A 104569-nucleotide genomic window follows, 5' to 3' on the forward strand; every position below is an offset into this window, starting at 1 on the left:
TGTACATATATACACAAGTGCTGTGGGACTGGGGGTGGGAGTAGAACAGAGGGAGGGACTAGGGGCAATGGGGAGAGGAGGAGGAGCCGAGGAAAAGGGGGGCTCAGTCTGGGAAGGCCTCCTGGAAGAGGTGAGTTTTCAGTAAGGCTTTGAAAATAATAGTGGTAGTAGTACATTTGATTCATCACCCCTAAATGGGGCATGCCCAAGTTCTCCTAACCGAATTGCTTCCTTGTTATCTCTCAGCAGTTTCAATAGATTTCCAGTAGTCACTTTACTTTGCTAGGCCTCCTTCAGTGGAAAGAGCCCGGGCTTGGGAGCCGGAGGTCGTGGGTTCAATTTCAATTTACAAGAAATACAGTGATAAGCAATGCACCCTTGCCCATCTAGATTAAATAAAACTATCTAATAAGGGTCTCAAATTGAAGAATGCCCCTGGCCCAGTCTCAAATAATTTATTCCCTAAAAGTGACTATAAGAGTACCCCCAACTTGTGCTTATAAGGTAATAATAATAATGATGATGATGGCATTTGTTAAGCGCTTACTATGTGCAAAAGCACTGTTGGATCATGAAGCAGCGTGACACAGTGGATGGGAGTCATAAGGACCTGGGTTCTAATCCTGGTCTGTTCTGGGACCTTAGGCAAGTCACTTAATTTCTCTGAACCTCAGTGACCTCATCTGTAAAATGGGGATCAAGACTATGAGCCCCATTTGGACCTGGGACTGCTGAGTACAGTGCCTGGCAAATCCCCAGTGCTTAACAAATACCACAATCATTATTATTGTCATTATGTATCAAGAAAGCTGGGAATTGTTCATAAAAAGATACATATCGTTTTGGTCACCCAAACATCCAAGATTGTTGGATCCTTCACCAGAATGTTTTTTTAAGAATCAAGAGTCACCCCTAAATGGAAATAGATTAATCTCTCACCAAATTGGTTAGTATCCAGGTTCTTTGCTTGTCCTCTTTCCTCATCGTCTGCCTTGCCTTCTGCTTATTTCATGAAGTGAACCACACCTTCCCTGGAGAGTAGATAGGAGAGGCAATGGACATTCATTCATTCATTCAATCGTATTTATTGAGCACTTACTGTGAGCAGAGCACTGTACTAAGCGCATGGGAAGTATAAGTCGGTGACATACAGAGACAGTCCCTATTCAACAATGGGCTCACAGTCTAATAATAATAATAATAATAATGGCATTTGTTAAGCTCTTAGTACAGTGCAAGCACTTAGTACAGTGCTCTGCACATAGTAAGTTCTCAATAAATATGATTGATGATGTGAGAAGCACTGTTCTAAGCGCTGGGGAGGTTACAAGGTGATCAGGTTGTCCCACGTGGGGCTCACAGTCTTCATTTTACAGGTGAGGGAACAGAGGCCCAGAGAAGTGAAGTGACTTGCCCAAAGTCACACAGCTGACAGTTGGCACAGCCGGGATTTGAACCCATGACCTCTGACTCCAAAGCCCGGGCTCTTTACATTGGGCCACGCTGCTTCTCTGTAAGTGCTTAACAAATACCCGTCTAGAAGGGGGAGGCGGACAACAAAACAAAACATGTAAGACAGATGAAATGCCAATCCCAGGAAAGAGCATTTGGTGGCTAATTGTTCTTCATGCCCCCGGGGAGGTTTGGTTGGACAAAAGGTTAGAAAATTTGGTTTTCCAAGAGTGTTCCCATGGGAGAATGAAGTCTCCACCCTCAGAGAAGCAGTGTAGTCTAGTGGCTAGAGCCCGGGCCTGGGACTCAGAAGGACCTTGGGCAAGTCACTTAACTTTTCTGTGCCTCAGTTACCTCATCTGTAAAATGGGGATTAAGACTGTGAGCCCCCAAGTGGGGCAGAGACTGCATCCAACCCGATTTGCTTGTATCCACCCCAGTGCTTAGTACCGCGGCTCCAGCACTTAGTACAGTGCCTGGCACATAGTAAGCACTTAACAAATACCATAATTATTTTAAAAAAACACAATCATTATTATTATTGAAGATGGATAAGAAGAATAGCTGACTAACTGACCTGGATGGTTGTCTGTTCTGTGATCTGTTTGGAGGCAGGGGGCTTGACCACATAATAATAATGATGATGATGGCATTTGTTAAGCGCTTACTATGTGCCAAGCACTGTTCTAAGCACTGGGGGGGACACAAGGTAATCAGTTTGTCCCACGTGGAGCTCACAGTCTTCATCCCCATTTTACAGATGAGGTAACTGAGGCCCAGAGAATTTAAGTGACTTGCCCAAAGTCACACAGCAGACATGCTTTGTTTTGCTGTCTGTCCCTTCTAGACTGTGAGCCCGTTGTTGGGTAGGAACCATCTCTATATGTTGCCGACTTGTACTTCCCAAACGCTTAGTACAGTGCTCTGCACACAGTAAGTGCTCAATAAATACGACTGAATGAACAAATGAATAATTCAGGGCTTTAAGTTTGCTGAATAGCCGCTATACTGTGTGGGGCATAAACAAATATGATCTTTGGTAAACTTGTCTTAAATCTTTGTCTACTCTACTATAAATTTTCAAAGCTGATATATTCTCAGCTTCAATATTTTGTACGGCTAGACTGTAAGGGTCACGACTGTGGGCAGGCAATAAAACTCTGTTGTACTCTCAACCACTTAGTGAATGAATACCACTGATTGATGGCTTGCTGAAGTCCAACTTGGACTTCCCAGGCGCTTAGTACAGTGCTCTGCACACAGTAAGCGCTCAATAAATACAATTGAATGAATGAATGAAGTGGCGGAGCCGGGATTAGCCCATGCTCTTTCCACTGGCGATGCTGCTTCGCAAAGAGTGGTCTCTTCGGCCTAGGATTCTTAGGGTGGGGAGGTCTGGATCTTGAAGAAATTTGAGATTTGCCTTTCAAATCACGGTAAGCGCTCAATAAATACGATTGATGATGATGATGAAGATGGGACCACTTGAGGCCCTCCTCCCCAGTGTCCATCAGACCCTCCCTCCCCCAGCCTCTCAGAAACGGAGCCAAATAAAACTCATTTATAAATCAAACATCACACCTGGCTGGCAACAGTTTGCCAACAGATTTAGCTCCCTGTTGAATCGGAAACCCCCGAGAGAAAACTTGCCAAAAATCTAAAATGGGCAACAGGACCTTATAAGTAAGAACAAAGGAAATATATTTGGCTCCTCCTCCTGACACTAACACCTGTCTCCGGTCTCTCCTAGCAGACAATAAAACCCGTGGAATAAATTAAATGGAAATCATTTCTCACCTACTTAGGTTGAGCGGTTATACAACAGAATCGATTGCCTGCTGAAAAAAAAATCTGGTTCTATACATACAAATCAGTTGGATTCTGCAGCCTCTCAAGATGGGTCAAGGATGTGTCCAATTCAGAACATTGCATATACCTCAGTGCTTAGGACAGTGTTAGGCACATAATACAGCGTGGCTCAGTGGAAAGGGCCCAGGCTTGGGAGTTAGAGATCATAGGTTCGAAACCCGGCTCTGCCAATTGTCAGCTGTGTGACTTTGGGCAAGTCACTTCACTTCTCTGGGCCTCAGTTCCCTCATCTGGAAAATGGGGATTAAGACTGTGAGCCCCACGTGGGACAACCTGATCACCGTAGATCCTCCTCAGCGATTTGAACAGTGCTTTGCACATAGTAAGCTCTTAACAAATGCCATTATTATTATTATTAAGCATTTACTATCAACAACAACAATAATAATAATATTCATTCATTCAATCGCATCTATTAAGCGCCTACTGTGTACAGAGAACTGTACTAAGCACTTGGGAAAGTATAATATAGTATAGGAGGCCTTCCCAGACTGAGCCCCTTCCTTCCTCTCCCCCTTGTCCCCCTGTCCATCCCCCCATCTTACCTCCTTCCCTTCCGCACAGCACCTGTATATATGTATATATGTTTGTACATATTTATTACTCTATTTATTTATTTATTTATTTTACTTGTACATATCTATTCTATTTATTTTATTTTGTTAGTATGTTTGATTTTGTTCTCTGTCTCCCCCTTTTAGACTGTGAGCCCACTGTTGGGTAGGAACTGTCTCTATATGTTGCCAACTTGTACTTCCCAAGCACTTAGTACAGTGCTCTGCACACAGTAAGCGCTCAATAAATACGATTGATTGATTGATAATACAACAATAAACAGAAACAATCCCTGCCCACAGCAAGCTCACAGCCTAAAGGGACTTCTAGTGGGACTTGTACTTAGACTGTAAGTCCCAGGTGGGACGGGGACCGTATCCGGCCTGATTAACTTGTAACTACCCCGGTGTTTAGAACAGGCTTGACGCATAGTAAGCGCTTAACAAATACCCTATAAAAAATTAAGTCTCAATCCTATAATGACATCAGATGGACAGAAGGTGTGAACCTGGAATTCTCAGGTAATGCTAACCCCAAATCATTTTCAGCGTGACTCCTGATGGGGAAGGGTGTTCTCTATTGTAATGCTTCATTACTTACATTTTCATAAGATCGCGTCTGTCCACCTATTCTTCTGCCTCACCCACTGATCCAACAGGAACCTGACAGGAAGGGATGAGAATGTCAGTGGGTCTGTGAAAACCACTAGCACTAGAATCAATTCCTTCACCCTTGTTTACGGTTCTGAGGTCTGCATGACTAGACCGAGACTCATCCATCCTTAACAGCAAGAGGCTCCATCATCAGTCATTCAATCGCATTTATTTATTCAATCGCAGAGCATTGTACTAAGCGCTTGGAAAGTACAGTCCGGCGCCTCATTGCCGTTATCATCCATAACATGGAATGGGCTTCCACTGCCTGTTTCTGTAACCAAGTTTAGTACCCGAGCGATCATCAATGCTACAACAAAGTTACTGAGACTTCTCTGCTTGGAAACCGTCAATTCTCAAGCACCAATAATTAAATAGTGGTAGCGCTAGTGTTAGCATTTGCTGAACACCCTCTGGGAGCGATACACTGCACTAAACATTTGGGAAGTGTAAAGCAAGTAAAGGGGCAAGATCCCTGCCTTCAATGAGCTTACACTCTAATGGGGAAGACGGGCATAAAGGTATTTACAAAAACAGTGATCAAAATGAATAATTGAATGTACCTTAAACATATATCTAAAAATATTAAGGATTCATTCATTCATTCAATCGTATTTATTGAGCACTTACTGAGTGCAGAGCACTATATTAAGTGCTTGGAAAGTACAATTCAGCAATAAAGAGGGACAATCCCTGCCCACGACGGGCTTACAGTTAAAAGTACGTAATTTCTTGTGATAGCTGATGAGTTCACATGATTAAGGATGCTGGGTTATAATTGGGAAGGACATGTTGAAGGAGGAGAACCTTCAGGAAGTCTTTGAATATGGTGTTGAGCTAAATGACCCAGTCTAGGATTCCAAATTTCCTCCCTTCCTGGATCAAACTCCTGTGTCCATGCTGATTTGATCGAAAGGAACTTGGGGCGAATTCCCCTATTGTTAGAGGTAGATTTCAGCACGGCTCTTAAAACATTTGGAATTCAGTTTTTTTGTGTGTGCTGTTTTTCATGCAACAGTAAGAAGAATCAGCCCAATTGATTCCTGACCCCCTGGAAAATAAAACACCTTCTTTTCGGACAATAGCGGCATTCCGACGAGGAATGACTACAAATTGCCCAAGAGGGTACTACGTGAGCCTCTATTCCCGGCATGTTTAATTTGGAAAGGCGGAACTAACCACAAGGATGTGGTGAGGGAGCCTTCCACAAGCAAATGATTTCAACTTTGCCTTGCCTGTCGCTTGTCATTGAAAATAGAAATATTTATCAGCTCCCCGTGGGGCACTCTCTGCACTTCCCTAAGGCAGAGGAGTGGCAATCATCATCAATCATCATCATCATCATCACCAATCGTACAATCAAACACATCGTCCCCCTCCCTTTCTGCATCGGGGAATGGCGTGTTGTTGTGGACATGCTGCATTCGGTATTAATCCACAGCAATAATGACTAGTCAGTCAAGGAGATAGAGATGAAAAAAGAGACAGGTTCATCACTAATTCTCCGTTCAGGACTTAAGTCAACACAGCAAATGGGTATAAACAAATAGGACGACCTCTTTGCATTCTCATAGCAAGGAAGTGCATTAAAGAAACTATCGTCTCAAAGCCTTGAGGCTAACAAAGAAGTCATGTGATAAATACACACCTCTCCTCTCTATCCTCCCAGCCACGGGTAAATGAGGAAGAATGTGAGGCTAGAAACAGTGCTTGGCACATAGTAAGCGCTTAACAAATACCATCATCATCATTATTATTATTATTATTATTATTATTATTATTATTAAGCGCTTACTAACGACCAAGCACTGTTCTAAATGCTGGGATAGGTACAAGGTAATCAGATTGTCCCACGTGGGGCTCACAGCCTTAATCTCCATTTTAGATGGAGGTAACTGATTTTAGATGAGGTAACTGAGGCACAGAGAAGTGAATTGACTTGCCCAAGGTCACACAGCAGTCAGGTGGTGAAGCTGGGATAAGAAACCAGGTCATTCTGACTCCCAGCTCCATGCAATCTCCCTAAGCCAGGTTCTTACACTCCCCTTAAATTATTCCACATTCCTACGGACTTTATGAAATCTGCTTCTCCAGAAAGAGGTTTGGCTGCTTCCAAGTCAACAAGGAAGAGCTCTAATACATCCGGTGCAGGTTCCTGACTGGCCCCTGGCCACACAACTGTATATATCTCTAATTTATTTATTTCCATATTCCTTTACATTAATGTCTGTCTCCCCTTTTAGACTGTAAGCTCCTTGTGGGCGGGGAATGTGTCTGTTATATTGCTATACTGTACTCTCCCAAGTGCTCAGTACAATGCTCGGCACACAGCAAGCTCTTGATAAATACGATTGACTGACACAACTGAAAGCTACTCCCAAGGGACAGAGAGTTGATTCGTGGCCCCAAGGCCACCTGCCCCCTGACTAGCCACACGGCTACCCTCCGTCAGTAAAGCGCCCAGCTCCATGACCAGTCTCCAGTGAAGCCCCGCAGGCCAGGAGAGTGGCAATTGATCTGCTGAGACATGAGGAGTGGATGGGGTGAGAGAGGGGAGGGAGGACAAGAGAGAGGAGGATTGAAGGGCGAGGGGAACAGAAAAGGGAAGGGTAAACCAAGGAAAAGGTGGAGGGTTGAAAAGTGGGATATTCATTCATTCATTCATTCAATCGGATTTATTGAGTGCTTACTGTGTGCAGAGCACTGTACTAAGTTGGAAGAGTACAATACAATAATAGACAACTTCACTGTCCAAAGGGAGCTCAGAGTCAGAGATGAGGGGAAACAGACATTATTGTAAATGAATACGTAAATTAGAGATAAGCACATAAGTGCTGTGGGGGTGGGAGATGAACGAAGGGAGCAAGTCAGGGTGATGCAGAAGGGATACAGAGTCAGGGAAGGCCTCTTGGAGGAGATGTGCCTTCAATAAGGCTCTGAAGTGAGGGAAGATTAAGGCTTTGAAGAGAGGATAGTCGGACGCTCAGGTGCTCTCCCTCCTAGGGGTCTAGATTGGCAAGGAAATGTCCCCGGACAATCCCCCTTTAGACTGGAGGGGCCTGCTTTCCAGAGTTTTGTCCTAATGCCCAAGGTGGGAGCCATTTAAGGGTCTCTCCAAGGACAAGGCGGTAGAACAGAACCCTTCCCCTTTGGGCACCGCAGCAACAAGAGCAGCAGCTTCCAAGGACAGAGTCCCCTCCGCCACCATCCTCACCACCGCAACTCAACTCTCTCTTAGCGGCCACGAATGGGGAGAGGCCAGATCATACTAAACACTAGATGGGCCAGTTTTAGTACATCCACGATTGCTGTCAGCCCCTGCCCATCCCCATTGTCTTTTCTCCCTTTGTCCCACTCCTTTCTCGTCTGTCGTTGCCCCCTCCGGCCCCAGCCCCTTTGGGCTCCGTTCCCATCCTTCTCTGTGAGGAGAACCACCCCACCAACAATTCCTCTACACTTCCCCCTCTGCAGTGGCTTCAAGAAGCAGCGACGTGACAGACCCATCTTCTGCAGCTTTTGGAACCAGTTCAGAGCAAGGGGAGAGCAGCATGGTGGACCCAAGTTAAAAGGGACTTTACAAACCGGCCTATTCTGCCTGGATTTCCTAGGAAGAATTCCAGCCTGGAGCATAGGCGGCAAAATTCGACACCACTTTCCCTCAATAATAATGGCATTTATTAAGTGCTTACTATGTGCAAAGAATTGTTCTAAGTGCTGGGGAGGTTACAAGGGGATCAGGTTGCCCCACGGGGGGCTCACAGTCTTCATCCCCATTTTACAGATGAGGGAACTGAGGCAAAGAGAAGAGAAGTGAAGTGACTTGCCCAAAGTCACACAGCTGACAACTGGTGGAGCCGGGATTTGAACCCCTGACCTCTGACTCCAAAGCCCGGGCTCTTTCCACTGAGCCACGCTGCTCCTCAAGCAGCCTGTGAGTCTTCGCTATCCCGTCCCAGTCGTCGGTTGAATGCAATCTGTTGAGGAGGAAGGGCCACACTTTTCAGGGCTTTGTCACTCTGGGAGTGCGGATGTAGAGAAGCAGTGTGGCGTAATAGAAAGGGCACTTGTGTACTCACATCATTGGTACTTCAAGTCATAGTGAGTCAGAGGACACAGATTCTAATCCCAATTCCTCCACTTGCCTGCTCCGTGACTTTAGGCACACTACTTAACTTTTCTGTGCCTCAGTATCCTCACCCGTGCAATGGGAATTCAAACCCTGTTCTCCCTCCTGCTTAGACTGTGAGCCATGTGAAACAATGACGGTGGATGAACTATCCTGCATCAACATTAGCAAAAATTAGAGTGCTTGGCTCATAGTACGCACTTAACAAATACCAAAATAATAATAATTATTATTATCCTTATTTTTCATGTTTTTGGTGAAGCGCTTACTGAGTGCCAGGTAATAATAATAATGATGATGGTATTTGTTAAGCCCTTACTATGGACAAAGCACTGTTCTAAGTGCTGCAGGTTGTCCCACGTGGGGCTCACCATCTTCATCCCTATTTTACAGATGAGGTCAGAGGCCCAGAGACGTTAAGTGACTTGCCCAAAGTCACACAGCCGATAAGCAGCGGATAACCCATGACCTCTGACTCCCAAGCCTGTGCTCTTTCCACTGAGCCACGCTGCTTCTCATATTAAGCACTGGGCTTAGTCAGGTTGGCTGCTGTTTCCTACCGATAGGATCCTTCATCTCTCCACGCAACTGTATTTCAGCCCACCCAAAAACCTCCATTGTCAGTGTGTCCTCCCGACCGATAGGTACCCCGCCTCCAACTATTTCCCCTCACCTTCCTATTTATTTTATTTTGTTAGTATGCTTGGTTTTGTTCTCTGTCTCCCCCTTTTAGACTGTGAGCCCACTGTTGGGAAGGGACTGTCTCTATATGTTGCCAACTTGGACTTCCCAAGTGCTTAGTACAGTGCTCTGCACACAGTAAGCGCTCAATAAATACGATTGATTGATTGATTGACCTTCCGCCACCCTGAGACACCTCAGGACAGTCCCCGGAGCCCAGACAGGCTGATGGTGAGGTGAGGAGAGAAGCACAGAGACTTAAACACCCCAAGACAGTAGCTGTCAATCAAGTCAACCGATCGGAAGTCACAAATAAAAACGTGGAAAAAAAATCCCTATCGGCACCGGCACAACCAAACACTTTGGAGTCTTAGCACGCCCAATTGCCACAAGAAAGGATTTAGTACTAAGACCCTTAAATGCTAAGCGAAGCAGCGTGGCTCAGTGAAAAGAGTCAGAGATCATGGGTTCAAATCCCAGCTCCTCCACTTAATCGTATTTATTGAGCGCTTACTGTGTGCAGAGCACTGTACTAAGCCCTTGGGAAGTACAAGTTGGCAACATGTAGAGACGGTCCCTACCCAAAAGTGGGCTCACATTTAGTGTGTGACTTTGGGCAAGTCACTTCACTTCTCTGTGCCTCAGTTACCTCAGCTGTAAAATGGGGATTAAAGATTGTGAGCCTCCAGTGGGACAACCTGATCACCTCGTAACCTCCCCAGCGCTTAGAACAGTGCTTTGCACATAGTAAGCGCTTAATAAAGGCCATCATTCTTATTATTATCTGGACTGTTAAATGCAGGTGGGATCCACCTAATTTTTTTTTCCATCCACTCAGCCACTGAAGGGCTGTTGACTGAATAAGGAGTCGCATTGTCTTCAAGTTTGAAATACAAGTTACACTGTTTAAGGGCGTGGGCTGGGCTCTGGATCGGCTGAAATCATCTTGGCTCTTGGGGAGTTTTCAGATGTGAGGCCGGACCATCTACCCCTGGGATCTTCCATTCATTCAATCGTATTTATTGAGCACTTACTGTGTGTACTGTGTGTACTGTATTTATTGAGCAGTTTCTGTGTGTACTAAGCATTTGGGAAGTACAAGTCGGCAACATATAGAGACGGTCCCTACCCAACAATGGGTTCCCAGTCTAGAAGGGGGAGACGGACAACAAAACAACACATGTAGACAGATGACAACGAGCTCACCATGTTCGCTCAGAACGCAGATTAATTTCGGTTACTATTTTTAACGAATATCTTGAATTGCGTCTTGCTAGTCTGCTTCGATCAGGGGCGGGAGTCCTAATTTCGTAGCCCGGTTTTCCAGCGATTCGAGCGCGAGTTGCATTCATAACTCATCTTACCTCCTTCCCTTCCCCACAGAATATGTATATATGTTTGTACATATTTATTACTCTATTTATTTATTTATTTTACTTGTACATATCTATTCTATTTATTTTATTTTGTTAGTATGCTTGGTTTTGTTCTCTGTCTCCCCCTTTTAGACTGTGAGCCCACTGTTGGGTAGGGACAGTCTCTATATGTTGCCAACTTGGACTTCCCAAGCGCTTAGTACAGTGCTCTGCGCACAGTAAGCGCTCAATAAATATGATTGATTGATTGATTGATTGACAAAACATATAGACAGACTCATTTCTACTTCCCTCACCTAACTGGTTGGGGACGTGATGAGGAAAGCTGTGCCTGAGGAGTCCAAGTTCAGAGGTGCTCCAAACCATTTGAGACATCCCCAGGATGTTCATTTCAGGGTATAAAGACGACTGAGACAAATCTTCTATTCAGATGGGTCTTTGCTGCACTGAGGTACCCTATTTAATTATTTAGCACTTTTCAACAAGACAAATTTGCACTGCTCTCCACTCCCGTTACATGTAAATGCAGTTCCCACAGTTCCCTTTTTAGACTGTAAGCCCACTGTTGGGTAGGGACTGTCTCTATATGTTGCCAACTTGTACTTCCCAAGCGCTTAGTACAGTGCTCTGCACACAGTAAGCGCTCAATAAAAAAAAAAATTAAAAAAGTGACCATTACCCTCTCTTAACTGATTGACTTAAACTTAGGCCAACTGCCCCAAATCGATGGCCTGAAGAAATCCTAAAATTTTGTTAGAGAGGGGAGACACCTGCCACAGCTCCTCTATACTGTAAGACCCCCCCAGCTCCCTGATCCCCCACCTCTAGATCAAGAGTTACTTCATCATGAGGGAATTTCTTCACTTCAATCTCTTGGGTGGTTCGAATCTCATGTGGGAGATTTTCAGCTTTTTTTTTTCCTCTAGACTGTAATCTTATTATGGGCAGCGAATCTGTCCCTAATTCTGTTGTACTGTACTCCCCCGTGCTTAGTACAGTGCTCTGCACATAGTAAAATAGACGCAATCCCTGCCCTCAAGCAGCTTACAACCTAATGTTAGAAATAGAAACAAAATAATTGCAGGTGGAACCTGGGTTCTAACTCCGCCTCTGCCATTTGTCTGCTGTGTGATCTTGGAGAAGTCACTTAACTTCTCTGTGCCTCAGATTCAATACCTATTCTCCCCCCAACTTAGGGGAAGCAGCGTGGCTCAGTGGAAAGAGCCCGGGCCTTGGAGTCAGAGGTCATGGGTTCAAATCCCGCCTCCGCCACTTGTCAGCTGTGTGACTTCGGGCAAGCCCACGTCATCCCCCGGGCCTGGAATGCCCTCCCTCTGCCCATCCGCCAAGCTAGCTCTCTTCCTCCCTTCAAGGCCCTGCTGAGAGCTCACCTCCTCCAGAAGGCCTTCCCAGACTGAGCCCCTTCCTTCCTCTCCCCCTCGCCCCCTCTCCATCCCCTCATCTTACCTCCCTCCCTTCCCCACAGCACCTGTATATATGTATATATGTTTGTACATATTTTTTTTTACTCTATTTATTTATTTAATTTATTTGTACATATCTATTCTATTTATTTTATTTTGTTAGTATGTTTGGTTTTGTTCTCTGTCTCCCCCTTTTAGACTGTGAGCCCACTGTTGGGTAGGGACTGTCTCTATATGTTGCCAATTTGTACTTCCCAAGCGCTTAGTACAGTGCTCTGCACATAGTAAGCGCTCAATAAATACGATTGATGATGATGATGATGAAGTCACTTCACTTCTCTGTGCCTCAGTTACCTCATCTGTAAAATGGGGATTATGATTGGTGAGCCCCACATGGGACAACCTGATCACCTTGTATCCTCCCCAGCGCTTAGAACAGTGCTTTGCACATAGTAAGTGCTTAACAAATACCAAAATTATTATTATATTGTGAGCCCCATGTGTGGCAAGGGCGGTGGCTGACCTGATTACCTCGTATGGACCCCAGTGTTAAGAACAGTGCGTGATGCGTAGCAGACACAACAAACACCAGTATTATTATTAAGTGCCGTCGAATCATTTCCGATTCATAGAGACTCCATGGATACGCTTTCTCCAGAACGGCCTGTCCTCTGCCATAATCCACAACCTTTCTAAAGGTTCTTCTGTTATCGTTTCTATGGTTTCTATCCATCTAGCTGCCGGTCTGACTCTTCCACGTTTTCCCTGGACTTTTCCTAGCATTCGTGCCTTCTCCAGAGAATTAGCCCTCCCGATTATGTGTCCAAAATATGCTAATCTAAATCGAGTCATTTGGCCTTCCAAAAACCACTTTGGTTTAATTTGCTCTAAAATCCATTTGTTTGTCTTTCGGGAGTCCATGGTATATGCAAAAGCCTTCTCCAACACCACATTTCGAAAGAACCGATGTTCCTTCTATCCTGTTTTTTCACTGTCCAGCTTTCGGATCCATACGTTGTCACTGGAAATATCATAGAGGTGACAATTTGTATTTTTGTGGCAACCGCTACCGTTATTCTAGACTGTGAGCCTGTTGTTGGGTAGGGACCGTCTCTATATGTTGCCGACTTGTGCTTCCCAAGCGCTTAGTACAGTGCTCTGCACACAGTAAGTGCTTAATAAATACGATTGAATGAATGAATAATTGATATGATTCTTATCCCTACAGAAGCAGCGTGGCTCAGTGGAAAGAGCTCGGGCTTTGGAGTCAGAGATCGTGGGTTCGAATCCCAGCTCCGCCACCTGTCTGCTGTGTGACCTTGGGCAAGTCACTTCCCTTCTCGGAGCCTCAGTTACCTCATCTGTAAAATGGGGATGGTGACTGTGAGCCCCACGCGGGACAACCTGATCATCTTGTATCCCCCCAGTGCTTAGAACAGTGCTTTGCACATAGTAAGTGCTTAACAAATGCCATTATTAATTAATTAATTAGGAAGAATAAGAGACTGGAAGGTTGAATATGTGGGTAAGTATTTCCTCTAAATTGTAAGGTGGTTATGAGCAGGTATATGCTAATTCTGTTGTAGTGTACTCTCCCAAGTGCTTAGCACGGGGCTCTATCAGTGTAACTGATTATATAATCCAGGCTGCAAGTTTATACAAACATAAGTGCTACCAGCTGTTGTGGGTGTATCGGTGTGGAGATGATGCCAAAGTGCTGAGGTGGTGGCTGGAGAAAGGGAAAATGAATTGGGAAAGTCCAATATATTCTTTGGGAAGCTGCCAAACAAAGCCAAGTATTACAAATAACAAATGTAAAAGCACAGCAAAGGATAACCTAAACAATAATAATAATAATAATAATGGTGGCATTTGTTAAGCACTTCCTATGTGCAAAGCACCGTTCTAAGCGCTGGGGACGTTACAAGATGATCAGGTTGTCCCGGGGTGGGGGGCTCACAGTTTTAATCCCCATTTTCCAGATGAGGTCACCGAGGCCCAGAGAAGTGACGTGACTTGCCCAAAGTCACACAGCTGACAGTTGGCAGAGCCGGCATTTGAACCCATGACCTCTGACTCCTAAAGCCCGGGCTCTTTCCACTGAGCCACGCTGCTTCTCCGTGGAGAAGGACTGTTGGAAGGAAGGATGGAAGGATTTGGAATGTGGAATTCCAATGTGGAAGGCTTTGTTGGTTGGGCACTGATTCTCATCGACCACACGGAGAGAATCTCACAGTATTCGGAAGGATTGTGTACTTGCATTCACACCCATACCCCCCCCCCCCCCCCCCCCCCCCCACACACACACACAAAATCTCTCTTTTCACATATGTGTATACATTTATACAGTCATTGTTAAGCATCCCACTGCACTTCTAACGTGTTGATTAGCAGATCTATCAAGCTGGCACAAATCCAGGTAGGAGAAACCAATAATTTTCTGCAAACCTCTTCTGCCCTTAAGCAGCAACTGTTTAATGGGGTTCCAAGTCATTTAGTAAGTTACCCAATATTTCAAAGATCCATTAGCAAGAGACAACGCATTTGCATCTCTCTTTTCCAGGTGAATGGGTTCCAACATCAGGTCCTTTGCCAGAAGAAAAAATAAACTTGAAAGAAGCTCGTCAGAGCTGTTTTCAACTGTTCTGCTGTAAGCCCTTAAGCAAGCAGTCCTCATCAGGAAAGGGGGAAAATGAAATTGGTGCTACGAAGTGGCTTTTATGCGGGTCACTGAATGACACAGGTGGGGAAATCTGGGCCTGCAGAGTAAATAATGGTCAGTTATTATTGCTGTAAGGAAAATTATGATGTAGCTAGAGGTCTGCCTCCACAGGGAATATCAGTGGCAGCCTTGTTCACCTTTAATTACCTTTTTGGATAATAATAATAATGATGATAGTATTTGTTAAGCGCTTACTATGTGCAAAGCACTGTTCTAAGCGCTGGATGAAGGTCGGTGGTGGGAAATAAGTGAAAGGATTCCTTGAAAGCTCGCCTCTAGACTGTAAGCTCTTCTCTAGACTGTAAGTTCGTTATGGACAGGGAATGAGTCTGTTTAGGATTATTATATTGCACTCTCCCAAGCGCTTAATACAATGTTGTGCACACAGCTAAGTGCTCGATAAATACCTTGAATGAATGACCCTAGAAGCAACAGAGAAGCAGGGTCGCCTAGTAGAAAGACCACAGGCCTGGGAGTTGGAAGGATCTGGGTTCTTATTCCAGCTCCACTTGTCTTCTGTGTGACTTGGGGCATGTCACTTCATTTCTCTGTGCCTCAGTTGCCTCATCTGTAAAATGAGGATTAAGACTGAGACCCATGTGGTACAGGGGACTGTGTTCCACCTGCTTAGCCTGCATCTACCCCAGAGCTTAGTACAGTGCAGGCACATCGTAAATCCTTAAAAGATATCATTAAAAAAAAGTTTTTAACTTTTACTTTTTGGACGTTCCCTTCGTGAATATGCAGTTATCAGCGCCGCTATACTCCGCAGCAAATTAATCCCTGCATTAGCACTTTTGGGTCTCCAGAAGTCTCTTTGCTGCAAGCCTGTCAAAACTCATTCATTTGATGGTATTTATTGAGTGCTTATTGGGTGCAGCGCACTGTACTAAGCACCTGGGAAAGTACAGTACAATAATAAACAGACCCATTCCCTGCCCACAGTGAGCTTCCGGGTAGATACAGGGTAAGGAAAACTTTCACTCCCTTCCAAAGCCTCCGATGCCCGTTCCTCTCTAACCTTCCTCAATGACCTCGCCGACTATTTTGTTGGTAAAATAGCATCAAGTGTGAATTTCCCAAGCCTCCCCATCTCCTCCTCAACAATCTCCTACCTTGACCTGTATCTCCCCCTTCCAAATCTAAAGGAGGTCCCACCTGCTTTCAAATTAATAAGAATAACAATGATGGCATTTATTAAGCGCTTACTATGTGCAAAGCACTGTTCTAAGCGCTGGGGAGGTTACAAGGTGATCAGGTTGTCCCACAGGGGGGTCACAGTCTTAAAACCCATTTTACAGATGAGGGAACTGAGGCCCAGAGAATAATCATAATAATAATAATGGTACTTGTTAGGCGCTTACTATGTGCGAATCAATCAATCGTATTTATTGAGCGCTTACTGTGTGCAGAGCACTGTACTAAGCACTTGGGAAGTACAAGTTGGCAACATCTAGAGACAGTCCCTACCCAACAGTGGGCTCACAGTCTAAGCACTGAGCACTGTTCTAAGCGCTGGAGCAGTGAAGTGACTTGCCCAAAGTCACACAGCTGACAATTGGAGGAGCCGGGATTTGAACCCATGACCTCTGACTCCAAAGCCCGGGCTTTTTCCACTGAGCCACGGCCTCTTTCACTTCAACGGCAGATCCCACTCCCTCTCTTTTAAAACCGCTTTTCCCCAGCCCCCTTCCTCCCCTTCAACTATCCCCTTCAACTTCTCACTCTCCACGGGTTCCTTCCCCTCTGCCTTCAAATATACTCCAATTTCTCCTTTTAAGAGATGCTCTCCAGAACTACTGCCCTCTCCATCATCTCCCTGTTCCCCCCTCCTGCTCTTCCCTAGCTCACACTCTCCACTCCTCCAAAACTAGAGTTCGTAGAGTGCCAATCTCTCGACCCTTCGACCTCCAGAGCAATCCTCTCCTCAAGTTATAATACTGGCCCTGAGCAGAAAAGGAGGCAAACTTAGAGCAGGCAAGGGGGATTTTGAAGTTTCCAGGATTTCTCTCCAAACTGCTCAACCGCAATAGTTCAAGGAGCATAGGAAGCACTCTATCCAGGGACGGGGATTGGTGATACGAGAATGATGGAGGGCAGAGTCACAAGGGGGTCAGTACACCCATGCACACACAGGCACACACGTTACACACACACAAACACACCATCATTTCCACACCCGCCTCAGCCTGTCAGGGGTCAAGTCTGCACGCGGCAGGTGCATTTTTAAAGGATTTTCCAAGAGAAACATTGTTTTCAACCTGAAACTGCCGGGAACAAATCAGACTATCATCTAAAAACTAGCAGGGATTGCTCCATGGAGGAAGGAGTCATGTTTCAATCAATCAATAGTATTTTTGAGCACTATGTGCAGAACATAGTAATAATAATAATAATAATGATGGCATTTACTAAGCACTTACTATGTGCAAAGCACTGTTCTAAGCGCTAGAGAGGTCACAAGGTGATCAGGTTGTCCCACGGGGGGCTCACACTCTTCATCCCCATTTTACAGATAAGTACTTGGGAGAGCACAGTGCAACAGAATTAGTGGACACGTTCCCCGCTCATAACGAGCTTAATTTTGATGGCCATGAACCAATGGCCCCACCTTTGAGTTCCCCTCAGGGAGCCTGACTTCAGCACATTTTCCTGATTGCATTTCCAGCTTTTCAATGCCCCACCACGACACTTAACTCCTATCGCCACCCTGGAGGTCTCGGGGCCTTGGCATTCATTCATTCATTCAATCACATTTATTGAGCGCTTACCGTGTGCAGAGCACTGTACTATGCGCTTGGGAAGAACAAGTTGGCAACATAGAGATGGTCCCTACCCAACAGTGGGCTCACAGTCTAGAAGGGGGAGACAGACAACAAAACAAAACATATTAACAAAATAAAATAAATATGTACAAATAAAATAGAGTAATAAATATGTACAAATACATATATACAGGTATACGGGAAGGAGAGGGAGTAAGGGGAAGAAAGGGAGAGGCCAAGTAAAACAGGAGGCTTGAATAGGTTACTGTGTAGAGCATGGGCTCAGGAGTCAGAAAGACCTGGGCTCCAATCCCAGCTCTGCCGCTTGTCGGCTGTATCACCTTGGGCAAGTCACTTCCCTTTCCCGTGTCTCAGTGACCACATCTGTAAAATGGGGATTAAAACTACGAATCCCATGTGGGACATAATCCGTGGGTAGAGTTTGTGCAGCTGGCCAACGAGTACCTCCTCAGTCCACCTCGGCCGAGGCTTTCCCGACTTCGCTCCCCTAGATTTGGTGCGGGAAGCCTTCCAGAAAGCTGTCGACGGGAGCAACGGGATGCTGAACCAGTACACCCAGGCCTTTGTGTGTCTCCCCATCTCCCTCTCCCCATCCCTCCTCTCCCCAGAGGACCCTCTCAATCTCAGGGCTCTCCTTTCCCCTCATCCCTCCCAATCAATCAATCAATCAATTGTATTTATTGAGCGCTTACTGTGTGCAGAGCACTGTACTAAGCGCTTGGGAAGTACAAGTTGGCAACATATAGAGACGGTCCCTACCCAACAGTGGGCTCACTCCAAGGTTCTCTTGGTCCCCAGCCGCCCCAGATTAGGTCAGGACCCAGGTTAGGTTAGGCCTTCCCAGACTGAGCCCCCTCCTTCCTCTCCCCCTCCTCCCCCTCTCCATCCCCTCAATCAATCAATCAATCAATCGTATTTATTGAGCGCTTACTGTGTGCAGAGCACTGTACTAAGCACTTGGGAAGTACAAGTCAGCCATCCCCCCTGCCTTACCTCCTTCCCCTCCTCACAGCACCTGTATATATGTATATATGTTTGTACAGATTTATTACTCTATTCATTTTATTTGTACATATTTATTCTATTTATTTTATTTTGTTAATATGTTTTGTTTTGTTCTCTGGATCCCCCTTCTAATAATAACAATCCTGGCCTTTATTAAGCGCTTACTATGTGCAAAGCACTGTTCTAAGTGCTGGGGAAGTTAAAAGGTGAGCAGGTTGCCCCATGGGGGGCTCACAGTCTTCATCCCCATTTTACAGATGAGGGAACTGAGGCCCAGAGAAGTGAAGTGACTTGCCCAAAGTCACCCAGCTGACAATTGGCGGAGCGGAATTTGAACCCATGACCTCTGACTCCAAAGCCCGGGCTCTTTTCCACTGGCTTCTTCCAAAATGATGGCATTTGTTACGCGCTTACTATGTGCAAAGCACCGTTCTAAGGGCTGGGAAGGATACAAGGTGATCAGGTTGCCCCACGTGGGGCTCACAGTCTTAATCCCCAGTTTACAGATGAGGTAACTGAGGCCCAGAGAAGTGAAGTGACTTGCCCAAAGTCACACAGCTGACAATTGGCGGAGCCGGGATTTGAACCCATGACCTCTGACTCCCAAGCCCGGGCTCTTTCCACTGAGCCACGCTGCTTCTAAACTGTGAGCCCACTGTTGGGTAGGGATCATCTCTATATGTTGCCAACTTGGACTTCCCAAGCGCTTAATACAGTGCTCTGCACACAGTAAGCGCTCAATAAATACGATTGAATAAATGAATGAATGAATCTGATTACCTGATTACTCTGTACCTACCACAGAGCTTAGAACAGTGCATGGCACAGAGTAAGCGTTTCCCAGAGGCAGTTTGGAAAAAAAAAACGAAAAAGCTTTACCCAAGGGTTTCTCCTCTTCCTTAGTTGACAAGAAGAGAAGAATAAGAACCCTAGGGAATGGCCACCTTGACTGTTTACTTCAGCCTTCCGCCAAGGGGCAAAGCATGCTCCCCAAATCAACAATCAACAATAATTATGGTATTCCTTAAGTGATTATTATTTCTAGACTGTGAACCCGTTCTTGGGTAGGGATTGTATTTCCCAAGCGCTTAGTACAGTGCTCTGCACACTACTCCAGGAGGCCTTCCCAGACTGAGCCCCTTCCTTCCTCTCCCCCTTGTTCCCCTCTCCATCCCCCCCATCTTACCTCCTTTCCCTTTCCCACAGCACCTGTATATATGTATATATGTTTGTACATATTTATTACTCTATTTATTTATTTATTTATTTTACTTGTACATATCTATTCTATTTATTTTATTTTGTTAATATGTTTGGTTTTGTTCTGTCTTCCCCTTTTAGACTGTGAGCCCACTGTTGGGTAGGGACTCTCTCTATGTGTTGCCAACTTATACTTCCCAAGCGCTTAGTACAGTGCTCTGCACACAGTAAGCGCTCAATAAATACAATTGATGATGATGAATAAATATGATTGAATGACTGAATGAATGTACCAGGTATTGCGCTAAGTGCTAGGATAGATACAGGGTACCTTGGTTCAGACATAGTCCTGACCCACATGGGGCTTATAATTGAAGAGGTAGGGAGAGCAGGTATTTTATTTATCCCCATTTTATAGATGAGGAAGCTGAGGCCCAGAGAAGTTAAGTGACTTGTCCAAGGTCACATAGGTCAGTGGCAGAGCTGGGACTAGACTTGTCCAAGGTCACATAGGTCAGTGGCAGAGCTGGGACTAGAAACCAGGTTATTTTTTTTTTTTTTGATAGTCCCATATGACTAGGTTTCTCTGACTCCACTATTAGCCTTGATACATCTTTTCAGTCTATGGCTAGGGAGCCTCCTACGAGCTAAAAAGCTTCCTCCACAAGGAATGGGGAAAGCAAAGAAGCCGGGAGAGGAAACCCAAAGACTTAAAACTCTGGAATGTAAACACCGTTTCAAGTTGTGCACGGGATGATGTGGGGAACATCCAAATAAATGCCATCACAGATAACGCTCAAAATCTGAAAAATGGCATTTCCATTACTGATAAAATCCTAGCCAGAGACCTTCAGGACACTTTTGGACACTTAACTGAATCGCACGCTCCTTGAATTGTATAGCTTGACACTAAGCCGCACCAGACCAAACACGATCATGCCAGCATGATAGAAACAGAAGGCAAGGGAGCCATCTCTATTCTTTATTCATCGATTTTACGAAAGCATTTCATCCTAGTAATTGTGCTGGGCTCTGGGAGGATGAGTTCCCTTCAAGGGGGCCAAAAGCAGCTCCAGCTCTCCCTACTCTCTGGTCCGGACAGTAAGAACCCACTGGTTCAGCCAGCAGAGAGAGGAAGTGGGGCTGCTTTGGGCAAGTCACTTAACTTCTCTGTGCCTCAGTTCCCTCATCTGTAAAATGGGGATTAAGACTGTGAGCCCCACGTGGGACAACCTGATCACCTTGTAGCCTCCCCAGCGCTTAGAACAGTGCTTTGCACATAGTAAGTGCTTAATCAATGCCATTATCATCTTCAAAGCCCTACTGAGAGCTCACTTCCTCCAAGAGGCCTTCCCAGACTGAGCCCCCTTTTTCCTCTCCTCCTCCCCACCCCCCCCCGCCCTACCTCCTTCCCCTTCCCACAGAGCCTGTATATATGTTTGTACAGATTTATTACTCTTATTTGTACATATTTACTATTCTATTTATTTTGTTAATGATGTGCATTTAGCTTTAATTCTATTTGTTCTGACGACTTGACACCCGTCCACATGTTTTGTTTTGTTGTCTGTCTCCCCCTTCTAGACTGTGAGCCCGCTGTTGGGTAGGGACCGTCTCTATTATATGTTGCCAATTTGTACTTCCCAAGCGCTTGGTACAGTGCTCTGCACACAGTAAAAGTGCAGTGCTCTGCACACAGTAAAAGTACAGTGCTCTGCACACAGTAAGCGCTCAATAAATACCATTGAATGAATGAATGAATGAATTTTGACTCCAATTTGACTCCCTTTTTGGCTCCAAAGGGACAGCTACCTGGATTCTTCCCCACCCGCGCTGAATCCGTGAGGGCCATTCCTCCAGAGTGGCCATCTACTCTTGAGGCTGGTGATCCCAAGGTTGCTGACCCTTAGTTGCAGGCATATGCGCTCAGGCTAGGTAAATGAGAACAAAGGAGCTAGGTTTATTACAGAGGGCGAAATGAAAACGAAGCTTTTCTTAACCCAAGTTGGAGATTAGGGTTTGGGAGAGAACTCGAGGCAAGTCAAAGTATTCGGTGGATGATAAAAAATGGATTCTTCCATCAGGAAAGATGGATGAGCCTCAGCCCTGAGCCTTCAGGAATGGGAAACTGTGCATGGAGATGACGACTTGTTGACTAAAGCACGGAAGTGGAAAGGGGGCAGGGATTTTAGGAGGGGAAAGAAGCGAGCTTCGAGGCACCATTTTCTGTCCTTGCGGTCTTGATGGGAAAAGCTCAGGTCTCTGAAAGGACTTGGCATGAGCAAATCTGGGAGTCTAGCTCAAAGAGCCGTGGGAGTGATCATCCCCCTCTCCCCTCCCTGAAGTGGGCACCGCTGACTGCACAAAGCAACTGATTCTGGGGCTTGTGGTCTCTGACAGTCATATTCTTGCTGAAACACCATGGAATAAGCAGCGTGGAATAGAGAAACGTGGAATAGAGAAGCAGCGTGGCTCAGTGGAAAGAGCACGGGCTTTGGAGTCAGAGGTAATCGGTTCAAATCACGGCTCTGCCGATTGTCGGCTGTGTGACTTTGGGCAAGTCACTTACCTTCTCTGGGCCTCAGTTCCCTCATCTGTAAAATGGGGACTAAGGCTGAGCCCCCCGTGGGACAATCTGATAACCTTGTAAACTCCCCAGCGCTTAGAACAGTGCTGTGCACATAGTAAGCGCTTACTAAATGCCATCATTATTATCATTATTATTATTATTATTATTATTATTATAAGCAGGTACGTGGACAGGAGGATAGCACACTGCAAAACCCACGTGCGGTCTTCACCTGCGAGCTGGAGGCAGAACCAGGGCTGGAACCCAGTTGTCCTACTGGTCCTTGGAATGGTGTTGAACCTCTAGACCAACAGGAGGCCTCAAGGGATGCAGTCGATATGATGCAACACTGACAATTTAATATCCTAAAGACACTGTCAAGATACCGATCCTGAGGATGATCTGTGACTGATAAGAGCCTTTCTCTGGCAAGTGTCAGTACCGTCCATCTTCTGTCTTTTCTGCTGCATCAGGGAAGAGGAAAATAACTACCCTCGTCAGTAAAAACCTGCCTTTCTTCCCTTCTTCTCTCAAAGACAAACAGAACTGCTGGCAGGATCTCCTGCTGAGGAGATAAAGAAACCATAGCCCACTCTTCGGCAATCTGTAGCACAAGGTAGTCATCCCCAAAATCTCCTTTAGCGTTAGTCAGATGAATGACTACCAGCCCATATTTTGCAGGTCCCCTTCCCCTGGCAGCAACAGTTGCCAGCATTAATGGAGAAGCAGCACGGCTTAGTGGAAAGTCAGAGGTCATGGGTTCTAATCCCTGCTCCGCCACTTGTCAGCTGTGTGACTCTGGGCAAGTCCCTTCACTTCTCTGGGCCTCAATTACCTCATCTGGAAAATGGGGATTAAGACTGTGAGCCCCAAGTGGGACAACCTGATTACCTTGTATCTGCCCCAGCGCTTAGAACAGTGCAAGGCACATAGTAAGCGCTTAACAAATACCATCATTATTATTATTATTAATGCCACATGAGACAGTTTCCTTTGAGGCTCGCCAAGCCCTCAACCCCTTGCTTGACTTCCTGTCCAACCGGAATCAGTCGGTCAGTCAGCGGGACCTACCGAGCATCTCCCGAGACTGCAGGGTGCTGTACTGAGCGCCTCGGGGAGGGCGGAAGCCGAAGCGGTCACGAGGGGCTCTTGGGGGGAGTCGCACGGTGACTCTTGACGGGAGGAGAGCATCTGGCCTGAATCCAAACAGAAAAACAAAATCGGGTGGCAGAACCTTCCTATTCCTGCGCCCCTGGTCTCTTGGAACGTCACAATTCCCAGTTTCTGGAAGGAAAATGGTCCCCAGCAGTCCTCTGGAGGACTGGCAGACAGGAAGGCCAACTCCGACCAGTTACCTTGATAGAATACAGCAGCCCCAAGCGCAGATCTTCACCACGTTTCCAGGATGGCGTCCGTCTAAGGGTAGGTCCAATATAGGTCCCCTTTGCCCAAATTTACCCGGATTTAGTAGAACTGATAACGAACGCAGTTCTAGAGTTAGATCGCCATACACGGCAGCAGGACATCCACCGTATTTGACCGTACGTCTCTGACCGCATTGGCAAGGTTTTCCAAATACGCCTAAGAAAATACTCATACATCTAAACAAGGGGGGAAAATAGATAACTTTATTTTCAATATAGAGATTAAATTCCACCACAAAAAAAGATACTGCATTTTTGAATAAATACAAGTGAATAAAAATACTTTGCTTTTGAAAAAGAGACTGATCCTCTTCTCTAGCCACCTTTTCATTTCCTAAGAGTCTTGTGGAAACAAGAGAAAAGTGTCCTCCTTTGCCAGTTGTTTCCTATTCAGGCTACAGGATTCTGGACGCTGAAGCTAAAATCATCGCTATCGAATAATGCATCTGCCAATGCACACAGCAGTTCCCACTGCATAAAAAGGCTGCATTTTCCTGTGTACTTGCAAATACTATTTCATTCAATACTACTCCTTTCCCTAACCCTTCAAAACCTACAGTTTCATTTCCCTTCCACCCTAAAAGAATCTCTCTCTGGGAAAGGACCTCGTTCCCACCCACTCCAACAATGAAGAACACCACAAATTTATGGATGAGGTTTCAATAAAAATGAATTCCATTGTCCACGAGACACTGGGTCAAGAAAAAGATGAAATAATGCAAATTAAAAATACCAAATACTGACACACCCCTCTTTTTTATTTTAAAAATAGAAATTCCTTGTTAAATTTAGTCTGCTTAAAGCAGACCGCAAAATCTGATTCTTCATGCAACAAATAAATGTTATTGCTTATAATGCAATCTCTTAGCTTTCTGTGCTGTAAACCTGAAAGAGTCTACAGAGCATCAAGACTTGGTCACAGGACTCATTGGGAAATAACAAACGCCAGAGTGCTCTGAACTAATTTTGGAGACTCTGGGGATTAAATGAAGGAAGAAAACCTAAAAATGCATTCCTCCTCTATAAACCCCTACCGGTAATGAAAAGGAGATTAAGGCACACCTCCGTGCTCTTTATTAATTGCAGGCATATCTCCATTTTGCAATTTCTAAAAGCCTCTTGATTTCAATAGTCTACATCTGCCTAAGGCAGACAGCTAGAGCTGCAGCCTTTAAGGATATGGAGCTGGAAGTCGAAGTTAGACTTACACTCTCCACATTCACTTGTTCTGGTGATTCCGGAATACTAAATAAAATGGAATCTCATAAACATTTCCAGAGAGTTTGAATCAAGTTCTAAAACTTACCCTGTTCATTTCTTTTCCTAGTCACCCCTTTTGATAAACCACTTTTTCGAAGTTCATTTCTGGCAAATATATATACATATATATATATATATTTCAAATTTAAATATAGATATGCAGCTATCTATATTTAAATTTGCCTTAAAAAATACAATCTAGAGAATCATGTTTCAACCGGGTTACCAGAAAATCTTATTCACCTTGGAATATGTAAAGGCAGAAATGGTTGGTAGCATTCCCTGCGTGGCACATCTAAAAATACCCACAACTTGTTTAGCAAATTGCTTCAACATTCTTTCACTAAGGGTGTAGCCAGAGAAAATGAATCTTATCGAGAGAGAGAAAGAGAGAGAGAGTGTGTGTTACTGATTCCATTCCATTGAGAGTTCAACCTTGGTCCACCAGTTGTGCTGGGGAAAGAAAGCAACCAAGTGGTCTGCCTGGCTTGAGCAAAGCAGGATTTGTCAAGGTCGTAAACTCTTCAATGGCGGGAGGTAGCACTGGCATCTCAGAGGAATACTTAAAAAACCTATTAAATTGTCATTTTACACAAAGTCTAGCTTTTGAGCAGAAGGTTCTTGGGGAAAGGAAGGAAAAAGCGGGGAAAAAAAGATGGATATTCTAAGTTCTGCAAGTTTCCCTTATTTGGTTGGTACGGAGCACTATGATTACCAACAGTTCGAGGAAAAACACTGTCATCTCTTGGTGGCTTATGTGGTCACAGGCAACTTGTGCGTGTGCACGTTTGTCGAAGGGAGGAAGAGTGTTTTAGAGCCCAAGGGACTTCTGTACAATCTGCTTGGCAATTCTGTAAAACTGCTCTCTGTCATCCCGCCACATTTTGGATGCATCCACATTGGCTCCGCTCTCATCATTTGGCTCTGGAAAGAAAAGAAAAAGAATCCCCGTACTTCGGTTGGGTTTTGTAAACACGCAAATTGGCAGGATCTTACATCTCGTCGAGAATAGGTGGAAAAAAAAAATTGGGCCTTATTCCAGAGGGAAAGAAAACCCCCACCTGGTATATCATTTTCACCCGATTTCCTAAGGGTGCTTTAGCAAACAACTTTTATCTCATTTACAAAACTCCTGTTCTCCAAAGATGACCTGGCTGGGAGGTAGAAAGGCTAGATACTGATAGGACAACATGTAGTTTTTTTTAAAAAAAAATCAGACCAAGGTGGAAACCAGATATTGGTTCCTTTGTGTTCTGAAGATTCACATTTTCTCAGCCGGCAGGATGACCATCTGCTGACATTAAGGAGGTGTGCTTCAGTCGGTGATTCTGTCATGGGCATGCACATTTTTGGAAGGTGTTCACAAGAGGAAAAATCCGACTCTGACCAGGGCCAAGCTTATCTTATAGGCATTGCCCTGGGTAGACAAGACCAATGTTTTAGGGAAAATGAACTACTAGCTTTGACTCTGAGGTCCACCCCGGGAATCCTGATGTCATCTTGCCTGCCTGACTGACAGTCATTTGGCCTTTTCCTCTGCTTGTGTGGCTGTTGGGGCTCTGCTCCCAGCTTGCCTTGTGCCCCAAATAACCGCCACGCCGCCTCCGCATTGTTTCTCCCGGGCCCTTGGCATCTTCCGCTAGCGGACTGCCAGCTGGCCCTCCCTGGGTCCCTCCCCACCTCTCCTCTGCGTCGCTGAGAAACCTCCATCCCGGACTGCCTCCCGCCACCCCGACGAGACGGAGGAGAGCGGCTTCAACAGAGGGCCGCCTCCGCAAAACCTCTGAAAGACTGTGGCGGCTGTTCTATAGTAGCTGCTGAGCCACGAGGTACCTAAAATTCTGCTCCTCTAGTCACAGTGCCCTACTCATCTTTACCTCCATCTTTACTTTAGTGTTTGGTTTCCATTTCTCCTTACGTATCTGTCACCAGTCCCCTCTCTCTCTCTGTTTTTAGACTGGGAACCCCTCGACGGGGACGGTGTCTAATTCATTCATTCATTAAATCGTATTTATTGAGCACTTACTGTGTGCACAGCACTGTACTAAGCGCTTGGGAAGTACATGTTAGCAACATATAAAGACGGTCCCTACTCAACTGTGGGCTCAATCTATAATTCACACATACATATCCGTTCCCAGCACTTAGTAATAATAATAATAATAATAATGATAATAATGGCATTTGTTAAGTGCTTACTATGTGCAAAGCACTGTTCTAAGCACTGGGGGGGATACAAGGTGATTAAGTTGTCCCACGTGGGGCTCACAGTCTTAATCCCCATTTTACAGATGAGGTAACTGAGGCTCAGAGAAGTTAAGTGACTTGCCCAAGGTCACAGAACAGACATGTGGTGGAGCCGATATTCGAACCCATGACCTCTGACTCCAAAGCCCATGCTCTTTCCATTGAGCCACGCTGCTTCTCTTAGTAGGATGTTTTGCACAGAGTAAGGGCTTAATGAATACTACGGACACTAAAGAGTCAGCTTTACCCCCTACTTTGTCTTTGCCCTGGGGATCTCTGAGGAGACAAAGCCTCTGTCATAATGACAATGCTACATGAAGGGAAAAAGCAAAGTCACAGTAAAAGCCGATCTGTCTCCGACCTTATTACGTAGAGTGTTTGGATACTGTAGACAGACTAACCGGGAGGTGAATGATAACCCCAGAGGGAAGAGAAACTGGTATTCAGTCTGGCGCTCTGAAAAGTTCTGACATCACAGGGTGGGCCAATATACTATGCTCCGTGGCAGTTTTGTTATGTCCTGGAACTACTAGAGGAGTTATGGCCTTCCAAGACCTAGTCCAGGCCTGGGATACACACCCTGAGACACACAGGCTAGGGTAGTTCCCAGACCTGAAGGGCTGTGAGAGAGTAGAGTTGACCGAATAATAATTACTGTATTTATTAAGCGCTTACAGTGTGCCAAGCCCTGCTCTACACATTGGAGCAGAAACAAGTTATTCGGGTTGGAGGTAGTCTCTGTTCTGCAGGGGGTTCCCAGTCTCAGCTGGAATCAGAGGAAACCTTAGTCTGAAATTTCTGTGTAAGACAATCACTCGCTTAGAAGTAGCAGAGGAGCAGCGTGGCGCAGTGGATCGAACACAGGCCTCGCCGGCAGAAGGACATGGGCTCTAATACCGGCTCACCGCTTGTCTGCTGTGTGAACTCGGGCAAGTCACTTCGCTTCTCTACAGTTCGGTTACCTCAGCTGTAAAATAAATAGCACTAATTGACTGATTGACAAGAACTGGGTCCAATCGGATGATGTTGCCTCTACCCCAGGGCTTGGTGTACAGTACGTCTTCATAAGTACCTTTATTAAATGTCCCCCGGGAACCCTGACAGAAAGGAGGTGCACTGAGAGTACCCCAATCTCTGGGGGTCAAGGATCCGCAGTTGGGAAGGCCACCCACATCCCCAAGGCAAAATCTGCCATGGGGAACTCATCCCATCACCTGACTGGTAAGGCCGGACTGTCCTCTGCCCCCAGCTGAACAGGGGGCAGCAGCCAAGTGAGGTAGTCTCATTGCCCTCCCGCCGGCGCTTTCAAGAAAACACGTCCCAGTCGAGAAGGTTACTGGTTTGACCGCAGAGAGGTTTACAAAGAACGATCCGTTTTACCTGCCAACATGCTCACGACTGACAGGAGGATTTTCTCCACGCTCTGCACGGGGCTCCATCGCTCAGCACTGCTCTCGTAACCCATCGGGTCATCTCCGGGAGCGTGAAGTATAGAGATGCAAACCCTCCCGTCAGGGTAAACTGGAAAGGGAACGTGACACACGGGAGAAGGAGAGGTCACAACAGAAGAACGACACGTATTTTGGTTAAAGAGCACGGGTCTGGGAGCTGATCTAATCCCGGCTCCGCCAATGGCCGGCTGTGTGACCTGGTTTAAATCACTTAACTTCTCTGTGCCTCGCTTTCTTCGCCTCTTCCCTCCGGCGGACTATGAGCCTCATATTCATTCATTCATTCACTCATTCAATCGTATTTATTGAGCGCTTACTGTGTGCAGAGCACTGTAGTAAGCGCTTGGGAAGTACAAGTTGGCAACATATAGAGACGGTCCCTACCCAACAGTGGGCTCACAGTCTAGAAGGGGGAGACGGAGAACAAAACATATTAGCAAAATAAAATAAACAGAATAAATATGTACAAATAAAATAAATAAATAAATATTTATATGGGACGAGGACTGAGTTCAACCAGTTTAGCTCATATATACCCCCAGAGCTTATGTGCCTGGCACAAAATAAGTGCTTAACAAGTATCATCAAATAAAAAAAAAACCAAGCAGATATCAAGACCAGGCCAATCATATAAAAAAAGCCATCTTGGGCCAGACCATTGGTCCTTCCTGCCCAGTCCTGTCCCCGAAAGTGGTATCACTGAATGACTGATGGACTAGTGAACAGGTTGCCCTCCCTGACACATAACCTTATGCTTAGAAATAAGTCATCTCACTACTCTAAAAGTCCTTCATCATCTGTCATCCATGAATCCACCTAAACGCCTCTCTCGTTTTCTAGCTATTCCAACTTTTCCTTCTAACTTTACCTTCGCGTAACACCTTATGACCCTCTCCGGGTGAATTTCCTCACACCTTCTCATATCTATTGATGATTCTTAACTGCACAGCTCATTTGGGCAGGGACTAGGCCTTTTGTACTGCTATATTGTCAGTATAGTGCTCTGCACACAGTAAGCGCTCGATAAATACGATTGACTGACTGACTTCCTGGGGTAATGAATTCCATATGTTACTACTTGCTGTTTGAAAAACTTTTTCCTGAGGTACATATTCAATCTAGTCTCTCAGGTTTCACTGCGTGCCTGAGCGTCTCTGGTGTGGGGTGATAGAGTGAACTACAACTCACTGTTCCTTCTCTCCACAACCTTCATAATTTGGAAACCTCAATCCTGTCCTCGCTCAGCTTTCTTATAGTAGGCTGCAAAGTCCTCATCTTTTCAGACTCTTTTTCATGCAGAGACTGCTCCGCTGGCCAATAGATCAATCCGTGGTATTTCCTGAGCGTTCGCTGTGTGCCAACCACTGTACTAAGCACCAGCCCCGCGATCATCTGGGTTGTTCCCCGTACTTTTTCCAGCTCGATTACGTCCTTCCTAAGATAGGGTGACCAGAACTGCACGCAGTTTTCCAGGTGCAGATGAACCGGAGTGATAGATAATAAGAGAAGTATGCTTTTTTGTGGTGGTGTTTGCACAGCTGGAGAATAACCCGGAGGCATTCAGGAGAAGAGTCATGCTTCATATCATGGAGAATCACGGATTGCATCTGATGTTTGGGAGAACGGGGTATAATCTACTCGAATCTTTTAGTATGATGTTAAAGAACTGTTTTTAGAAGACAGTTAATGCAGGGATGAGGCTTTCAACTTTTTTGTTAGCTGTATTCAAGTCTGCAATCAAGTTTGGAAGAAAATCATTTTCATGTGGTCTTTTTTTCTGGAATCAAAGGAATACAAAAAGTTTCCAAAGTCCCTATTTGTGCCTAAATCCATTTTTTTTTTAAGTGGTATTTGTTAAGCACCGTGCTAAGCTCTGGGGTAGACACAGGATAATCGAGTTTGGCACAGTTCTTATCCCACGTGGGGCTCACGGTCTTAATCCCCTTTTGTACAGATGAGGTAACTGAGGCACAGAGAAGCTAAGCGACTTGCCCAGGGTCACACAGCAGACAAGTGACGGAGCTGGGATTAGAAACCACGGCCTCTGACACCCAGGCCTGTGCCCTTCCTACTGGGCCACGCTACTTCTCTTTCAAAACTCCAGTAGCTGATTTGCTAAGACGTCCCCTCCTCTGCCGTGAAACAAAAAAGCCGCTTGGGAAACAACCGCCTTGAGGCCAGATTTCGGGTTAGGCCGAGGACTGTCCTGACTGGAGCCATGAGGAGCTTGAGGACTACTGACTCCGAGCCACACGAATGTACCGCCGCTTTTCAGGTTGTTTAACGATTGTTCGACTTCTTCCAAGTAGCTCCAAAAGCCTTCAGATATTTCCTTATTAATCCTCACAAGAACTACCGCCAATTCCTAGGATTATTACCAAATTCCAAAACAGAATTCCTCACCTTCCCACCTAAACCCTGTCTGCCCCATCACTATTCATTCAATCGTATTTATTGAACACTTACTGTGTGCAGAGCGCTATACTATAGACCACATCACTATCCTCCCCGCCTCACAAGCCCGTATTACCCTAGACTCACCTCTCTCATTCATCCCACATATTCAAACCGTCACCAAATCCTGTCCCAAGCTGTCACTTGTCCAGCACAGCCTAAATCTGCTCTTTCCCCTCCTTCCAAGCTGCTACCACGCTGATCTGAGCACTCATCATTTACTGCTTTGACTACTGCCCCAGCCTCCTTTCTGACCTCCCAGCCTCCTGTCTCTCTCCACCTCAGTCCATACTTCACTCTACTGCCTGGATCATTTAAAAAAAAAATGCTCACTCCACATCTCCCCACTCCTCAAGAATCTCCAGGTCGATCATCTATCTCTGCACCAAACAGACACTCCTCAGGTTCAACTTCAAAACCCTCAAACACCTTGCTGCAACTCCTTCCCACTTCAAAGACTACAGACCACCCCTCTCCCCACCTTCAAAGTTTTCCAAAAATCACAACTCCTCCAAGAGGCCTTCCCCAATTAAGCCCTCTTTTCCGCTACTCTCTTTCCCTTCTGTGTCACCTATGCACTTAGACCGACCCTTTAAGTACCTGATATTCCCCCCTAACCTCAGCCCTATGTACATAGCCACGATTCATTTCAATGTCTCTGTCCCCCTGTAGATTGTAAGCTCCTGGAGGGCAGGGAATGTGCCTACCAACTCTGTTGTGCTCTCACAAGTGCTAAGTACAGGGTTCTGCACACAGTAAGCGCTTAATAAATGTCAATGAAGTTCCAATGATTTGGACAAGATCAATGGTGTGTATCTGTAATAGGCTCTGGGCATTCTAGTCATTGGTCCGTTAACCCTAGAGGGGAGTACTATAATTTTATTATTGTCAGAAAGGCACTCTGCCCCAATATCTAGCCCACTAGTATAAACAACAGCAAACTTCATGGGAACATGATCAATCGTATTCAATCAATCAATCATATTTATTGAGCACTTACTGTGTGCGGGGCACTGTACTAAGCACTTGGGAGAGTACGACACAACAATATAAAAGACACATTCCCTGCCCACAATGAATTTACAGTCTAGAGGGGGAGACAGACATTGATATAAATAAAGCAAATTACGGATATGTACATAAGCGATGTGGGGCTGGGATGGGAGATGAATAAAGGGAGCAAGCCAGGGTGATGCAGAAGGGAGTGGAAGAAAAGGAAAAGAGGGCTTCATCACGGAAGGCCTCTCGGAGGAGATGTGCGTTCAGTAAAGCTTTGAAGTGGGGGAAGAGTCATTCTGTCAGATATGAGGAGGGAGGGGCAAGGTGATTGAGTGCTTTAAAGCCGATGGTAAGGAGTTTCTGTTTGATGCGGAGGTGGACGGGCAACCACTGGAGGTTCTTGAAGAGTGGGGGAACATGGACTGAATGTTTCTGAAGAAAAATGATTCCAGCAGCTGAGTGAAGTATGGACTAGAGTGGGAAGAGACAGGAGCCCGGGAGGTCAGCAAGGAGGCAGATACAGTAATCAAGGCAACACAGCGCGTGCTCCTCTTTCTTCTCGAAAATTCGTTCAAGTGCACTTACTGTTCGGATGAAACATTTCACAGGTAAACCTCATCTTTGGAGGGCTTAGTGGGTAGTCAAGGGGAAAGCTCAGAATAGCCGGGAAAACGCCAAACTCAAAACAGGTGTCCTCTGGACCCCTAAAAAAAGATGAAACAAACGAGGTTCATTAATGGATTGTAACTCAGAAATCAGCTGTTGGAGGAATTTCATTTTGAACGATGCTTTGGGAACCTGTACAGAAAGAACATCCAAGAGTGATAAAGATTGATGCAGGAGTCTTCCTATTTCTCCTCATGGAAACTAGCCCCTCTTCCTCCCGGGTCCCAAGCTGATTGAAATCTTAAAGATAAACGAGGAATATAGCAGCAGCGTTCAACTGACTAGACAACGAAAGTAACAATTACCACTCAGATATATTCAACTTCGTTCACAATACTGAAGAGCCACTTGGTAAAAATATGACTCAACCTTTGCATTCTCACAATACAGGCTTCAAGAATGCTAACTTTTGGCCAATGTAAGAAGCTCACTCTCTCCAGACACATCTGTTGGATACAATTCAGAATTCCTGAGCACGGCTAAACAGCACTGCACAAGGACAGGAAAAAAATTGGGGAAATTTTCAACAAAATCGATGTGTCAGCCAAACTCATTAATTTATGTAACAGGACTGAATGTGAAATGTATTTCCAGCGCCACAATATGGTCTTAGTATTGGAACAAAAGCAAGAGAGTGATCAAGTGATCAGTCGATTCTGAGCAAATATATTAACAATAATAATAATAATAGCGGTAGTTAAGCGCTTACTATATGCCAGGCTCTGTACTACACGCTGGGGTGGATACGAGCAAATCAGGTTGGACACAGTCTCTGCCCCACGTAAGGCTCACAGACATGTCTCCTCCCCCTCCCCACAGCACTTGGATATGTTTGTACAGATTTATTACTCTATTTATTTTACTTGTACATATTTACAATTCTATTTATTTTGTTAATGATGTGCATTATAGCTATAATTCTATTTGTTCTGACAATTTTGACACCTATCTACATATTTTTTGTTGTCCGTCTCCCCCTTCTAGGCTGTGAGCCCATTGTTGGGTAGGGACCGTCTCTATATGTTGCCAACTTGTACTCCCCAAGCGCTTAGTACAGTGCTCTGCACACAGTAAGTGCTCAATAAATACAATTGAATGAATGAATGAATGAGGGAAACATTTTCTGCACCTAGGAGAAAGCAACTAGCCCCTTAACGCTACTGTAGTAGCAACACACATACAAATAACGATGTCCACAACTTGTAGTCTGATGGAAAGAGCACAGGATCAGAAGACCTCGGTCCTAATCCTGGCTCCGCCCCACCGCCTGACCTTGGACAAGTTGCTTATCTTCTCTTTGCCTCAGTTTCCCCATCTGTAAAGTGAGGATCAAACATCTGTTCTCCTTTCCCCTTAGACCATGAGCCCCGGTTGGGGCAGGGACTGTGTCCGATCTGATTCTTTTGTATCTCACCCTTTAGCTTAGCACAGTGCTTGGCACATAGTAAGTGCTTAAATACCACAATTACTAGTTCTCGCCGAGCTTCTTTCAGACTTTAGCATATCACAGAAGCAGTGTGGCCTAGTGGATAGAGCACAGGCCTGGGAGTTGGGACTTTGGGTTTTAATCCCGGCTCCACCACTCGTCTGCTGTGTGACTTTGGGTAAGTCACGTCACTTCTCTGGGCCTCAGTTCCCTCATCTTTAATCAATCGATCAATCGTATTTATTGAGCACTTACTGTGTGCAGAGCACTGTACTAAGCGCTTGGGAAGTACAAGTTGGCAACATATAGAGACAGTCCCTACCCAATAGTGGGCTCACAATCTAAAAGGGGGAGACAGAGAACAAAACCAAACATACTAACAAAATAAAATAAATAGAATAGATATGTTGGGGATTAAGACTCGTGAGCCCCATGAGTGACACGGACTGTGTCCAACCTGCTTAGCTTGTATATATCCCAGCGCTTAGTACAGTACCTGGCACAGAGTAAGCGATTAACAAATACCATAAAAACTGTAGAGGTAATTTCCTAAACAGTCCCCTTTTGGCTTCCCAAATGCCTCGCTAATTACCATACAATCATTTTGGCCAGGTGAGTCTGGGCCAATCTGGAATGGCAGAGCATTTACTACTTGCCCAAAGCCTCCAATTAAAGCTGGCAGCATTGTCAAAAAGATCATTTGGGTCACCAAGTTTCAAGACCAACCACCGCCTTCAAAAAAAAACTACAATTTCTGAAATGCTTTTCAGTCCCCATATATCCCTGGCACCTACAGATCGACGGCTGCCATGGGGAACATTTTTATAATGGGCTGGAGGCACTGATGTGATACTTTTATAAGAGTTCCTAGTCTCTTCGTAAACAGTATTGTCTTTTTTCAAACACGCATTAGGTCAACTAGACCTTCAGAAGTGTGATCAGACATTCTCAAAGTGTGAGCAGACATTCTCAAAACTGTTCTCCATGACTCATATTATGCAGGTAGAAAAATGGGGACTATATTACCGGTCTGAAGATTTAAGCAAGAGTTCGAGGAAGCCTGCTGAATGTAGCGGCATGCCAACCGATTACATGGAGGATGCCAGAAGTAAATGACTGAACCGAGACAGGAAGAGTTAATTAGTATTATCGCCGGGCAGCTTTACTGCCAGAGTCCCGCGAAAGTCTTGTTTCTCTTTCACTAGAGGAGCTCGGTCCCAGAAGATTCAAGAAAACGACTTTAAACAAAGATCGACAGTCCAGGGGAAAGGATTGGCTTCTCTGCTGTGTAATTTTTGGAGCAGCCAGGAGAATGTTAGTGTTGAAAGAGAATCTCCCTCAGTGTCTCAGTTCAAACAGTCTCTCTTTGAAGTCGTATTTCTATATTTGAGAATTTGCGGGGTTTTAATGTGCCGAGCACAAAAGCCTCTTCTCCCCCTGCTCCCCCGTGACTTAATGATTTACCTTAGGCAAGTCTCCTGATCTCCCGATGACTCAGCTTCTTAAATCGGTAAATTGGGGAGAATCGCAGCTGCCCCCATTTGCCTCCCAGGGATGTTGCAAGGGCTTATTAAATCAAGTAAGACCGGTGCATTAAGCCCTTTGAACTGCTCGGAGAAAAGCCCTGGGCTTCACCGTCCTCCTAACGTGACCTCTTGGCAGCGGAGTCGTGAAATGGTGCCCTCCTCGTTCTGCCATCCGCCGGAAAGCTGGTGGGAGTGGCGAGGGTCCCGTCTCCTCCCTTCGGCCTCGAAGTTGGCGATGCCAAGTCCTTTAGGAGGCCAAGCCATGGCAGGGAAGGGTGGAAAGCACGGTCAGGTGGTGGGGAGGGATAGCGGTGGCTGAGTGCACCCATTAAGGCCAACAGCAACGTTCCCACTCGCCCCCCAGCCCTCACGCCAACCCCGCCAGCTGTAGACCAAGGGACAGATAGTACTAACCTATACTGAGCATCTCTTGGATGGAAGAGTGCAATGTGCCTGAATCAAGGACTTGGGAAGTACAAAGCAAGCAATGGATACATTCCCTGCCAACGAGCTTCCAATCTACCGGGCGAGGTGTGCGAAAAGTATTTACGGAGCAGTCAAAACCAATTGACTGTGTAATGGGAAAAGCACCCATGCCTAGGTGCTGAGGATGCCTCTAAGGAGTTGACTGAAAACTCTGGGCATCAGCAGCTGGGGCAACTGTGCTCAGCCACTGCTGTTCTTCCTGCTCCTGCTCCTCCTCCTCCTCCTCCTCCTCCTCCTCCTGCTTGGACCTGTGCTGAGCTTGTCTGTCTGGGTGAGTAGGCCTGGCCCTGAATAGATGCCTGGATGTCTGGGTGTGCATGCGTGTGTCTGCGGGTGAGTCAATCTTTTCCTCGTCTGTCTGTCTAGGTCTCTCACCTGTCCGACGTTTTCTTCCTGCTCCATTTTCCTTTTTTCTCTCTTTCCCACTGTGGCCCCCATTCCTGGAAGCCCCACCTGGACAGCCTGGCCCCCAGCCCCGCTTTGCCCTCCACAAAACCTGGACAAATACCCCAGGATGTCCATTCCCCCATTTCTACTTGGCCGTCTGCCTTCCGGGGAGACCCGTATCTAAAAGGGAACGCAAAGACGGCCTCGACTCCCTCTGATGAAATTAGTGATGTTCCAGGATCACCGGCTTAAGGGACGTCAGGTTTGCGGCATTAGAAAAGCAGCGTGGCTTGGTGGACAGAGCACGGGCCTGGGAGTGAGAAGGCCCTGGGTTCTAATCCCGGCTCCACCACTTGTCTGCTGTGTGATTTTGGGCAAGTCGCTTCACTTCTCTGGGCCTTGGTTACCTCATCTGTAAAATGGGGATTAAGAGTGCGAGCCTCATGGGGGGCAGGGACTGTGTCCAACCTGATTAGCTTGCATCTACCCTATCGCACAAAACAGTGATTGACACATAGTAAGCACTTAACAGGAACCATAATTATTAGTAGTAAAATGGGGATTAAATCCCTGTTCTCTCTCCTACTTAAACTGTGAGCCCCATGCGGGACAGGGACTGTGTCCAACCTAATTAACTTGGATTTATCCCAGCACTTAGAACAATACTGGACACACAGTCAGTGCTTAACAAATACTTAAAAAAAAATAGGAGCTTTTCCATCTTCTCCCCACAGTTGCCGTTACAACTGTGTTACAACGGCAACTGTAGCATATCGGTTATCACCAATCACCTCTTTGACCACCTGTTCAAAATGAGGTTTCTTGTTCATTTATGTCCATTTCCTTCTAACCGTACACCTAAGGAGTTAAAACATTGAGGCTTAATCTTTCATTTTCCCCCCCATTCTTTGAACCTTAAAATTACATATTGATAGACGAAGAAATGCAATGAGCACAATGAAGTAGGAGGAAGGTCACATTGCTTTTACTGAACAGCCAGGGTGTGTTTGGGTGGAATAGAACAATCTGCCTGCAGGGCAGGTTCCAAGATTTTAGTGTCTGCACGTCACAGGGAACAGCTGGCAGGTGTTGCAGAGGCTGAAGAGGATATTTCTGTCGTGCTTTTTTTAAAATAAAAAAAATGAGACTGTCACACGGCACAAAAATCTCAAAAACCATAAATCTCGGATGAAGTTGAAGAAAATGAATTCTAAAAGCGATACGGTGCGTGAACTAGACGTTACAATCACGAGGCCATACTCATAAGTCCCTTGGAGTTCACCAAAATGAGAAAATTACCATTTTTGGAATGTTTTCACTCTGCAGCGTTTTGTATTGAGCCCCACGGCAGGATTAGGGAACATTCTTTCAACAGTTCGCATTTGCCTGGGTACAGTGCGCGACATGGTGTTGGAGGAAATGGTAGACCGTGAGCTCACTGTGGGCAGGAATCTATCTGTTGTTGTACTATACTCTCCCAGGCGCTTAGTGCAGTGCTCTGCACTCAGTAAACACTCAATATGACTGAATGAGTGAATGAAATGGTTGAAAAGGAAACGAAATGTCCTGTGATTCTGACTCTGACAGCTTTCCGTAACCCAGGTTCTACCCGGGATCATCATAATCACCATCAATGGTATTTGCTGAGTGCTTACTATGTGCAGAGCACTGTACAAAGCCCCTGGGAGAGGACAATACAGAGTTGACAGACATATTCCCTGACCACAAGGAGCTTACAGTCTAGACCTGAGACAGGAGGTGCTACAACCACCCGAAAAGCAACACTATGGCAATGAAAAAGCAACTGTGGATCTCTGAAACACAATCTGGAAATGGTGGCAATAGGGAACTTGAAGGAGAGGGTAGTATGCATTCTCACCAAAAACCATAGTTTTCAAATGACCCCAGTGAGCTCTCTTAACACATCTGTAGGCATTAAAGAGGGATAAATATGCTAAGTGCTTATTCCCACTTCCCCCACTCAGATATCACCAATCAATCAATGAATGGTATTTATTGAGTGCTCATTTTGTGCAGAGCTTTGTCCTAAGCACTTGGGAGAGTGAAATATAACAATAAAACAGAGTTGGTAGATGGGTTCCCAGCTCACAAGGAGCTAGTCTCATCTCTTTCAGCATTCATCATCATCATCAATAGTATTTATTGAGTGCTTACTGTGTGCAGAGCACTGTACTAAGCGCTTGGGAAGTCCAAGTTGGCAACATATAGAGACAGTCCCTACCCAACAGTGGGCTCACAGTCTAAAAGGGGGAGACAGAGAACAAAACCAAACACAATAACAAAATAAAATAAATAGAATATATATGTACAAGTATAATAAATAGAGTAATAAATATGTACAAACACATATACATATATACAGGTGCTGTGGGGAAGGGAAGGAAGCATTGGAAGCATTCCAATGCTATTAGTAGCCTCCATGAAATCCAGACCTTGGGATGAGGGATTATAGGAATTGGGGGTACAGGATGCATGATACGGGTTTCAGAATGCAACAGTTTAACAGCCACTGATATTAATCCATCCATTTGCTCCCTGATCCGTTGCCTTTTGATTTACTAGAGCTGCCAGGTAATTAGATGCCCTGAGCACCTAAAAGCTTTTCTAAAAGCCTTCTTAATTCTCCCACTGCATTCATACCACTCTCACACCTTGCCACAAATCAGTAAATTGTGTGCAGTACTTAATATCGACATGGCATCTTCATTCCATTCCTAGGAGACAAACCATCCCTGTTTTTCTCAGGAAACATCATTCCACGTTGAAGGAGAAATAGAACACTAAAAAAAGGCCACTGCTGGGTCTGAACATCAGAACTCTGTTTCCGAAAGTAACAAAAGATTCTTGGAGGGATGGTGGCCGTTCTTGTTAGCCATCCTACTGTTTAGGGATGTGTATTATCTAATAATAAACGTAATAATGATGTTATTTGTTAAGCGTTTAGTGTGTGCCTGGCACTGAACTAAGGGCGGGGGTGGATAAAAGCTAATCGGGTTGGGCACGGTCCCTGTCCCACGTGGGGCTCACACAGTCTAAATCCTCATTTTCCAGATGAGGTGACTGAGGCCCAGAGAAGTTAAGTGACTTGGTCAAGGTCCCAGACCAGACAAGTGGGGCAGTCAGAATTAGAACCCGTGACCTCCTGACTCCCGGGCCCAGCCTCTATCTGCAACGCCACGCTGCTTCTCTTAACATCCCTTCATTCATTCAGTCGTATTTACTGAGCACTTACTGTGTGCAGAGCGCTGTACTAAGCACTTGGGAAGGACCAGTTGGCAACGTACTTAATCCTAACCCTCGAGTAACTCAAGATCAACCTCTTCTGTTATCAGTCGCACAGCTTTCTGAGGTAACAAATTCTCCATTCTAATACCCATTAGATGAATAAGTGTTTCTTCTTGATTGTTTTGACTCTTTCTCCGTCAAGCTTCACCCACTCCTACGGCTGTGGGACTTGGTGAACAACAATTTCATGTTTCCCTTGTCCCCACTCTTTAAGATTTGGGGGCTGTAAACCTGTCGCCTCTTAGCTTTCACCTTTCCAAATCTGAGGGTCCTGATCATTTCGGTCTATCTCAACCCTCTGATCCGGCTGGTTGGCCATCTCTGTATATATATATATATATATATCACCTGTATATATGTATATATGTTTGTACATATTTATTACTCTATTTATTTATTTTACTTGTACATATCTATTCTATTTATTTTACTTTGTTAGTATGTTTGGTTTTGTTCTCTGTCTCCCCCTTTTAGACTGTGAGCCCACTGTTGGGTAGGGACTGTCCCTATATGTTGCCAACTTGTACTTCCCAAGCGCTTAGTACAGTGCTCTGCACATAGTAAGTGCTCAATAAATATGATTGATTGATTGATTGATTGATCTCTGTACCTTCCCCCAGTTGTAACATCCAGTTGAGACGCAGCATGACCTACTGGAGAGAGTCCAGGCCTGAAAATCAGAAGGACCTGGGTTCTAATTCCTTCTCCGCCGCAGGTCTGCTGTGTGACCTCGGGCAAGTCACCTAACTTCTCTGGGCCTCAGTTCCCTCGCCTTTAAAATGGGGATTAAGATTGTGTGCCCCACGTGGGACAGGGACTGTGTCCTACCTGATTAGCTTGTATCTATCACAGTGCTTGGCAATCAATCAATCAATCAATTGCATTTATTGAGCGCTTACTGTGTGCAGAGCACTGTATTAAGCACTTGGGAAGTACAAGTTGGCAACATATAGAGACAGTCCCCACCCAACAGTGGGCATAGTATAAGCACTTAAATACCATATAGAAAAAAAATTATATCTGCAGGGAGGGGCATGCATAACCTGATTTTATAGAGCAACAAAACTAAGCCTTCTGTTTGGTTGTCTATCCTTTTCCGAACAGCTCTCTCAAGTGCAGAATTTATATTCACTTCATGATTTTCTCGGCTGCATGAGGTATACAAAACCTCCAAAAGATACAAAGTTAATTTAGTGTCTTACTTAAAGTATGACGTTTCTGCAGCCATATCACATCTTCTATGACGCAGCCCAGATTCTAGACTCAAAGAACTCTTGTTCTCGATTTCACTCTATGTTCAGGTTAGAATTAAACATTAAAGGAATGAAATTACCTTCAAGCTGGCCTTTCATATCTATGTTGTTGTGGGATCTGCCTCTAGGACGGAGACCACCCCAAAAAGAGATTTTACCCCCAGAAGTATTCAGTCATTACGGGTTCCTCTTTCACAAAGGCTCTTCCAGCCTCAACTCCAAATTTTAACTTGCCAAAAGAGACGGAAGATGGAAAATATTTTACGGGTAGGATGTAATCTTACCATCACTGTTATGAGACTTCTTTGGATGCACGCGAAAGTAAGCCGAGCTAAGAAATTCTGATCACCATTAGAGAGGAAACAAAAAAGGAGAGAAAAGAAAAACCCACTGCCCCAGAGCTGAAAATCAACCAGGTGTCGGCCAGAACAGCAGGGGGAAAACAAATCGATGAGAGAGCAGTTAATTCTCTAACGGTTGTTTGAAGTGCATTTGTAAATGCTTCTTATTTGTGAAAGAAGCTGGAAGAGGACCAAAAACCACAAGTTGACCAGATCGTGAAGAAGGGGAATTCCGTACGAACGCAAACATTAAAAGTCTTTCGCCTTAAAACAGATCTAATGACTTTTCAAGGCGGGCTTTTAAAATACTGATTTAATTCTGAAATGTTTATCTTAAATTAGTAATCTTGGCAACAGGCTAGTCATTTTTTTTTAAATCATCTCAGTGGGTTAAACTGGTCCTTTTAGAGCCCGTTGTTGGGTAGGGACCGCCTCTATATGTTGCCAACTTGTACTTCCCAAGCGCTTAGTACAGTGCTCTGCACACAGTAAGCGCTCAATAAATACGATTGAATGAATCAATTGAATAAATACGATTGAATGAACTCATGCTTCCAGACAGTTCTGCTTCTGATCAGCCATCATCTTCAGAATAATCAATGTTAATTATTGGCACAGCCGCTGAACTGAGCGCTACCGAGAGTACAACAGAATCAGAGAAGCAGCGTGGCGCAGTGGAAAGAGCACGGGCTTTGGAGTCAGAGGTCATGGGTTCAAATCCCGACTCTGCCACTTGTCAGCTGGGTGACTTTGGGCAAGTCACGTCACTTCTCTGGGCCTCAGTTACCTCATCTGTAAAATGGGGATTAAGACTGTGAGTCCCATGTGGGACAACCTGATTACCTTGTAACCTCCCCCTTGCTTAGAACAGTGCTTGGCACATAGTAAGTGCTTAATAAATGCCATTGTTATTATTATTATTATTATCATCAATTGGGATACGAAGGAAATGCATCTTTAACTGTGGACTTTTAGGTACAGAGCCTTGCACAAGGGAATGGGTCCTGGAACTTAAAAGTTCCTTTCATATATTAACTCTCTGCCTGGATTCTTGGTCTGCCAGGTGACGACCCGTCAATTTCAATTCCAGTAATGAGGTCTGGTGACAAAAATAGAGTTATCCTCTGGAAGGCTGAGAAGCAGTGGGGCCTAGTGGATAGAGCCTGGGCGTCAGAAGGACCAGGGTTCCAATCCTGGCTCGGCCACTTGTCTGCTGTGCGACCATGGGCTTCTCTTTGCTTCTCTGGGCCTCAGTTCCCTCATCCGTAAAACGGGGATTAAGACCGTGAGCCCCATGTGGGACATGGACTGTGTCCAACTTGTTTAGCTTGTATCTACCCCAGTGCTTAGTATAGTGCCTGGCACATAGTAAGCGCTTTAGAAATACCATTAAACCCCCCCAAAAAAACTGGACCATCTGGTTTGAAATCATCTGGCAGACAATATCACGATGGAAAAGACCGTGGTGGAAAAAGCCCTGGGCTACACTGGAACATTTTCCTAAGACAACAGATGACATGAGCTGGGGGGAAGAAAAATCAATCGAGAGTTGGGATGAACTGAGTGCCTTCTGTGTATAGAGCATTGTGCAGAGGGCTTGGGAGGGCACAATAAAAACAGAAGACATGGACTCTGACCTGAGATGCTTTAAAATCTAATTGAGGAGACAGACACAAATGATAGCATCTGTCTGAGAGCGATAAATGCTTAAGTGCTGAGGATGGGAGGTAATAATTCGGTTGCCAAAGCTTTAGGATGATGCCATCCACTTCACCTTCTTAGGGTCCTATAGAGGCATCAGGGAATGCGTCTGTTACACTGTATTCTCCCAAGCGCTTAGTACAGTGCTCGGCACATAGTAAGTGCTCACTCAATACCACTGTTTGATCAATTGAGCCTTATTCTTGGTTTTCAAGTTCTATACCTAGCCGGCTTGTATTTCCTCACTTCCCTTGCCTTCTCCTCCTCCTCTTCCTTTCCTATCCTGCTCTGGGAAATCTGCTCAGGAAATCTGCTTACAGTCACCTTTGTTCCACAGTCATCTGTCAATCACCTAGCCTTTTCCCATGACACCCGTCTATGGACCTCATCTGTCTAAATGGTGGGCAGGGATTATTAAAAATCCCTGAAATTTGAAAAGCTCCAAAATGCATTTTCCCTGAAAGAGTTTTAACTTCCTTCTCCTCCCAGCATTTACCCAAGTTGCCCAAAATTTAATTATTGAGGTTTTAGCTCCTTTAGCTCCTCTGTGAGACCGTGAGTCCCCCATGGATGAGAACTGTACTGTGCGCTCTGCATACAGTATAGGCTTAAGAAATCCTACTGATTTATTCTCTTCACAGCCGGCTTTTGGAAGAGATGCTCATGGCCAAAGGATAGTCTCGTCCAGAGAGAAGGAGAGGAAAACCAAAGAGCCTTGATAATCCACAATCTGGAAAATCAGCGTGAATTATCAGGAGATTTTAAGCAAAAATACATGTCCCGACCAGGCCCCCTAGAATGGAATTTCTTAAACCAGTGATGGGTACACATATAACTGTTGGTGTTACTCCTCCTCTGGGCTAGTCTGGCTAATTATCACCCCTGTCTCTCCTCATTCTCCTTTCCCAACCATTCCAGGTTTCCGAGCCCCCTTTTTCCTCTCTTCCTCCCCATCCCCCCCACCCAACCTCCTTCCCCTCCCCACAGCACCTGTATATATGTTTGTCCAGATTTATTACTCTATTTTACTTGTACATATTTACTACTCTATTGATTTTGTTAATGATGTGCATCTAGCTTTATTTCTATTTATTGTGATGCCTTGACCCCTGTCCACGCTTTGTTTTATCGTCTGTCTCCCCTCTTCTAGACTGTGAGCCCGTTGTTGGGTACGGACCGTCTCTATATGTTGCCGACTTGTACTTCCAAAGCGCTTAGTACAGTGCTCTGCACACAGTAAGCGCTCAATAAATACTATTGATGAATGAATGAATGCCTTCCCCCGATGCTATGCCCCTTTCCACTTCCAGAACAGTTTTTCATCTCCAACCCGCATACTTCTCTGCATCGCTTTTCCCCTGCCCGTCACGTATTTCCTGTACCCTGTCTGTTCCTCTTCCATCTAGTCCCCCTTCCTTTCCACTTCCCGCTTTTCCAGTTCTTTGGTGTCTATTCTTCCTGCTCCCTGTCATTCCAGAGACCCCTCTGCTCTGCTGAGACCCTTGGCCCGCTCACCATCCTATATATTGGGGGGTATGACTTCTAGACTGTGAGCCCACTGTTGGGTAGGGACTGTCTCTATATGTTGCCAACTTGTACTTCCCAAGCGCTTAGTACAGTGCTCTGCACACAGTAAGCGCTCAATAAATACAATTGATGATGATGATGATCTCCAGCCTGGCTGAACGAGTGCCAAGGGCCGGAGCAAGCCCAATACCCAGGGAAGCAGGGAAGCCCTTGATGAAACCTTTCGGAGCGTCAGGAATACGGAGCGACTCTCCACTCTATCAAGTGCAATTTTAGAAGAAAAAACTCACTCACTGAAAGACTGAGCAGGACATGACTTATAATTTATTTTAATCTTACTTTCTGGTTTAGACTTCTAAGCCCTGGATCCCCCTGTTGGAATAAATGTCAAAAACCAAAGTATGCCAGGTAGGGTTTAAAAATTAAAGTGGAACGCAACTCACATGATCAAGGCTTCCCATTCAAAGAAATTCTCTTCATTCATAGGACCTGCAGAAAGGAAAAAAAAAATTGCCCACAACGTTACTCTGCTAGCAATTTAGCCAATCAAGAAAAGATTCTGAGAAATCTGTCTTTAGTACTTTACCTGCCACTATTCCTTCTGGTGGATTCAGGGTCAATTCTATAAAATTGAAAAGAAAAACACAGTCAGTGATTCCGCCTCCAGTCCACAAGACAATCAAAGCAGGTTTCTCCAGTTTATTCTTCGGAAAACCTACAAAAGTGACACTTGGTTTGAAAAGAGAAGGAGAGTGGCCTAGTGGAAAGAGCAGGGGCCTAGCATTCGGAAGAGCTGGGTTCTAATTCCAGCTCCACCGCTTGTCGGCTGTGTGACCTCGGGCAAGTCATTTAACTTCGCTATGCTTCAGCTGCCGCATCTGAAAAATGGGGATTAGGACTGTGAGCCCTTTGTGGGATGACGACTGTGTCCGACCTGATTACCCTGTATCTAGTTCCTGGCACCTAGTAAGTGCTTAACAAATACCATTAAAAAAAAGTTTGCCTTTCCAGTTTGGGGGTGTTGAAAGATCCCCCTCACAGTCATCATCTGGTGCCCATCAGACTCTTTCGATTTGAGTTACTACAAGTCAAGCTTGAGCACTGACGACAAACCCATATATCGACTAAAAACAGAAGCTCATAGATGGGATCATGGTATACCTTAGGACGCTGCACAGGAGGGCCACATTTTCTGGATATTGAATCCCTGGATTCGTGGACCAGTTTAGGGGGGGAACCTCCGCTCTATAACCTAGCAAACGTCAGGGCTTGGTTCTTTATATTGGACTAGACACATTATCCTTGCTAGCCAACTCACAGTGAGTGCTACCGACCACACAGGAGCAAGGGAGGAGGATGAGGTTGGTACTGTGTAATCCATCACCACTACTGGAAAAAACAAATCAGCACAGCAGCGAGCTGCGGTATCACGATCGTCAATGATATTTACTCAACACCTACATGCAGAGTAATGTACTAAGCACTTTGGGAGAGGAAAATGAAGCAATATACATTATTGTCTGTCCTCTGGGAGCTTAATATCTAATGGGGAAGACAGCCACGCAAAAAATGATTTGCAACTAATGGGAGTAGGGGGAAGAACAAGGATAAGAGGATGAAATAGCACGGCGTAGTGGAGAGAGCACGGGCCTGGTAAGCACAAGGTCATGGGTTCTAATCCCGGCTCCGCTGCTTGTCTGTTCTGTGACTTTGGGCAACTTCACTTCTCTGGGCCTCAGTTACCTCATCTGTAAAATGGGGATTGAGACTGTGAGCCCCACATGGGACAGGGACTGTGCCCAACCCGATTTGCTTGCACCCACTCCAGCGCTTAATACAGTGCCTGGCAAATAGTAAGCACTTAAATACCGTCATTATTAAGTAAAAGGTAACAGAATGAAATCACTGAATTTTATTATTATTATTGTTACTACGGTATTTGTTAAGCACTTACTATATGCCAAGCACTGTTCTAAGCACTGGGGTAGATACAAGGTAATCAGGTTGTCCCACGTGGGGCTCACAGTTTCAAACTCCATTTTACAGATGAGGTTACTGAGGCACAGAGAAGTGAAGTGACTTGCCCAAGGTCACACAGCAGGCAAGTGGCAGAGCCGGGATTAGAACCCATAACCTCCAACTCCCAAGCCCGAGCTCTTGTCACTTGGCTTTGCTGCTCCCCCTTGAATACACGAACAAGTAGTGTATTTGCACAGACTAGCTTACAGGCGAGAAAAAGTACTTTACTACATTTTGGGGAATAGATTGTGCTTCAACCCTACGAAACTTCATCTTCAACAACCCCATCTTTAAACACAAAGGACATTTACATCAACTTTCTATTGTCGAATAAATCAATTGTGCCTGTAAAATAGCCATTCAAAGTAATGGATTTCGGAACATGCCAAAGATGCTGTCAGTCCTATTTCATCCCAACAACTTAATATCCTTTTCCAAGTGCTCATGAAAAGAGTCAATCATTGCATAATCAAGGGTAACCAGCTTAAAAAGATGAAGGACACTGAATTTAAAATGTAAACTTTCAGGTGCAATCTTCCAGTTAGCATTTTAACACAGAGGCATTTTCAAGATACAGCACCACACTGCAAAACACTACCTGGACTTCATTTTACCATCATAATCATCAATGGTATTTATTAAGTACTTTACTATGTGCAGCACACTGCACTAAGCGCTTAGGAGAATACAATGCAGGAGCCCACTGTTGGGTAGGGACCGTCTCTATATGTTGCCAACTTGTACTTCCCAAGCGCTTAGTACAGTGCTCTGCACACAGTAAGCGCTCAATAAATTCGACTGAATGAATGAATGAGTTAGCAGACATGTTCCCTGTCCACAGTGAGCTTAAGGTCTAGAGAAGGAGACAAATATTAATATAACTCTCCCTCAGTGGGTAAAACATTTAAAGAAATGTGTCTAGTTGTCATAATAATAATAACAATAATGGCATTTATTAAGCGTTTATTATGTGCAAAGCACTATTCTAAGCGCTGGGGAGGTTACAAGGTGATCAGGTTGTCCCTCGTGGGGCTCACAGTCTTGATCCCCGTTTTACAGATAAGGGAACTGAGGCCCAGAGAAGTGAAGTGACTTGCCCAAAGTCACCCAGCAGACAGTTGGCGGAGCGGGGATTTGAACCCATGACCTCTGACTCCAAAGCCCGGGCTCTTTCAACTGAGCCACGCTGCTTCTCTGTGGAGATCTGATTCTTTCAGGTCTGTGTGTGTGTACCATGTTAATCCAAGCAGTCATCCTATAGACTGTGAGCCCACTGTTGGGTAGGGACTGTCTCTATGTGTTGCCAATTTGTACTTCCCAAGCGCTTAGTACAGTGCTCTGCACATAGTAAGCGCTCAATAAATACGATTGATTGATTGATCCCGCGTTGCTGACCTCCCTGCCTCCTGTCTCTTCCCACTCCAGTCCACACTTCACTCCGCTGCCCGCATCATTTTCCTACAAAACCATTCAGTCCATGTTTCCCCACTCTTCAAGAACTTCCCGTGGTTATCCATCCACCTCCACATCAAATAGACGCTCCCTACCATTGGCTTCAAAGCACTAAATGACTTTGCTCCCTCATACCTTACCTCCCTGATTTCCTACTACAATCCATCCTACAAACTTGCCAACCCGCTCACTGTAACTCTCTTTTTTTTGCATGGTATTTGTTAAGTGCTTATTATGCGCCAGGCACTGTACTAAGCGCTGGGGTAGATATAATCAATCAATCAATCAATCGTATTTATTGAGCGCTTACTGTGTGCAGAGCACTGTACTAAGTGCTTGGGAAGTACAAGTTGGCAACATATAGAGACAGTCCCTACCCAACAGTGGGCTATATAAGAGAATATGTTTGGACGCAGTCCATGTCCCACATAACAATAATAATGATAGCATTTATTAAACGCTTACTATGTGCAAAGCACCGTTCTAAGCGCTGGGGAGGTTAAAGGTGATCAGGTTGTCCCACGGGGGGCTCCCAGTCTTCATCCCCATTTTACAGATGAGGAAGCTGAGGCCCAGAGAAGTGAAGTGACTTGTCAAAGTCACACAGCTGACAATTGGCGGAGCCGGGATTTGAACCCCTGACCTCTGACTCCAAAGCCCGGGCTCTTTCCACTGAGCCACGCTGCTTGAGGAGCCGTGACCCCCATCTCACTCATTTCTTACCTCCCGGGCTTGCCATTTTCAGCTCTCAGGGGAACGTTCCAAGGGCTCCTTAAGGCTTTTGATCATTAATAATAATAATAATAATAATGATAGCATTTATTAAGCGCTTACTCTTTGCAAAGCACTGTTCTAAGCGCTGGGGAGGTTACAAGGTGATCAGGTTGTCCCACATGGGGCTCACAGCCAAAACCCCTATTTTATAGATGAGAGAACTGAGGAGCAGAGAATAGCTTGTCCCACGTCATACGGGCCTGCGAGTGGTGGAGTCAGGATTAGAACCCAGGTCCCTCTGACTCCCGGCTCTATCCGCTAGGTCAGGCTGCTTTTCAATGCTCGATTTCACCCATCTCACCACTGACCCCTTCCCCTCTTCCCGCTTGTGGCCTGGAATGCCCTCCCTCTCCACAAATGACAAACACTCCCTCTTCCCCACCTCTAAAGCCTGACTGAAAGGACATCTCCTCCAAGAGGCCTTCCCCGATTGCAGCCTAATTTCCTCTTCTCCCACTCCCTTCTGTGTCACTCCTGCACTTGGATTGGCACTCCACCCTCGGTCCCACAGCACTTAGGTGCCTATCTGAAATGTATTTATTGATATTGATGTTTAGAGAAGCAGCGTGGCTTAGTGGAAAGCGCCCGGGCTTGGGAGTCGGAGGTCGTGGGTTCTAATCCCGCCTCTGCCACTTGTCGGCCGTGGGAAAGTCACTTCACTTCTCTGTGCCTCAGTTCCCTCATCTGCGAAATGGGGATTAAGACTGTGAGCCCCCCGTGGGACAATCTGATCACCTTGTAACTTCCCCAGTGCTTAGAACAGTGCTTTGCACAGAGTAAGCACTCAATAAAATGCCATTATTATTATTATCATTATCAACCCCAGCTCTTAGCCGTGGCTCTTTCCACTGAGCCACGCTGCTTCTTAAGTTAATTAATTAATAATGACATTTATTAAGTGCTTACTATGTGCAGAGCACTGTTCTAAGTTAATCATTCATTCATTCATTCAATCGTATTTATTGAGCGCTTACTGTGTGCAGAGCACTGTACCAAGTGCTTGGGAAGTACAAGCTGGGAACATATAGAGACGGTCCCTACCCAAACAGCGGGCTCACAGTCTGGAAGGGGGAGACAGACAACAAAACAAAACATATTAACAAAATAAAATAAATACAATAAATATGTACAAATAAAATAGAGTAATAAATATGTACAAACATATACACATATATACAGGTATATAGATATATACAGGTATTAAGTGCTTACTATGTGCAAAGCACTGTTCTAAGTTAATCAGGTTGGACACTTTCCATGTCCCACGAGGGATTCACAGTCTAAGTAGGAGGGGAAACAGGGCCTGAATCGCCATTTTACCCATGAGGAAACTGAGGCCCAGAGAAGTGAAGTGACTTGTCCAAGGTCAAAAAGCGAGAAACAGAGCTGGGATTAGATGCCCAGGCCTGGGCCCTCTGCACTAGGCCACGTTGCTTCTCGATACTCTTGATATTTCAGGGTCTCCAGGCCGACATAATAAGGGGGTCTTAGATTACAGGATAAGCCGATTAGGCTGAGAAAACGTTAAATGCTTTTAGCTAAAAGGAACCTGGAAATTTCCTCGATTTCCTAAGATTCACTAAACTGAATTAAGCTCAAGCCAGTTTTCATTAGGCTACTAGACTGTGAGCCCACTGTTGGGTAGGGACCATCTCTATATGTTGCCAACTTGTACTTCCCAAGCGCTCAGTACAGTGATCTGCACTCAGTAAGCGCTCAATAAATACGACTGAATGAATTAGGGTAGGGGCCGTCTCTATATGTCACCAACTTGTACTTCTCAAGCGCTCAGTACAGTGCTCTGCACACAGTAAGCGCTCAATAAATACGATCGAATGAATTAGGGTAGGGGCTGTCTCTATATGTTGCCAACTTGTACTTCCCAAGCGCTCAGTACAGTGCTCTGCACACAGTATGCGCTCAATAAATACGATTGAATGAATTAGGGTAGGGGCTGTCTCTATATGTTGCCAACTTGTACTTCCCAAGCGCTCAGTACAGTGCTCTGCACACAGTAAGCGCTCACTAAATATGACTGAATGAATGAATCAATGAATTACTTGTTGCAGAACTGACTGGCTTGAGGTCAGCAGACGTTTTTGTTCATTAATCTAATTCTCTACTTTCAAACTTAGCACGACTAGACAACATATGGTTCCCCTTTGAACTGAAATTAAAACTGAGTCCACGTCCCTGGGAATCCAAAATCGGTCGCTTTTTAAAAACTGGCTTCGTAACCCTGCTTAATTATACGGTGGGGAGAGGGGTCCCGTGAAAACGCAGAGGGATGCTGTCAGGAAAGTTTGGGAAGCACTGCTTTGGTATGAACTTTTTATAAGCAAAGATTTGGGGAGAAAAGGGAATTAATACAGAGGTGGTTGGAATCAAGTTCCCAACCCACCAGCTTAATGATGATTTATTCGGCAGTGACATCTGCTGGGCAATAAAGAACATCCATCTCGCAAAGGGGACCGTTTCTGAATATTAATAATAATAATGATGGTATTTACTAAGCGCTTACTATGTGCCAAGCACTGTTCTAAGCGCTGGGGGGGTGAGACAAGGCCATCAGGTTGTCCCACGGGGGGCTCACAGTCTTCATCCCCATTTTACAGATGAGGGAACTGAGACCCAGAGCAGTGAAGTGACTTGCCCAAGGTCCCACAGCAGTCAAGTGGCAGGGCCGGGATTAGAACCCACGTCCTCCGACACCCAAGCCTGGGCTCTTTCTACTGAGCCATGCTGCTTCTCAATGTTAGAGGCCACTCCTATCTCCCTTTGAATTATTACCTAAAATACAAATTACAACGGTGTTATTTACTTAACTCAGTGGAGAAGAGAGTACAAAGAGGCCACTCCTATCTCCCTTTGAATTACTACCTAAAATACAAATTACAACGGTGTTATTTACTTAAATCAACTCGGAGGAGAAGAGAGTACACAAAGAGGACACTCCTATCTCCCTCTGAATTATTACCCAAAATACAAATTACAACAGTGTTATTTACTTAAATCAACTCGGAGGAGAAGAGAGTACACAAAGAGGACACTCCTATCTCCCTCTGAATTATTACCTAAAATACAAATTACAACGGTGTTATTTACTTAAATCAACTCGGAGGAGAAGAGAGTACACAAAGAAGACACTCCTATCTCCCTTTGAATTATTACCTAAAATACAAATTACAAAGGTGTTATTTACTTTAAATCAACTGAGAGGAGAAGAGAGTACCCAAAGAGTCAAACTGATACTAAGAAAACACAATCTAACTGATTATGGTACCTGTTTCAATGCTTACTATGTGCCAAACACTGTTCTAAACACTTGGGTAGATACCAGTAAATTAAGTTGGGTTCACAGTCTAGGGAATGGTTGAGCCTTCCCAAATTGAGTCATTTCTCACAGTACTCGGGATTTATTAAGGAGAATGCTAACTAAATGCTATTTCAGGGAGTCAAACCGTCAGATACAAACTCCTCAGAACCGCAGCTTATAATAATAATAATAATAATAATAATGGCATTTGTTAAGCGCTTACTATGTGCAAAGCGCTGTTCTAAGCGCTGGGGTGCTTCTTGAGTGCTTGCTTAATGCTTGAAAGACTACAATACAAAACCTTCCTCCCCTAAAGGAGTTTACCGATTAAAAAAAATCAAAAGCACCTTATCAGATCAACTCAGAACAGCCTCAAGGTTAAGAGTGGAATTGAAACAGTCCTTCTTAAAAACTTTCCCAAAAAGTCAAAGGTCCGTTTCAAAACAGAATTCTACAAAAGCGTCGGGAGATTCCAGTATGGAAATATTTGAGTGTCTGAATTTACACGTGTAGTTAGAGAATTCACTTTTTTACACCCTAAAAATATCACAATTTGCACCGTGTCCTCTCTGAGGAATGATGAACTTTGGTGACACGATCTCCCAACACGGCTGAATTTATTATTTTAGAAGTGTAGCAATCAAAAAGGATGGGATTCACATGTAGTTACTGTAGTCTTCGCTTTCATGAAGGCCAGCTTAGTTAGTCAAACATTTCACTTGATCTCAATCACAGGTCAACAGAACAGGAAAAGTCACAAAGGGGACAAGGCATTTTAAAAAGTGACCGGTCGCTTATTCGATCAAGTGATTTATATTGATCCTCCATCCGTGTTGTCTTTCGAGAGAACAGAAATGGGCTCTTTCCAGAATGTTTCGACTCTAACAAATGACCCACCTGGAGTTTGGATTTAAATCCTGAGTTTCACCGTCCGTCCTCACTTCTCCAGGAGGCATTCAAGGAGCGCATTATAGTATTATCCAACTTGGGATAATGTTGGGTATGATAAGGATGATGATAAGGTAAAATGGTTGGAGCTGAACACTCTGAAAATGAGACGGCTAATTCTCCCGCCTCCGTTACCCGCAGCAGACCCGTGTTTTTTTTTTTTTATCATGGCACCTGTAATCAATCGTATTTATTGAGGGCTTTACTGTGAGCAGGGCGCTGTACTGAGCGCTGTGGGAGAGTACGGCACAATAGAGAAGCAGCCTGGAGTAACTGATAGGGCCTGGGCCTGAGAGTCAGGAGGTCACGGGTTCTAATCCCGGCGCCACCACTTTGCTGTGTGACCTTGGGCAAGTCACTTAATTTCCCTGTGCCTCAGTTACCTCATCCGGAAAATGGCGATTGGGACGGTGAGCCCCACACGGGACGGGCACTGGGTCCAACCTGATTTGTTTGTGTCCACTCCAGCGCTTAGTACAGTGCCTGGCACGTAGTAAGTGCTTAACAAATACCATTATCAACATAACAGAGAGAAAGAGAGAGAGAGAAATGGTCTCCCCTAGCTCACACTTTCTAAAAGAGGGAAAAGTTTTAGGTCACTACAAATGCAACTTGCGCTCGAATCGCTGGAAAACCGGGCTACGAAATTAGGACTCCTGCCCCCGATCGAAGCAGACTAGCAAAACACAATTCAGAATATTCTTTAAAAATAGAAACCGAAATTAATCCGCGCTCTGAGCGAACATGGTGAACTCGCTGTTAGCGAGGAACGCGTCCGTTTGATGCTTTGTGTACTCTCCCAAGCGCTTAGTACAGTGCTCGACACACAGTAAGTGCTCGCTCCCCATTCCCCCGGCCCTACCTCCTTCCCCTCCCCACAGCACCTGTATATATGTTTGTACTGATTTATTACTCTATTGATTTTACTTGTCCATATTTACTATTCTAAATCGCTTAGTACAGTGCTCTGCACACAGTAAGCGCTCAATAAATACGACTGAATGAATCTAGCTTTACTTCTATTTATTCTGATGACTTGACACCTGACCACATGTTTTGTTCTGTTGTCTGTCTCCCCCTTCTAGACTGTAAGCCCGTTGTTGGGTAGGGACCATCTCTATATGTTGCCAACTTGTACTTCCCAAGCGCCTAGTACAGTGCACACAGTAAGCGCTCAATAAAAATGAATGAATGAATGATAAATACGACTGAATGAATGAACGAATTTATCTTTATCTTTAGAGAAGCAGCGTGGCTCAGTGGGAAAGAGCCCGGGCTTTGGAGTCAGAGGTCATGGGTTCAAATCCCGGCTCCGCCGAGTGTCAGCTGTGTGACTTTGGGCAAGTCACCTCACTTCTCTGGGCCTCAGTTCCCTCATCTGTAAAATGGGGATGAAGACTGTGAGCCCCCCGTGGGACAACCTGATCGCTTTGTAACCTCCCCAGCGATCAGCGCTTAATAAATGCCATCATTATTATCATTCTTATTTAACGGGCACTTATTTTGAAAGTTCTGAGCCACAATTCATTCATTCATTCATTCAATCGTATTTATTGAGCGCTTACTGTGTGCAGAGCACCGTACTAAGCGCTTGGGAAGTACAGGTCGGCAACATACAGAGACGGTCCCTACCCAACAGTGGGCTCACAGTTTAGAAGGAGGAGACAGACAACAAAACAAAACATGTGAACCAAATAAAATAAATAGAATAAGTATGTTCAAGTAAAATAGAGTAATAAATATGTACAAACATATCATCATCATCAATCGTATTTATTGAGCGCTTACTATGTGCAGAGCACTGTACTGAGCGCTTGGGAAGTACAAATTGGCAACATACAGAGACAGTCCCTACCCAACAGTGGGCTCACAGTCTAAAACATATATACATATATACAGGTGCTGTGGGGAGGGGAAGGAGGTACAATTCCAACGAAACACCAAGGTGAGACCAAAATCCAGGTGACATTTTTAACGATTATTGTTCTCTTCTCTTTCTTTGCCCATGAACTCACCGATCCAGTTGTTGCAGGGCGTCGTTCTGCTCATTAATTCCACTATCACGCCTCTCCTGAGCTTAAAGGCTTAATGACTCAGTTTCCTAGATCATGTTAGCCTTTCTTTTGGCTGGAGGTGCTGAGTTTCAAGAACTAATCCCCGGTTAAAAAATAATCCCTAAATACACCGTTCGGGAGAGGAAGGGCAGTTGCAAAACGGCAATTTCCACAGTTTCCGCGGCAATTACTCAGCCGCGGGGGCTGCGGCCTCAAAACTGCCATCGGGTTTTGTTTCGGGTGAGACCCGGCCCGTTTCACCCGTCCGGCTGCCGAATTCTCCAAATAAACCAGACCCGGCTCGAAGGGTGAAGTGTAAATCAGTATGCCAGTTTAAATTCATCCATCCAATCGTATTTATTGAGCGCTTACTGTGTGCAGAGCACTGGACTAAGCGCTTGGGAAGGACAAATCGGCAGCCCAACGGCAGGCTCACGGTCTAGTCTTAAATGTACCATACCTTGGCATTGGGATAATGGGTATATATGTTTGTGCATATTTATTACTCTATTTATTTATTTTGCTTGTACATATCTATTCGATTTATTTTATTTTGTTGTATGTTTGGTTTTGTTCTCCGTCTCCCCCTTTTAGACTGTGAGCCCGCTGTTGGGTAGGGACCGTCTCTATATGTTGCCAACTTGTCATCATCATCAATCGTATTTATTGAACGCTTACTATGTGCAGAGCACTGGACTAAGCGCTTGGGAAGTACAAATTGGCAACATATAGAGACAGTCCCTACCCAAGAGTGGGCTCACAGTCTAAAAGGGGGAGACAGACAACAAAACCCTTCCCAAGCGCTTAGTACAGTGCTCTGCACACAGTAGGCGCTCAATAAATATGACTGATTGATTGATAAGGGGGGAGATTGGTGTGTTAGAGGGATTAGGGCTATTTTACAACCTTTCCTTTTTATCATTTCTCTTGTGGCTATTCCCTCTCCTCTATCTTAACTAGAACTAACTCTCCCTGTAATACGACCTTCCTCTCAGCAATTTATAATAATAATAATGTTATGTGTTAAGCTCTAAATAAGCGTCCATCGTTACTGAGCGCTCATTCATAATAATAATATTCTAGACTGTGAGCCCACTGTTGGGTAGGGACCGTCTCTATATGCTGCCAACTTGGACTTCGCAAGCGCTTAGTCCAGTGCTCTGCACACAGTAAGTGCTCAATAAATACGATTGAATGAATGAATAATAATTATGGTATTTGTTAAGCGCCAGGCCAGGCCCTGTACTATGTGCCAGGCCCTGTACTAGGCGCTGGGGTGGGTACAAGCAAATCGGGTGGGCTATAGTCCCTGTTGCACATGGGGCTCCCAGTCGCAATCCCCATTTTACAGATGATTTAACTGAGGCACACAGAAGTGAAGTGACTTGGCCAAGGTCACACAGCAGACAAGTGGCTCGCTGGGCAGGCCTGGGAGAGTACAATGTAACGGAGTTGGTGGAGACGCTCCCTGCCCACAACAGTCTAGAAAGAAAGAGAAAGCAGCGTGGCTCAGTAGAAAGAGCACGGGATTTGGAGTCAGAGGTCAGGGGTTCGAATCCTGGCTCCGCCACCTGTCTGCTGTGTGACCTTGGGCAAGTCACTTCACTTCTCTGGGCCTCAGTTACCTCATCGGGAAAGTGGGGATTAAGGCTGGGAGCCCCACGTGGGACAACCTCATCACCTTGTTCACCTCTACAGAGCTTAGAATAGCGCTTTGCAAGTAGTAAGCGCTTAATAAATGCTGTCAAAGAAAAAAGAAAAAGGTCAGAAGAAACAGTCGTGTGCCCTCATCTGGAAAGTGGGGATTAAGACTGGGAGCCCCACGTGGGACAACCTCATCACCTTGTTAACCTCTACAGCGCTTAGAACAGCGCTTTGCAAGTAGTAAGCGCTTAATAAAGGCTATCAAAGAAAAAGGTCAGAAGAAACAGTCGTGTGCCCGTGGGGAATGCCGGCAAAATGTGCTTACTGTCATCCACAATTCCCTCAGTGTGGGGTGAGATTAAACCCCTTGTACTCGTCATTGAAAGTCTCTTGTCACAGAGCGATATCATGGGTTCTCTTGTGAGCAGCAATTAAAGTGACTTTCAATCGTCTTCAGCTTTTATAGACTCTCCACTGTGTACATATTTATTACCTATTTATTACTCTATTTATTTTACTTGTACATATCTATGCTATTTATTTTATTTTGTTAGTATGTTTGGTTTTATTCTCTGTCTCCCCCTTCTAGACTGTGAGCCCGCTGTTGGGTCAGGACCGTCTCTATATGTTGCCAACTTGGACTTCCCAAGCGCTTAGTCCAGTGCTCTGCACACAGTAAGCGCTCAGTAAATACGACTGATTAATTACTTTGAGCTTGAAAGATTTTTCTAATTCAAGTGCGTTTCATGTGGATATAGGTCATTTCTATTTTGTGGATAAGGTGTGGGAATAAATTGAAGTGCACAGAGGTTAAATAACTAGGTCAGTGCCACTCTTTGCGGAAATCAACGACTTGGGATATTCCCCCGCCAAAGATCAGCGGATGTTTGAACAGTAGTGCTTTCACAAAAGAAAACGACTTGGGATGTTTTTTCAGAGTTCTGTTCGTTAGACAAAGGGTAACGGAATGCATTTTAAAGGCTGTAGGTCTAAAATCACAAGAATACAGGGAAAATCCTTCATAGATAGAGTTCTTGCTTGAGGAAAGAAAAAAAGTGTCACAAACTCTAAATCAATCAATCAATCGTATTTATTGAGCGTGTATTGTGTGCAGAGCACTGTACTAAGTGCTTGGGAAGAAAAAGTTGGCAACATATAGAGACGGTCCCGACCCAACAGTGGGCTCACTCTAAAAGTAAATGTTCAAATATAAAGCGCTCTCTTTACAAAATGCAAAACAGGTTAAACATCTGCGCTTCAGCTTAACAGAAACCCCAAGTATAAACGGGAGCGTTTTGAGAAAACACAAAGCCTTCTGACAACATTCCCAATCTCAACACGCTGACCACACCGTTTAATTTCTTGCTACCCGGATTACTGGCAAAGTTGAAAAATCCAAACGACTTGGGATGTTTTTTCAGAGTTCTGTTCATTAGACAAAGGGTAACGGAATGCATTTTAAAGGCTGTAGGTCTAAAATTACAAGAGTACAGGGAAAATCCTTTATAGATAGAGTTCTTGCTTGAGGAAAGAAAAAAAGTGTCACAAACTCTAAATCAATCAATCGTATTTCTTGAGCGCTTACTGTGTGCAGAGCACTGTACTAAGCGCTTGGGAAGTACAAGCTGGCAACATATAGAGATGGTCCCGACCCAACAGTGGGCTTACTCTGTAAACGTTCAAATATAAAGCGCTCTCTTTACAAAATGCAAAACAGGTTAAACATCTGCGCTTCAGCTTAACAGAAACCCCAAGTATAAACGGGAGCGTTTTGAGAAAACACAAAGCCTTCTGACAACATTCCCAATCTCAACACGCTGACCACACCGTTCAATTTCTTGCTACCCGGATTACTGGCAAGGTTGAAAAATCCTAACACGACTTCACATTCACTCAGTCATTCAATCGTATTTATTGAGCGCTTGCTCAACTGTACTAAGCGCTTGGGAAGTACAAGTCGGCAACGTATAGAGACGGTCCCTACCCAACAACGGGCTCACGGTCTAGAAGGGGGAGACAGACGACAAAACAAGCGCGTAGACATCAAACTGAAACAACTCAAACACCTAACCAACAGCAGTAGCAGTATATAGTAAATGCTTACTGTGTGCAGAGCACTGCACTAAGCGCCAGAGAAGGGAATTAGACAATTAGGAATTAGACCCCCTGTCCCAGAGGGGGTTCAACTACAGGAAAATCATGCTCCCACAGCCCAAGGAAGGTTCAGAAATGTAGGCAGACATGTCCCCTGTCCCATAGGAGGTTCAACTACAGGAAAATCATGTTCCCACAGCCCAAGGGAGGTTCAGAAATGTAGGCTGCCCATAATCATCTTAGAGTCTAGAGGGTTTTGTATGTAAAATTCTCACATATATTTTGCTATGTGATAGATTCCCCCCTACCCTCCCCACCCAGCTACCCAGTAAAGACACACAGAAGCCGTAACAGGAACCTGACTGGCAAAGATGAGAGGACGGCGAGTGACCCTGTGCAAACCACTAGCACTACAATCAATTCCTTCACTCAGACTCTTCATCCCAAAGCCTTCTGGACTGAATTGGCGCTCAACTGCCATTTCTGACAGGAGAATCCCTCATCATTACGGAGGGAGCTATGCGTAAATACTTCAATCCTCTTCTGGGATTTCCCGGGGTAAACTGGCTAGTGGCGTTGCTACAGCAATATATGCAGGCCACGTTATTCTTCTGATCGCTGGGCTCTCCCCTCTGCGGCATGGCATACGCATCGAAACTGTTTTTCGATTGCCAGTTTCAGAACAATGAAAAGCCGAAACTCAAATAGATTAAGACGGAAAATGTTTATTTCAGACGTCAGGGCTGATGGTTCGGTGGAAATCTGATTCCACAGATCATGAGAAACAGAAATCTTGGCTCGGTTTGAAAGTTTAGCCAGAGCACGGAAATGTCGATCAGTCAATCAACGACATTTATTGCGCTTACTTTCTGCAGAGCGCTGTACTAGGGACTTGGAAGATTTCAGTACAGTTGGTAGGCACAATCCCTGTCTTCAAGGAGCTTACAGTCTAGCAGAGCTGACTACATAATAATACTGATGATGGCATCTGTTAAGCGCTTACTATGTGTCAAGCACTGTTCTAAGCGCTGGGGGGGATACAAAGTGATCAGGTTGTCCCACGTGGGCCCATTTTACAGGTGAGGTTACTGAGGCACAGAGAAGTGAAGTGACTTGCCCAAAGTCACACAGCTGACAATGGGCGGGGCTGGGATTTGAACCCATGCCCTCTGACTCCCAAGCCTGGGCTCTTCCCACTGAGCCGTGCTGCTTCTCATCCTCAATACACCGTTATGTTTTGTTTTCTACCATCGCTCTGTCTTGCCTCTCCCTTTTAAAAATAGTTGTGGTACTAGTTAAGCACTTACTATGTGCCAAGCACTGTACTAAGCATGGGGATCATAGTCTCCATAGGAGGGAGAAGGGGTATTAAGTCCCTATTGAGTCCCTTTCCTTCCTCTCCCCCTTGTCCCCCTCTCCATCCCACCCATCTTACCTCCTTCCCTTCCCCACAGCACCTGTATATATGTATATATGTCTGCACATATTTATTACTCTATTTATTTATTTTGCTTGTACCTATTTATTCTATTTATTTTATTTTGTTAGTATGTTTGGTTTTGTTCTCTGTCTCCCCCTTTGAGACTGTGAGCCCTCTGTTGGGTAGGGACTGTCTCTATACGTTGCCAACTTGTACTTCCCAAGCGCTTAGTACAGTGGTCCGCACACAGTAAGCACTCAATAAGTACGATTGATTGATTCATTATTTTACAGATGCGGAAACATGGGCCTGAAGAAGTTACACGACTTGCCCGAGGTCACACGGCCTGCTGAGTTGGCATTATTAACCAGATCCTCTCACTCCCAGGCTCGCTGTCTTTCCACTAGGCCATGCTGCTTTCACTCTATCAACCAATAATATTGATTAAGCGCTTACTGTATACAGAGTAATAATAATAATAATGATGGTATTTGTTAAGCGCTTACTATGTGCAAAGCACTGAGTACTGTACTAAGCGCTTGGGAGAGTACAACAGAATTAGCAGACACATTCCTTACCCATCCAGGGCTTACAGTCTAGGGTCTTTCTTGTCTTTGGGTAGGGGACTGTCTCTGTATGTTACCAACTTGTCCTTCCCAAGCGCTTAGTACAGTGCTCTGCACACAGTAAGCGCTCAATAAATACGATTGATTGATTGATTGATTGTGTACCCTTTATCTTCATGCCTCACCACCCTGCTTCTCTCTTCCCCTCCACCCCTCTAGCTCTCCCTATGCCCCGTCCCCATCAATCCCTTGTTTCTCTACCAGCGCTTTATCTCTTGATCAAAAAAATCAAGAAAATTCATGGGAGGTGAGCAATCGGATGGTGTCCAGATCAGAGTATTTAATGCTTGATTTTCGTTCATTTTTATATTCTCAGGGGTTCATTACCTAATGAAAGGCCCGCCTAAGTTGTCTAACAGTAATAATGATAATAATAATAATAGAATCATGGTATTTGTTAAAGACTTACTATGTAGACCCGGGGATAATCAGCTCGGCTATAGCCCTGTTCCGCAGAACATCAATACAAGAATTCCATGGTCTCTTCACGTAATCCTTCCACCCCTGCTGAAAACTACAGTGACTTCTCGTCCTTAGCGTTTCACATAAAAGGCCGGATATCCTGTTCCAGTAGAGAGCACTAAAATAGGAATTGGGTCAGAAACAACAGCCCCGGCTCCACCAAAGAGTGGCACTGACCTAGTTATTTAACCTCTGCGCGCCTCAATTTATTCCTGAAACCTTATCCACAAAATAGAAATGACCTATATCCCCATGAAACGCACTTGAATGAGAAAAATCTTTCAAGCTCCAAGTAATTAATCAATCAGTCGTATTTACTGAGCGCTTAGGACTAAGCGCTTGGGAAGTCCAAGTTGGCAACATATAGAGACGGTCCCGACCCAACGGTGGGCTCACAGTCTAGAAGGGGGAGACAGAGAATAAAACCAAACATACTAACAAAATAAAATAGATATGTACAAGTAAAATAGAGTAATAAATAGGTAATAAATATGTACACAATGGAGAGTCTAAAAAAGCTGAAGACGATTGAAAGTCACTTTAATTGCTGCTCACAAGAGAACCCATGATATCGCTCTGTGACAAGAGACTTTCGATCACGAGTACAAGGGGTTTAATCTCACCCCACACTGAGGGAATTGTGGATGACAGTAAGCACATTTTGCCGGCACTCCCCACAGGCACACGACTGTTTCTTCTGACCTTTTTCTTTTTCTTTGATAGCCTTTATTAAGCGCTTACTACTTGCAAAGCAAGTTGATATGGGTTGTGTCCATATGGGTGAAGGAGGTGGGTGGAAAGTAGTGGTGGCTCTTGGGAGTGTGTGCTTGTGGGTGTGTGTGAATGAGAGAGAAGTGCAGGTTTTTGTCCCAAAATCATCAAGCAAAATAATAGTAATAATAATAATGGCATGTATTAAGCGCTATGTGCAAAGCACTGTTCTAAGCGCTATAGAGGTGAACAAGGTGATGAGGTTGTCCCACGTGGGGCTCCCAGCCTTAATCGCCACTTTCCCGATGAGGTAACTGAGGCCCAGAGAAGTGAAGTGACTTGCCCAAGGTCACACGGCTGACGAGTGGCGGAGCCGGGATTCGAACCCATGACCTCTGACTCCAAAGCCCGGGCTCTTTCCACTGAGCCACGCTGCTTCTCTGAAGCGCTCACTAAGTACCACGAATTGATTGATTACTGCAGCTACAAGGTGAGCCCGCTGTTGGGTAGGGACCGTCTCTCTATGTTGCCAAGTTGTCCTTCCCAAGCGCTTAGTACAGTGCTCTGCACACAGTAAGCGCTCAATAAATATGATTAAATGAATGAATGAATCTCTCCTTAGAGGATCTCCCCAAACCTTTTTATCCAGCAGTCTCTTAGTAGAGCTCCACCCCTCCAACAAAAAGCAGAAGCAGCGTGGCTCGGTGGAAAGAGCCCGGGCTTTGGAGTCAGAGGTCATGAGTTCGAATCCCGGCTCCGCCTCACGTCTGCTGTGTGACCTTGGGCAAGTCACCTCACCTCAGTGGAAAAGAGCCCGGGCTTTGGAGTCAGAGGTCATGGGTTCAAATCCCGGCTCCACCACTTGTCAGCTGTGTGACTTTGGGCAAGTCACTTAACTTCTCTGGGCCTCAGTTCCCTCATCTGTAAAACGGGGATGAAGACTGCAAGCCCCACGTGGGACAACCTGATCACCTTGTAAATTCCCCAACGCTTAGAACAGTGCTCTGCACACAGTAAGCGCTTAATAAAATGCCATTATTATTATTATTATTCTCTGAGCCTCAGTTCCCTCATCTGTAAAATGGGGATGATGATGACTGTGAGCCCAACCTGATCACCTTGTATCCCCCCCAGCGCATAGAACAGTGCTTTGCACATAGTAAGCGCTTAACAAATGCCATCATTATTATTATCATTATTATTAAAGTGAAGCTCATCATTCATGTCACCCAACAGTAGATCTTCACAGGTGAGGAGGGGAAGAAAAGCAGCAGCACGGCCCAGCAGATAGAGCATGGGCCTAATTCCGGCTCTGCCACTTGTCGGCTGTGTGACCTTGGGCAAGTCACTTCTCTCCGCTGGGCCTCAGTTACCTCATCTGGAAAATGGGGACTAAGACTGTGAGCCCTGGGTGGGACTGGGACTGTACCCAACCCCATTATCTTGTGCTTAAAACAGTGCCTGGCACATCGGAAGCGCTTAAATACCATACTTATTATTGTTATTATTAGTAGTAATAAAAGAACCGAGGGGCTGGAGGCCAGACAAACTCTACTTTGTGCCCCCGCCTCCGGCAAAGAGCGACGGCTGTCGTCGCTGTAAGATTCTCCTTGAGCCCTCTGTGTTGCCAACTTGTACTTCCCAAGCGCTTAGTACAGTGCTCTGCACACAGTAAGCGCTCAATAAATACGATTGATTGATTGATTGGTGATGCCAAGCTCCAACTGAGGCAACCGGGCTGTGGCTCCCTAGTCGAAGCGGCATTGTAGGGGTTCCGCTGGGCTCCTCTTGACCCACAGATCCCCATTTTCCTTCAGAAAGAGCAGCAGCGTGGCCTAGTGACGCATCTCACCCTGCATCTGGTCCTTAGACGGTGAATTTCCTTATCAATCAATCAATCAATCGTATTTATTGAGCGCTTACCATGTGCAGAGCACTGTACTAAGCGCTTGGGAAGTACAATTTGGCAACATATAGAGACAGTCCCTACCCAATAGTGGGCTCACAGTCTAGAAGGGGGAGAACAGTCTACAAGTTTGGAAACTGCCACAACCCTGACGACTGCCACCTGCGGCCCCTCATTTCTTCCCATTAGATAATAATAATGGTATTTGTTAGGCGCTTACTACATGCAAAGCACTGTTCTAAGCACTGGGGAGGTTACAAGGTGATCAGGTTGTCCCACGGGGGGCTCACAGCCTTAATCCCCATTTTACAGATGAGGGAACTGAGGCCCAGAGAAGTGAAGTGACTTGCCCAGAGTCACCCAGCTGACAAGTGGCGGAGTCGGGATTTGAACCCATGACCTCGGACTCCAAAGCCCGGGCTCTTTCCACCAAGCCACGCTGCTTCTCGCTATTTGAGAATAATGCTTCTCATTATTTTCCATTATTTGATGGAACTGGCACGACCCTGACGACTGCCACCTGCGGCCCCTCATTTCTTCCCGTTAGATAATAATAATAATAATAATAATAATAATAATAATAACGGTATTTGTTAAGCGCTTAATATGTGCAAAGCACTGTTCTAAGCACTGGGGAGGTTACAAGGTGATGAGGTTGTCCCACGGGGGGGCTCACAGTCTTAATCCTCATTTTCCAGATTCATTCATTCAATCATACTTATTGAGCGCTTACTGTATGCAGAGCACTGTACTAAGTGCTTGGGAAGTACAAGTTGGCAACCTCTAGAGACGGTCCCTACCCAACAGTGGGCTCACAGTCTAGAAGAGGGAGACAGAGAACAAAACAAAACGTATAAACAAAATAAAATAAATAGAATAAATATGTACAAGTAAAATAAATAGAGTAATAAATCTGTACAAACATATATACATATATACAGGTGCTGTAGGGAAGGGAAGGAGGTAAGGCGGGGGGGATGGGGAGGGGGAGGAGGGGGAGAGGAAGAATAATAATAATGATGGCATTTATTAAGCGCTTACTATGTGTCTTCTAGACTGTGAGCCTGCTGTTGGGTAGGGACCATTTCTATATGTTGCCAAGTTGGACTTCCCAAGCACTTAGTACAGTGCTCTGCACACAGTAAGCGCTCAATAAATACGACTGAATGAATGAATGCAAAGCACTGTTCTAAGCACTGGGGAGGTAACAAGGTCATGAGGTTGTCCCACAGGGGGCTCACAGTCTTAATCCCCATTTTACAGATGAGGTAACTGAGGCCCACAGAAGTGAAGTGACTTGCCCAAAGTCACACAGCTGACAATTGGTGGAGCCGGGATTTGAATCCGTGACCTCTGACTCCAAAGCCTGGGCTCTTTCCACTGAGCCATGCTGCAGAGGGGGCTGAGTGTGGGAAGGCCTCCATCAATTCATTCATTCAATTGTATTTATTGAGCGCTTACTGTGTGCAGAGCGCTGGACTAAGCACTTGGGAAGTACAAGTACATTCTCATGGCTCCATTCATTCATTCAATCGTATTAATTGAGCGCTTACTGTGTGCAGAGCACTGTACTAAGCACTTGGGAAGTCCAAGTTGGCAACATATAGAGACGGTCATTCATTCACTCATTCAATCATATTTATTGAGCACTTACTGTGCGCAGAGCACTGTACTAAGCGCTTGGGAAGTCATTCATTCATTCAATCATATTTATTGAGCGCTTACTATGTGCAGAGCACTGTACTAAGCCCTTGGGAAGTACAAGCTGGCAACATAGAGAGACGGTCCCTACCCAACAGCGGGCTCACAAGTCCAAGTTGGCTACATCTAGAGACGGTCCCTACCCAACAGCGGGCTCACAGTCTAGAAGGGGAAGACAGACCACAAAACAAAACATATTAACAAAATAAACAGAATAGTAAATATGTCCAAGTAAAATAAATAGAGTAATAAATCTGTACAAACTTCTAGACTGTGAGCCCACTGTTAGGTAGGAACCGTCTCTAGATGTTGCCAACTTGGACTTCCCAAGCGCTTAGTCCAGTGCTCTGCACACAGTAAGCGCTCAATAAATACGATTGAATGAATGAATGAATGTATACAGTGAGCCCGCTGTTGGGTTCACAGTCTAGGAGGGGGAGACAGACAACAAAACAAAACATATTAACAAAATAAATAGACTAGTAAATATGTCCAAGTAAAATAAATAGAGTAATAAATCTGTACAAACATTTATACAGTGAGCCCACTGTTGGGTTCACGGTCTAGAAGGGGGGGCCAGACAACAAAACAAAACATATTAACCAAATAGACTAGTGAATATGTCCAAGTAAAATAAATAGAGTAATAAATCTGTACAAACATATATACAGTGAGCCCGCTGTTGGGTAGGGGCCGTCTCTAGATGTTACCAACTTGGACTTCCCAAGTGCTTAGTACAGTGCTCTGCACACAGTAAGCGCTCAATAAATACGATTGAATGATTGAATGAATGTATAGTGAGCCCGCTGTTGGGTTCACAGTCTAGAAGGGGGAGCCAGACAACAAAACAAAACATATTAACAAAATAAATAGACTAGTAAATATGTCCGAGTAAAATAAATAGAGTAATAAATCTGTACAAACTTCTAGACTGTGAGCCCACTGTTGGGTAGGGGCCGTCTCTAGATGTTGTCAATTTGGACTTCCCAAGCGCTTAGTCCAGTGCTCTGCACACAGTAAGCGCTCAATAAATATGATTGAATGAATGTATAGTGAGCCCACTGTTGGGTTCACAGTCTAGAACGGGGAGCCGGGCAACAAAACGAAACATATTAACAAAATAAATAGACTAGTAAATATGTCCAAGTAAAATAAATAGAGTAATAAATCTGTACAAACATATATACAGTGAGCCCACTGCTGGGTTCACAGTCTAGAAGGGGGAAACAGACAACAAAACATATTAACAAAATAGACTAGTAAATATGTCCGAGTAAAATTAAAAGAGTAATAAATCCGTACAAATATATATATACAGTGAGCCCACTGTTGGATTCACAGTCTAGAAGGGGAAGACAGACAACAAAACATATTAACAAAATAGACTAGTAAATATGCCCGAGTAAAATAAATAGAGTAATAAATCTGTACAAACATATATACAGTGAGCCCATTGTTGGGTTCACAGTCTAGAAGGGGGAGACAGACAACAAAACATATTAACAAAATAGACTAGTAAATATGTCCAAGTAAAATAAATAGAGTAATAAATCTGTACAAACATATATACAGTGAGCCCGCTGTTGGGTAGGGACCGTCTCTAGATGTTGCCAACTTGGACTTCCCAAGCGCTTAGTCCAGTGCTCTGCACACAGTAAGCGCTCAATAAATACGATTGAATGAATGTATAGTGAGCCCACTGTTGGGTTCACAGTCTAGAAGGGGGAGCCGGACAACAAAACGAAACATATTAACAAAATAAATAGACTAGTAAATATGTCCAAGTAAAATAAACAGAGTAATAAATCTGTTATATACAGTGAGTCCACTGTTGGGTTCACAGTTTAGAAGGGGGAGACAAACAACAAAACAAAGTATATTAACAAAATAAATAGAATAGTAAATATGTCCAAGTAAAATAGAGTAATAAATCTGTACAAACATATATACAGTGAGCCCACTGCTGGGTTCACAGTCTAGAAGGGGGAGACAGACAACAAAACATATTAACAAAATAGACTAGTAAATATGCCCGAATAAAATAAATAGAGTAATAAATCTGTACAAACATATATACAGTGAGCCCACTTCTGAGTCGGGACCGTCTCTAGATGTTGCCAACTTGGACTTCCCAAGAGCTTAGTCCAGTGCTCTGCACACAGTAAGTGCTCAATAAATACGATTGAATGAATGAATGTATACAGTGAACCCACTGTATTCGTATTCAATCAATACGATCGAATGAACGTATAATAATAATAATAATAATAATAATAATTGGCATTTGTTAAGCGCTTACTATGTGCAAAGCACCCACTGTTGGGTTCACAGTCTAGAAGGGGGAGCCAGACAGCAAAACAAACCATATTAACAAAATAAATAGACTAGTAAATATATCCAAGTAAAATAAATACAGTAATAAATCTGTACAATCATATATACAGTGAGCCCACTGCTGGGTAGGGGCCGTCTCTTGATGTTGCCAACTTGTACTTCCCAAGCGCCTAGTCCAGTGCTCTGCACACAGTAAGCGCTCAATAAATACGATTGATTGATTGATTGATTAGTCCAGTGCTCTGCACACAGTAAGCGCTCAATACGATTGATTGATTAGTCCAGCGCTCTGCACACAGTAAGCGCTCAATAAATACGATTGATTGATTGATTAGCCCAGTGCTCTGCACACAGTAAGGGCTCAATACGATTGATTGATTAGTCCAGCGCTCTGCACACAGTAAGCGCTCAATACGATTGATTGATTGCTTAGTCCAGTGCTCTGCACTCAGTAAGCGCTCAATACGATTGATTGATTAGTCCAGCGCTCTGCACACAGTAAGCGCTCAATAAATACGATTGATTGATTGATTAGTCCAGTGCTCTGCACACGGTAAGCACTCAATACGATTGATTGATTTAGTCCAGCGCTCTGCACACAGTAAGCGCTCAATACGATTGATTGATTAGTCCAGTGCTCTGCACTCAGTAAGCGCTCAATACGATTGATTGATTGATTGATTAGTCCAGCGCTCTGCACACAGTAAGCGCTCAATAAATACGATTGATTGATTGATTAGTCCAGTGCTCTGCACACAGTAAGCACTCAATAACTACGACTGACTGATTAGTCCAGTGCTCTGCACACAGTAAGCGCTCAATAAATACGATTGATTGATTGATTAGTCCAGTGCTCTGCACACAGTAAGCGCTCCATACGACTGATTGATTGATTAGTCCAGTGCTCTGCACACAGTAAGCGCTCAATAAATACGATTGATTGATTAGTCCAGTACTCTGCACACAGTAAGCACTCAATAAATACGATCCAATGAATGAAGATATACGGGTGCTGTGGGGAGGGGATGGAGGTAAGGCGGGGGGGGGGGGGGGAGAGGAATAATAATAATGATGATGGAGAGGGCCCCCCTGAGGATCATCATCATCATCATCAATCGTATTTATTGAGCGCTTACTATGTGCAGAGCACTGTACTAAGCGCTTCGGAAGTACAAGTTGGCAACATACAGAGACAGTCCCTACCCAACGGTGGGCTCACAGTCTAAAAGGGGGAGACGGAGAACAAAACCAAACATAGTAACAAAATAAAATAAATAGAATAGCTATGTACAAGTAAAATAAATAAATAAATAGAGTAATAAATATGTACAACCATATATACATATATACAGGTGCTGTGGGGAAGGGAGGAGTACATTTCTATCCTACTTATTTTATTTTGTTGGTATGTTTGGTTCTGTTCTCTGTCTCCCCCTTTTAGACTGTGAGCCCACTGTTGGGTAGGGACTGTCTCTATGTGATGCCAATTTGTACTTCCCAAGCGCTTAGTACAGTGCTCTGCACATAGTAAGCGCTCAATAAATACGATTGATTGATTGATTGATTGATCAATCGTATTTATTGAGCGCTTACTATGTGCAGAGCACTGTACTAAGCGCTTGGGAAGTACAAACTGGCAACATACAGAGACAGTCCCTACCCAACAGTGGGCTCACAGTCTAAAAGGGGGAGACAGAGAACAAAACCAAACGTACTAACAAAATAAAATAAATAGAATAGACATGTACAAATAAAATAAAATAAATAAATATAGATATGGACAAATAAAATGCCCCCTGCGGTTGGCACACTCACGTTTATACTCGGCCATGAGCCTCTTGAGCGCGGTGCCCGCCATGGCGAGGACCGGGCTGGGCCGGGCCTGCCCTGGCCAGGCCTTCCTTGGCCGACGCCAAGCAGAATCACTTCCGGGTCAACCCCGCCCCGCCGCGCCGCTCCCCGCCTCCGTTGCCATGGAGACCGGGACCGCGGCCGGCTGCCTAGCAACGCCGCGGCCTTTAGGACCGCTAGCGCGGTGATGTCGTTACGATAGCCTTGCAATGCTGCTATCATCATCATCAATCGTATTTATTGAGCGCTGACTATGTGCAGAGCACTGTACTAAGCGCTTGGGAAGTACAGATTGGCAACATCTAGAGACAGTCCCTACCCAACAGGGGGCTCACAGTCTGAAAGGGGGAGACAGAGAACAAAACCAAACATACTAACAAAATAAAATAAATAGAATAGGTTATACGCTCCTTCTAATAGCTCAGCACCCTAATAGCAAGCTATTATTATCCTCTCCTTCTATCTCAGCACTGTAATAGCACGCTATTATATTCTCCTTCTAATATCTCAGCACTGTAATAGCACGCTATTATACTCCCAATATATCAGCACTGTAACAGCACGCTATTATTATACTCTCCTAATATCTCAGCACTATAATAGCACGCTATTATCATACTCTCCTTCCAATAATAGCACGCTATTATTATACTCTCCTTCCAATATCTCAGCACTGTAATAGCACGCTATTATACTCTCCTTCCAATATCTCAGCCCTGTAATAGCACGCTATTATTATACTCTCCTAATATCTCAGCACTGTAATAGCACGCTATTATATATATATGTATATATGTATATATGTTTGTACATATTTTTTACTCTATTTATTTATTTATTTTATTTGTACATATCTATTCTATTTATTTTATTTTGTTAGTATGTTTGGTTTTGTTCTCTGTCTCCCCCTTTTAGATTGTGAGCCCACTGTTGGGTAGGGACTGTCTCTATATGTTGCCAACTTGGACTTCCCAAGCGCTTAGTACAGTGCTCTGCACATAGTAAGCGCTCAATACGATTGATGATGATGATGATTATACTCTCCTTCTAATATATCAGCACTGTAATAGCACGCTATTATTATATTCTTCTAATATCTCGGCACTGTAACAGCACGCTATTATTATACTCTCCTTCTAATATCTCAGCACTGTAATAGCACGCTATTATTATACTCTCCTTCCAATATCTCAGCACTGTAATAGCACGCTATTATACTCTCCTTCTAATTTCTCGGCACTGTAATAGCACGCTATTATTATACTCTCCTTCCAATATCTCAGCACTGTAATAGCACGCTATTATATTCTCCTTCTAATATCTCGGCACTGTAATAGCACGCTATTATACTCTCCTAATATCTCAGCACTGTAATAGCACGCTATTATTATACTCTCCTTCTAATATCTCAGCACTGTAATAGCACGCTATTATACTCTCCTTCTAATATATCAGCACTGTAATAGCACACTATTATATTCTCCTTCTAATATCTCAGCCCTGTAATAGCACGCTATTATTATGCTCTCCTTCTAATATCTCAGCACTGTAATAGCACGCTATTATTATACTCTCCTTCTAACATCTCAGCACTGTAATAGCATGCTATTATATTCTCCTTCTAATATATCAGCACTGTAATAGCACGCAATTATACTCTCCTAATATCTCAACACTGTAATAGCACGGTATTATAATACTCTCCTTCTAATATATCAGCACTGTAATAGCACGCTATTATTATACTCTCCTAATGTATCAGCACTGGAATAGCACACTATTATACTCTCCTTCTAACGTCTCAGCACTGTAATAGCACGCTATTATTATACTCTCCTAATATCTCAGCACTGTAATAGCACACTATTATACTCTCCTTCTAATATATCAGCACTGTAATTGCACGCTATTATACTCTCCTTCTAATATATCAGCACTCTAATAGCACGCTATTATTATACTCTCCTTCTTATATATCAGCACTGTAATAGCACGCTATTATACTCTCCTATGAGCACTGTAATAGCACGCTATTATTATGCTCTCCTTCTAATATCTCAGCACTGTAATAGCACGCTATTATTATACTCTCCTTCTAACATCTCAGCACTGTAATAGCATGCTATTATATTCTCCTTCTAATATATCAGCACTGTAATAGCACGCAATTATACTCTCCTAATATCTCAACACTGTAATAGCACGGTATTATAATACTCTCCTTCTAATATATCAGCACTGTAATAGCACGCTATTATTATACTCTCCTAATGTATCAGCACTGGAATAGCACACTATTATACTCTCCTTCTAACGTCTCAGCACTGTAATAGCACGCTATTATTATACTCTCCTAATATCTCAGCACTGTAATAGCACACTATTATACTCTCCTTCTAATATATCAGCACTGTAATTGCACGCTATTATACTCTCCTTCTAATATATCAGCACTCTAATAGCACGCTATTATTATACTCTCCTTCTTATATATCAGCACTGTAATAGCACGCTATTATACTCTCCTATGAGCACTGTAATAGCACGCTATTATACTCTCCTTCTAATATCTCAGCACTATAATAGCATGGTGTTAATAATAATAATAGTGGCATTTATTGAGCACTTACTGTGTGCAGAGCACTGTACTAAGCGCTTGGGAAGGACAAGTCGGCAACATCTAGAGACGGTCCCTACCCAACAACGGGCTCACAGTCTAGCGGGGGGAGACACACAACAAAACAAGTAGACAGGCCTCCATACCATTAGAATAAATAGAATTAGAGATCTATACACAATATGTACAGATAATAGTAATAATAGTGGCATTTGTTAAGGGCTTACTATGTGCAATGCACTGCTCTAAGCGCTGGGTTATATATCCTTCTAATATATCAGCACTATAATAGCAGGGTGTTATAATCTCATTCTAATACATTCATTCATTCATTCAATCGTATTTATTGAGAGATTACTGTGTGCAGAGCACTGTACTAAGCGCTTGGGAAGTACAAGTTGGCAACATATAGAGACGGTCCTATGCATGTATTTTTGTATATATTTATTACTCTATTTTTTGTACATATTTATTCTATTTATTTTATTTTGTTAATATGTTTTGTTGTCTGTCTCCCCCTTCTAGACTGTGAGCCTGCTGTTGGGTAGGGACCGTCTCTATATGTTGCCAACTTGGACTTCCCAAGCGCTTAGGACAGTGTTCTGCACACAGTAAGCACTCAATAAATACTATTGAATGAATGAATGAATGAATGGTATTATAATCATATTCTAATATCTCATCACTATAATATCATGGTATTGTAATCTCGTTCGAGTATATCATCAGCATAACATAATGGTATTGCAATCTCATTCTAATATATCATCAGTATAATATCATGGTATTGTAATCTTCGAATATATCATCACTATAATATCATGGTATTATAGTCTCATTCTAACACACCATCAGTATATCATGGTATTATAACCTCATTCTAATATATAATCAATATAACATAATGTTATTATAATCTCATTCTAATATTTCATCAGTATAATATAATGGTATTGTAATCTCATTCTAATCATGATAATATAATGTTATTCTAATCTCATTCTAATATATCATCAGTATAATATAATGTTATAATCATTCTAATATATCATCACTATGATATCATGGTATTATATCTCATTCTAATACATTATCAGTATAATATCATGGCATTATAATCTCATTCTAATATATCATCAATATAATATCATGGTATTGTAATCTTCTAATATATCATTACTATAATATCATGGTATAATCTCATTCTAATACACCATCAATATAATATCATGGTATTATAATCTCATTCTAATATATAATCAATATAACATAATGTTATTATAATCTCATTCTAATTTATCATCAGTATAATATAATGTTACAATCTCATTCTAATATATCATCAGTATAATATAATGGTATTGTAATCTCATTCTAATATATCATCACTATAATACCATGGTATTATATCTCATTCTAATATATTGTCAGTATAATATCATTGTATTTTAATCTCATTCTAATATATCATCAGTATAATGTCATGGTATTGTAATCTCCTTCTAATATATCATCACTATAATATCATGGCATTATAAACTCATTCTAATACATTATTAGTATAATATCATGGTATTATAATCTCATTCTAATACATCATCAGTATAATATAACGGTATTATAATCTCATTCTAATATATAATCAGTATAACATACATTCTAATACATCATCAGTATAATGGTATTGTAATCTCATTCTAATATATAATCAATATAACATAATGTTATTATAATCTCATTCTAATACATCATCAGTATAATATAATGGTATTGTAATCTCATTCTAATATATAATCAATATAACATAATGTTATTATAATCTCATTCTAATATATCATCAGTATAATATAATGGTATTATAATCTCATTCTAATATATCATCAGTATAATATAAAGGTATTGTAATCTCATTTTAACACATCATCAGTATAATGTAATGGTATTATAATCTCATTCTAATATATCATCAGTATAATATCATGGTATTGTAATCTTTGAATATATCATCACTATAATATCATGGTATTGTAATGTCATTCTAATATATCATCAGTATAATATCATGGTATTATAATCTCATTCTGATATATAATCAGTATAATATAATGTTATTATAATCTCATTCTAATACATAATCATTATAATATAATAATAATAATGGTGTTTGTGAAGCGCTTACTCTGTGCCAAACACTGTCTATCTAGCAATGCAAAAATGTCCCAGAATGTTGAACCCACTTTAAAGCAAAGCTTGATTTGACACAGAGTGGGTATGTCTAGAGGGGGAGACAGATGAATGAACTTTTTAATTATTATTTTTTTTAATCTAGCAATGCAAAAATGCCCCAGAATGTTGCACCCACTTTAAAGCAAAGCTTGATTTGGGATGGAGTGGGTGTGTCCTTTCAGTTAAGAAAACACAGATATAATAATAATAATAATTGTTGAGCACTTACTATGCATCAAACACTATTCCAAGTGCTGGGGTAGATAGAAGATAATCTATTCGGATACAGTCCCTGTCCCACAAAGGGCTCAGTCTGATGGTGAGGGATAGATTTTCATCCCCATTTTGCAGATGGGGAATCTGAGACCCAAAGAGAAATAATAGAGATAATTATTACGGCATTTGTTAAGCATCTACTATGAGTCAAGGACTGTTCTAAGTGCCAGGGTAGATACAGTGTGGCTCATTGGAAAGAGCCCAGGCTTTGGAGTCCGAGGTCAGGGGTTCAAATCCCGGCTCTGCCAATTGCCAGCTGTGTGACTTTGGGCAAGTCACTTCACTTCTTTGGGCCTCAGTTCCCTCATCTGGAAAATGGGGATGACGACTCTGAGCCCCGCGTGGGACAACCTGATCACCTTGTAACCTCCCCAGCTCGTAAAACAGTGCTTTGCACACAGTAAGCACTTAATAAATGCTATTATTATTATTATTATTATTATTATTATTATTATTATTATTATTAAATTCTAGACTGTGGGCCCGTTGTTGGGTAGGGACCATCTCTATATGTTGCCAACTTGTACTTCCCAAGCGCTAAGTACAGTGCTGTGCACACAGTAAGTGCTCAATAAATACGATTGAATGAAGTACAAGTTAATCAAGTTGGACACAGACCCTGTCCCACGTACTAATCATAATAATAATAATTGTGGTATTTGTTAAGCACTTACTGTGTTCCAGGCACTGGGATGGATACAAGCAAATCGGGTTGGACCCAATCCCTGGCCCACATGGAGCTCACAGTCTCATCCCCATTTTACATGTGGTTCAATGGAAAGAGCCTGGGCTTTGGAGTCAGAGGTCATGGGTTCAAATTCCGGCTCTGCCCATTGTCAGCTGTGTGACTTTGGGCAAGTCACTTCACTTCTCTGTGCCTCAGTTACCTCATCTGTAAAATGGGGATTAAGACTGTGAGCCCCCCGTGGGACAACCTGATCACCTTGAACCTCCCGAGCGCTTAGAACAGTGCTTTGCATATAGTAAGTGCTTAATAAATGCCATTATTATTATTACGATGAGGGAACTGAGGCATAGAGAAGTGAAGTGACTTCCCCAAGGTCACACAGCAGACATGTGGCAGAGCCAGGATTAGAAACCACATCATCTGACTCCCAAGCCCGGGCTCTTTCCACTAGGCCACACTGTGTAGGAGACAAAACAGATATTGAATCCTCATTTTCAGAGTTAATGAAACAGAGAAGTGGAGTCACTTTCATTCATTCATTCATTCAATCATATTTATTGTATTTATTTATCGTATTTATTGAGCGTATTAGGATTCTAGAATGTAAACTCGTTGTGGGCAGGGGACTATTGTTTTGTTTTCTCCCAAGCACTTAGTATTGTGTGCTCTGCACACAATAGGAGCTCAATAATACAATCCATGGATTGATTGATTGAATGAGAGCTTAATATACTATTATACTGGAATTCATAAATTGAGGCGCAAATTTGCCATACATATGTCAGATTGGCACTAATGAAACTTTGAATCTCTCCATTTCCTAGGTCAGCATCCCTACTAAATAAATGCTCCTTAATTTATCTCTGTAAGATAATTTATCTCTTCTTCATATATCCAGGGATGCCCATTCAATTCCCTGGACCTTAAGGAATCCCCTACTTTATTGTTTTACAAGACGTTCAAGTTAACAAGTAACCCTCTATTTTATTGTTTTACAAGCCCTTAAAAGTTAACAGGTAATCCTCAATCCCCGCAATCTCCTAAAATCAAAGATTTTCACTCCAGGCGCCTCTACACTTTAGTCAATGATTCACCAGGAGGTGAATCCTGGTGTGATTTCAAAACACCTGATTAATTGATTTCCTAATTGGAGGCAGTCAAGGGAATTGCAAAAGAAGGGAAAGTGAAACTACACTTCCCGTTAGGCCATGGGATGGATTGATTCACTTCATTTCACTGCAGTAAAGGGAATTTTCCAGGCAGAATCCAGTCCCCCAAACCTCTTGGGAGAAGCCCTGGTGAAGCAGAACCCCATTTTCACCCTGACCTAGTGAGAGTTGCTCCCCTTGAGTTTTCTCTCTCAAGTTTTGGTCTGAGACTGTGCAGATCACCACTCTTGAGTCACCTTTTAACACCTAATTAACCAAGGGTTGGTTTAGTTTTTCCCTTTGCTATCCATTTCAAGTAAATCTTCCCGAGTAAAGTATTATTTGCTGGAAATTGGTGTCTTTGAAAATGCTCTTAGACACTTTCGGTCGGAGTGTGCGGCTTTTCAAAAGATTTCTGCAGTGTTTCCGAGTCCTGGTTAGATTTAACATCTTTATTCCTTTAGGATGGCTGGGGCCTAGGGGGGATTTTTATATGGGCCAAGGAAAACTGGATAGGAACTCCCAAAGACTTTCCTAATATTGTCCGTGAAGACACAGTGGCAACAGTTTGGGGCTTTTGCCGAAAGATGTGGTCTATTTATTTATTTTACTTGTACATATTTACTATTCTATTTATTTTACTTGTACATATTTACTATTCTATTTATCTTGTTAATGATGTAGCTATAGCTTTAATTCTATTTGTTCTGACTATTTTGACACCTGTCTACATGTTTTGTTTTGTTGTCCGTCTCCCCCTTCTAGACTGTGAGCCCGTTGTTGGGTAGGGACCGTCTCCATATGTTGCCGACTTGTACTTCCCAAGCGCTTAGTACAGTGCTCTGCACACAGTAAGCACTCAATAAATACGATTGAGTGAATGAATGAATGAATGTGGTCAGTAGAATTCAAGCATGGAAGAAATGTCAAAGGTGGCCAGTGGTCAGTGCAACCATTTTGTCAACAGCGTTCATATACTAACTCAGTTATTTTTAATTTTTCTATTTTATTTTTTAATTCATTAAGGACTTACTCTGTGCCAAGCACTGGGGTAGATACAAGCTGATGAGGTTGGACACAGTCCATGTCCCTTGTGGAGCTCCAAGTCTTAATTCCTGTTTTACAGATAAAGTAACTGAGGCCCAGAGAAGTGAGGTGACTTGTCCAAGGTCACACAGCGGACAAGCGGCGGCATGCGGATTAGAACCCAGGTCCTTCAGACTCTCCAGCCCAGGTTCTATCCATCAGGCCATGCCACTTCTCCACCAGAGTGAGGAGGGAGTGTGTCTACCAACTTGGTTGTACTAAACTCTCCCAAGCATATGTTGCCAACTTGTACTTCCCAAGCGCTTAGTACAGTGCTCTGCACACAGTAAGTGCTCAATAAATACGATTGATGATGATGATGATTCAGACAGTACTCTGCACACAGTAACTGCTCAATAATAATAATAATGGCATTTGTTAAGCGCTTACTATGTGCAAAGCACTGTTATAAGCTCTGGAGGGGATACAAGACGATCTGGTTGATCCACGTGGGGCTCACAGTCAATCCCCATTTTCCAGATGAAGCTCAGAGAAGTTAAGTGACTTGCCCAAGGTCACACAGCAGACGTGGCGGAGCCGGAATTCGAACCCATGACCTCTGACTCCAAAGCCCGGGCTCTTTCCACTGAGCCACGCTGCTTCTCTGAAATGCCAATGATTGACTGATCTCATCATTAAGGGCACATGTACTATTCTATTAAAGAGACCGGCTAGGAAGAAGTTTTCAGCATGCTGCGTTCAATCCGAAATACATGATGATGATGATGGCATTTATTAAGCGCTTACTATGTCCAAAGCACTGTTCTACATCAGATTAAACCCACCCAGTGACAATTTGTCTTGTTTCGAAGGAAAGCTTCGTGGTCTAGTGAGAAGAGCACGGGCCCGGAATTCAAGGAACCTGGCTTCCAACCCCAACCAGCTCCATTATTTTGCCTACTGTGTGGGCTCCATTTTACCTCAGCTGTAAAATGGAATAAACTTCCCGTTCTCCCTCACTCGTAATAATAGTAATCCTGGTATTTGTGAAATCCTTACTGTGTGCCATGCGGTGTTCCGAGCGCTGGGGTAGATACAAGAGAATCACGTTGGACACTGTCCCTGTCCCATTTACGGTTCACGGTCTTAATCTCCATTTTACAGATGAGGGAACTGAGGCACAGAGAAGTTAAGTGGCTTGCCCAAGGTCACACAGCAGGTGAGTGAGGCCTCCAGGAGGCCTTCCCAGACTGAGCCCCCTCCTTCCTCTCCCCCCTCCATCTCCCCCCTTACCTCCTTCCCTTCCCCAGAGCTCCTGTATATATGTATATGTTTGTACATATTTATTACTCTATTTATTTTACTTGTACATATCTATTCTATTTTTTATTTTGTTAATATGTTTTGTTTTGTTGTCTGTCTCCCCCTTCTAGACTGTGAGCCCACTGTTGCGTAGGGACTGTCTCTATGTGTTGCCAACTTGTACTTCCCAAGCGCTTAGTACAGTGCTCTGCACACAGTAAGCACTCAATAAATACGATTGAATGAATCCCCCCCTTACCTCCTACCCCTCCCCACAGCACCTGTATATATGTACATATATTTGTACGCATTTATTACTCTATTTTATTTGTACATATTTAATTTTGTTAATACGTTTTGTTTTGTTGTCTGTCTCCCCCTTCTAGACTGTGAGCCCACTGTTGGGTAGGGACCGTTTTTATATGTTGCCAACTTGTACTTCCCAAGCGCTTAGTACAGTGCTCTGCACACAGTAAGCGCTCAATAAATACGATTGATTGATTAGCAGAAGCAGAATTAGAACCCATGACAGACTGTGAACCCCATATGGGGGAAAAAAAGTGGAAAACCTCCACAGCAGTTTTTCAAATAATAATAATGATGGCATTTGTTAAGCGCTCACTAGGTGCCAAGCACTGTTCCAAGCACTGGAATAACAGTAATAATAAATAATAAATAAATAATAATAAATAAATCGTTTCTCAGTGCCAAATTTGCCCCCTTCTTATGGTCTTCCACTGAGCCGGAAAAGGCCTCTGGGAAAGTGGGTTTTCCCCAGCTGGAGATGATGTGGTCTGGCGTACAGACCTTTAGGTTTTTCCAGGCCACTCCTTCATTATCTGTGAATGCCTCTCTCTGAGCTACAATATCATCGCCCAAACAGAATGGCATCACTTGTAGCACACTGACCCGCCCGGCCGCGACCCAATATCGTGGCACTGATCAAAGCTGTACGGGAAGCTGGGTGGCCCAATGCAACTGGACCTCAGTTCCCTCACCGGCAAAGATGGGGATCAAATACGGGCACGGGCTTTGGAGTCGGAGGTCATGAGTTCAAATAATAATAATAATAACGGCATTTAAGCGCTTACTATGTGCAAAGCACTGTTCTAAGCGCTGGGGGGGATACAAGGGGATCAGGTTGTCCCACGTGGGGCTCAGTCAATCCCCATTTTACAGATGAAGTAACTGAGGCACAGAGAAGTGCCTTGCCCAAAGTCACACAGCTAAGTGGAGTCGGGATTCAAACCCATGACCTCTGACTCCCAAACCTTTGCTCTTTCCACTGAGCCACGCTGTGAGCCCACTGTTGGGTAGGGACTGTCTCTATATGTTGCCAACTTGTACTTCCCAAGCGCTTAGTACAGTGCTCTGCACACATTAAGCGCTCAATAAATACGATTGATTGATTGATTCTCCAATCCCGGCTCCACCAGTTGTCAGCTGTGTGACTTTGGGCAAGTCACTTCACTTCTCTGGGCCTCAGTTCCCTTATCTGTAAAACGGGGATTAAGACTATGAGCCCCACGTGGGACAACCTGATCACCTTGTAACCTCCTCAGCGCTTACGACAGTGCTTTGCACATAGTAAGCGCTTAATAAATGCCTTCATTATTATTATTACAATTAAATACCTGTTCTCCATCCCCCAGACTCTGAGTCCCACGGGGGACCTGATTATCTTCTATCTTACCCCAGTGCTTAGTATAGCGCTTTGCAGTTAATAAGCATTTGGCAAACGTCCCACCTCTTATTGTGACTGTACTCATATTTTATTTCCTATTTGAAATCATGAAGAAAACCAGTCGTTTAGAGGGTTTTTTTTCACCTACACAAATTGGATGGGTGAGGGTGATGAGGTCTACTCAAAAGCCTGAATTAAATCTTTACTACTTTTCTCCATTTTCAAGCGGTTTCAAACCTGTGCTCATTTCAGCCAACGAAGGAATGCCGGCCTACAGGCTATGGAAAGTTATGTCTATTTAAAATAATGATCCTGAACTTATATTCTGAACTGTCACTTGAACGCTTTGTCGCGAAGAATGCATTCCCGCTTCAGCAGCTCGAAGGTGAAAATTTCTGGAGGTGACCGATAAAGGGTATCAATCCGAAATGTGTCCGTGGATATAAAACACCACATTATCTGAAAAGCTTCCACTCCAACTGCAGTGTTTAACGTAAGCCAAGAGACAGAGTACCAAACTATATTTACTGTATACAGTAGTAAAGGACAACAAATAATGTACAAATTGGTGAATAAACATGACAGCTCCAATGGAATATCCCTCCCTAGCCCATATACAATAAAATGCAAAGGGAAGGAAAGACATTTTTCAGCAAGATTTCAAGCAAGCGGGAGATGATCTAACACGGTCAAATTGGTCAGGTAAATATTTTAAAAAGGCAGCTCATGACTTCCTCAAGCAGCAACGGGCGACCTATTGAAGGACAACAGGAAGACCGATTAAAAATCGTAATTGGTGGAGATGGCCCAAATATCGTTATGGAACTAAAAAGTCACCACACTAAATGCATTTTAAAATTCAATACGTTTGGGAAAGCAAGATGGCGAGAATTACTTAGAATAATGCGAAGTCACTCATCTTTTTACGGCCTTCATATTTAACGATCTTTCCAGAGCTTTTTGAAACACACAACACAGCTGCATACTCATCAAATGTGTGATTTCGCTGTAATAGGGAGATCACGATTATTCATCAGAAACGAGAATTAAAAGAAACCTGAGGCCACATTCACTAGTACCAAGTGAGAAAGGGGGATACGACTCTTGGTTCTGCCTAAAAAGGAAAAAGCAGCATTATGCCAATCTCTGCCCAACGCTTCGTGTAAGTGGATACCGAGCTGTGTCTGGTGGTGGTCGGGGTGGTGGTGGTGATGAGTTTTCATTTTCACGAGGGAACCCAATCTGTACTGGAACTTGAGATTCGGGAGGGGTTTGGACAACAGGTAAAATAACTACAGCTTCAATGGCTGACTTGGACGGGCAGTTCTCTTTCTCCTTCCGAAAAGCTTTCATCACCTCCCCCTCAATTTTAGCATAGTCTGACAAAGCACACTTAATATCGCAATATTTTACATTTCTATTCTAAATATTGTTATCCGCATGTACAATCCCGGTATCATAAGCTTAAAATTTTTAGAATAATAACTGCGTCGACAACACACAGTACTGTAAATCTTCCCCACCTCGCAACTGTCTGTCCCACCACCCACAAGCTTGTCCCTGTACTGAGAAGAAACATTCCCCACTGCGGTGACCTTAAGTGAATTATTTACATGATTAGGGAATGAAGTAGTGGGAAAAGAATAGAGCAAGAGCTGGGAACCAGGACATCTGACCCAGAAAAAAAGTGGACACGTAGGTCACAGGTTTAAAGGGAGATAATGGCAAACAAGACAACCCACAATTTACTTAAACAAAAACAATTCTTATTGGCCCAATTTAAGATGTAGATTAATCCCTGCAGATAGTTTTGAGTTGCACACGCAGCACGTCAGAGAGGAAAATAATTTTGGTAAATGTCCTCCTAAATTTCCCGGGTGATTGGCATGTTCATTTGTTTACTATTTAATAGCAAATCCAAAACAGATGACATGAGTTGTGGTGAAGATCTTTAAATTCCTCTTCTACAAGGGCAGCTCATTTAACACCTTCCACCCGTCTGCTGTTGAAACACATCAATAGTATCTTCATCTTCCATCTCCAGCTGTTAAAATTTATATACACAGATTTAGATGGTGAATAAAAACTTTTCATCAGTTTTCACCAACACGATGACGGAGCATTTTTATATTACCAGAGCATACAAAGCTCTAATCCTTGACGGTATTCTTGGTTTACACCACTTTAGACTGCCTGCTGTCTAAATAATGGGAATTTGGAATCCCTAAAACCTTCCAAATAAATCCTAGTCTCACACAGAGAAAGGAAATGTACATTGGTACCTTTAATCACCAAGCCACATAGCTAGTTTTTTTCCAGGCAAAACTCAGAGCCCACAAAAAATGAAAGCCATAATACTACTATAGTGTAAAAATTTCCCTGAAAAACACATTCTTTCTTTAAATGAACAAAATCGTATCCTGGGCGACCTTTAGTACAGGATTCTTAAAAGGGACTACTCTAAAACAAAAGGTGCCAGACAACTTTGGGATGGATTTTTTTTCTTTTTCTCTCCCATTTAATTTTTTAGAATAAAAGAAGTGAACCCCAGTGATGTGATAATGTTAATGTTTAAGTTCTACTAGCCAATAAAATTGGCAAAAAGTTGAAAACACAGCCAAAAATGCCTATTATGAGCCCTTAAGCAGACGCTTCTGGTGCTCAAAAGGATTAAACCTAAACAAGGGGAGCAACTTTGATTAAAACTGCATTTCTTAATAATCCTTTGCTTGAAAATTCTTGTACCTTCATATGCATGTTAAAAATGTCATCATAGGTTTGATAAAGGTAATTCAAATGATTTAAATTTACTCAAAATAAAATGCTTGGCATATAAAAAAAATACACCCCAAATCCTAATAGGTGAAATGGGCACCTCAAATGAAAGAATGGTTAAGGGGGTGGAGAGAAGGTGCTTTAGCTATGGCACCAATACCGTCTCTTAAAAAAGGTTTAACAGATTAAAATTATTTTTAAAAGATGTGTTTGGCGTTCACTCGAATACAACTGTAGGACTGCACAGACCCTTCAATTAACAATAGCGTTTTCCCACCTGTGCTGGTGTATCTGTCTCATTGATTGGTTGCCCATCAAATCTGAACCTAATCTGCCTCATCGACAAGCCCTGCAACGAAAAGAAAAACCAACAATTAGCCGAGGATATTCAATTTATAATCTACCGCCAAATAAATGCTTGCTTATGCCGAAGTCAAGATGCAGAAAAGTTATACAGATTATACCCATAGTACATTCAGATTTGAATCTGTTTATCTGGCGTTCTATAACAGACTAATCTGCGACATAATCATTCTGGGGAGAGAAGAAAGAAAATATGCACCGATATGAAAATAAAGAGAAGACTACAGACTAAGAAACAAGAATAGGAATAGAAGTGCGAACAATCACATGATCCAGTTAAAAACAGAACTCAACTGCGAAGGGGATGCTGTTCTCTACTCTGATAGAAATATGTTTGTTTCATTACAGAGTGTGTTAAATAAAGCACAATGTTGAGAGAGAAAAATGGAACCTGAAAAAGGTCAAAGTAGCCACTAGATATTTAAACAGCGTGGAAAAAACAGACAGCAACATAATCGAGTCAATAAGCCTAGTGTCAAAGGAGCTTATTTAACTAAGTTTACGGAGCAGATACCTCTAACGATTACCCCCTCTGAGGCTAAATGATTCATGCACCTACACACTATTACAAGATGTGCAGATGATGCAAAAGTGAAGTTTGATTTATCTTTCTATTTTATTTTCTATTTCTTTTGGGGTAAATTAAATTCCCCGGTAACAGAAAATTAAGTTTTACAAAGTGGAAAAAAAAACCCCAAAACCACCTGTGAGCCCCAGAGATGGAAATTATTCATTTTCTAAATTAAATGAACGGGGGAAAATATATTTTAAAACATATAATCTCCCAATGAAGAAAAAGAAGGTTCTGCTTAGATTTTAGGCAAACTGAATCCCCGTTTTTGCCTTTCTGTTCATGGACACAAGAGTGGTCAAATTACAGGTTATGTAATGCAAATTATCCATACACCACCTGGATTATTTAATTACATAGTCATAGTATTTTTAAATTACCCAGAAAGAGTAAAGGGCATGATTTATTCAGCTGGCAAGTTTATAACCTAGGTCAATAATCCTCACTGTGCAAACTGCAGTTCTCTCACTGATGGGACTTCCAATATCAGATTGTTTGAACTACCTATACAGGGAATTGATGGATGGGAAGATGCCAAGATGTTCGGGAAAGTGGGAAAGCACAATACTGGATTGGGATAAATGGTGGAAAAAAACAACAAGAGTTGAAAGAAAATAAGAGACAAGAATATGGCTCCAAAGATAGGTTCACCAATTCTCCCAGAAATCAAGCCAGCTAGTATGCACCCTCCCAAGAGAGCGTGGGGGCACAGCAAACAGGTCAACCTATACCCCTCGACTCTGGTGGGGGTGATCCTCTATAGTTTACGTGCCCTCCTTTCCTGGATCTATGAAGCCAGAGTTTTGCTGGCTTTAAAGGAAAGGGAAGAGGCACTTTTTTTTTCCAAACATGAAGCAAGACATTTTGTTCTAAATGCTTGTTATTGTCGTTGAGCCTATGGATTCGGTTGAGGAAAAGCTTTTTTTAAAAAAAAACCAAAAACACAAAACACTGGAATTTGGGATATACAAAAAACTCCAAAAATTTCCAGATTTGCAAATGGGGACTGGTGGGAAGTTTTGGCTTTTTTTTTCTTCTTGGTGCACGCCACTTAATCCTCAAGTTACCTGCACACTATTTGCTAAATTCATGAAAAATAGGGAAGTAGCAGTAGAGGGGAATGTAAGGGCTTGGTCAGAGAAGCCCTCTCTTCTTTGAAGATTCATTCCATCGTATTCACTGAGCGCTTACTGTGTGCAGAGCACTGTACTAAGCGCTTGGGAAGTCCAAGTCGGCAACATATAGAGATGGTCCCAGAAGAGATGGGATTATAGCAGGGCTTGGAAGATTCATTCCACCGTATTCACTGAGCGCTTACTGTGTGTAGAGCACTGTACTAAGCGCTTGGGAAGTCCAAGTCGGCAACATATAGAGATGGTCCCTACCCAACAACGGGCTCACAGTCTGGAAGATGGGGAGAGAAGACTTCAGGACCAGAAACCTGTGAGAAGAAGTGGATTCAACAACGGGCTCACAGTCTGGAAGATGGGGAGAGAAGACTTCAGGACCAAAAATCTGTGAGAAGAAGTGGATTCAACAACAGGCTCACACTCTGGACGATGGGGAGAGAAGACTTCAGGACCAGAAATCTGTGAGAAGAAGTGGATTCAACGACGGGCTCACAGTCTGGAAGATGGGGAGAGAAGACTTCAGGACCAGAAATCTGTGAGAAGAAGTGGATTCAACAATGGGCTCACAGTCTGGAAGATGGGGAGAGAAGACTTCAGGACCAGAAATCTGTGAGAAGAAGTGGATTCAACAATGGGCTCACAGTCTGGAAGATGGGGAGAGAAGACTTCAGGACCAAAAATCTGTGAGAAGAAGTGGATTCAACAATGGGCTCACAGTCTGGAAGATGGGGAGAGAAGACTTCAGGACCAGAAATCTGTGAGAAGAAGTGGATTCAACAATGGGCTCACAGTCTGGAAGATGGGGAGAGAAGACTTCAGGACCAAAAATCTGTGAGAAGAAGTGGATTCAACAATGGGCTCACAGTCTGGAAGACGGGGAGAGAAGACTTCAGGACCAAAAATCTGTGAGAAGAAGTGGATTTGAGTGCCGGGTTGTTTGTGGGGCACTGCTTGCACTCTCTTGTCCCTGCCAGTCATGTTCCCACCGGGACGCTGAGGGCGGGAAGCAAAGAAGCAGGTGGGGGTGGGCAGCGCATGCCATTAGTTTAAATATACCACCCCAATGACTCTCGAAGAGGGCAGCACGGGCGGCGGAGGCTGTTTCTGGGCAGGTCGCTATGGTCGGTGCCTTGTCTCAGCCGGCTCTAATCGGGATTCCCGCTGAGCCTGCCCCCCAGGTGAACGCCCGACATGGCCCTTCAGTCAGAAACTTTCACCTGCTTCTGCCTGCTTCAGCCCACCACCATGGGGAGGTTTGCGGACCACTTCAAAACCCTGTACAGGGCTACACTGGTGATAGCAGCGTGGTTCAGTGGAAAGAGCCTGGACTACGGAGTCAGAGGTCATAGGTTCAAATCCCGGCTCCACCAATTGCCAGCTGTGTGACTTTCGGCAAGTCACTTAACTTCTCTGGGCCTCAGTGACCTCATCTGTAAAATGGGGATTAAGACCGTGAGCCTACTGTGGGACAACCTGATCACCTTGTAACCTCTCCAGCGCTTAGAATGGCGCTTTGCACATAGTAAGTGCTTAAATGCCATCATTATTATTATTATTATTATTATCATTATTATTATTATTATTATTATTATACTGAAGCCACCAGCTTCAGCATGGAAACAATTCAACCATCCCTGAAAACTGCGCCGGTTTCTTTCACCGTGCTCTCTCTGAGAAGCACGGGACGACTGTCGAAAAACGTAGGTTTTGAAGAGCATTCTGCTCATTCTAAAGAAAAATATTTCATATGAATAGTTTCCCATTTTCCCTTCAAAGGGGCTGGGGAGAGGGGATGTCTTTTCTTGGGCATCATCTCCTTAAGGACTTTATTATACAAACTGAAATTTCTTAAAGCTTCGAAAATATCTTTGACGCTATGAATTATGGCAAAAAAAATAAAATCAGGTATTACCTTCGCCTTAATGGACAAGCCCTTCTAGTGATTGTTTTCCCCTTTATCCACTCGGTTATAAAATGTGCATTTAGAATTCATACCTGTCTCTCACAATAAGCCTTCATTAGTTTGCTTAGAGGTGTATGCCGTTTTATTTTGAACTGGACTACGGATCCATCCTGTCCGGCCACTTTGAGATTGATGTGGTCGTTCTCCGTTTTCACTCCTTCCTGCAAAACCAAAAAGCAAAGCAATCAGCAAAGCCAAACAAGATCACCATTTAGCCAGTTCTCAGGGTGAGATTTTTCTTCCCCTATCTCTGGAAAGGTTTTAGAGTTTGTCGCCAAAGGTAAAGGAAACTGTAACCTATTTTGTGACCGCCCAGTCCCACAGGTGAGAAATGGAAAAGAAAGCTACTTACCTACACGGGTTAGTAAGATTAACCTAAAGCCGGAGAGTTCATTATGGTGAATTTTGGTTAAAAAAATAAATAAATAATAATATTTTAACTTTACTTTTACTCTCCCACCGGGAGCTTCCAGGGATGATAGAAATGCATCTTCAGGAAGTCCTAAAAGGAAAGTTGCCTCACTTATTCAATCGCTCCTCAGAGGGGGCAAGGGTCTCACTATTGCCCACTCTACTCCTCCCCAACGGGCTTCTCTCAGGCATTCAGAGATCAAACCGCCGTGCTGGTAGCAGAATCGTCACCAAACCCTCAAATGATGGTGCCCCTGCCCTGGGCACAGTGAGGCTACTGTGGGTGTGTGGGCCACTTGCACCTGCTAATTCTGTGTATTCTCGAGTGTTGACTACAGTGCTCTCCACATAGTAAATGCTCCATAAATATGACCGATCGATTGACTGATCACAGAGATGTTACAAAACCCTATCTGCAACCAGCAAAACAGGTTTTCACATAGCCATGTCAACTTGGAAAGAAGAACAGAAAAGAAATTCAACACGTGTATGCGCAACTTTTAGGAAAAGTCCTAGTTATATCATTCAAGAACAAAAATTTACTTCAAAGCCACTTTTTTTAAAAAAAGTTGTTTAAATGTATGAGGAATTCAACTGGGGCCACAACACTTCTTTTCATACCGGGGTTTTGGCTAGAGCAAGAATAGAAAATTAGGGATTGTTTTCCTGGGAACAAGTAAATCAGTGGGGTCTCAGCATAAGGTGTTATCAAAGAGATTCCTTAAATGTATGCCACAGAATGGAGCAGGACTAGCACAGTTTAAGGTTTTGGTAGCCCCTGAGATCGAGAAAATGCGATCTCTTCTAGGAGTGGAAGGAAAAGGATACCAGAATATTTCCAGGAGTTGTGCACAGTAGCGTTCGAGGAAAATTGGTCAAGGGGCAGTATTTTGTTCTCTTTTTAACTGCATTTGTTAAGCGCTTACTAGGTGTCAAACACTGTTCTAAGCACTGGGATGGATACATTTCTAATCAGGTTGGATGCGGACCCTTCCCTCTATGAGGCGCACAGTCTTAAATCGGAGGGAGGAAGATTTAATCCGCATTTTAGAGAGGTGGTAACTGAGGCACAGAGAAGTTAAGTGATTTGCCCCAGGTCACAGAGCAGACAAGGAAAAGATCTGAGATTAGGACCCAGGTTCTCTGTAACAACAGGTTTTGCAAGCATGCAATCTCCACAGTAAAGAACCTCCACGCAACCTTACAAGAGGAATGGACAGTACTGGATCTGAGAGGAGGATCAAGGATAGGGCCGAGAACTATTTCCTATCCTTGTTTCCTGCAAATATCTCGACAGAGATGTGTGCTCACGAGATGGGGCATTTGGACGGGCTAACCCACGTCACTGCCTCGTTCTGAAAAACCGAAGTTTCCAATCTTAATCTTACCCTCCCTTTACATGGCACTTTCCTCAAGAACTCTATTATGTTTTGTGTTACAGTCGGCAAGAGATTCAGAATCATTCGGTTATTTTTATCGAGCTTTTACTGTGTGCAGAGCAGTCCTAAGCGCTTGGGAGAGTACAATACAACAATAAACGGACACTGTCCCCGCCCACAATGAGCTTACGGTCTAGAGCAGGGAGACAGACATCAATACAAATAAATGAATTATGGAGAGGTACCTAAGTGGAGTGGGGAAGAGCTAAAGAAGAGAGTCAGGGTGATGCAGAAGAGAGTGGGAGAAGAGGAAAGGGGGGACTTTGTCTGGGAAGGCCTCTTGGAAGAGGTGAGCCTTCAGTAAGGCTTTGAATGGGGCGGGGGAGAAGAGTAATTGTCTGACAGATTTGAGGAGGGAGGGCGTGCCAAGCCAGAGAGAGGCAGGACGCGGGCCGCAGTTTAACCTAGTGGAAAGAGTCCGGGTGGAGGACCTGGGTCCTAATCTCAGATCTGCTCCTTGTCTACTCTGTGCTCTGTGCCTCAGTTACCGCCTCTCTAAAATGCGGATTAAATCTTCCTCCCTCCGATTTAAGACCGTGCCATGCACCTCACAGAGGGAAGGGTCTGCATCCAACCTGATTAGAAATGTATCCATCCCAGTGCTTGGAACAGTGTTTGACCCCTAGTAAGCGCTTAACAAATGTAATTAAAAAGAGAACAAAATACTGCCCCTCGACCAATTTTCCTCAAACGTTACTGTGCACAGCTCCTGGAAATATTCTGGTATTATTTTTTCCTTCCGCTCCTAGAAGAGATCGCATTTTCTCGATCTCAAGGGCTACCAAAACCTTAAACTATGCTAGCCTGGACAACAGACTCATCTCTGATTGGGGCTAGAACAGAATGGCAGAATTAGGGGACGTTCTTCCGACAACACACCTGCCTTGGAAACACACAATGCGACGTTGTGAAAGACAGCACCAAGGCTGCGGATGGCATCGGACCAGGGCTACTACACCAAGAGTTTTTTTCCGAGTCCTGCGAGACTGCAAACCCCGCATTATTAAAAAAAAAAAAAACTGGCTGTACTACACTCTGGACTTAGAAAGAGCCTACCTCACAATCACCCAAGACAAACCAACCTTGTCATCCAGCCCAAAGAAAAGCGTCAAGCCCCCAGTGGGACCGACGACTACCTAGTCCTGAATATCATGCACATTCACTGGATGAAGAATTTCTGCCAAAGGTGAAGTTAAATTGTGTGACTAATACAGGAGTTTTGTCCGGCAAGTTCAGCGCCCCCGATATGCCTTGATTTTCCGGTACAGATATACTGAACGCACAGGATCCCTTAGGGAATCAATCACATGTACTGAATGCTTACTGTGTGCTGAGCAGTGTAGTAAGCGCTTGGGAGAGTACAATACATCAACAGACACATTCCCAGCCCATAATGAGCTTACAGTCTAGAGGAGGAGAAAGACATTAATATCAGTAAGTTACGGATACGTACATAGGTGCTATGTGATGAATACACGAGAGCAAGTCAGGGTGATGCCAAGTGGGAAAAAAGAGGAAATGAGGCCTTAGTCAGGGAAGGCCTCTTTGAAGGTGGGAAGAGTAATTGTTGGATTAAAAAAAAGGGAGGATGTTCCGGGGAAAGAGGAAGGACTCGGGCGAGAGGTCGGAAGCTAGATAGAGGCGTTGGGATTCAGCTGCCTCAAGCTTTTCTGATAGCAGCCAATACAGTATTGAGGTACTGAAGGCGGTGAGGTACAAATAATTTCTTTGGCTTTCCTGAGAGTGGTAGAGATGCTTACTTTGGGCTGAAACTGACATGTTTTTATTTCATGGGTCTTCAAGTTAGCTTCCAGATTTCTTTTGTGGGGGTCGGATGTGGAATAAGACAGAAATGAGAATCCACCTGTCTCACCCCTCCATCTCACCAAATAATAGGCAATACCAAAAGATCTAGTCCATATTGTAAGTCCAAGGATTTCCCGTAAATCCCACAGCCACTGCCAACAAAATCCAAACAAAAAAAAAATCCACGTACTACTTATGACTCTCAATTCCCAACTGATCTCGCTCAAAGATTTAATGGAGGTTTTCAGAGCATTTACACCTGAATTCAATCAATCAATCAATAGCAGTGCAGTGCCCTGTACTAAGCACGTGGGATATGATGATAGATATGAACCCTGCCCTCAAGTAGAATAAAACCCAATGGAAGAAGCAGAAATTAAATCAAAGTAGGGGCAAGTAACAAAGTTGAAAGATCTGTACCAGAACGCTACTGAGGGAAGCAGTGGGCCATAATTCTCGGGAAATCTAGGCTTTTGGGGTGACTTCACTGTCTTTCCAGCAAGTCTAAAGTTTCAAAACACATTTGTGAAAGACGCTCCCGTTATCACTTTTCAGAACAATTACAGAAGGGAAGCAGCGTGGCTTAGCGGAAAGAGCCAGGGCTTGAGAGTCAGGTCATGGGTTCTAACCCCGACTCCGCCGCTTGTCAGCTGTGTGACTTTGGGCAAATCACTTGACTTCTCTGTGCTTCAGTTCCCTCATCTGTAAAATGGGGATTAAGCCTGTGAGCCCCACGTGGCACAACCTGATAGCCTTGTATCTACCCCAGTGCTTAGAACAGTGCTTGGCACATAGTAAGCGCTTAACAAATACCACAATTATTATTATTAATATGACAAATTTCCACCATATCACCCTCCAGGATCCGAGCTAACGCTAGGCACAATGCCATGTGTTTAAAAAATACCTGTGGCGTCTTCTAAAGAAACAAATAAATGACATAAAAAAATTACTCTGAAAGAAACACTGAGCTAACGCTAGTGCCCATTAGCTGGAGCTTAAAAAATCTACATGAAGGCCCGCTACTAGTCAGCAGGTTTTTCAAGTTCTAAATAATCAATCAATCAATCAATCATATTTATTGAGCGCTTACTGTGTGCAGAGCACTGTACTAAGCGCTTGGGAAGTACAAGTTGGCAACATATAGAGACAGTCCCTAACCAACAGTGGGCTCACAGTCTAAAAGGGGGAAAGTTAAGCAGCCAGCCCGGCATCCTGATTCTTGGTCCATTTTCCCAAGGATACGAGGAGCTGATTCTGCATGTCTTTCCCCCATTCCCTACCAGGCCATGACAGTGTGGATGCAAACAACTCTCAGAGAATGTAAAGAGGGTCATGAAAGAGCATCTGTCAGGTGCAGGGCAGACAGCAAGAAATGACTTGATTTGCAGGGTGGGAGGGAGAAAGAGTGGCCTCGTTATTATTATTCTCGCCCTCATTAAGCTCAAGATGGCCAGTGGCCTGCCTATCTCCCTTGACAACACGTAAAAGAGAAAAAAGGAACGGGAAAATGCTGAAGTCCCGATTTGTTTCAAATAAGCTAAGCTTATGCCCCGGAGCGCGGCAAAAATGTACTAGCTCGTGAGTTTTGCACAAAAAAAGTTTAAATAACTCAAGGTATTTCACAATCCCTAGGAACACAAATTTGGGTCATTCGAAGTGAACTGGGTTGCAAAACGTAATATTTTTAAGGGCTTCTCAAGAGCACACAAGCTTCAAGACGGGTTTTTTTTTCCCTCAAGGACACCCACTTGGGGTGCAGGCAAAGACACGACATTCACACTTATTGATTTATATTAATATCTGTCTCCCCCTCTACACTGTGAGTTGTTGTGGACAGGGAATGTGTCTGTTTGTTGTTGTACTGTACTCTCCCAAACGGTTAGTACGGTGCTTTGCACATGGTAAGCACTTAATAAACACAACTGATTGATTAGCTTTTGTAATTTTTTGAGTTCTCTGCCCGATCCCCCTCTGTAAAATAAGGAGGCAGTCGCCACAGGGGCTCCAGGTCACCAGTCAATCAATCAATCAATATTTATTGACTGCTTACTGCGTGCGGAGGAGCACTGAACTAATAAGCACTTGGGAGAGGACAACACGACACAGTTGGCAGATACCATCCCTGCCCCCAAGGAGCTTACAGTCTCCAGTCACCATGCTCTCCCACGTCCAGCGCCAGCAGGGACAGGATTCCACAGTGTCCCAACCTCCCACTATTGGGTAGGGACTGTCTCTATATGTTGCCAACTTGTACTTCCCAAGCGCTTAGTACAGTGCTCTGCACACAGTAAGCGCTCAATAAATACGATTGATGATGATGATTACGGTGTAAGCGCCCTTGCCAGCGGGGAACGCGAGTGCTTATTATTATTTCCACTTTATGGACGCGTATGTATGCGTGTCAACTTCCCCAGCTGCGGGTGAGCACGCCTTTCATCTCCACCCGAGGCCCATCCCAAATTCACCTTGAAAGCCGGCACCCCTGAATTTTCTCCGATAAACGGCCGGGGCGCTTTGGAAAGTTACCCGCGTGTGGCACCGCGAAATGTGCCGTGCACAATTTAGGGCTAGGAGTACCGGGGCTCTTGAGCGCGAGGCCCGGCATGAAATAAGTGCTTGGCAAAGCACGAGAGAAGCAGGAAACAGATTTCCTGCCCATAAGGATAAAATGCACAAATAAAAACCTTCAAAGACCTGGAATTCTTCTTAACACGTGGGATTTCATGACTTTGGAAAAGCCGGGGGAAAAGACATCCAAAATACCTGAGGGTTTTTTTTTATGATAATCACGTAGGACTTGAAAAATTCAAGACTGAGTGAAAATAAGAATACGAATAAAAACGGAAAACACAGAGCACTCCGCTTGCCTTGTCCTTCTGTTCCGACGGTCACTACCGTAATAACAATGGTGTTCATTTAAATACTTAGGTTTCAGGCACGGAGCTGAAGGATGGGGTAAGTTCGACTGAAAAGATCGGGCGGAGCCGCCGTGGCACGCGGAGCTCAGTCTGAGGATGAACCTTCAGGTACATTACATTGCACTATGACAACTGTAAAACTGGAAAAGGCATTAAGAGAACAGTGCTTGGCACAGAGTAAGCGCTAAATACCATCATTATTATTATCATCATCCACTGGTCCTGGGCCCCCGTCTCACAATTCCTCTCGAAACATGGCCACAACTACTTTCCCTAGTTGTCCTTTCCTGCGGGTGTTTGTGTGTGTATACATGTATGTATGCGTGTTCTTTTCTTTTTTTTTTTTAATTGATTGGGATGTCTACCTTTAACCGACCCAAATCTCTCTCAGGGCAAAATGAAAGCCCAAAGGAAGGCATTTTGAATGGCTCCTGAGCAGAGATAGATAGATGTATGTACCTGTTTATACATTCGGCTCTTTTCAAGCAAATTGCATATTTTGTGCCCATTTATGATCCCCTCCTTATCCTCACACCTTCTCGTAGAGAGACATTTTACCTTTCAGTGGAATCCGGTCTCCTGCTCGTAATAACTGTTCTTTCCACCCACCCGAAAGACTTTCACCGCGGCCAGCGGCGGCAAACAACGCCGTCATCTTGCCACCCGGGGGACTTTTGTTTTCATTCCAGTTACGATTTCTAGTGTTTTACCTTTTAGTAGATGGCACGGACCACCTTTCAGGGCCACCCCTGAGATGACAGCTTTACCCCGTGCCCGACATCAAGTTTATTTCATTTCAAAACGCTTTTGGTTTTTTTTATCCTTTTTGCTTTTCTGCGTCCCTTTTTCCCTTCACACCTCAAAGTGCACACTGCAAACACAAGAAGCTTCCGGAGGTTGGGTGCTGGCACCACCCCCTGGCCTTAGAGGAGGAGGAGGAAAAGGAAAAGGAGGAGGAGGAGGAAAAGGAGGAGGAAGAGGAAAAGGAGGAGGAAAAGGAAAAGGAGCAGGAAGAGGGAAAGGAGGTAGAGGAAAAGGAGGAGGAAGACGAGGGCCCATAAGTGATGGGGGGCTGAGAGGAGGAGGCTGATGACCTACAAGAGATCTGGGACCTCAGAGGAGGAGGATAGCCTATAAAGGATTGGGGGGGAGGGGGAGCGAGGAGGAGGAGGAGGAGCACCTATAGGGGATGGGGGGGCTGAGAGGAGGAGGAGGAAGCTGAGGGCCTACAAGAGATCAGGGGGGCTGAGAGGAGGAGGGCCTATAAGGGATGGGGGCTCAGAGGTGGAGGCTGAGGGCCTATAAGGGATGGGAGGGGCTGAGAGGAGGAGGAGGAGGCTCCTACTCTATCCTAATCCTCCTCAACCCCTCAGTTGCCTTCGACACTATGGATCATCCCCTTCTCCTCAACACGCTATCCAATCTTGTCTTCACAGGCTCTGTCCTCTCCTGGTTCTCCTCTTATCTCTCCGGCCGTTTGTTCTCGGTCTCCTTTGCGGGCTCCTCCTCCCCCTCCCAACCCTATACTGTAGGGGTTCCTCAAAGGCCAGTTCTTGGTCCCCTTCTGTTCTCTATCTATACTCCCTCCCTCTGTGAACTCATTCCCACGGCTTCAACTATCATCTCTATGCTGACCGACACCCAAATCTACACCTCCGCCCCTGTTCTCTCTCTCTCTCCCTCCAAGCTCGTATATCCTCCTGCCTTCAGGACATCTTCATCCGCACGTCTGTCCACTATCTAAAAGTCAACATGTCCAAGACTCAGCTCCTTATCTTCCCTCCCAAACCCTGCCCTCTCCCTGACTTTCCCATCACTGTGGACGGCACTACCATCCTTCCCGTCTCACAAGCCCGCAGCCTTGGTGTCATCCTCGACTCCGCTCTCTCGTTCACCCCTCACATCCGATCCGTCACCAAAACCTGCCGGTCTCACCTCCGCAACATCGCCAAGATCTGCCCTTTCCTCTCCATCCTAACCACTACCTTGCTGGTTCAATCTCTCGTCCTATCCCGACTGGATTACTGCCATCAGCCTCCTCTCTGATCCCCCATCCTCCCGCCTCTCCCCGACTCTGTCTATACTTCACTCTGCTGCCCGGATTATCCTTGTACAGAACCGCTCTGGGTAGGTCACCCCCCTCCTCAAGAATCTCCAGTGGCTGCCTGTCAACCTTCGAATCAAGCAAAACTCCTCATTCTCGGATTCAAGGCTGTCCATCACCTCGCCCCCTCCTACCTCACCTCCCTTCTCTCCTTCTCCAACCCAGCCGGCACCCTCCGCTCCTCTGCCGCTCACGTCCTCACTGTACCTCGTTCTCGCCTGTCACGCCGTCAACCCCGGGCCCACGTCCTTCCCCTGGCCTGGAATGCCCTCCCTCCACACATCCGCCAAGCTAGCTCTTTTCCGCCCTTCAAATCCCTACTGAGAGCTCACCTCCTCCAGAAGGCCTCCCCAAACTGAGCCCCCCCACTTTTTCCTCCCCTCCTCCTCCTCCCTCTGCCCTACCACCTTCCCCTCCCCACAGCACTTGTATATCTTTCTACATATTTATTACTCTATTTTATTTGTACATATTTACTCTATTTTATTAAGGATGTGTCCATAGCTATAATTCTATTTATTCTGACGGCATTGACACCTGTCTACTTGTTTTGTTTTGCTGTCTGTCCCCCCCTTCTAGCCTGTGAGCATGTCGTTGGGTAGGGGCCGTCTCTATATGTTGCCGACTTGGACTTCCCAAGTGCTTAGTCCAGTGCTCTGCACCCAGTAAGCGTTCATAAATACGACTGAATGAATGAATGAATGAATGAATGAATGGAGGAGGAGGAGGAGGGCCTATAAGTGATGGGGGGGTTGAGAGGAGGAGGAGGCTGAGGGACTACAAGAGATCTGAAGCCTCAAAGGAGGAGGAGGAGGAGGAGAAGGGAGAGGAGGAGGAGCAGCACGTATAAGGGATGGGGGATCAGAGGAGAAGGCTGAGGGCCTACAAGAGGTCTCGAGCCTCAGAGGAGGAGGAACTATAAGGGATGGAGGGCTGCGAGGAGGAGGCTGAAGGCCTATAAGAGTTATGGGGGTGAGGGCCTATAAGGGATGGGGACGTAAAGGAGGAGGAGGCGGAGGGCCTACAAGAGGTCTGGGGCCCAAGAGGAGGAGGAAAAGGAGGGGAAGGAGAAGCACGTAAAAGGGGTGAGGGGCTGAGAGGAGGAGACAGCTGAGGGCCTACAGGAGGTCTGCGGCCTTGGAGAGGGAGGAGGAGAACCTATACGGGATGGTGGGGGGGGTGCTGAGAGGAGAAGGAGAAGGCAGCGGAGGGTCTACTAAGAGGTCTGGGGCCTCAGAGAAGGAAGAGGAGGAGGAGGAGCACCTATAGGGGATGGGGGGACGCTGAGAGGAGGAGGAGGAGGCAGAGGGCCTACAAGAGGTCTGGGGCCTCAGAGAAGGAAGAGGAAGAGGAGGAGGAGGAGAAGGGGGTGGAGAAGGAGGAGGAGGAGGAGGAGCACCTATAGGGGATGGGGGGGCTGAGAGGAGGAGGAGGAGGCAGAGGGCCTACAAGAGGTCTGGGGCCTCAGAGAAGGAAGAGGAGGAGGGGGAGAAGGGGGTGGAGAAGGAGGAGGAGGAGGAGCACCTATAGGGGATGGGGGGAGCTGGGAGGAGGAGGAGGAGGAGGAGAAGGAGTGCCTACGAGAGGTCTGGGGCCTCAGAGAAGGAAGAGGAAGAGGAAGAGGAGGAGGAGGAGGAGCACCTATAGGGGATGGGGGGGAGCTGGGAGGAGGAGGAGGAGGTGGCGGAGGACCTACAAGAGGTCTGGGGCCTCAGAGAAGGAAGAAGAGGAAGAGGAGAAGGAGGAGGAGGAGCACCTATAGGGGATGGGGGGGACCAAGGAGGAGGAGGAGGAGGAGGAGGAGGAAGAGGAGGGCCTACAAGAGGTCTGGGGCCTCAGAGAAGGAAGAGGAAGAGGAGGAGAAGGAGGAGGGGCACCTATAGGGGATGGGGTGGGGGGGCTGAGAGGAGGAGGAGGAGGGCCTACAAGAGGTCTGGGGCCTCAGAGAAGAAAGAGGAAGAGGAGGAGGAGCACCTATAGGGGATGGGGGGAGCTGGGAGGAGGAGGGCCTACAAGAGGTCTGGGGCCTCAGAGAAGGAAGAGGAGGAGGAGGAGGAGGAGGAGGAGGAGCACCTATAGGGGATGGGGGGGAGCTGGGAGGAGGAGGAGGAGGAGGAGCACCTGTAAGGGGTGGGGGGCTGAGGAGGGGGCGGCGGCTGAGGGCCTACAAGGGGGGCGGGGAGGAGGAGGAGGCGGCTCTGTGAGGGCCTGGCCGGTCCTGCCTTCCTCCCTCCCTCCCTCCCTCCCTGCCTCCCCGCCCGTCCGTCCGTCCGTCGGTCCGTCCGACTGTCGACTGTCTCTCTCACCTTGGGCTTCTCCTCAGACATGGCGGTCCAGCCGCGGGGCTCCCGCCGCAACCGTCGTCCGGCCCGGAGCGCGCGCCCGCCCCCTCCCCCGCGCCCGCGCGCACCCTCCCCCTCCCCCGCGCCCCCACGGCCCGCCCCACCATTGGCCGGCGGAGGGCACGTGACGCCCGACGCGCGCGCTCCCGCGCTCCCGAGGCGCGCTCCCGGGGGCGGCGCGCTCCCGAGCCGGGCGGCAGGGGGCGCGCGCGAGGGGCGGGGCGGCCCGCGCTCCTTCGAAGTGCGTCACGCGCGCGCCCCCCCACGGGGGGAAACGGCCCGACCCCTGACCCCTGACCCCTGACCCCCAACGGTCAGTGACGCTCACCCTGGGCGCAACGCTGAGCGCCACTTTCCGTTCAGTCATTCATTCATTGTCAGTCAGTCAGTCATTCATTCATTCAATCGTATTTATTGAGCGCTCACTGTGTGCACAGCACTGTACTAAGCGCTTGGGAAGTCCAAGTTGGCAACACACAGAGACGGTCCCCACCCAACAGTGGGCTCACGGTCTAGAAGGGGGAGACAGAGAACAAAACCAAACATACTAACAAAATAAAATAAATAGAATAGATACGTACAAGTAAAATACATCAATAAATAGAGTAATAAATATGTACGAACATATATACAGGTGAGAGGGAGAATGTGGGCAAAGTTGTCTGGGGTGAAATGGAGGCGATAGAGGTACAGCCCTAGGTTGGCATTGAGAGGAGTGAAGCGAGTCAATAGGAAATCAGTAAGAAACCAAATAAAATAAATAGAATAGATATGTACAAGTAAAATAAATAAATCGCGTAATAAATATGTACAAACATATACTGAGAGCTCACCTCCTCCAGGAGGCCTTCCCAGACTGAGCCCCTTCCTCTCCCCCTCGTCCCCCTCCCCATCCCCCCATCTTACCTCCTTCCCTTCCCCACAGCACCTGTATATATGTATATATGTTTGTGCATATTTATTACTCTATTTATTTATTTTATTTGTACATATCTATTCTATTTATTTTATTTTGTTAGTATGTTTGGTTTCGTTCTCTGTCTCCCCCTTTTAGACTGTGAGCCCACTGTTGGGTAGGGACTGTCTCTATATGTTGCCAATTCGTACTTCCCAAGCGCTTAGTACAGTGCTCTGCACATAGTAAGCACTCAATAAATACGATTGATGATGATGATGATGATGATATACACATATATACAGGTGAGAGGGAGAATGTGGGCAAGGTTGTCTGTGGGGAAATAGAGGAGAGAGAGGTACAGCCCTAGGTTGGCATTAAGAGGAGTGAAGCGAGTCAATAGGAAATCAGTAAGAAACCAAATAAAATAAATAGAATAGATATGTACAAGTAAAATAGAGTAATAAATATGTACAAACATATACACATATATACAGGTGAGAGGGAGAATGTGGGCAAAGTTGTCTTGGGTGAAATGGAGGAGATAGAGGTACAGCCCTAGGTTGGCATTGAGAGGAGTGAAGCGAGTCAATAGGAAATCAGTAAGAAACCAAATAAAATAAATAGAATTGATATGTACAAGTAAAATAAATAAATAAATAGAGTAATAAATATGTACAAACATATACACATATATACAGGTGAGAGGGAGAATGTGGGCAAAGTTGTCTTGGGTGAAATGGAGGAGATAGAGGTACAGCCCTAGGTTGGCATTGAGAGGAGTGAAGCGAGTCAATAGGAAATCAGTAAGAAACCAAATAAAATAAATAGAATAGATATGTACAAGTAAAATAAATAGAGTAATAAATACGTACAAACATATACACATATATACAGGTGAGAGGGAGAATGTGGGCAAAGTTGTCTGGGGTGAAATGGAGGAGATAGAGGTACAGCCCTAGGTTGGCATTAAGAGGAGTGAAGCGAGTCAATAGGAAATCAGTAAGAAACCAAATAAAATAAATAGAATAGATATGTACAAGTAAAATAAATAGAGTAATAAATACGTACAAACATATACACATATATACAGGTGAGAGGGAGAATGTGGGCAAGGTTGTCTGTGGTGAAATGGAGGAGATAGAGGTACAGCCCTAGGTTGGCATTGAGAGGAGTGAAGCGAGTCAATAGGAAATCAGTAAGAAACCAAATAAAATAAATAGAATAGATATCTACAAGTAAAATAAATCAAGAGTAATAAATATGTACAAACATATACACATATATACAGGTTGAGAGGGAGAATGTGGGCAAAGTTGTCTGTGGTGAAATGGAAGAGATAGAGGTACAGTCCTAGGTTGGCATTAAGAGGAGTGAAACGAGTCAATAGGAAATCAGTAAGAAACCAAATAAGAGTTGGCAAGGTGGGTGAGTGCTTTAAAGCCCCCGATAAGGAGTTTCTATTTGATAAAGAGATGGCTGGAGGTTTCTGAAGAAGTAGAAAAACATGGACTGAACCGTTTTGTTTTTTTTAGGCCGGGGATGAGGGGAATAATCCAGGCAGAAGTGAAGTATGGACTGGAGTGTGGAGAGACAAGAGGCAGGGCGGTCAGCAAGAGGCTGATAATAATAATAATAATCATAATAATAATCATAATAATAATAATAATAATAATGGCATTTAATGGCATGTTTGGTTTTGTTCTCTGTCTCCCCCTTTTAGACTGTGAGCCCACTGTTGGGTAGGGACCGTCTCTATATGTTGCCAACTTGTACTTTCCAAGTGCTTAGTACAGTGCTCTGCACACAGTAAGCGCTCAATAAATACGATTGATGATGATTGATGATTTATTAAGCACTTACTATGTGCAGAGCACTGTTCTAAGCGCTGGGGAGGCTACAAGGTGATCAGGTTGCCCCACGGGGGGCTCACAATTCCCATTTTACAGATGAGGTAACTGAGGCCCAGAGAAGTGAAGTGACTTGCCCAAAGTCACACAGCTGACAAGGGGCGGAGCCAGGATTTGAACCCATGACCACTGACTCCAAAGCCCGTGCTCTTTCCACTGCGCCACACTGCTTCTATGTGTGATCTGCTGATCCATACCTTATTCTGAAACTCCCTTTCCCCCCCAAACAGGCAGTTACACCTGCGATCCCTAGGACTTCCGAACCCACATCAGAATGTTTTGAAGTTAATTTTCTGAGAGTTTCACATATTCCAGGAGAAGATGGAAAAATGGACGCCAAATACCGAAGGTCTTTTAGGAAATGTCCATAGGTACGCTCGCTTAACCAGCGTGGCTCAGTGGAAAGAGCCCAGGCTTGGGAGTCAGAGGTCATGGGTTCTAATCCCGCCTCCATCACTTGTCAGCTGTGCGACCTTGGGCAAGTCACTTCACTTCTCCGGGCCTCAGTCCCCTCATCTGTAAAACGGGGATTATGACTTTGAGCCCCACGTGGGACAACCTAATGACCTTTTACCTTCCCCAGCACTTAGAACAGTGCTTGGCACATAGTAAGTGCTTAACAAATACCATTATTATTATTATTATTATTAACCTAGATTAGAGCACAGATTTCACATCGGTTTTCTCCTATAGGTGAGCTAACCCTCCTAGAGAATTCCAGAAACTGATTCCCCTCCCTCTGGACAGAGAGTCCTGCTGAAGCATCACAGCCACCAACCTGAGCTTTTTAAAAATCCTCATTCAACATTAATTCAACGTCAGGAAAAGCAATGTGGCCTAGTGAATAGAGCACAGGCCCGGGAATCAGAACAACCCGGGTTCTAATCCCGGTTCCGCCACTTGTCAGAGAAGCAGCGCGGCTCAGTGGAAAGAGCCCGGGCTTTGAAGTCAGAGGTCATGGGTTCAAATCCCGGCTCTGCCAATTGTCAGCTGGGTGACTTTGGGCAAGTCACTTCACTTCTCTGGGCCTCGGTTCCCTCATCTGTAAAATGGGAATTAAGACTGTGAGCCCCCCGTGGGACAACCTCATCACCTTGTAACCTCCCCAGTGCTTAGAACAGTGCTTTGCACATAGTGAGCGCTTAATAAATGCTATCATTATTATTGTGTGCTGTGTGACCTTGGGTGAATCACGTCACATCTTCGTGCCTCAGTTCCCTCATCTGTAAAATGGGGATTAAGAGTGTGAGCCCCCCGTGGGACAACCTGATCACCTTATAACCTCCCCAGTGCTTAGAACAGTGCTTTGCACATAGTAAGCGCGTAATAAATGCTATCATTATTATCGTCTGCTGTGTGACCTTGGGTGAATCACGTCACATCTTCGTGCCATCTGTAAAATGGGGATTAAGAGTGTGAGCGAAAGCTCACCTCCTCCAGGAGGCCTTCCCAGACTAAGCCCCCCTTTTCCTCTGCTCTCCCTCCCCTCCATCGCCCCGACTCGCTCTCTTTGCTCTACCCCCCTCCCCTTCCCACAACACTTGTGTATATAGGTATATATTTATAATTATCCTTCTATTTCTTTTTATTAATGATGTGCATATATCTATAATTCTATTTATAATGATGCTACTGATGCCTGTTTCCTTGTTTTGATGTCTGTCTCCCCCCTTCTAGACTGTGAGCTGGTTGTGGGCAGGGATTGTCTCTGTTGCTGAATTGTACTTCCCAAGAGCTTTGTACAATGCTCTGCACACAGTAAGTGCTCAATAAATACGACTGAATGAATGAATGCATGCTCTGGCTCACAGTAGGCGCTCAATAAATACAATTGAATGAATGATGAATAACAGGGACTGTATCCAACCCAATTACCTTGTATCTACCCCAGCACTTAGTACAGTGCCTGGCACACAGTAAGCACTTTAACAAATGCCACAATTTATAATTTGTATTATTATTACTATTACCATTATGATTATTATTGTTATTCGGCACAGAGGTAGATATGACAATAATAATGATAAGCACTTAGTACAGTGCTCTGCACACAGTAAGCGCTCAATAAATACGACTGAATGAATGAATAAATGTGGTATTTGTTAAGCGCTTCCCATATGCCAAGCACTGGAGTAGACACAAGATAATCGGGTTGGACAAAGTCCCACGAGGGGCTCGGAGTCTAAGTGGGGAGGAGAGCCGGTCTTCAGTCCCCATTTTACAGATGAGAAAACTGGAGTCAGAGAAGTGACACGGCCATGGTCACACAGTAAAAGCGGTAGGTGCAGAATTAGAACCCAGGTCTTCTGACTCCCTACTCTTTGTCCAGTAGGCCAATGTAAGCCTGGTTTGACCTGAGCTCCCGGTTTGGGTCAGCACTCTGCTGTTTCCGTCCTTCTAGACTGTAAGCTCCTTGTGGGCAGGGAACCTGCCTACCAACTCTGTTCTACTTTCCTCTCCCAAGCCCTTAGTCGAGTGCTCTGCACACGGTAAGCGCTCAATAAACACCACTGATTGATAGATCCGAGGCGAGATCGCATCTGGACCGGGCAGGGACGGACCAATCACGGATCTCCAGTCCTTGGAGGGGGTCTAAACAATAACTGCGGGATTTAATAATAATCATGGTATTTGTTAAGCGCTTACTACGTGCCAAGCACCGCCCTAAGCACTGGGGAGATACAAGGTAATCAGGTTGTCCCCCGAGGGGCTCACAGCCTTAATCCCCAATTTGTCAAGCGCTTACTCTGTGAGCCCACTGTTGGGTAGGGACCGTCTCCATATGTTG

The 104569-nt window shown here is 44.5% G+C and overlaps 2 protein-coding genes across 4 annotated transcripts; both read right to left on the reverse strand.

Annotated features, from left to right (window-relative positions):
* Positions 1-24024: 24024 nt before the first annotated feature.
* Positions 24025-70225, reverse strand: UBE2G2 (ubiquitin conjugating enzyme E2 G2). Of its 3 annotated transcripts, none has more exons than XM_038749440.1 (6): positions 70149-70225; positions 45459-45494; positions 45316-45361; positions 32839-32957; positions 28730-28870; positions 24025-26026 (listed from the first exon to the last, which is right to left on the reverse strand). In XM_038749440.1, the coding sequence occupies exons 1-6, from the start codon at positions 70189-70191 to the stop codon at positions 25914-25916; spliced, it is 498 nt and encodes a 165-aa protein (XP_038605368.1). In that variant the 5' UTR covers positions 70192-70225; the 3' UTR covers positions 24025-25913. The 3 variants fall into 3 exon arrangements, with proteins under 3 accessions (XP_038605368.1, XP_038605369.1, XP_038605370.1); XM_038749441.1 differs by lacking the exon at positions 70149-70225 and adding an exon at positions 61629-61754; XM_038749442.1 differs by lacking the exons at positions 45316-45361; positions 45459-45494; positions 70149-70225 and adding an exon at positions 35810-35946.
* Positions 70226-81655: 11430 nt separating this feature from the next.
* On the reverse strand, positions 81656-99017 carry SUMO3 (small ubiquitin like modifier 3). The gene is made up of 4 exons (XM_038749318.1): positions 98941-99017; positions 87986-88114; positions 84204-84275; positions 81656-83195 (listed from the first exon to the last, which is right to left on the reverse strand). Exons 1-4 carry the CDS (start codon positions 98959-98961, stop codon positions 83133-83135), a joined length of 285 nt encoding a protein of 94 aa, XP_038605246.1. The 5' UTR covers positions 98962-99017; the 3' UTR covers positions 81656-83132.
* Positions 99018-104569: the final 5552 nt, after the last annotated feature.

This window comes from Tachyglossus aculeatus, chromosome 7, assembly GCF_015852505.1.
Source record: "Tachyglossus aculeatus isolate mTacAcu1 chromosome 7, mTacAcu1.pri, whole genome shotgun sequence".
Taxonomy (NCBI): Eukaryota; Metazoa; Chordata; class Mammalia; order Monotremata; family Tachyglossidae; genus Tachyglossus; species Tachyglossus aculeatus.

Bases quoted from the DNA above. Each gene is read 5' to 3' on its own strand.
- SUMO3 (XM_038749318.1), bottom strand. From the start codon at position 98,961: ATGTCTGAGGAGAAGCCCAAG. The intron at 88,115-98,940 runs GTGAGAGAGACA...TTGGTTTTGCAG, and splicing joins TGTCTGAGGAGAAGCCCAAG to GAAGGAGTGAAAACGGAGAA. The intron at 84,276-87,985 runs GTATGAATTCTA...TTTTCGTTGCAG, and splicing joins AGGCTTATTGTGAGAGACAG to GGCTTGTCGATGAGGCAGAT.
- UBE2G2 (XM_038749440.1), bottom strand. From the start codon at position 70,191: ATGGCGGGCACCGCGCTCAAGAGGCTCATGGCCGAGTATAAAC. The intron at 32,958-45,315 runs GTGAGTTGCGTT...ATCTTTTTTTAG, and splicing joins GAATGGGAAGCCTTGATCAT to GGGTCCAGAGGACACCTGTT. The intron at 28,871-32,838 runs GTAAGTGCACTT...TTCCCTTTCCAG, and splicing joins TGAAATGTTTCATCCGAACA to TTTACCCTGACGGGAGGGTT.